Source organism: Callithrix jacchus, chromosome 9, assembly GCF_049354715.1.
Source record: "Callithrix jacchus isolate 240 chromosome 9, calJac240_pri, whole genome shotgun sequence".
NCBI lineage: Eukaryota > Metazoa > Chordata > Mammalia > Primates > Cebidae > Callithrix > Callithrix jacchus.
Genome location: NC_133510.1, coordinates 72,196,388 through 72,311,863, shown reverse-complemented (window position 1 = coordinate 72,311,863; position 115,476 = coordinate 72,196,388). Strand labels below are relative to the sequence as shown.

Below are 115,476 nucleotides of genomic sequence, written 5' to 3'. Positions count from 1 at the left end.
TGGGCTAAGTGCCCCTACCAGTGCTTCCATAACACCTTATTGCTTTGCAACACTTACCACATAGAGTTATCATTGTAGCTATATTTCTCCATTTTCCTAGACTGTGAGCTTCTTGAGAACAGGCACGAGGTCTGACATGCAGAAGGAGTGAATAAATGCAGAATGAATGAATGGCAGACATGTAGAGTGCAGTCTTGGTATGTGAATGTTTAGAGGACAAGTCCTATGATATATTCTACATAAGACCTAACACTTCATGATCTACAGGAAATAGCAGTAACCATATGCCCGAGTCCTGTTTGGTCCATTTACAAATCACCTGCCATCCATGAGGCTTTTTGGAATATACTGAAGGATGCTTCCTCTTGAATACTTAACCTGCTAGCACTGTTTGAGATGAGTGATATAGATTGTTACCTATAATAATACTTCAGTGTTCTTGCAGTACAGAGACCAAGATACATTACAGAATGTTAGACACTCAGAATCTCAGCCTACAAAATATATAAAGTACTGTGAGCATCTTAAGTTTCATAGCTTACCCAAATATAAAAAGGACAGCTATTTCACAAAATTTAAAAGTGTGAAAGATTATTTGGATTGGCATGGTGGCTGATGCCTGTAATCCCAACACTTTGGGAGGCCAAGGTGGGTGGCTCACTTGAGGTCAGGAGTTCGAGACCAGCCTGGCCAACATAGTTGGCCAGAATCCCCGTCTCTACCAAAAAAACCCCAAAATACAAAAATTAGCTGTGCATGATGGTGCACACTTGTAGTTCCAGCTACCTGGAAAGCCGAAGTAGGAGAATCACTTGAATCCAGGAGGCAGAGGTTGCAGTGAGCCGAGATCACAGCACTGCACAATAGCCTGGGTGACAGAGTGAGACTCTGTCTCAGAAGAACGAAACAAAACAAAAGGCCGGGTGCAGTGACTCATGCCTGTAATCACAGAGGTGGGCAGATCACTTGAGGTCAGAAGTTCAAGACTAGCCTGGGCAACATGGTAAAACCCCCTCTCTACTAAAAGTAGAACAATTAGCCAGGTGTGGTAGCTGGTGCCTATAATCCCAGCTGCTCCGGGAGGCTGGGGCAGGAGAATCACTTGAACCTGGGAGGTGGAGGTTGCAGTAAGCTGCTCACGCCATTGTACTCCAGCCTGGGCAATAAGAGCCAGACTCCATCTCAAAAAAAAAAGTGAAAGATTTTATAGTGTGCTCAAGGTTGCTTTTTCTCTTTATTTTTTCTTTTTATTTTCTAAAAATGTAAATTATACAATTAATGTCAAATATAACATATAAAATAATATTTTGTTAAATCTTAAGTCTTTCTCATTTATGCCTTGGGCCAGAAACAAAGGAGATGAGTGCAAAGATACAGAAATTTTAAATTTAACAACCCATTCTAAGGTTATTACCCTTAGTTATAACTTTTATTACTTATTTGCCTATGTTTTGTTTTTAAAGTTAAGAAAATGTGTGTTTTCATGGTATTTTCCAGTTGCAAACTGACTTCATGTTAATGATTACATGAGTCCTGTACAAAAAACAATTTGATGCAGGTGGAAAGGTAATTATTCTTCATGTTTGTGGATGGGAAGATTAGGCCACCAGAGTGAGAAACCTACCTCTGTTGTTTGGAATGCAGGTTAATATCTTAAAACCGAATGAAGTGGAAACTCTAAAAAGCATGTTGGACTTTTGTGTCTAGTGGTATGGCAGACTGGAGACTCTGGCTGATTCTTCCACCAAAAGCAACTTAAAGTGCTCATAAAATACGTAAAATGTCCTATCAAACATATCAAAGAGCTGGCAAGAATATAAGAAGCCATGAAGGGCAAAAACTAGGTATGAGTGAGAACTCAGACAGTAAATAATCACAATGCAAAAATGAAATGAAAACAAGAGACAATTATAGAGAAAATGTACCAAAAGTAATCTATCACTTCCTCATCTAGCAACATAGTTGCTGAGTGCCAATGCTTGTGTTCTTATAAAAACTGGCTTTTGAAACTTCTGGACAAAAAAGCAGAGCAATCTCAAAAGTGTTATCATGATATTAATCATGAACTACCCTGTATTTCAGGCACCTTTTCTGACGTTAGAATAAGCGACTGGGAAAAACAGAGAGAAAGGGTTTAACAGAGAGCTTAGACTCTAAAAAGTCCCTCTTTCAAAAGAATCACTTTAACAAGCTACATATATATAAGAAAATGTTTTGAGAATTGACTTTAGATCCAGTTTATCACACACACAAATTACCATCCAACAAACAAATATTTATTTGTTGCTTCTCTGTGCCAACTATGTAAATAATTTTTAGTAAGAAGGAAGAGAAGGCGAGATGAGACACAATGAGAGGGCTTCCTGGTCTCCCCTTAGTATTTTAATTCCAGCTACCAATCTATTACTGAGGCTTCCTTCATCCCTTCCCATAGGTTCTGTAAGAAAGCCTTCTGTCTTTAAAATAATTCCCCCTTTTTGCTTTATATAACTTTGAATGATTCTTGTTACTGCCACCAGAAAATTACCCTAAACAATATATTTTCATACAGGGATTGATTTCTGCAGCAGTTAAAAAAAACTCGAAGTAACAGTAGCCTAAAGAAAGTAAAATATGTTACTCTCACATCAGGAAAGATGACTCTAATCAGCAGAGCAAAAGGCTCCTTTCATCATGTGGCTTTACCATTCTAAATGCAGCTTCTACCTTGTGATCCATTGTGGCTGCTCAAGCTCTACCCATTACATCCTTTTTCCAGTGAGCAAAAAGGAGGCAGGGGCAGAAAGGAACACATGCCTTTATTCTAGACCACTTGCAAAAGTTGTATACATCACTACACTATTCTCTTTTGGTCAAGTGCAGTCTTTATTGGGTAACCATGTGCCCAGCTAAAAATCAATGGTTCTAACACTAATGAAGAAGGTGAGAACAGTTATTGAAGAGAATCTAGTTCATCATCTGAGATGAGACTTAGGATGAGAGAAATGGCAATGGAGTAGGACATACAAATAGAGCAAAGGCAGAGTTAGGAAAACATGCTGTGTGTTCAGGGATGGTAAGCAATACAGATTAGTTGGTCATGGAACAAGTGCAGTAGATAGATAAGCCTGGAAGGATACACAGAAGCCAGATGGTGGAAAGATCATAAATGCCAGGCTGAAGAATATAGAATTTGATAGAAGAGGGTTACTGAAATATTTTTTGAGCTGGATAGTAAAATGATAAAAACAATGCTTTAGGAAGACTTGTGTTGGCAATGCCTAGAATATATTTGAGAGAATGACTACAGACAAGGAAATTAGATAGGAAGCTACAATGAGATAGTTGCCTATACTTCAACAAAGCTGAGAAACTGAAACATTTCAAAGGATGTTGTCTAATGCAACAAGTGATTAGATGTCTCACATGCTCGCTCGCTCTCTCTCTCTCTCTCTCTCTCTTACACACACACACACACACACACACATACACACACACAGCGCTTACTAGGCGTCTATTATGTCTTTTTGAGATCAGCACATTGATGTTACTTGGAGAAGCATCTTTTCACCATATCAGTCCATATGATTCCAGTGGAACTGAATTCCCCCAACTCTAGGGATGAATATGTGACCCAGGCATGACCAATTAGAGAATATGCCTAGTCTCTGTGATGGATTCAGTGATAAGCAAATGACTCAAACAGAGCCAATAAGTCTCCGTTCTGGGACTTTTAATGTTGGGAAAAATGAATCTCTCTATGTAGATTGCTAAGAAGATCAAATGTAAGCTGCTGGCAACAATGTTGCCCCCATTGGAGAACATGCCTAAAAATGGAACTAACATGGAGAAGGCAGATCTGAGAATGAAGAAAACCAAGTGTGAGTCCAAAGGACATCATTTTACTTCCTGGATCAACCTGTGACTGAAGCCAGTATCCTGGACTATTTAATAACACGAACCAGTAATTTTCTCTTTGCTTATGACAGATTATGTTGGATTTTCTGCCACTAGCGACTGAATATACAGAAATAAAGGTGAGAAAAGAATCAATGAGAATTTCAAGTTTTAAAGTTAGTATCATCTACCTTTGCCGTAGGTAGTATTAACCAGACTTGGCTCTGATCAATTTTATCTGTTCCAAAAAATCAAATCTACATTCAAAGAGAGGGTGTTTGGGGCCGGGCATGGTGGTTCACACTGTAATCCCAGCACTTTGGGAGGCTGAGGTGGTCAGATCACCTGAAGTCAGGAGTTCAAGACCAGCCTGGCCAACATGGGGAAACCCTGTCTCCACTAAAAATATAAAAATTAGCTGAGCGTGGTTGTGGGTGCCTGTAATCCCAGCTACTCAGGAGGCTGAGGCAGGAGAATTGCTTGAACCCGGGAGGTGAAGTTTGCAGTGAGCCAAGATTGGGCCACTGCATTCCAGCCTGGGCAACAGAATGAGACTCTATCTCAAAAAAAATTAAAGAAACAAAGATGTTCAGTATAATTGGGAATATTCACAGTAATGCCATGAAAACTCTGAAAAAGAATTAGAGTCATAGATTATTGGAGTTGGAAGAGATCTTTAAGGCATCTCCCCTCACCGTCTATTTTCACAAATGAGAAAGCTGAGACCCCAGAAGAGGAAGTAATTTATCCAAGGTCACACAGCTAAAATATGCCAAAGCTGAGTCCTGAACCCAGGTCTTTGGAATACTAGTCTATATATTTCTATTGTCTCATCGTGACATTTCAAAACAAGACATCTACAAAAATGTTGTCAAGTACATTTGAAATACATATGACACAAATACAGACAACTTCCTATGAAGCAACTATTTTGAAAGGATAATATTTATTTTGAAAGCATGGGAGTGGCAGCAATGTTCACCACATTCTTGTGAGGATAGATGGTATTCTGTACAATGTTGCTGTGACTCATGCCATAATACCTTAAGTGAAACCAACCATGCTGTGTTAACCACTAATAACTGGACCTGGATAGATACCTGAGCCAAAATCAACCCTGTGTGGCTAGATTGAAGATGAGAAAGGTCAAACTTGTGAAGTGGCATGAAGCTCTCCCCAATAGGGATTCTCCATTCTGCTGATGGAAATCAACCCAGTCAGTCCCCCTCCCTTTGAAAATATAAATGCTAAGTATACACACAGAGGGTAGTCATTCAAGTTCAACTGGCAACCCAAATCAAGATAAACTATTCTTCATTAGGCCTACTATGTCCTCATTATAGGAATACTGGGGTCCACATATCTTGTAATACCTAATCTCTATATTTGTGCAATAATTATGCATGAATTTCTTTACTTATTGAGTGTCCTTTACATGTCAGATACTTCTCAGATACTTGGAAAATGACAGAGAATAAGATAACATCTCTGCTGCTTTTTAATGGCTCTTACATTCTAATGGAAGAGACAGTCAATACAGGCATAAATATATAACATCATGTCAAGTAATAATATGTGCTATGAAGAAAAATAAAGCAGGACTCATTACTTCATGAGAACTTTATCACACAGCCAAACACAGCTATAAGGGAAGCCAGAAAATGTGGTCTCTTCATCAGCAGTCATCTGCCCAGGAAGAAAGAATTAGCAGTCTGCCGCCAAAAAAAAAAAAAAGTAATAATAATAGTATGAGTAGAAACAGGGAAGACATTACACTTTGATGCATCTAACACATCTACAAATTAAGGAACAATTCATCTTTTGTTTAAATTAACCTTAAGGTAGTATTAGCCTGGTTATTCTGATAAATGCATATATAACTTGTATTTCTTGGGTTACTTTGGGGGAGTCTTGTCTCTCAGTGTTTGCCTAATTTTGATGCTGTCATTTATCAGTGATTTATTGTGTATCATTAGTGGGCTAATATTCAATTAAACAGATGACAGAATATTTCTGAGATAGAAAAAAGTTTCTCTATTCTCCAAAGAAAATATCCCTGCCCAGTACCCCATCTACTGCTGCATATTTTATCTCAGCCAGTGTTTTTGATTTTTTAAAGTGACAGATAAAATTGCATGTATTTACTGTGTACCCTCAGCAAGCCTTATTTATAAAAACAATATCTACTCTGTTTTCTCTACCAAGCATTTTCACATAAATACCCATGCTCTTGTAAGTCAGTCAGTTAATTATTGAGTGGCTACTATGTACAATGTGCAGCTGGTGAACCACTAGAATCAGAATCACCTGAAACACTTATTTAAACAGGCTTTATGAGTCAGAAGCTTTAACATGGGCCTCTCTGAAATTTTTCAACAAATATTGGAAGCAATTTTTATGACACTACACTTTAGAAATCAACAGTAAAGAATGCATGGTAAAAGTAAAGCAGAAAATTCTCCCAACTACAATCTAGTTGGATTAACTTAATACATACATAAAACAGTGATTTAAAAAATGTATCCAGAGAATAAAGATAGCATCCTCTACTCCTCCACCTCGCAGAAATTACTCAGTAGTAGCAAGGATAATGACAATACTACAAAATTTATTTTCATTGAAAACAGTATCTACCTGAAACCCTGAACTACAATATATGTGAAACAGAGTGAAAGGCAGAAATACTTTGATAAAAGATGTAAATGCCTACAGACTGCAAAAGACATCATCAACATCAACAAAGCACATTTAACAGAAGTGACTCACCTTAGAGACAAAACCAACAATTTTCATTTGAAATAAGTAAATCAAGTATGTGGATGGGCAGCACTGCCTTCCCTCAACCTGGTTTATTATAAAAAAGAAGCCAATAAGGCGCCATTGAAAGAAGAATCATTCAGACATACCATACATGCAGAAAGCATGTGTTGGTGAGGCCAAACGGAAAAAAAAAAGACTGCGATGTGAGCAGCCCTGTGATTGCCGATTTCTCTTAGTTAAAAGTAGAAGCTAAAGGAACTCATCTACACAACCTTTGTGTCATGAGCAGAATTCCTATTAGGCTGAAACATGGTCCAGGCCTCTCAGCACAAACCTTCTGCAATTAGCATGTCTTGGAAAACCTCTCCTCCAAACATGAGCAATCAATCAAAAAGTAATCAATTATCCAGGAACGGTGGTGCAAGCATGTAGTCCCAGCTACTTGGGAGGCTGAGGCAGGGGATCTCTTGAGCCCAAGAGTTCGAGGCTAGCTAGGGCAACATAGCAAGACTCTATCTCTAAAAACCTTTTTTTTTTTTATTTTTAAGGTGCATATATAAAAACCATGCACATTTTACAAAACAAATATGCAAACAAAAAGATACATATTTAATGAATTTCATGATTGCTTGTGGGGGGGATAGGAATAGGAATAAAAAGGAAACCATAAATAAATAAAACTAGGCTTGCATGAATCAATTCTGAAATGTGGCATGAACTAATAAGTATGACTAACTCAAATTTCTTAAGTCCCTTCACTTGAAAATTGTTTTTAAAGCAGCAGAACCACAAAAGGAACTTAAATATGAATTGAAATGGGAGAGGAAAAAAATAACTGTTTCAAAAATGAAGACAAAATTAACACAAACTTGGAATAAACACTTGTTAAGGGGGAAAAAAGCAAAATAAAAATGTTTAAAGAATCACAAGCAAGTTAAATCAAATGAAAATGAAAAAAATGTTTTAAAAAGGTTAGAGAGAAAATTATGTAAATAGAAAGAGATAAAAGAAATCCAATATGTGCATAATCTAACAAAAGAATCTAGAAGTTGGAACAGGAAAAAAAAAAAGCAGATAAATATTTTGAGACACTTTCTAGAAATAAAAGACCTAAATCTATAGACTGAAAGAGCATGCCATTTCCCAAAGAAAAAATGGCAATAATAATCAAACCAAGACCTAGTCTAGTATAGCTACTGGATTTCAAAGATAATGAAAGAATCCTTGGGGCATCCATAGCAAGGTAATCAAGACATCTATAAGGGGAAAAAATTAAAATATAATTCTAAAGATTTTATACCCAAGGATTTCATACCAGAGAAACTCGTCCAAATAAAAATGTAATGAACAAACTCTTTTGAACATGCCAGCAATATGATTTTCATATTATCCTTTTTTATAGGATATTTCAAGAGAATGAATTTCAGCTACCAAAGAAATAAATTCAGAAATATGGACAGTGGGAGGAGACTGGCAGTAATCATTAAATCCATTTATCTCTGGAAGTAAGTCTAAACCAATGTTGAGAATTATGGTCATAGAACAGAAAGTAACTGTTGTAAGTCTTGGCAATATAACACGAAATAAACAACAAAAGCTAAAAGAGAAAAGAAATAAGGTAAACATTACAAAAACAATATAATTAGGGGGTGAAGAGGTAAGGAACAGGAAATATACTGTTCAATGCTTTTAATAATTATAAAAAATAATTTCAAAGTTATTAAGATGACCACTGGAACAAAAAATGCAAACTTTCAAGTTCAAAAAATATGCATATACAAAGAATATACAGGCCATGTAGTGACAAACACATAAATGAGCACTACAAACAAAGCCTAACACCAACAGCAAAGACAGGTAAAGTAAAATAAAACATGACATGACTTTCTTTTCAGTAAGCACTGAAAATTTTCAATTAATTTTCTCAACTGGGACATCAGGGCAAATCTCAACCTTGTGCTATATACATAAGATACCGTGAAAACGAAATAATTTAGGAAGGTGGAAAATAAAAAGATAGGTGAAGGCATACCAAGCAAATTAAAGCCAAGATCAAGATTTTATCTCAAAGTTAAATTCAAGAAAAAAGGATTAAATGAGACAAAGATAGGCACTTTATAAAACACAAGATGCAAAATTAAGATTTCACACTTTTAAATACCAGTGTACCAAATAACATAGAATTGAAATTTATAAAGTAAAACTACATTAAATAAAAAGAAAAATCCACAGAAAACATGACTGGTTAACTTTTCTCATCCAGAACAGATCAAGTGGTCAAAAACTAAGTAAGGATATAGAAGACCTAAATAACATAATTAGCAAGGTAGACTGCATATGTACATTTATATAAGTTTATATAAATATATGAGCAAGAATAATACATTTTCTTTCCATGTACCATAAACTAGTTACAAACATTGACTAAGTATCTAGAGGTGCTTTAGCTAGTCCTAAAAATTTTGTCTCTAACGGACAAGGGAAATGCTCCTTTATTCTCAGACTCCTTTATTATTTTTTAAAAATAGAGCTCTTTTTTTTGAAAATTTAAATACGTGCAAATGACGAAAAAGAGTGAACAAGATCAGACACACTCATTTGCACTTTTAACAATTATTAGTTAAGTACCAAATCTGTTTCTATACCTCCAACAACTTCTTGCCATCCTGCATTATTTTATAGTTTTTTTATTAACTTTATTAAGGTATAATTTACATACCATAAAATTCACTCATTATAAGTATATGAATCAATAATTGTCAGTAAATATATAGAGTTGTGCAACCACACTACATTCCAGTTTAAGAACAATGCCGTTATCCTCGAAAGATTCTTCATGTTGCAATAAGATTCTCCATTTGCAATAATTTCACTCTTAGCCCCAGTTCTAGGCAACCACTGGTCTACTTTCTGTCTATATATTGCCTCATGAGCTTAAGTGATTTTCCTGCCTCCGCCACCCAAGCAGTTGGGACTACACACACCTGGCTAATTTTTGTATTTTTTGGGAGAGATTAGGTTTGCCATGTTACTGAGACTGGTAATTAAAAATTTCTTTTTGTATATGGAGATGGAGTCTCACTAAGTTGCCCAGGCTGGTCTCAAACTCCAGGCTTTAAGTGATCCTTCTGCCTTGGCCTCCCCAGGTGCTGGGATTATAGGCATGAGCCACTGTCCCTGGCCTTCATTTTACCGCAGACTAAGATGCAACATTATTATTATTATTTGAGATGGAGTCTTGCTCTGTCGCAGAGGCTGGAGCACAGTGGTGCAATCTCAGCTCACTGTAACCTCTGCCTCCTGGGTTCAAACAATTCTTATACCTCAGCCTCCCAAGTAGCTGGGACTACAGGCATGCACCACCACACGTGGCTAGCTTTATTTTGGTAGCGACGAGGTTTCACCATGTTGCCCAGAGTGGTCTTGAACTCCTGAGCTCAGGCAATCTGCATACCTTGGCCTCCCAAAGTGATAGGATTACAAGCATGAGCTGCTACTCCTGGTCTAAGATGCAATGCTTTTTATATTTTAATATCTCTGAATTAGGATGTGTCTTATAATTTTTTATGACTAAAAACATCATGTCTTTAACCAAAACTATTTTCTTTTTTTCTTGGTAGTACACTGGGTTTTATAATCAACAGTATCTTGGAATTGATGAAATACAATAACTTCTAAGAAAGTAGTTTCTGAACAGATTTAAATTTGTTACACTTGATACCTGCCCAAGAAAACATGTATTCTGTTTCATCAGGATATTTTGGACGTACTGAAGCAGAAAAAAATTTTAGGCCAGGTACTGTGGCTCATGCCTGTAATCTCAGCACTTTGAGAGGCCAAGGCAGAAGGTTTGCTGGAGGCTAGGAGTACAAGACCAGCCTGACAACATGACAAGACCATCTCTAAAAATAAAGTAAAAAGAAAAAAGAAAAAGGCAGCATGGGCCTGTGAGGCCTGTGGGTGCCTGCATTCCCCAGATCCCCCTGCATCCCCCAGCTCCCCCTGGAGTCAGCTCTGCAGTGGTCTACTCCGGTTGCCCACTGCAATTCAGGTTGCAGACAGAAGGCTGACTGTTCTCTGCCCTTTGTTGTGGCCCCCCCAGGCCCCAGTTACTGCAGCAACCACCAGAGCAGCCGCGGCTCTATGGAGGAGCCCCGGGCTACCCCTCAGCCACACTTGAGGCTGGTTCTGGAGGTGCGACACAGGGTTGTGGCAGCACTGCGTCAAAGTATGGGAGCAGATTCTAATTCTTATGGTTTTCCATGGGAATGGTGATACGAGCAGCCAAGGTGAGAGTCTTACGACTAAATTACTTTCATTGTATTTTATTCTAGATAGTATAGCTATTTTAATTTGCTTAATCCACTATTATATAAACAATAGTGGGAGTTTTATATATGTAATCTTGAAGGTGGAGGCTTTAAATTCTAAAGGCTGTGTCTTTATGCCATGAACTGTATTTACTGTGGTTGTTGACAAATGTGAAAGTAACTTTATGCTTAATTAAACACATTTTAGTTGATTTAAAGACTTGTTTGGCATTGATAATAATAAAATCAGCTAGTTTTTCTATTAAAAAACCTCATAGCATATGTAATGTGAACCCTACTGCAAACTATGAGTTTAGTTAATAAGAATGTTTCAGCATTGGCTCATCAATTGTAACAGATATGCCACACTAATGCCAGATGTTAATAATATGGGAAACTGTGTATGTGGGTGGGGCAGGAAAAGGGTATATGGGAACTCTATACTTTCTGTTCAATTTTTCTGCAAACCTCAAACTGCTCTAAAAATTCATTGAAAAAATGAGATGTAAAAAGGAAGAGTAAATGAAACAATAAAAATACCAAAGAAATAAAAATAGAAGAAAATATAAATTAATATCTAATTTAAGAATAAACTTGGTAGGAATATGTCAAAAAAACATGAATCAAGAAAGAAAAGACAATACACCACTAGAGAAATGAGCAATAGATATTAACAGACTTTTTTAAAAAAGAACCATAAATGTTCAATAAGACTATAAGAGAAATATTCAGTCACATTAATACTAAAACTTAAAATTATCAGATTTCATTTTTATCTATGAAATTGGCAAACATTTTTAAAAGAGATAATAGTAATCATGAGGGGCCAAACAGGCCCTTTCACATATGACCAGTGAGGACTGTAAATTGGGAGACCTTTGGTCAGAAAAAAAAATTTCCAAAACTTGGAAGGCAAAATATGATTGCATAATTTGTTTTCATGTGAGGGCACTGTCTAACTGGCCCATCTAAGGTGAATTGAATCCTGACTTGTTATTATTGATTTGCACATTCTACAAATTCAGATGTTAGCTTGTAGAAAATTAGTAAAATGTAGGGCCAGGCACATGCTTGTAATCCTAGCACTTTGGGAGGCCGAGGCAGGCAAATCACAGTCAAGAGGTCAAGACCATCCTGGCCAACATAGTGAAAGCCCGTCTCTACTAAAATACAGAATTAGTTGGGCATGGTGGTGTGCACCTGTAATCCCAGCTGCTTGGGAGGCTGAGGAAGGAGAATTGCTTGAACCCGGGAGGCAGAGGTTGCAGTGAGCCAAGATCGCGCCATTGCACTCCGGCCTGGTGCCTAGCGACAGAGCAACACTCTGTCCCCCAAAAATAAATAAATAAATAAATAAATTAAAAATTTTTTTAAAAAAGAAAATTAGTAAGATATCAATATTTTTGTCCAATAGAGGTATAACAGAGAAAAATTATTTCTGCTCTGCAAAGAAGACAGCACCGACAGCTATGGTTTATCACCCTGTGGGACAGTCATCAGATTTAGATCTAATTTAGCAATAATTTATAAGAATTTTAGTAGTCTTTTTCTTATATATGTATGTATATATGTATATATTATGTATATGTATCTTATAGAGTATATATACATAATATACATACTATATGTATATATCATACCCATTATTGGATGTATATATACATATATACATTATATATGCATACATATGCATATATTTTTATAGTTATATACATAACACATGCACATAATATATGTATATATAGATATATACACAGATATCTATGCATATACATATATAGGTACATGTACATAATATACATATATACTTATGGATATATATAATATATGAGCATACATATATAGATAGATATACATAATATATGTGTACATATAGATAGATATACAGAAAACCTAGGCAGCACCTAGGACACCATTCAGAACATAGACATAGGCAAGGACTTCATAACTAAAATACCAAAAGCAATGGCAACAAAAGCCAAAATGGACAAATGGGATCTAATTAAACTTAAGAGCTTCTGCACAGCAAAAGAAACTGTCACTAGAGTGAACCAGCAACCAAAAGAATCGATAAAAATTTTTGCAATCTACATATCTGACAAAGGGCTAATATCCATAACCTATGAAGAACTGAAACAAACAAACAACCCCATCAAAAAGTGGGTGAAAAATATGAATGGACACTTTTCAACAGAAGACATTTGTGCAGCCAACAAACATAAGAAAAAATCTCATGCTCTCTGGTCATTAGAGAAATGCAAATCAAAACCACATTGACATACTATGTAACGCCAGTTAGAGGGGTGATCATTAAAAAAATCAGGAGACAACAGATGCTGGAGAGAATGTGGAGAACTAGGAATGCTTTTACACTGTTGGTGGGACTGTAAATTAGTTCAACCGTTGTGGAAGACAGTGTGGCCATTCCTCAAGGATCTAGAACTAGAAATACCATTTGACCCAGCAATCCCATTACTGGGTATATACCCAAAGGATTACAAATCATTCTGTTATAAAGACACATATATACGTATGTTTATTGCAGCACTGTTTACAATAACAAAGACTTGGAACCAACCCAAATGCCCATCAATGATAGACTGGATAAAGAAAATGTGGCACATATACACCATGGAATACTATGCAGCCACAGAAAAGATTGAGTTCATGTCCCTTGCAGGGTCATAGATGAAGCTGGAAACCATCATTCTCAGCAAACTGACACAAGAACAGAGAACCAACACCACATGTTCTCACTCATAAGTGGGTGTTGAACAATGAGAACACATGGACACACATGGGGAGACGAACATCACACACTGGGTCCTGTCAGTGGGTGTGGGGGGGGGGGCTAGGGGAGAGACAGCAGGGGGTGGGGGCTAGGGAAGGAATAGCATCAGGAGAAATATCTATGTAGGTGATGTCGTGATTGATGCAGCACACCACCATGGCACGTGTATACCTATGTAATGAACCTGCACGTTCTGCACATGTACCCCAGAACATAAAGTATAATTTAAAAAAGAAAAATATTAATGGTAAGAAAGTGGTCAAAATATTATATACAAATATTATCTAAATATTAAGTAATATCTATGTAGGCCCAGATTCTAGTCAGGAAGACTTTCTCTGTCCTTTCCATTTCCTTTACTTACCTTGCCAGTTTTACATTTCTCTGACCTCATTTTCACCAAAAAATAGTAGAAGGAAAAGAAAAGAGGAAAGAAAACAAGACAAATCCCATGGCTAGACGTGTCTCAGGTAGAAAAAATTTAAATAGCAAAACAGGCGGCATTATGGATCCCTAGCAAAGTAGCCAGGATTGAGAATGCCAAGCATGGAGAAGCAGTTCTGGATAAGGCGGGTCAGGCCTGGCCAACAAAACCTCCAGGCGGGGCCAGACACATTCTTCTGGGCTCCTCAAGGCCGCTGGCTTCACCTGTTTTTTTCTGAGAAGCATACACAGCTCACACACAGGCACACTGGGGAACAATTCCCAGCAGCAACTGTTCCCAGCTAATTTCTTACACACATGGATTTGCCTTGAAAGTTAGACAGTGAACATGGAGGACAGCTCTGCCACTGGACATGATGGGCCCTTACTTAGCTACAAATTGTGGAAAGCAGAGACTATGCAGGAGCCCTAAGGTAGGGGTAGGGGCTGTATCTTGGACACAAGAGACAGGTTTGGATGCTGCCTGGACCTGCTGCCTGTCAGTTGTGGTCTATGCTTATTTATGTTCCCTGGAAAACTGACAGAAAACCGCCCAGGCACAAAAACACGAGCTTGTACAAGATTACCTGAAAGCTTGTGCTTCCAAAGTGACCGTTACAGAAGGCACCTTTGGAAGTGGCCTGCATGTAGAAATGTGAGCTGCAGCTTGCTGTTGGTGGGATCAGGTTAACCAGTCTAGAAGGGAATGTTTTCCCCTGAGGCTGGAAATCCAGTTCTAGTCTACCATCTCCTCTCCTGTCCTTCTACCCTAGGTCCCTTCTACCCCAGGTTTCTGTTTATATTAGTCCCTCTAATAGGAATATTTCTCTGCCAAGCGCAGTAGCTCACACCTGTAATCCCAGTACTTTGGGAGGCTGAGATGGGCAGATCATAAGGTCAGGAGATCAAGACCATCCTGTCTAAGACGGTGAAACCCCTTCTGTACTAAAAATACAAAAACTATCCGGGTGTGGTGGCGAGCACCTGTAATCCCAACTACTCGGGAGGCTGAGGCAGGAGAATCGCTTGAACACTGGAGGCGGAGTTTGCGGTGAGCTGAGGTTCACGCCATTGCACTCCAGCCTGGGCAACAGAGAGAGACTGTCTCAGAAAAAAAAAAAGAAGAAGAAGAAGAAGATGTCCCTTCTGTCCCTTACCTGGCCATCTTATTCCAAGGATGAGAAGTGGGGGCCTTCCTCCCGCTGTATCCTGTCTGAAGAGCTCTTTTGTTGAGCCTGCAAAATGGCTTTAAAACCATGGTGCTTCATGTACAAATCCAGCTTCTTTTTACAAACTGCAAGATCTGGCAGTATTGGCTCCCGACCGGTGCATGACAATAATTAGCTAGATCTAGTAGCAGCTGTCCCTGTTAGATGGCATGTCAGCATTACATTTCTCCAAGGTCTTCACTATTCCCTATTGTATTCTGGCTTTGTGCACCCTTGGGGTACACTGTGCCTTTTCTAAATCTGTTGTTATTCTAATTACACTGCTATCATGATTACTTAGTTGCATGTCTGTCTCCCCTATTCAACTCCAGGGTGAGCTGTCTGTCTTGTTCATCTTTCTTGGTACAGTTCCTGGCTCACAGTAGGCAGAAGCAGAATAAGCATCTGAATGTATGAAGGAGGCCCTGGGTAATAAGGAACATGTCTGAGATTCTCTCAAGCCATCAGTCACCTCCACTGCTCTTATGATATTAGCTGGTAAGGACACAATGAAGGTCTTATTGTGCCTAAAGGTGTTTTAACCACTGCTGGATCAAAATAAACCAGCTGGCACTTCTGGGTGAAGTCAGTAAGGAGAATGGAAGAAATGAAGAGAAACTCACCTTGGAGTGGATACCAAGAGCAGCCATTTGTAACACCATTAGGAAAGTTCATTTTGCTTTTACACTCGTCTCCTTTCTTCATGTTGGGATTTCTTGAAGCATAGGTATGAGCAAGATATTAAAAACATCATCATCAGGAGTTAAGCTTCCTGCCTCAGCCTCCCAAGTAGTTGGGACTACAGATGTTTACCACCACACCTGGCTAATTTTTGTATTTTTTGGTAGTGATGCTCCTTGCATCATTCATTGGGTATGTTTTTGATTTGAGCTTTGTAAGAAATCTTTTCCTGGTCTGAGAATAGAAGTTATCATGGTTGTACATTCTTCATACCTGTGCTCCTAACCATCACCAGTTTGGGCAAAGACAAAACAGTATATGCAGTCTGAGTTTATTTTAATGCAGTCAGAAGTGTAGGTTGTTAAAGAGATGTTTTGAGGTCAAGAACTTTGGGGAATTAAAGAGCTCACACAGGCCCAACTTATCCAACATTCAGGGGCCCAAGAGATTGTGCTTTCCTGTTGTTCTGATGAAACATCTGAATATACTGAACCTGAAACCACAGGGGAAAGGAAAGCCTTTTGTTTCAGAAAGTAAAAATCTCAGGCATAAACCAGGCATATGAGTGAGCTCAGGTCAACTGCCCTGAGCTTAATGGAATTACAGATTTTGAGGAGTTGCTGTACTATTTTTGTAGATATAAGTTCCAAATTTTAGAACACATATTCTGATGAACATGAATCATACTTTAAGTTTTGCAGCTGCTTTTGGTGTGCAAACCCCAAGATGTGTTTGAATTACCAAGTGTCTCCCCTATCTGTGCAGTTTGATTGCAAGAGGAATTTAATTTCACAGACCTGAAAGGGAAACATGCTTTCAAAAAAGACAAAATTTAATTAGAATTTGAGTAGTGGTATACGAATCACAAAGTTATCCTAAATTTTGTTCTTCCATGAAATTACTGAAATCCAGACTGATGGCACTCATACCATCAGGAACAAAAATTTGGAGTAGAAATTCAGTTATATACTGCTTGAATACAGTCTAGACAGTTCAAGAATTGTTTAGTCACATATATAACTGTATTATCATTGACAAAATCAAAATTAATTAACATGTTTCTGTTTCAGGTAAATATATTTCAGGACCAAAAATACTCTGAAATCATCCCTGTATGAAATCATTCTTGCCAGATAAGCAGACACTTTTGGCCACAAAAAAATGAGCATCTTTTACTGATTCAATGCTAGCAATGCCAAATTAGGGCCCAGATGATTCAGATAACCTAACTTTGAGGTAAAGAGTTGGAAACAGTGTTAGAAATATCTGAATATTGCTTAGCCTGATATTTTATAAAATGTAAATGAACAATATATACTCTTAATTGGTCTGTCTCTTGGGGTCCTGAAATTTCCAGCATATTGCAATTATGAGGCTTTTTTCTTTTGTTTGAGATGGAGTCTTACTCTGTCACCCAGGCTGGAGTGCAGTAGCACAATCTCAGCTCACTGCAACCTCTCCCTCCCAGGTTCAGTCTTGTGCCTCAGCCTCCTGAGTAGCTGGGATTACAGGCAGCCACCACCATGCCCAGCTAATTTTTTATATTTTTAGTAGAGACAAGGTTTCACCATGTTGGACTATGCTGGGCATGAACTGCTGACCTCAAGCGATCTGCCCGCCTCAGCCTCCCAAAGTGCTGGGAATACAGGCATGAGCCACCACTCCCAACCCAATTATTAGGCTTTGAGTAATACCTAGCCAAGAAATATGAGTCATACCTAGCTTTGATAGGCTACATGTGCATTTTTATTAAATTTTCAAACAATTTTGAAACACTCTTTTTATATTATTTTAAACAGCTATAATTTTGAATAGCATTAGGAGAGAGTTCAGGCCACATGCTTATAGATTTCTAATTATTCCTAAAATGTGGATGTTACTATTCTAATGAGCTAGAGAAGACTTCTGCTGTGAACATGAGTGGGTATATTTGTATTTTTTCTTTTCTATCTTTGAAAATCATTCCAGAAATAAAAGGATAAAAACAGAAACCCCACCATTCAAAATCTGTAAGCCCACTTTTTTTCTTTTGCAGAGTAGGACATAAATATACTGCCCAGGTTCTAAAACATGTATAAAAGTTGACAAAATCAGCTGACATTTAGCAGAAATTGCATAGGAAAAAGTAGAGTGAAAAAATGCAGAGCCCAATCTCAGCTACAATAAGGCTCATCTAGACTCTGCTAGCAAAAGTACAACTCCTAAAGGTAAGTGACACAGCCTGAGTTGCAGAAGCTTTATCCTTGTTTACAAAAGCGGGTATGGGAACAGAGGAAAACCATGCTGGCAACAAAACTTCCCTGTACCCAGACAGTGCAAGTGAGACTACACTAAGCATCACACAGAAGCCATATTCACAGGAAGCAGTCTGTTCATGTGTCAGCAGAGAAGTGAGTCTGTACTTAGTCAAAAAAAGCTTCTTCCTAACCTTGCTCCCATCCATACTAGAACCCTTGCAAATAGTTGGTCTGGGAGAACCCGGTTGACTCAATGATGATAGATAGGAAAGGAAGTAGCACACCACCAATACAATGAAATGATAACAAAATTTTAGAAAAAGGAGCAAAATCTAAGAGATGAAGAATGCTTTACAAGTGAAATGGTAGCTATGGCAGATGAAATTTTTAAAAATATCTTTCCCTGAATTAGAGAAAAGAATTATACCATAACCTCAATAAAAAGAAAATTATACAACATAAATATAGGAATCTGAGGAAGATTTAAAGATGGGATGTGGTAAAATGCAATGGAAGAACTCAGAAAAGAAGGGGTAGAAAAAACAAAACTATCACAGAAATAAACACAAAATTAGAAGGGAAATGAGAAAGAAAAGAAACATAAGGGAAGATGATAAGAAATATGGAGAAAAGAAATGGAAAAAAAAACAAGCAAAATGAAATGAATAAAAGTCAGAAAGTATTAGACACAAAATAATATATACAGAAAACAGAAAGGAGGTTTTCAAAAATACTTATAACTAGTACCCCCAAGGAAGGGATCCAAAATGATGGAACAAACAAATATTTAAAGATATGATTGAAGAAAACTTTTATCTATTAAAAAAAGTACACCTCTTTATTGAAAGGAGGTAGCATATGCCAGGGACATTTTACCTGAAGTAATTACTGACTACAATGAAAAAGAAATAATCCTTTGGGGAAGTGTTACAGATAATCAGTCAAATCCTTCATAGAGGTTACATATAATCAAATCACTTATAAAGGGAAGTGCCAGACTGTCCTCAAATGTCCACACAACAACATTCATTCCAAGAAGACATTGATTAACGTATACAAGATATTCAAGTAGAGAAAATAGACACAAAGTCTTTATGTCTAGCCAAACTGTCTTTCAAGTATAAAACTATAGACAAAGAATTTAAAATATGCAAAAACTCAGGTAGCATTGTTTCTATTAGTCCTTCTTAAGAAAACTACTAAAGATGAACTTTAGGTAACAAAAGATAATTTGCACAAGTATAGCAAAAGGACTGCTTGTGAACATTGTATCATTAACAAATGATGTCTTTCCTTCATGCCCTCTGGAATTCATCCATCACCAGCCAAATCTCCTATATCCTTAGCCTCTTCTCTGAACGTTTCATTCACCTTCTTGCTCTAGAAAACCTCAGGTCTCTCCTGAGGATACACTTCCCCTGAAGCCATCTTACGTGGTGGCTGCTTCTTTTCTTCCACTGTCCGTATATATCTGGGCCTACACCTGGGGAAGGCCACATCTTTGCTCCTCATTGCCACTTTCAGACTTATCTCACTTGTCTCCCTAAAATTCTACCAAGTTAAATTGCATGTTATCAAATTAACTCACCCAAAAATGTTCATTTTTGCTGTCATTTATTGATACCTGGGTCAGTCTCTTTCATTTCTCAATGCTATTAGCCCCAGTCTGATCATCTCTCTCTTTAGTCTTAATTCTTAATGATTTCAATAACTATTGTAGGGGATCCTTCCAACACCATAGCTTGTCAGTTTTCTGAACTTCTTTGCTCAAATAAGCTTGTTCCCCACCATATCTCAGTCACTCACCCTTATTGTTATGCTCTAGATTGTGCCATTATCAATAACTTAATAATCTTAGTTTCATCATTCTATCCCCTAACATCTCACTTTGTTCCTTTCCAGTTTACTCTGTTTGACACCCCATGATGATTAATACTGTCAACTTGATTGGTTTGAAGGACACAAAGTATTGATCCTGGGTGTGTCTGTGAGGGTGTTGCCTCAAGGAGACTAACATTTGAGTCAGTGGGCTGGGAAAGGCAGACCCACCCTTAATCTGGGTGGGTACCATCTAATCAGCTGCCAGTGAGGCCAGAATATAAGCAGGCAGAAAACTGAAAAGAGAGACTGGCCTAGCCTCCCAGCCTACATCTTCTCCCATGCTGGATGCTTCCTGCCCTTGAACATCCAACCCCAGGTTCTTCAGTTTTGGAACTTGGACTGGCTCTCCTTGCTTGTCAGCCTGCAGATGGCCTATCATGGGACCTTGTGATTGTGTGAGTTAATACTTATTACACTCCCCTTTATCTATATATACATATATATACACACATACATATACATATACATATATTCCATTAGTTCTATTTTTCTAGAGAACCCTGACTAATACACACCACAACAATCCTTTGAGCCCTAATCAAGGGGAAAAAGTGACATATATACAAAGTTATTTATTGCAGTATTATTCCTGATAGAATATTGTAAACAACCAAATGTACATCTTTAAAGTCTAGATTAAAAAATTTATTTAAGGGCTGGGTGTGGTGGCTCATGCCTGTAATCCCAGCAGTTTGGGAGGCCAAGGTGAGTGGATCACTTGAGGTCAGGAGTTCAAGACCAGCCTGGCCAATGTGGTGAAACCTTGTCGCTATTAAAAATACAAAAACCAGCCAGGCACAGTAGTGGGAGCCTTTAATCTGAGCTGCTTACGAGGCTGAGGCAGGAGAATTGCTTGAAGCCAGGAGAGGGAGGTTGCAGTGAGCCAAGATCACGTCATTGCACTCCAGCCTGGGCAACAAAGTGAGACTCCATCTCAAAAAAAAAAAATGTATATAAAGGAAGGGAGCAGTTACTTGAGCCAGGAAACAGAGAAGTATATGGAGAGGGCTGCCTGACAGGAGCTGTCAGAGGTGCAGCCAGCCTGTAGTGGTGACACAGCAAGGGAGGAACCTTGGAAATAAATACCCAACCTCCCTTTTATCACTCTCTCTTGTTTTCTGCCATTGACTCAGAAACTGAATAATGGTTATTAAATTACCTTTTTTAGGTCACTTTGAAAAGATGAGGCATCAAACAGCCACCACTATTAAACAGGGTAGAAGTATCACAATACTAGTGTCATCTGAGAATTCATATCAACCCTTAGCTAAGGAAGTAGCTCTCAACCTGGGGATCTCTGGGTCCTTGAGGGCTCTTAAAGTAGTTATGGAGCTCATGAAACTATTTTCAACATTTCAAAAAGATGTCACATAGCAATTGTACATCCATCCTGGATAAAACTGCACAAGCAAACTGAAATGTTATGTTTTCTAGCTCTGAGTTGATGTATTATTAACTCAATGCTGATCAGAAGTGTGATAGGTTTTATACAACTTTAATTAATAAAGGTGCATCATTTTAAAAAGAAATGACCCCAAGTGTAGATTCATTGAATAGGAAAGTTCTAGGTCTTTCTCAACTTTAGACAGTCACTGAATATAGGAGGTACTGTTTATAATTTATAAAATTATTTTACCACTAAAAATCACAAAACATATTCCATTATAAGGATATCATAACTAAAAGATATATATTACTATTTGTTTACCTGGAATTATTGACTATGTGATAAATAACAGTGTAACATGTTTACATTGAAAAAAATCAATAATATCATGTAAAATAGAAACATTGTTCTGATCCTAAATTCAGTGGTCAGATTATATATATATAAAGAGCCTGGAAGCACTCATCTGTTCATTCAGCATTACTAGTCAAGCACCTCTCAGGGCTGGATTACATATAATTTTGTCCGATCTATTTGGTCTGATCAATTTTTAAACAGTTTCATGCAGGGCTTGCCTTTTGTTTTATAGCAAAGTCTTATGTTATTAAGCTTTTTTGAGAAATAAATCAAAAGGGTACTAGAAGAAAGAATATTTTGTATTTTGTAATATAATTACTTCTCAAGAAGTTAGTTGACTTTTAAAATAAAGTAAGGGGGTTTATTAAAGTCGGGAAAATTTGCAGGTTTCAGAAATGCTAGAGTTAAATATTTTAGGGTAATTGAGGGAAGGGCAACAGAGTGATCTTCAGAGGCTTAGTGGTGAATTGGAGACAGAGAAGGAAGAGCTGCCTAGCAAACAGAAAAAGCAGATCGAATTTCTGTTTCTTCCCATAAGGGACCATTAAGTTCAAAACTGTCAAGATGTCAAAGCATTAAGAAGATTAAACACAAAAGATAAAAGGTTTTCCTCCAAAACAAGCCTGAAAACTGAGGTGCTTTTGATAGAAGACATGTAAAACTTCCCATGTGGTGGTGGTTGTCTTATCAATGAACACTTGAAACCCCTTGTCAGGGAATGCAGCGTGATCTGTCTCCCCTTTTAGCCATTGCTTGATTAATTTCATCTGCCCCCACCATAGGGCTCACAAAACCCTATGGATGAGACAGGCTGGGCAAAGTCTCATCCATAGAATTCTATTTCTCTATCCATTCAAGACACTTATTCCCTAACAAAATAACTCAAATGGAAAAGCTTTGGTAATACACAAAAATAAAAAAGAATCTCCTCTCAGGGTTCAGAGACTCCTGGGAGAGTAGCATACCTTATCAATGTCACAGACCTCCATTTGAAAAGCTAGGAGATCTCCGTCAGGGGCATAAGCTCAACTGCCAGAGCCAGGGCAAAGTGCAATGGGTCATCCTTAACGCAGTCACAAGTATCAGATCAGTAAAGCTCCAGACAGGTGTGGTGACTGATTTTAAATGAGATCTTTCTTTTCAAGTTATTCTTGTACTTTAAAGTTGTCTTCCCCAAAGACTCGTACAATAATGTAAATTTTGGGGGACAACCTGTATGTCCATCAATAGGGAAATGGCAAAATAAATTACAGCATATCAATTCTCTTGAGTCTTAGGCATTTGTTAAGAAAGATAAATTTGATCTCAAAATACTAACATGAAAAAAAGTGGAGCTTTTAACAGATAAGCAAATGGAACAGGAATATACAATTCAATTTTGCAAAACAAATGTATTGGATGCAATCTTTGTGTATCTCCTCAGATTTTCTCTGCCTTTTTCTTTCTGAAAGTAATCTCCACACCCCTATTGCACCCCTACCACAACCACTGCTTTTACTGAGTTCCTAGGGCTGGCTGGAGTTCAAATTGGAGCTGCATGGCCCTTAGTCCTGACATACTGAGCCCTATCAGCATTGAGTTTTCACTCTTTTTCTAAGTTTAGGTGAAATGCCACACTATGGAGCGGCGAGGGGGCAGGGGAAGGGGTGTGGGGATTGGCTTCCTGAGTATCTGCCAAGGGCTGGAAATATAGGAAATTATCTTTTTAGGGGATGAAATTTGGCCCATGGGATATGAGAGGCAGGAAGGTAGCAAGGAGAAAAAAAAATCCCTTCCCTTTATTTCTGCAGTGGGCTTCTCTGAAGTGTGTTTCTCGCAGCTTTCCCAGAGGGGTCCAGCATGCTGAGTGGGCATGCCTGCACAGTTTCTGCTATGTCTTTGCCAATCCCCTTGTAAAATGGCGGTCTTAAGACTTCTCAACAGAGAATAGCAGAGTCAACATGAGGATCCTTCTAACTTCTTAAAAGTGTTGTTGCCTCCGTACTTGCGGGGCTGTTTCTCTCCAGATAGAATTTTAATTATTTTTATCACATTTAATTATAATAACACCGTGGATTAAAACGCAGAGCTCCATAGTGGGCTGGTGGAAAAGAACACCTGGGGCAGGTGTGTCTTTGGTATCTTAAATCAATTAGATAGATTTTCTTTTCCACCTTCAGGTACAGCCAATGCTGTCAGAATCACTTTCAAGTAATAGATACTTAGTTTAATATGACTGATTAGACTAAGTAATACAGCTGTGAACCATTGTTTGCAGGCAACTAGGGCACTTTCTGGTATAGCTGCAGTTCTTTCTCTCTGCATGCTGGCTGTCAGGAGCCAGCTGTCCCCACCCTGCCCCTCTTCATCCGCACTCCGGAGTCAGCATCCAGATCATACAATTTGCTTCTCCCCTTACCCCCATATCTGATATTGCTAGGGTGACCATGTAACTATTGTTTGAGAGGAAAAGGAGAGAAAAAGGAGGCGCCATTAAATAATTATACCAGGACAACAGGTGTAAACCAGGACCCTACATATCACCACCGAATAAGGGGTGAAAACTTTAAAAATAAAATAAAATAACAATAATAGATTACAGGGCCAGGCGCAGTGGCTCACGACCCACTCTGGCCAACATGGTGAAACCCCGTCTCTACTAAAAATACAAAAAAATTAGCTGGGTGTGGTGGCGCACACCTGTAATACCAGCTACTCAGGAGGCTGAGGCAGGAGAATTGCTTGAACCCAGGAGGCGGAGGTTGCAGTGAGCTGAGATCTCACCATTGCACTCCAGCCTGGGTGACAAAGCAAGACTCCCATCTTGAGAAGAAAAAAAAATGATTACAAAAGAAGTCCTGAAAAGTTGCACATTACATAAATGAAATTTCAAATATATAAGAAGCCTAGCTAATTCAGAAAATTCTTTTTTGTTTGTTTTTTACCTTAAAAATTCTGCTCTCCCAGAATGCTTATGGAGATTGATTTGAGTAATATAATTAAGGAAATTCTTAACTGTGAATTCTTGGAAACGTAAGAAAAAAAGTTTCACTAAACACTTTACTATTTCATATAAGGCTATACTATTTAAATTTTCTCTAACAGTTTCTTAATACATAGCAATATATATTGGCTGCTGCTACACGTGGTAGAATATTTAATTCTCACAGAAAGCCTGTGGAACAGTGTGCCTTGTTAAGACATCATGCTAGAACAGATACTACTGTCCACCAACAAAATCTTTATTCAGATCATTTGCTTTGTTTTTTAATGTTATAAAACAATACGTGCTCATTACAAAAGAATTAGAAAAATGTAGAAAAGTAGAAAGTGAAATAAATCACCCTGAATCATCATCTCACCAATAACCATTATTAACATTCTGACATATTTTTCAAATGTTTGCATTTGTACAACTATTTTTGACTTAGTTGTGATCGTACTATATTTAAGTATATTCTGCTTTTCACTTAAATTATATCACATGCATTTTTCCGTGCCATTATGAATTATTTATAAGCCTAATTTAAAATAACTGCACAGTAATCTATTATGTGGGAAACATCCTGTTTACTTAACTATTCCCAGTTTTTAGGGTATTTGGGTTGTTTCCAACTTCTTATTATAAGTAATGCCACAATGAACACTTCACACTATAAGCTTACTTGGTAGTTTTGTTTCTTGAAGCTAGATTTCAGGAACTGAAATTATCTTAAAGTAAATGAACATATTTAAGATTTTTGTTTCATATTTAAAATTGCCTTCCAACAGGTTTTTCTTCAGTTTAAATACCCATCAAAAATAAATATGACTCTCACCAGCACTGAACATTTTCATATATGAATACACAGTTTTTGCTTTGCGTTTCTTTGATTTCTACAGAGGCCTAGCAGTTTCCCATATACTGACTAATCTAATTGTATTTTCTATCTTTTCATTCATATTATCTGTACACCAGTTGTTACTTAAAGTAAAAATTCTAAATATCTATAAAATGCCTTAAAGAATTCTTCACGTTTTGACTAGATACAAATGATAAGATCTGGCCAGACACAGTGGCTCACACCTGTAATCCCAGCACTTTGGGAGGCCGAGGCGGGTGGATCACCTGAGATCAGGACCAGCATGGCCAACATGGTGAAACTCCTTTTCTATTGAAAATACAAAAATTAACCAGGCGTGGTGGTGCATGCCTGTAATCCCAGCTCCTCTGGAAGCTGAGGCAGAAGAATCGCTTGAACCTGGGAGGCAGAGGTTGCAGTAAACCAAGATAATGCCACTGCACTCCAGACTGGGCAACAGAGTGAGACTCCATCTCAATTAAAAAAATTAATTTAATAAGATCTAATAAGAATGATTACATGGATTAAGGAATGAGAAAAATATACAATTTTCTATATGGCATTAATTTCCATCCTCATTAAGAACTGGCAGAACCCTGAACCTAGGAGGCATCTAAGGCAATGTTCTCAGTCCTGGTCAGTGAGGGTCATATTCTGTATTCATAGTCTAAGTTTCCTGATTACCTTCCTCTGTGTTTTCACGTTTAGCTATTTCATGCCTCCTCTTGTAGAAGCTGAAGCAGATATTATTACCATCTTAACAGATAAGAAAATAAGGTTTCAGAGAGGCATGTGACTCGCACGAGGTTGCACAGCTGGTAAACAGTGGACCCCTTTCTGATTAAAAAAACCTCATGTTCATTTCACTGATATTCCACCTGAAGTCAGGTGTTTAAGAACATTCAGGAAAAGGAGGAAGAAAGGGACCTGAAAAATTTATTAAAATAGCAGCCATTAAGCATTAGAGGTGCCTTAGCCAGACCGTACTGAGCATTAGCAAGATAAAAAGCACTCATTTCATATGCTCCAGTTTTACTTTTCAATTTCAAAAAAAATTCCTATTTATCCACAGCCTGGCTCTTTTAAGTGTTACCTTACCTGAGAGGCAATAAGCACAGTGTGCGAGTGTGGGCTCTGAAATCCATCTGCCTGAATTTTAATCCCAGCTTTACCATTTGCTACTTGTTGTAACCTACGTGACTCAAATACTCAGTGCCCCCAGTTTCCTACATAGTACAGAGAAAGGGATAGTAATAATAGTACTTACCATAGAGTTGTAGGGAAGAGTACATGAATTAATACACATAAAACACGAGAGTGTGCCTAGCCTGTGGAAATACGCGAGTAATGTTAGTTGTTGTTGCTGTCATTATATCACTATTCGTATGGATTCATTTACCCCCATGACAACCCTATGACCCTATGACAACCCTACTGTGATCCCCCTTTGACTAATGAGAAAACAGAACTTAAACTAATTGTAAAAACACAGCATAAGATGATATTCAAACCTAAAAGAGAATCTCTGTCTGTGTGAACTAGTTTTGAAAAACACAACACATCAATGAAATACCAAAATCTAAGGGAAATAAGTTACATTTTACATCAAAAACAAAATGAAGTAACATTAGAGCTAACATTAAACTTTTTTGTCAGCACTGAATGTGCAAGAAATATTGTAGAGATGTTTTAATGTTTTTATTTGTATCATAAAGAAGCATTAGAAAAAACTGTCTAACCTAGAAGCATAGCAGGATGCTGATGCGTTACAGCCATCCTCCTCTGTACTATTTAAATACCATGGAGTCTATTCTTGATAGACTCAAATGCTTGGTTTCAGATGCCTACGACTCATATTTGTAAATGACTAATACATATATTAAAAACATATCTTATGCATCAACATATACTTTCATTTTGACTGTAAAGTGCACATCCCAAATGTTTTCTTTAAAAAAAAATCTTTTTTGAGAATAACCATAAATCAAAATTCTAAGGGAAATCAACATAACTAAAATATTTGTATGAGCACTGTCCTTAAGAAATAAGAAACTGGGAGAAGTAGTTACACTCACCTTCTTCCTCTCATTCCCAGATACAGGAAAAGACCTTAACTGAGGGACGGTTTCCTGCTGTGTCCTCAGAACCCCAGGGCCTGGCTCAGAGAGACAAGTAAGCAGTGGCTGAAGGTTGTTACAAACGTCAAGACCTAGAATTTACCAATGAATGACAATTCAAACATGAGCAGCTTAGAGAAAGACAAGATGGTGGTGTGCAAGGGAAGAAGAAAAACAAAGACATGGGAAAAAATGAGAGGAATGGATATAGGTAGAGGATCAAATGGCATCAAACTCACAGCAGATAGGTTGGATTTACCTATTGAAAAAGGAAATTGTTTCTAGCATAAAGAAAAGATAAATATTTAAGGTGATGGCTATCTCAACTACACTAATTTGATCTTTGACTCAAATTATTTGAATGTATTAAATTATCACATATACCCTGAAACTATGCACATGTATTATGTATCAATAAGTAATTGTTTAAAAAAATAGAAATGCTAGAAATGAAAAACTCAATAAAGACATTAAAAAAGAAAATCAAGCTACTGAAGAGATCCCTGGGCTGTGACAAAAACAATTAAAATGGCTTATTTCTAAGGGCACTCAGCTAAGGAGTAAGTCTGAGTCAAAAGGTATAAAGTACAGTATGCCAAATAATAATGATAATAGCCACAAAAATAAGTTTCTTAGCCTATTGCTTTGTGGTTACAATAATTACACACTCCACTGGACAGCAAGCAATCTACTTATCTACGTATGTGAATTTGGCCTGAAGTTTCTCCTATTTTTCATCTACCAGAGTGACTCAATTACTAGGGCATCTATATTTGCAAATCTGCAAAGCGAATGTTGTCATCAATCAGCCTTGCTATATTGCCAGATGTGTCCTGAATACTTCTTATATTCTTTAGCTTCCTAGATTCACTTCAGCCCTCCTATAAATTATTGTTTCAAATCAGATTAAGTCTCCCTGAGAAGTAAAATAAATATTGCGGCCGAGTGCAGTGGCTCACGCCTGTAATTCCAGCACTTTGGGAGGCCAAGGTGGGCAGACCACATGAGGTCAGGAGTTTGAGATCAGCCTGACCAACGTGGAGAAACCCTGTTTCTACTAAAAATACAAAATTAGCCAGGCATGGTGGTGCATGCCTGTGATCCCAGCTACTCTGGAGGCTGAGGCAGGAGAATCACTTGAACCTGGAGGTGGTCAGCTGAGATCATGCCACTGCACTCCAGCCTGGGCAACAAGAGCAAAATTCTGTATCAAAAAATAAACAAAATGGATGAATGAATCAATCAAAATTGCATGGAGAGAAGGAGAGAAGATTCAGATGGCTGGGGTTGAAGAATGAGCCATGTGAAGTGAGCAGGTTTGCTAATAAATCTCACAGAGGATGACCTGAGCACACCAGGCAGTTTCAAACTTTTGTCTTAATGGTGCACGTTATAGCCAACTATAATCTCTCCCTGCCTGACAGTGATTTGTCTATGTCTGTTCCTCCACCTAGACCTCAAATTCCTTGAAAGCAAAACCTAGTCTTCATCTGTGTATCCCCAGCTCCTAGCATCAGGACTGGAACAAAGCTGTTACTCAGTATCTTTTAGTTAAATGAAGGAACCAAAGAGTCAAATATATTTTTTTATATTTTTCACCTTATGAAACTTTTGGCCTCATGAAAGTTTTTGACTTATGAAACTTTCTTAAGGGCTATGAAGTAAAGTTGAATGCATTGCTTTTTGTTCAAAATCCATTCAGCCCCTGTGGTGATCACTGGAAATGTATATAATGTGATTACTTATTATATCTCCAAACCTCCAGAGTTGGACACAGACTGGAGGGTAAACCCACCAATTAAAAGAGGCAGAGGGACACATGAGCGTTTATAAATTAACATAAATTAATTTAAAGGTTATTTAAAATTCACATCTTGGAATACACCCTAAAGTAGTAGTTCTTAATTTAGGGCTCATGGATCTTTAGCAAGTTCAAGGATGAATTTTAGGGGGCATATTTATGAATCACAAAGACAAACAAACTAACATCAAAGACAAAATGACTTATATGAAGACATGTGTTTTGGAAGGGAGGTGATCTACAGCTCTCATTAGATTATTGAAGAAACTTATGATCCAAAAATAATATAATTCATACCTTCAAACAGATATTTGCAGAGTATGAAAGGAAATATGCACAAGGATATTCATCATGGCATAAAGAGAGTGGAAAATTGGAAGTAATCCAAATGGATTTCAATAAAGGAATGATGACCCATAAATAAAACGTAAGTGATATGCTGCATATGGATTACACATTGTTGAGGGAAAGGGCAGGTTATTGCATAGCATGTGTAGAATGGTCTTATTTATGGAAATAATATGCATGTGTATCTAAGCAGAGAATGTGTCTAGGCACAGAAAGACAGTCACCAAATGTTAACAGTTACTGTTGATTGGTCGAATTTGGGATGTTTTTCTCCTTTTTTTTTATACTTTCTAATTTGTTTGAATTTTTAGTGAGCTTGTTGTCATTTTAACAAAATAATAGTATTTTCAAGAATGGAGGGATTATTATAGAGAAATGTAAGGAAGGCAGAGTCATAATTGGCAAGTAAAAGAAACTCGAGAAGGGCAGATCCAAGACAGCTAAATAGGAACAGCTCTGGAGGGCAGTTCCCAATGAGAACAACACAGAGGGTGAGTGAACATTGCATTTCCAAACGAGTTATTACTGCCCACAGACCAGGAGATTCCCAGGCTGAAAAGCGCCAAGAGTTTCCAGCATAGCTCTTTCAGCCGGTGCAGCAGGTCTCTGCACAAAAACTCACACAAATCTGGGTAACCATTTCAACTGACACCTGGAATGCCCAGGAGAAAGAGCTGCCCATTCAACTGAAAAAAAGGGGGCAGATGGGCTGGGCATGGTGGCTCATGTCTGTAATCCCAGCACTTTGGGAGGCCGAGGTGGGTGGATCACAAGTCAAGAGATCGAGACCATCCTGGTCAATGTGGTGAAACCCTATCTCTATTAAAAATACAAAAAATTAGCTGGGCATGGTGTCGTGTGCCTGTAATCCCAGCTACTCAGGAGGCTGAGGCCGGAGAATTGCCTGAACCCAGGAGGCAGAGGTTGCGGTGAGAGGAGATCTCACCATTGCACTCCAGTCTGGGTAACAAGAGCGAACTCCCTCTCAAAAGAAAGGGAGGCAGAAACAGGGAGCCAGGTGATTTGGCTCAGTGGGTTCCATCCCCCCACCAAGACCAGCAATCTGAAATACTCTGGATTGACAGTTTTGCAGCAAGCGCAGCTGGACCAGGGACAGTCCAGCTGTGTGAGGGGAAGGGCGTCCACCATTACCAAGGCAATCTGACACTACGGAAGCAGCCTGCCATTTCCAAGGCAGTCTGCCATTACTGAGGCAGTCTGCCGTTACTGAGGCAGTTCTAACTATACCTCTGTAAACAAAACCACAAGGAAGTTCACAGAACAGCTGGGCAGAGCCCTTGGCAGTTCAGCAATGCCTCTCCTGGCAGACTGTGACTAGGCTACCTCTTTGCCGGGCATGGCAGCCCTAAAAAAAATCAGCGGCATGTCAGGAACTTCTAAATAAAGCCCTGCCTTCCCAGGGCAGAGCACCTGAGGAAAAAAAGGTGGTTATGTGTTCCGCTGCAGCAGACTTAAATATACATGCCTGGCAGCTCTGAACAGAACAACAGAGCTTACAGGTAGGCACTTGAGCTCTCATAAGGGACAGACTGTCTACTCAAGCAGCTCCCTGACCCCCATATATCCAAAGAGTCACCTCATAAAGGAGAGCTCAGGCTAACATCTGGCGGGTATCCTTCCGGGACAAAGATAACAGAAGAAGAAACTGACAGCAACCCTTACTGTTCTGCAGCTGCAGCAGGTGATCTTAGGCAAGCAGGGTCTGGAGTGGACCTCCAGCAGTCCTACAGCAGAGGGGCCTGACTATTAGAAGGAAAAATAAAAAACAGAAAGAAATAACTTCATTAGCAATGAAAAGGATGTCCACTCAGAGACTCCATCCAAAAGTCACCAACTGCAAAGACCACAAGTAGATAGATCCACAAAGATGGGAAGAAACCAGCGCAAAAAGGATGAAAACACCAAAAACCATAATACCTCTTCTCCTCCAAGGGATCACAACTCGTCATCAGCAAAGGAATAAAGCTGGATGGAAAATGAGCCCGATGAATTGACAGAAGCAGGCTTCAGAAGGTGGGTAATAACAAACTTCTCTGAGCTAAAAGAACATGTTCTAACCCAAACAAAGAAACTAAGTACCTTGAAAAAAGGTTTGACGAAATGCTAACAAGAATAAACAGCTTAGAGAAGAATATAAATGACTTAACGGAGCTGAAAAACACAAGAACTTCATGAAGCACACACAAGTTTCAATAGCCAAATCAACCAAGCAGCAGAAAGGTATCAGAGATTGAAGATCAACTCAATGTAATAAAATGAGAAGTCAAGATTAGAGAAAAAAGAGTGAAGAGAATGAACAAAACCTCCAAAACATATGGGATTATGTAAAAAGACCTAACTGATGTTTGATAGATGTACCTGAATGTAATGGAGAGAATGAATCCAAGCTGGAAAACACTCTTCAGGGTTTTTTTAATTGCATTTTAGGTTTTGGGGTACATTTGAAGAACATGCAAGACTGTTGCATAGGTACATACATGGCAGTGTAATTTGCTGCCTTCCTCCCCATCACCTATATCTGGCATTTCTCCCCATGCTATCTCTCCCCAACTCCCCACCCCCCACTGTCTCTCCCCTATTTCCCCCCGACAGACCCCAGTGTGTGATGCTCCCCTCCCTGTGTTCATGTGTTCTCATTGTTGAATACCTGCCCATGAGTGAGAACATGTGGTGTTTGATTTTCTGTTCTTGTGTCAGTTTTCTGAGAATGATGGTTTCCTGGTTCATCCATGTCCCTACAAAGGACACGAACTCATCGTTTTTTATGGCTGCATAGTATCCCATGGTGTATATGTGCCACATTTTCCCTGTTCAGTGTATTATCAATGGGCATTTGGGTTGGTTACAAGTCTTTGCTATTGTAAACAGTGCTGCAATGAACATTCATGTGCATGTGTCCTTATAGTAGAACGATTTATAATCCTTTGGATATATACCCAGTAATGGGATTGCTGGGTCAAATGGAATTCCTATTTCTAGGTCCTTGAGGAATCACCACACTGTCTTCCACAGTCACTCTTCAGGATATTATCCAGGAGAACTTCCCCAACCTAGCAAGGCAGTCCAAAATTCAAACCAGGAAATACAGAGAACACCACAAAGATATTCCTCAAGAAGAGCAATCCCAAGGCATATAATCATCAGATTCACCAGAGTTGAAATGACCAAAAAATGCTAAGGGTGGCCAGAGAGAAAGGTCAGGTTACCCACAAAGGGAAGCCCATCAGACTCACAACAGATCTCTCGGCAGAAACCCTACAAGCCAGAAGAGAGTGGGGGCCAATTTTCAACATCGTTAAAGAAAAGGACTTTCAACCTAGAATTTCATATCCAGCCCAACTAAGTTTCATAAGCAGAGGAAAAATAAAATCCTTTACAAACAAGCAATTGCTTAGCGATTTTGTCACCACCAGATCTGCCTTACAAGAGCTCCTGAAAGAAGCACTGAAAATAGAAAGGAACAGTCAGTACCAGCCACTCCAAAAACATACCAAATCATAAAAAGCGTCTACATAATGATGAAACTATGTCAACTAATGGGCCAAACAGCCAGCTAGCATCAAAATGGCAGGATCAAATTCACACAAAACAATATTAACCTTAAAAGTAAATTGGTAAATGCACCAATCAAAAGACACAGAGTGGCAAATTGAATAAAAAGTCAAAACCCATCAGTGTGGTATATTCAGGAAACCCATCTCACATGCAAGGACAACATATAGGCTAAAAGTAAAGGGATGGAGGAAGATTTACCAAGTAAATGGACGGCAAAAAGAAGCAGGAGTTGCAATCCTACTCTCTGATAAAATAGATGTTAAACCAACAAAGATCAAAAGACAGAAAGAATGGCATTACTTAAAGGATCAATGCAACAAGAAGAGCTAAGGATCCTAAATATATACATACCAAATACAGGAGTACCCAGATACATAAAGCAAGTTCTTAATGACCTACAAAGAGACTTTACAATAATACTGGGAGACTTTAACACTCTACTCTCAATATTAGACAGATCAACAAGACAGAATATTAACAAGGATATCCAGGACTTGAACTCAGATCTGGACCAAGCAAACCTAATAGACATCTACAGAACTCTCCATCCCAAAGCCACAGAACATACATTCTTCTGAGCACCACATCATACCTACTCTAAAATCGACCACATAATTGGAAGTAAATCACTCCTCAGCAAATGCAAAAGAACTGAAATCATAACAAACAGTCTCTTAGACCACAGTGCAATCAAATTAGAAGTCAGGATAAAGAAACTAACTCAGGACTGCACAACTTCATGGAAACTGAACAACTGGCTCTTGAATATTAACTGGATAAACAACAAAATGAAGGCAGAAATAAAGAATTTCTTCTAAACCAACAAAAACTAAGACACACAGAATCTCTGGGACACATTTAAAGCAGTGGCTAGAGGGAAATTTATAGCAATAACTCCATGAGAAATGAGGAAATATCTAAAATGGACACTCTATCATCAAAATTGAAAGAGCTAAAGGAGCAAAATCAAAAAAACTCAAAAGCTAACAGAAGACAAGAAATAACTAAGATCAGAGCAGAACTGAAGGAGATAGAGACACAAAAAAACCCTTCAAAAAATCAATAAATCCAGGAGCTGGTTTTAAAAAGATCAACAAAATAGACTGCTAGTCAGATTAATAAAAAAGAAAAGAGAGAAGAATCAAATAGATGCAATAAAAAGCAATAAAGAGGATATCACCACCAATTCCACAGAAATACAAACTACCATCAGAGATTACTACAAACAACTCTATGCACACAAAGCAGTAAACCTGGAAGAAATGGAAAATTCCTGGACACTTGCACCCTTCCAAGCCTAAACCAGGAAGAATTTGAAACCCTAAATAGACCAATAACAAGGACAGTAGTTGAGGCAGCAATTAATAGCCTACCAACCAAAAATAGCCCAGGTCCAGATGGGTTCACAGCCAAATTCTACCAGACATACAAAAGTGAGCTGGTACCACTCCTTCTGAAACTATTCCAAACAATATAAAAAGAGGGAATCCTTCCCAAATCAGTTTGAGACCAACATCATCCTGATACCAAAACCCGGCAGAGACTCGACAAAAAAAAGAAAACTTCAGGCAAATATCCATGATGAACACAGATGCAAAAATCTTCAATAAAATACTGGCAAACTGATTGCAACAGCACATCAAAAAGCTTATCCATCATGATCAAGTAGCCTTCATACTGAGGATGCAAGACTGGTTCAACATATGCAAGCCTATAAACGTAATCCACCACATAAACAGAACCAAAGACAAAAACCACATGATTATCTCAATAGGTGCAGAGAAGGCCTTCCACAAAATTCAACAGCCCTTTATGCTAAAAACTCTCAATAAACTAACTATCAATGAATATATCTCAAAATAATAGAAGCTATTTATGACAAACCCACAGACAGTATCATACTGAATGGGCAAAAAATGGAAGCATTCCCTTTGAAATTTGGCACAAGACAAGGATGCCCTCTCTCACCATTCCTATTCAATATAGCATTGGAAGTTCTAGCCAGAGCAATCAGGCAAGAAAAGGAAATAAAGGGTATTCAATTAGGAAAGAAGGAAGTGAAATTGTCTCTATTTGCAGATGACATGATTGTATATTTGGAAGACTCCACCATCTCAACCCAAAATCTCCTGAAACTAATAAGCAACTTCAGCAAATCTCAGAATACAAAATCAATGTGCAGAAATCATAAGCATTCCTATACGCCAATAATAGATTTACAAAGAGCCAAATCAAGAATGAACTGCCATTCACAATTGCTACAAAGAGGATAAAATACCTAGGAATACAACTAACAAAGGACATGAAGGACCTCTTCAAGGAGAACTACAAACCACTGTTCAAGGAAATAAGACAGGACACAAACAGATGGAAAAACATTCCATGCTTATGGTTAGAAATAATCAATATTGTGAAAATGGCCATACTGCCCAAAGTAACTTATAGATTCAACGCTACCCTCATCAAGCTACTCATGACCCTCCTCACAGAACTGGAAAAAAACACCTTAAACTTCATATGGAACCAAAAGAGAGCCCACATAGCCAAGACAATTCTAAGCAAAAAGAACAAAGCTGGAGGCATCATGCTACCTGACTTCAAACTATACTACAAGGCTACAGTAATCAAAACAGCATGGTACTGGTACCAAAGCAGAGATACAGACCAATGGAACACAACAGGGGTCTCGGAGGCAACTACACACATCTACAACCATCTGATCTTTGACAAATCTGACAAAAACAAGCAATGGGAAAGGATTCCCTGTTTAATAAATGGTGTTGGGAAAACTGGCTTGCCATGTGCAGAAAGCAGAAACTGGATCCCTTTCTGACACCTTACACTAAAATTAACTCCAAATGGAATAAGGACTTAAACATAAGACCTAACACCGTAAAAACTCTAGAAGAAAACATACGCAAAACCATTCAGTACATAGGCATAGGCAAGGACTTCGTGACTAAAACACCAAAGCATTGGCAGCAAAAGCCAAAATAGATAAATGGGATGTAATTAAACTCCAGCGCTTCTGTACAGCAAAAGAAACCGTCATTAGAGTGAATCAGCAACCAATAGAATGGGAAAAAATTTTTGCAATCTACCCATCTGACAAAGGGCTAATATCCATAACCTACAAAGAACTAAAACAGATATACAAGAAAAAAACAAACAACCCATTCAAAAGTAGGCAAAGGATATGAACAGACACTTTTCAAAAGAGGACATATATAAGGCCAACAAACATGAAAAAATGCTCATCACTTGTCATTAGAGAAATGCAAATCAAAACCACATTGAGATACCATCTCACATCAGTTAGAATGGTGATCATTAAAAAATTTGGAGACAGCAGATGCTGGAGAGGGTGTGGAGAAATAGGAATGCTTTTACACTGTTGGTGGGAGTGTAAATTAGTTCAACCATTGTGGAAGACAGTGTGGTGATTCCTCAAGGACTTAGAAATAGAAATTCCATTTGACCCAGCAATCCCACTACTGGGTATATATCCAAAGGGTTATAAATCATTCTATTATAAATACACATGCAGATGTATGTTCATTGCAGCAGAGTTTACTATAGCAAAGACTCAGAACCAACCCAAATGCCCATCAATGATAGACTGGACAGGGAAAATGTGGCACATATACACCATGGAATACTATGCAGCCATAAAAAATGATGAGTTCGTGTCCTTTGTAGGGACATGGATGAATCTGTAAACCATCATTCTCAGCAAACTGACACAAGAACAGAAAAACAAACACTGCATGTTCTCACTCATAGGTGGGTGTTGAACAATGACAACACATGGACACAGGGAGGGGAGCCTCACACACTGGGGTCTTTTGAGAGGGAATAGGGGAGAGACAGTGGGGGCTATGGAGGTTGGGGAGGGATAACGTGGGGAGAAATACCAGATATAGGTGACGGGGGGATGGAGGCAACAACCCACATTGCCATGTATGTATCTACGCAACAATCCTGCATGTTTTGCACATGTACCCCAGAACCTAAAGTGCAATAAAATATACGTATTAAAAAAAAAGAAACTTGGAAATTCTTAACCTTAAGGTGAGCATCAAGACCACTGCTGCTCTTCAAATAGACAAGAGTGGGACACGTAATACATAAGCCTGACCCAGTGTGGCAGTTGCTGTGTCCTAGTTTAAACATATTCAAAGGGAAGTAACAACAGGTCTTGGAAACTCCTGGCTCCAACTAGTGCAATATGAACTGGTTTTTCTGTGAAGACAGAGCACTATACAATAATAAAATCATGTGTATGAGAGGTAGAGATAATTACATATTATCACTCCTGGTTGCGCCCGTCAGCCTGGCATGTGGCACAACCAGTTCCTGGAAACTGCTCATCAACTGAATCAGATTAGAATCTTCCTTCCTCCTAAATGCACAAAGACCTACTTCCAACCTTATGTTTGAAATGCGGAACATTCGTTTGTGAGATACAAACCCTTCTCAGAAAGACCATGTACCAATACACATTTGCCATGAGTGAATGCTGCCCCTTTCAGTATTTCTTCATTGAAGTTGTCTGGTGTACTGTAAGAGGAATCTGCCTCAAAAGCTATGCAGTTTCAAAATGCCCCTTTCTCTGGTGTCTCAAAATGTTCACACCTTGGGGTAATATACTTTGGTCATATGTGTGATAAATGGGAGGCATGCTTTTCTTGTGTCAAGTGGGAGAAGGACAATTATGAAGGGGGAAAGCAGATTAATTTTAGAAGACAGTATATGTAAGGAAGCTGTGGGTCTGGAAAATAATTCACTTAAAATTATCCATGCCCAATACCCTACCTACAAATTCCTAAGTAAACTCAGGTGTACGGATATCCCAGTTCGAAGACCACTGCTTTAGTCTGCCTCCATTCATTCATAGATACAGAAACTAAAGCCCAGGGCAGTGGCCATCCAAGACTAGAACCTGTTTTCCAACTTGCAGATTAACAGGTTTCAACTCTACCAAACTGCTTTTTATTGTGACCTTGAATATATCTTATTTGAGGCTTGATTTTTTTCATCTGCAAAATGAGAGAAGTAGACTAGATCATCTTCATGCTGGATACCTTACCTTCATTTCTCCAGATCTACTCTCCAGTCTTCTCCACTCTGCTCTGGGCACTAGAAGTAGACATGTTTAAACTGTATCAATGGGCTCCCTCGTCCTGTGGCTTCTGATTGGGTGCAGTTAATGGAGGCCCTGGCAAGAGCATGGAAGGCAAAAAAGAAATAAAACTGGATCTTTTTTTTTTTTGAGACAAAGTCTGTCGCCCAGGCTGGAGTGCAGTGGTGTGATCTCGGCTCAGTGCAATCTCTGCCTCCTGGGATCAAGTGATTCTCCCGCCTCGGCCTCCTGAATAGTTGGGATTACAGGCACGTGCCAGCATGCCCAGCTAATATTTGTATTTTTAGTAAAGACAGGGTTTCACCATGTTGGTCAGGCTGGTCTCAAACTCCAGACCTCGTGATCCACCTGCCTTGGCCTCCCAAAGTGCTGGGGTTATGGACCATTCATTTACCTGCTCCAGCTGCTTGGTTACTGTGAGTTGCTCATGTCCTGCCCCTGAAAGCCATGAATCCTGCCCAGTATTCTTTTCATTCAGCTAACCTCTCTGGGTTCCAGTAACTTCTCCCTCCTCTCTCTCATTCAGGCATAGAAGTGACATTTTCCTAGAAAATTCCATTCCACTGGATCCACCCTGAATCTTCCACCCACCTACTGCTCCACCATTTCCCTGTTTAGATTGAATCTTGTCTCCAGGAAAAGAGAGGGCCAGAGGCAACTCAACATTCTCAATATCCTTCCTTAATCCCATTAAAGGATTCTGAAAGGAAAAATAAATGATGCCACTCTAAATATATCTTTAAAATCTGGGTCCAGTTAAAAAATCAAAGCTCCTTTCCGCGCTACCTGCCGAGGGCTCCAAACAGCGTTGATCTGGATTCCCGTCGTAACTTAAAGGGAAACTTTCACAATGTCTGGAACCCTTGATGTCCTGCAAATAAAGGAGGAGGATGTCCTTAAGTTCCTGGCAGCAGGAACCCATTTAGGTGGCACCAACCTTGACTTCCAGATGGAACAGTATATCTATAAAAGGAAAAGTGATGGCATCTACATCATAAATCTGAAGAGGACCTGGGAGAAGCTTCTCCTGGCAGCTCGTGCCATTGTTGCCATTGAAAACCCTGCTGATGTCAGTGTTATATCCTTCAGGAATACTGGCCAGAGGGCCATGCTGAAGTTTGCTGCTGCCACTGGAGCCACTCCAATTGCTGGCAGCTTTACTCCTGGAACCTTCACCAACAGATCCAGGCAGCCTTCCGGGAGCCACGGCTGCTTGTGGTCACTGACCCAAGGGCTGACCACCAGCCTCTCATGGAGGCGTCTTATGTCAACCTACCTACCATTGCTTTGTGTAACACAGATTCTCCTCTGCGCTATGTGGACATTGCCATCCCATGCAACAACAAGGGAGCTCAGTCAGTGGGTTTGATGTGGTGGATGCTGGCTCGGGAAGTTTTGCTCATACGTGACACCATTTCCCGTGAACACCTGTGGGAGGTCATGCCTGATCTCTACTTCTACAGAGATCCTGAAGAGATTGAAAAAGAAGAGCAGGCTGCTGCTGAAAAGGCTGTGACCAAGGAGGAATTTCAGGGAGAATGGATTGCTCCAGCTCCTGAGTTCGCTGCTACTCAGCCTGAGGTTGCTGACTGGTCTGAAGGCGTGCAGTTGCCCTCTGTGCCTATCCAGCAGTTCCCTACTGAAGACTGGAGCACCCAGCCTGCCACGGAAGACTAGTCTGCAGCTCCCACTGCTCAGGCCACTGAATGGGTAGGAGCAACCACTGGATGGTCTTAAGCTGTTCTTGTGTGGCCTCTTAAACAACATACAAGATTCATGGAAAATAAACAACGAGTTTCTAAAAAAAAAAATCAAAGCAAGTAAAATAAAAAAATATTTAAGTGAGAGAAGACTTCTTTATGTTTTCAAATTTTTATTTTGGTGAAAAATTTTAGACATAGAGAAAAGTTGCAGAGCAATACAGAGATTTCACATACCTATTGTCCAGCTTCCTCTAATATTAACATCCTACTACCACTGTGCAATGAGCAAAACCAGGAAGTTAGTATTGGGATAATTCTCTTAACTAATCTGCAGACCTTGTCCAAATGTTACCGTTGTCCCACTGATGTCCTCACTGGTCTAAGGTCAAACTGGCACGTCTCCGTAGTCCTCTCCAATCTGTGATGGTTTCTCAGTCAGTCTTTTATTACCTTGACACTTTTGAAGAGTACTAGTCAATTATTTTGTAGAATGTCTCTCAATTTATGCTTGTCTGATGTTTTCTTATGGTTAGATTGAGGTTACGCATTTTGAGCAAGATTATCATGGAAGTGATGTTATGCCCTTCTCAGTGCATCATGTTAAGAATCCCTGATGTCAATACGGCATTACTGGTGAAGTTAATTTTGGTCACTTGATTCTGTGTTAGTTAACAGGTTTCATCTCTATACGGCTACTGCTTTTCCCTAAAAGCACCTTATGGGGAGATAATTTGAGATCAAGCAAATACCCTGTTTCTTAACAGGACTTCTCTCACTACTGTTAGTGTATATTGATACCTGTCTTTGCTAATAGTGACTTTCTATTTCCATCATTCCTTCTATATTTATTAAAGAGCAGCTGGCCCTTCACTTCATTTATTTATTTACTTATTCAATTACTTATCTTTATGTCAGTATGGACTCAGGAACATGCATTTTATTTTCTGGGTTTCCATTACTATGATTATCCATTTTTAGCACAGCTTGTCCCAAATTTTACTGGGACCTCCTTCAATATGACTCCTGTGTCATTTTGACATACTCCATCATGTTTTAGTACTTCCTTAGTTTCTGGCAACACAAAACATTCAGGCTCGTCTTATATATTTCCTGGAATTGATTATTTCTCCAAAGAACACTTTACTTATTTGCTCAATCCTAATATGTACATAAAGTAGTCTCAGAGTTACTAACCCATACCTCTGTCTGTGAAAACAAATTTACTAACTAGAGTATACGTTTTTGTAGTTCTTTATGTCTTTAACTTTATATTGTACAGTCAAAACACTGTTTTCCAAAGATAGCTGGTTCTTCCCCAGCTCTTTAATTATAGTCATGATGTTCATTTGTAATATAGTTAGATCCACTTGTTACTCTTTGTATTCTAATTGGGGTCCTCTCACATCCTGTAGATTATAATTATTTGGACAGAGTAGGAGTCACTATGTGATTGATTACCTGATTCTAAGGGTCAGAGCTATACATAAAGTATATCAAGTCGATGTCACCCCCCAACCACTACCCCATTCCACTTCTTCCTTCTTTCCATCTCATTCTCAGATCCTAAATAACCAAATTTCATACGACATCTTTCTTTTAAAAAGTTATTTTGCACAAATGAGCAGATACACGTGTATTTTGTCTCTTTTTATTCTTCCATGAAAAGCAGCACACTATCAATCTTCTCTCTCTTTTGAGGTTCTGTTTGCATAACATAAAATTAACCATTTTAAAGTGTACAATTCAGGCTGGGTGCAGTGGCTCATGCCTAAAATCCCAGCACTTTGGGAGGCCAAGGCAGGTGAGTCACTTGAGGCCAGGAGTTCGAGACTAGCCTGGTCAACATGGTAAAACCCTATCTCTACTAAAAATAAAAAAAAAATTAGTCATAGTGGCACACACCTATAGTACAGCTACTTGGGAGACTGAGGCACTAGAATTGCTTAAAACCGGGAGGCAGAGGTTGTAGTGAACTGAGATTGCACTTCTGCACTCCAGCCAGGTAACAGAGGGAGACCCTGTCTCAAAAAATACATAATAAAATAAGGAAGTATACAATTTGGTAGCATTTAGCACATTCTCAATATTCTCCAACCTCATGTCTCTCTAGTTCCACAACTAGAACTAGAGAGTTCTAGATGTTTTCATCATCTCAAAAGAATCCCCCATATTTATCAAGTAATTACTCTCCATTTCCTACTACCTATAACACGTGGCTGTCAGGTCAATGTCACTCCCCAACCACTTCCCCATTCCACTTCTTCCTTCTATCTCATTCTCAAACCTTAAATAACTAAATCTCACACTGCATCTATTCTTTTAAAAAGTTATTTTGCACAAATGAGCAGATACATGTATATTTTGTCTCCCTTTTTATTTTTCCATGAAAAGTAGCAGACTATGGATGTTCTCTCTCTTTTGAGGTTCTGTTTGCATAACATAAAATTAACCATTTTCAAGTGTACAATTCAGGCTTGGCATGGTGGCTCATGCCTGTATTTCCACCTAAGTTTGGAAAACAGTATTTTGACTGTTCAATATAAAGCTAAAGACATAAAGAACTACAAAAACATATACTCTAGTTAGTAAATTTGTTTTCACAGACAGAGGTATGGGTTAGCAACACTGAGACTACTTTATGTATATACTAGGATTGAGCAAATAAGTAAAGTGTTCTTTGGAGAAATAATCAATTCCAGGAAATGTATAAGATGAGCCTGAATGTTTTGTGTTGCCAAAGTACTAAAAAATGATGGAGTATGTCAAAATGACACAGGAGCCCTACTGAAGGAGGTCCCAGTGAAATCTGTCTGTACGATTTCACCTGAGTAATTTCATATAGATGCAATCGTAATAATATGTGACCTTTTTCTATTTGGTTTCTTCCATTTAACATAATGTTTCACAGTTCACTCACATTGGAGCATGCGTCAGTACTTCATTTCTTTTTATGACTGAATAATATTCCATTGTATGGATACACTACATTTTGTTTATCTTTCTATCAGTTGATGGACATTTGGGTTGTTTCCACCTTTGGCTATTGTGAATACTGCTGTTAGGAACATGCATATATGTGTCTTTGAATATCTGTCTTCAATATTTTGGGGTAGATACCTAGGAGTAGAATTGCTGGGGTCATATGATAGTTTTATTTAACTTTCTGAGGAGCCACTGAACCATTTTCTCAGTAGTTGTACCATTTTACATTTTTACCAGCAATTTTACATTTTTACCAGCAATGTACAGGATTCCAATTTCTCCACATTCTAAGACTTGTTATTTTCTGTTTTGTTTGTTTACTTATAGCCATCTTAGTGGGTGGATGTGGTATCACATTGTAATTTTGATTTGCATTTACCTAATGATTAATAATGTTGAGCATCTTTTCACATGTTTATTGACAGAGGTTTTATTTTGTACTTTTTTCACCCACCAGTATACCCTGGAAATCACTCCATATCAATGAATAAAGATCTTTCTTATTTCTTTTTGCCGCTGCATAGTACTCCATTTTGTGGATGTACTATAGTGTATTCAACCACCTCCTGTGTAGGGGCATTTAGATTTTTTTCTAACATTTTGCAATTACAAACAATGCTGCTATTAATAACTTGGTGTAAATGCATTTTTTCTTAATTGTTGAAAGTGTGCTTTATGTGGATTCCTGAAAACTAAATTGCTGGGTCAAAAGGTAAGTTCATAAGTGATTTTGTTAGATATTAATGAAGTTAGCAAGGAACAACCGTGGCTCTCTTACTCTAACGATAAATGTAAAAACAAACTCTTTCTACAAGGGCTTGCAGAAGGGAAGCCCAGGAGACACAACCACTTGGTGTTTTGCTTTGAGGGAATAGAAATATGTATACAACTTACCTTTTTCTTTGGTTTCTTATAATAAGATAATGCTATGCTAAGGAAAGTAGCCCTGTCAGCACTCAAACAGATCTTACGTTCCTAAAGGCAGGATTAAATGTTCTGATAGAATGTCATGAGCTCTAGCAGAAGATGAGTCCCATGATTTTTGTGTTTTTAATTTAATCTAATCATGTACCTGTCAGAAAAAAACAGGACGAGCAAGAACACAAGTCATCCCCAAATTACCAGGTATGAGAAGAGGAGGTATACTCAATTTTCAATTTACTTCCGTTTTTCTCTCACAGAAATATTAAAACATATCAGAATGTGCTCTGAGACACCACCTTAGCAGTGGATCTGAACATCCGTATCTCTTTTATACTATTACTATGCTGTTGGAATGTAGTCAGTCAAATTCCACTAAAGAACCTTTATAATTTAATCTTCACCAAAACTCTCCTATACTAGAAGGGCATTCAAGGTCAAGAACCCTGAGGCATCTTAGGAACCACAAGAATAATATTGCCACCACCTAGACCATCATCAAAGAACATTTACTGTGTTCATTCGTTCATTATTATTGCTTACTGCTGTCTTAAGGGGTGTTCAAAGCATTTATCACTTACCATGTGAGTGCCCAATCCAATGTCTATAACATAATGATATTATGGAGTAGTCAATAAGAGGTGGAAGGAATCAATGTATTTCTGCCTCTATCCATTCAAATATTATATTGCAATTTAATGTGCAGTAGTCTAGTTTAAGTCTCCTTGAGGTCAATAAAAAAAGGAAAAGGAAAGGAAAGAGATGGCAGGCCATGTTTCCGACAGATTGGCTAAAAGGGGCCACTTACATCCCCACTCTTAGTTCCTGATTTAATTTGCTCAGGATACAGAAACTCAGAAGAGAGGTAACCACACAGAATGCAGATAAAGCATTCCACAATGCAGACAGAATGCAAAGACGGTACTCAGAGGTCCCTGAATAATGCCTGTCTTTAGATTTCTGGAATGCTGTAAAACCCACACCTCGAGAGGAAAAATGCTGAGATTTTTAAAAAAGTATTCAATAAAAACCACTTAAATTGCCGGGTACGGTGGCTCACACCTGTAATCCCAGCACTTTAAATTGGGTGGATCATCTGAGGTCAGGAGTTCAACACCAGCCTGGCCAACATGGTGAAACCCTCATTTCTACTAAACATACAAAAATTAGCCAGATGTGGTTGTGGGTGCCTGTAATCTCTGCTACTTGGGAGGCTGAGGCAGGAGAATAGCTTGAACCTGGGAGGCGGAGGTTGCAGTGAGCAGAGATCGTGCAATTACACTCCAGCCTGGACAACAAGAGAGAAGCTCCATCTCAAAAAAAAAAAAAAAAAAACCCCACCATTTATATTAAAAAGATGGGATAAACATCTGAATAAAAAATATATTCTCACTTATTCATTTCACAAACATTTATTAAGTGCCTACTAATGGCAGAAAATTTGCTGGGCATTGGATAGAAAGTAATTAACAAAATAGTCATGGAACTTGTCCTCATGACATTGGCATTCTCATATGAGGAACAGTGGAAACCCCTCTAGGCTGTTTTTAAATTTTAATTCAATAAATATTTCTTGAAGTAGGCACTATTCAAGCCACTTTCATCAGTGAACAAAACAGCTCCCTACCCTTGTGAAACTCCCATTCTAGTAGCGAGCAAAAGACAATAAACACAACAAACATGTCAATTACATGGTATATACAAAAAAGAATGGTGTGGAGAAAGAGCACAAGTGAAGCCAGGTGAGGGCATCAGGAGTGCTGTGGGAAGGGAGATGTGCAGGGAAGTATGAAGTTTTAGGTAGAGTCATCAGCTCATTGAGAAGATAATCTGAGCAAAGGCTTGAAAGAGGTGAGGGAGACAGCGCCTCAGATACCTGGAGGAAGAATATTTCAGGCAGATAGATTCACCACTACTGAGGCTGGGGACATGCCTGTGTGTTCAAGGAAAGAAAGGAGACAAAGGCAACTAGAGAGGAGTCCACAGGTGAAAGTAATAGGAAATGAGACCAGGGAGAGGAAATGAGAGCAGGTCATGTAAGACCTTGGCTGCTATTGAAGGACCTAGGCTTTTCCTCTGAGAAGAGCAGGGAGTGAATGAGGAGTTTTGAGCAGGAATGACGTGGCTTACCTGAATTGTCTTTTAACAAAATTATTCTGCCTTTGTGCCAGAACAGACTGCAGGGAGCAAATGCAAACACTGGGAGACCTGTGGGATTCTGCTGGAGTGACCCAGGAGAACCACAATGGGGGTTCTGAAGAGTAGGGGCAGTGGAGATAGCTCCCTGTCTGCAATAGTGAGATGACAGATTCTGAGTATATTTTCAAAGTGAAGCTGATAAGATTTGCTGAAAGACTGGATTGCAGTATGAGAGAAAGAGAGGAGCTGAAGATGACTCCAAGGTTTTAGGCCTTCTGGAAGGAAGGAATGTTATCAATGGAGATGGGAAAGGTTACAGATGGAGCATGTTTGTGGGAAAAAACCAGGAGTTCCATTTGGGGCATGTTGGGTTTGACATGTGTATGGGAATATCAAGGCAAGTCTGGAGTTGGGTGGAAGATCTGAGCCAGAGGTGTGAATTTGGAAGTGGCATTAAATCTGATTTTTATTGCATGTGATTAAATATTAAAATACAGATGTTATTTTTAAAAATATAAATTATATGAAGTAAAACTTGAAGTTTTCTTCTTCCCAAACCTACTACTCTTCCCAGCAGTGACCACTATTAAGGAGCTGTTATATGTTAAGAGCCTGAAGTGATGTCTGAAGAATGCTCAATATACCACATTAGAAAACCAGAACCAGTATGGGCTTTTCATTTCCACATCCATTTTACTACATGAGAAAAGATGTTTTAAAATTACCCACATATTTGTGCACAGCATTTTTCTATTGACCTATATCTTTCCTTTACCCACACAGTAATATAATATCTACCTTCTACAGTCACAGTGTAAAGTAATAGAATTTCACAGCTGTTTGGAATAAATAATATTCTTGGATTTGTGTGCCTTTTCTTGTAATATTAAACTGATTTTTAATTGATTCTATGTTGAATTTTTTTTTCTTTAGCAATCGGGAATGTATTTGAGATGAACAATATCATTCATTAAAAAAATGTCATCGATTATAGAGTACAGGATACACATTCAGCACCATAATTCTCTAGACTCTATGCTTTCATCTCTAAAATAGAACAAAGTTTCCATACCTTCCATTAGACACAGATGACCTTCAAAATTTGAACTAATGCATTTCTGTTTTGTTGAGTTCGCAATTACTTTATGCTAGGAAAGTAATGATGACTCCTCAAATATCCAGTCTCTTAGGAGCTTAGAGCTTCAGCTGTAATAAAACTCAGTCTTTCTGGTCTGAGGAGTTCACTATCTCTCCTCTGAACTCAAAGATAATAAGTTAATTGAAGAGGTTTTCCACCCTCTTTGGTTTGATTTTTGGCAGAGTTCTATGTCCAATGACATGTACAGAAACCTCTGCACACCTGGAATGCCATATGATTTACCCCAAACAGTGCTTGTTATGCAGCTGTTCGATCCATTGTTGCAGCCAGTAAATAGAAAACAAAACATACACACACACACACAAAAAAAAAAAAAAAAAAAAAAAAAAAAAGAAAGAGTAGGATGAGCTCTCAAGAAGCTCACCATCCAACTTGGCCAGTAAAAATTTACCTGTAGGAAAAAACGATCACTATAATTGGTTCTGAAACTAAACAAACCAGTGCATTCTGCTGTGAAAAAAATTGAACTGTTTTCTATGTTTTACTCCGAATTTTCCTTGAACTTTTAGCACTGTTTACTATCTTTTTTCTAGAGAGATCCGGCACATAGCAATGTAAGTTCCAGAAAGGAGTAGTAACAGGAAAACTGACCACAGGCTCATCGTACTTAATTCAACAACTTTATTTCTTATGGGCACATGAGCTCCCACTTGCAACCTGACTTTGCATCGATTTTTGCTGGTAGAATGTTTCTATTTGCAGGATAAAAGAAAATATATCAAAAGTTTGTGGCACGTCATGAACAGCATACCTGAACAAATTTGAGAATCATGTTCCACAATGCTTCATGAGCAAACAGGCTCAAAGGACATAGGAAGAGTCATATGAGACTTCTCTTTCCTCCCCCTCCTCCTCCTCCTCCTCCTCCTCCTCCTCCTCCTCCTCCTCCTCCTCCTCCTCCTCCTCCTCCTCCTTCTCTCACCTCCCCCTATTCTTCTTCTCCTCCCTGCAGTAGTAGCTATCCCTTGGGCTCTCTTCCATCATCCTTCCTCTGCATTCCAGCCACCCACCATCCCAGTTTATTCCAGAACAACCAAAATAACCTTCAAATTGATTCCCCTTCTATAGTCCCTACCTACTCCAGTTCATCACACACCCTTCCCATAGACCCACCTTTCTACAGCATAGATTTTTTTCAAACCCTTTTTCCATCAAAAGCATTTATTGATTCATTATTCCCCACTTAATAATGTCGCAAAGTCTTAGGTTCAGAATCAAATCCTCCAAAATGCAATGTCTGGTTTTTGGTTAATATTTGAATACACGTGTTGTCTACACATGACTACGTTCAACTAATCACTCAGAAGAAATTTACAAGATGTTTCTCATGTCAATGGAGGAACAAATCCATTTAAAACAAATGCAGGGCTTTTTAAATAGCTGCTTCTCATGTAGGAGGTGGTATTGGCTACATAAACTTTTTGTTGTTTTTACTATATCCTGTTTCCTTAAGGAACAAAGAGATTTATTTTGACATCCATGGGTGAATTCTAAGCGGAAATAATCACTTGTTCTTCTCTATGAATTGCCCTGTCATTGGAGCTTTAGCAAAGACAAATATGTTTCTTTGGGCTGCTGAAAATCAGAGTTGTCAAAATCACATAACTTGATGTTTACTGTCATGGGAAAATATGGCTGGTATAGTTATTTCATAGAGCCCTGAAACTGCCTAAGGGTCTATCATATTATTTGCTGTTAATTATAGGGTTAAAATATTTTCCACAAAAGTCTAGCAAGATTAACTTTATCCCAAATGATACCACCCCTCTAGTGCGGCAGGTTAGAGTGACACTTTCTTCTTTATATGTGGTTTTTCTTTTTATTTTTAATAATATTTTATTTTTAGAACCTGGAAAAAATATTTCTATGAATAAACTTAAAAATTCTCTTTAAAAAGTGATATAAACTGTAAATTTTGCAATCTGGTGTTTGTTGGATATTTTGAAATAAGCTTTAGTGGCTTTTCTCCTCTAAGCAAGGCTATTACTACAAGGCCTTTTAGTACCTGTTAGAAATAACCACCAGATTCAGAGCTCGACAATGGGAGTTTGTTCATTCAATCTGATCATTATTGACTAATTTGCATTTAGAATGCTATCTCCAACTATTAATTAGTCGTTGCTCAAAACAACCCAATGGGAGAGAGGAACATAATTATCCCTGTTTAAAAATTAAGCCAACCTACAGTGCCCCACAGAGGCAGATCCCCTAGCTATGCAGTCATGGCTGCTGGGAATTATACCAGCTGTCAGGGCTATCACACATCCAACAGGAGATGCAAGAGTGAGGATTTTACAAAATACCTCCAATGTTTCTATTTCATCAGCATTTGGGTTTAGATTTGCTCCAATTTGGTAACATTGATTTGTCTTGCAAACATTTATAAATATAACATTGGATCTATCAGACCACTTTTCATGGCAACACAAAAGATATGCAACATTGTATGCTTTTTAAAGGTTCACAAATTCCCTTAAATAACAACAGAATTGTAATAGTGAAGGTAAGGGATAATCAACAGCAAATATATACTGAATATTCATTATTCACAGGTCTCCATATTGGAACTATGAGCAGGGGTGGGGCAAGAAATTAAGAAGATACCTACAACCCTAGCTTTGCTCTGAGGTACCTAGAATTTGATAAAGAATCAAGCCAAATGCATATAAAATGGAATACTTTAGAAAAAGGTTAATTTTATGTAACCTCAATTCTAGAATAAGCATTTTTTCCTATATCTTTCTCCACAAAAATACATTTTCTTTAAGTTAATGTTCAGGGGTGCACAAGTTACTTTAGAAAGTTTGAAAAGTCCCAAGAAATTATTTATTTTATTACTTAAAGAATGCTGGTGAATTCTCTCTTTTAAGAAAGAAAGTATGTAGGCATAATCAAACTAAGAGGAAACACTGAATAATTTTTTAAAATTTCCTAACTAACCATCAAAGATAACTAATGTGATGAATCTGGCTGGGTGCAGTGGCTCACGCCTGTAATCCCAGCAGTTTGGAAGGCCAAGGCAGGCGGATCACTTGAGGTCAGGAGTTCGAGACCAGCCTGGCAAACATGGTAAAACCCCATTTCTACCAAAAATATAAAAAATTAGCCAGTGTGTGATGTGCACTTGTAATCCCATCTACTTGGGAGGCTGAGGCAGGAAAATCGCTTCAACCCAGGAAGCGAGGTTGCAGTGAGCTGAGATTGTGCCACGGCACTCCAGCCTGGGTGACAGAGCAAGACTCCATCTAAAAAAAATATATGTGTATATATACATATAGATCTATACGTATAGATATGATGAATCCATGTGTTATTATTTCCCACTATTCTAAGCCATCAACATATCGTGATTCTCTATGTGCTCTTCTAACATACACACACTAACGCATAATTGGTGCTTTGAATTGAAGAACATTTTCAATACCTCTCAAGTGGGCAAAAATCCTGTTTATATTCTTGTCTGCCCCAGTTTATGGCTTCATAACTTTTTTTTTTTTAATGAGCCAGAGTCTCGCTCTGGTGCCCAGGCTAGAGTGCAGTAGGGTGATCTCAGCTCACTGCAGCCCCTGCCTCCTGGGTTCCAGTGATTCTCCAGCCTCAACCTCCTGAGTAGCTGGGATTACAGGAGCCCACCACCAGGCCCAGCTAATTTTTGTATTTTTAGTAGAGATGGTGTTTCACCACATTGGCCAGGCTGGTCTTGAACTCCTGACTTCAGATGATCCGCCTGCCTCAGCTTCCCAAAGTGCTGGCATTACAGGTGTGAGCCACCGCATCCCACCCCAGCTTTAAGAATTCAATCTTCATTTCAAGCACAGAAAGTCTGTTTTTTTGTTTGTGTGTGTGTGTGTGTGTGTGTGTTTTGGTTTCTTTTTTGGCTAATGGGGACTCTTTTTTGAACTCTTTAGGGTCAAATGAACCTTTCTTCCTTGATCCCAGGGTGGAGTCAAAATGAATATAACAGACAAACAGCCCAACATCCTTCGTGTCACTGCCAACTTCTCATTCAAAGAGGTACTGGGGGTGGCAGGTGGAGTTATAATTATAGCTTAGAAAAAAGCAGCATCAGCAGCTGTTGCTTCTGTTTGTTCCTGGCTATAACTGTCATCAGTGGGTAAATTGGCATAAACAGGGCTCCACAAGTGGAAAAACACTTAACCCCTGTACTTGTCACACTCTGGGTCCTCTTAGTGGCCAGAGAACAGAAAGAAAATCTGACTGTGCATGGGCAAAGGGTAACACCGGGAGTGCAGCACCGGCCTGAAGGCGCCTCTTCAGGGGGAGCCCGAAATTTGAAGATTATCTTTCCTGGTGGAGACTCCAAACCAAATAAATAGGTTAGTGCCCAGAGTAAACCTATGCATTTTAATTCTGACCTCTACTTGCTGTGATTTTCATTTTCCTGGCAGAGCTTAAAAACAAGAGTGAACTACTAAATGAAAGAAGAGAAAGTTATTCAAGGACTGTTATTTAAAACTACTGGGAGTCCATGAGAACAAACTATGAAATGGGCTTCATTTATTATGCTCCTCTCCCAATTTTGGCTGTATTCACACTAGACAAATAGACAAGGTAAAGATGGAAAAATAAAACCGGTTTTGTGGCATGAGTCCCATCCTTTCGTAATGCCACTTACTTATGCCAAAAGGCCCTGGCTTCTTTATTAAAATCAGTAATGTTGAAAGCTAAGTTTGTGATTTTAGAAAATGCTGTAGATGCAGCTCCAGAGTTCCATTTCCTTAGGGAAAATGGGCAAATCAGAGTTGAATTGTTTTTCCAGCAATGAGTAAAGACAGAAAATTTTCTTGTTTGTGATAAAATATGTGGTGTAGGTTACTTCCCAAAAGAAATCTGCTATAGAATTTATTTTTTGTATTTAGTGCAATTCTACCTAAAATCTTCATAATTTCAGTCTAAGTAACTCTATAAGACTCTCCATGTAGATCCTTTTGAGAAAAGTAAGATTTTAAATAAATCTCATTTTATTTGCATATGTTCTAACTTAGTCAGAAATTGAGCAGGATTTTCAAAGATTAGCTTTGTGCTGTCTGTTTCAAACCCTGGTGGAATTCCAAAGAACTCACTGAAAAAGGCTTTGAGGCCCAGTGCTCATCCTAACCACGTTCATGAAATGGACTCAAATAGAAAGAGTCATAAATAATGACCTTATTTTGTTCAGCTCCAAATAGAATATGAACTATCCCTAAGCATTTCTGTATAACTTTTCATGGGGAAAGTGCACTATTCTTATTTATGACTATGACCCAACTTTTTGGCTACCCTTTGAAATGCAATGAGTGCTAACAATCGGACCTCCAGTAGCGAGACACCTACATGCAACCAAACTCACCAAAAGTGCCCCATCAATTAAATTCCCATGAGGGCCTTGTTTGTCTCATTTGTTCATTCAAATATATATTGACCAATGGCTATATAATCTAAAAATAATATTTAACAGTTAAGGCAAGTTTAAGATGTCTAATATTACTCTTTCCAGAAACTCCTTTCTTCCTGCTTTCTGCTAAATGATCTAGCACTGAGATAACGGTTATCTGAAAGTTTCGAATTACAGAAACTAAGAAAGACAAAAAAAAATATGGCTGACTAGTTGCTGGCTTGAGTTTCCTTGATATACAGACATACAGATTTATGCCCTATTTTAAACATTGCTTTTTACTTGTGTTTTGTCTTCTTGCTCTTCTAGAAAAAAATATCCAAGATGACTGTCACTTACTCCAGTAAAGTAGCAAATGCAACTTTTTTTGGATTTCATAGGTTACTCTTCAAGTGGAGAGGCAGCATCTACAAACTACTGTACAGGGAATTTATTGTTTTTGCTGTGCTTTATACAGCAATAAGTTTGGTGTACAGGTACATTTCTTTGCATGTCTCCTTAAATGGCAATCAAATATTGTATAAAAATACAGTCTCAAAAATCTGAACCCTTTTATTGCCACTGACTCTGCATTATGTAACTCCTTTTTTGCATGAGCCTCTCTTTTCTCTTCTTCCCTTCAGGACAGATTTTAATCCACAGCTAACCATTGTTAGGATGTAAAATAGACTCTCACTGTAAGATTCAGGTAGCCTTCATGCCAGCCCCAGCTGTGCTTCAAGACTCTTGCAATAGGCATAAAATGGAAGGATTCTCCTTAAATCCTTACTATATAAAGATTTTTGAATGGGCAAAGTCCACAGGCAGATAATTATTGGTGCTTCTATCCACTTGTCATTCATAGTTTGTGATTCGACCACTTGTAGCCACTACTTATATAATGAACACGTACATGACTGGTGTATTTCAGGTGAAAGCTTTCCTTCCTTTTGCCTAGAATGAAAATATCTTACCCAGGATGATGCCTGCCACCCTTAACAATACCTCAACTAAAGAAAAGTCCTGTAGACTAATTTATTTTCTTTATATCTTCTGAGTTGAAGGCATGTTATGTTCATAAAAGGAGGTGCTTATTCTTTATAACATCACAACATATGCCTGTCAAATTGACAGGAAATGTGAGCAATATCAAGTTCAAGAAATTGTTTTATGATGAAAAATTACAGTGTTAATAAAATTCTATGGGTATGATAAAAGGAGAGCTTTATGAGCCTTTGAAGCTTTTTAAATTAAAATTTAATGCATAAATTTATTCTCTGGAGGAAGCTAAAACTTAAAACAGGAAAACTAAAGGTTTTTGAGACTGTATTTCCTTTTCCTACGTATGTAAGTTTGTTCTTTTTCTTCTGCGTATAGATAAAAATTTGTGTTGTATTGCTCTCACATTCCTCCTTGCAGCAATAGGATCTCCTTTGGTCAAAAAGGATATTAGTTGACTGATAATTATTAAAAGTAAAATAGGTAGAGCTATTTTTCTGTGCATCAAAACAACCCTTCTGAGCAAGTGTACACATTGGTATATATTTTGACAGAATATTTTTAGAGGGAAAGTCTTATTAAAAACCTCTCATAATTTTTCAGACATATCATATATTATTTTGGCAATTTAGGTATGTATCACCTAAGCCTTCAGAATATGAAATGATGGAACATACAATGGTGTTTCATGATAATTATCTCATTAGTTCATTTTTACTCATGCAAATGTATTACAGCTATTGCTGCTAAAAATAGAATAGAATAGCCCTTAGCACAGTTGCAGTGTAGCTAGAAATGCTCCTTTGGGCCTCAACTTTTGCTCCAATATCATACTTATACCCCCCAAAATTTTATGCACATATTTCTTCTAAAGCAAAGAGTGCTTACATTTATAAAAAATATTATCAGTTCAAATCATCCTTAATTTTTTAAAGTTCAATTGTAAATACCTTATTAAAAGAGATCTTTATATCTTAATCAAAGGTATACCAAGGGTATAGGATGAGTTTTTCAAGGAAGTCAAACATATCTGTAGAAAAATATAGATGTAGTTTTATTCTCTTAGTCTTTATTAGCTCTATTATAAGTAAATAATTATTCTTACAAAAACTATATGGAGGAACTAGATTCATTAATTTAATTACATTTCTATTTTTGGAGGAATTTGACAAAATAATTTTTGAAATACTTTCTAGCTATTAAAATTTCTATGTCTATTAGCCAAAGATGTTTTCTTTGCCCAACTATTAATACCAACCATTTCATTATTAACTAAGTATGAGGCAATTTAAGTGGTTTTATAAACACACACACACACACACACACACACACACACAAACACACACACACAAACACACATTATGTTATTTAATCTTTATAATATTCCATAGATTTTCTATTCCTACTTACAGATGAGATTTTTTTGCAGTTTTCTCATCTGAGACTCGGAGACATTTAAAAATATTCCCAAAATCCAAATTTGTGTCAGACCTGGGATGAAAATCTGGCTTTGTCTGATCTTGGAAAAGGTCCATGCTTTCCACATTTAAAGCCTCTTTGACCATTTCTATTTGAACATCAGAAACCACTCTGGCCGTAGTTTGTCATCAGCATTAACCTGATAGACCTCTACAATAATCTGGTACCTCTCCTGTCAACTTTCCCTGACTTCAATAATTCTAACACCTCTTCCAAAGCTGAGGCAGGAACTGCAAGCTCACCCTGTACCCCACATACCTTCTTTGTCAGGACCAGCTCCCAACAGCTCTCTTTCTGCAATCTAATTGGTTGATAACTGTTATCTCATTATCCCTTTGCTTCCTTTATGAAAGTTCTAAGGACCCAAATGAGCCTTTGGTGCTTGTTATAATGGATCTTTCCTTGGGTTCCTTCTTCCTTTGAAACAGTTACACTCATTGATTTATTTGAATTCATCTGTTTGGCTTTCCTTCCTATATTTTTGTCATTATTATTAGTTTGCCATTTCTTCAGACTCTGAATCTCTTCTCTATAATCAATAATGTTCTCATTAAATGCACTTATGTTTAATGATACCAGAAAATGGGCTTTAGGCAGGTTGGGTTAGATCTATAATACAAATTTTGAGAGAGTGACTAAATTTAATAATGAATGTTTTCGTTTTTCACCGTTAAATTTGTTTCAGACTTCAAACAATTCTGGGCTTTAAAATGAGGTATAATATCCCCTGAAGCATAACACATGATAATCAAGAATGTGCTAAGTAGCACATTCAGGAGGAAGATCAAGGTGTCAAATTGAGGGTTATTATTTAATAATTACTTAATAATGTTAATTCATAATAATATACTCTTTTTAAGGTATTCCTGATGAATAATTCAAAAATGAACTATTTTATAACTTACCTTGCTCTAAGTCCAATGAACCAATTATATAAAACTTTTAAAATATAAAGTTTTTAAAATAAAATAATGATTAATTAATCCCACTATTTAATGGCCAATCACATTTACAAGATGTTAGCACTTGAAACATTAAGCAATTAAAAAGCTTTTGGGACATGTCGGCTTAAGAAAAAAAAATTATTGCTCCTTCAAAAATAAAACAGATTATTTGTGCTTAATTGTTTGCACTTGATGTCACTTGCAAAGCAGGTGCAGAAGTATAATATCATAAAGGGCTGTGCATTTTATTTTTGCTCCAGATTGTTACTTACAGGAGCCCAAAAACGTTACTTTGAAAAATTATCAATTTACTGTGACAGATATGCTGAACAAATTCCAGTAACCTTTGTGCTTGGTAAGTATAGGTCACACGCAGATTGCAGCCACACAGCTGTCTCCATTAGGATGACACCGATGACTCTGCATGGGAGTGCTTCCAAGCTGAGAGGCATGCCTGAAAAGCCGCTGCTTGCAATAGAACCAGAATCATCCATAAGGTTTGCCTTCAGGGCTGCTTTTGCGAAATTAACACCAAACAAGTTTGAGGATATAATCTGCTATTGGACATTTAAGCTTTCTCTTCACTAACTCTCCATTTTGCAGTCAATATTTGAGATCTAATACACACTTAACAGGGTGCTTAGGCATTGCCAGGCACAAATGACATTTTTTTCCTAGAACGCAAAATCAGAAGATATGGATAATAACGTATTTTTGAACCCCAACATCTAAAAAGGCTAAAATTCAGCTAAAAGCATCAGTGTCACCAACGTGTCTGCTGTAAGAAACTGCTTTATAATTTTCTATTATTCTACAGGGTTTTATGTTACTCTGGTAGTGAACCGATGGTGGAACCAGTTTGTGAATCTGCCCTGGCCAGACAGGCTGATGTTCCTCATCTCCAGCAGTGTTCACGGAAGCGACGAGCACGGGCGCCTGCTAAGAAGGACACTGATGCGCTATGTCAATCTCACCTCCCTGCTCATCTTCCGCTCGGTGAGCACTGCTGTGTACAAAAGGTTTCCCACAATGGACCACGTGGTTGAAGCAGGTACTACGAATGGCTTTTGCTTCCACAGGTGCTTCTCAGCTGAGATAGAACCTCTAGAATTCCTTTGAAAATCCCTTATGTTTGTTTATTCACTCAAGAAACATTTATTGGTCGGACACGTACAGGTGGCTCACACCTGTAATCCCAGCACTCTGGAAGGTCGAGGCGGGTGGACCACCTGAGATCAGGAGTTTGACACCAACCTGGCCAACACGGCGAAACCCCATATCTACTAAAATTAGAAAAAATTAGCCAGGTGTGGTGGCATGTGCCTATAATCCCAGCTATCGGGGTGGCTGACGCCCGAGAATCGCTTGAACCCAGGAGGCGGAGGCGGAGGTTGCAGTGACCCAAGATTGTGCCACTGCACTCCAGCTAGGAGACAAAGATGAATAAGACATGATCCCTGCCCTCAAGTTTACTTCAGAAGTCAGGGAGGGAAAGTGGCAGGTAGTCGCATTGCCTTAAGGTACACATAATAATTAATATATTTATTTAAACAATCTGGCTGGGCACGGGGGCTCACGCCTGTAATCCCAGTATTTTGGGAGGCCTAAGAAGGTGGATCACCTGAGGTCTGGAGTTCGAGACCAGTCTGGCCAACATGGTGAAAACCCATCTCTACTAAAAATACAATAATTAGCTGGGCATGGAGGCATGCCTGTAATTCCAGCTACTCGCAAGGCTGAGGCAGGAGAATTGCTTGAACCTAGGAGGTGAAGGTTGCAGTGAGAAACCATTGCACTCCAGCCCAGACCACAAGGTCCTAATTAGTCCCCCCCAAAATAATAATAATAATAATAATACAAAATACAAAAAAAATCTGTCATATTAACTTACAGTTTTCCAGCACTTTACAGCTTCTCTCTTTTATAGCTATTTCGTTTGGACCTCAAGAAAACATGAAAAAGGTAGAAAATAGATTCAGAAAGGTTACAACCTGCCCTAAATTACACAGCTGATCAGTGGAAAAGCCAGAATTAAAATTTAGGCTCCAAACTCCTAAGTTAATACTTTCTCATCGATTCTGGTAGAAACCAGCAATGTCAGTTTTCATCTAGGCAGACACTGAGAGGTAACAGTCAAAAGCTGTTTCATTGTGGACCTCTTGTCTCCCGAGTCTCAAAGTAGATGCAGAAAGTTAAAGGATGATTCTCTTTCGCATGTAAATATTTAGCAAAGAAGCTACTAAATCAGCCTTCAATAGGGTGAGGATTAAATGAGATCATTCTTGCCACATATGGATAAGAACCATGAGGTGATTCTGCCTTTACATTCAGTCCAGTCTCATACTAGTCCAGTATGTAGTCTCCTTTTCTGAAATGTCCTGGAAAATAGACATTTTCAGATAATATTTTTTGTTTTGGAGTTTTTGTTGGCTTTTGTTTTTGTTTTTGTTTTGCTTTCTTAAATGGGTACTATAGATAGTGACTATTGAAGTCAAAATTAAAATGTAGAGATGAATGTCTATATTTCACATTTTATTTGAAAAGAAAGAATTCCAGTTTGAGGCATACACACAGGCCAGATGGTATTCACTATGTCCAAAATACAAAGAGAAGGTTGGAGGTTTTCTAAAAAGAGAGAAATGTTACATATTGCTATTTGAAGAAGTTCATTGGCACTAATGAGTTTCTGGGGTGCTGGTAAGTTTTGATTGGTGAGTGATAGAGGTGTGTACAATTAGTCTTCAAGTTGCAGCAGATCACTTCAGCAACTATAAAACTGGCTTCGGGTTGTAGCAGTTTCAGCAGCCAGGCCTGCAAAGAATTACATGGTGTCTCGACTGCTTTTTCCTGCTGGCTTCCTGACTCTGTTTTAGTTAGGTATGACAGGAATGACCCAATTCTATTACCAACTTTCACAATGATTAAGAACACAGAGTAAGGGTCTGAAACCTGATTGCACAACTTACTAGCTATATGACCTTGTCTGAGTTAGTTAACCATTCTGTTCCTCAGTTTCCTCATCCATAAAATAGACTTATAGTAACTTACAATAGCACCTACCTCAGTTACCCATAGGCTTGTTATAGGTATTAAACAAGTTAGTATTTACAAAGGGCTTGGAGCATTTCTGGCACACAGTAAGTGCTGCATGATTTCTTGCCATTGTAATGAAATTATATCTCAAACAACAGCATAACATAGCACTCTAGCCACTTTAGAAGATTTGTTATTAATATAATATCCCAGGTCTTTTTGATCTACTTTGATCAAGAGGTTGTGAATGTCAAGGTGGGAATAAGAAAGAAAGGGCATAGATGATACTGTTAGAGATACAGAGTGAGACGTAAGAAAGTAATGGGTGCCAGGAGTTGGCTAAAGATTCAGGGGGAGGGTCTGAAGGCCTGGCAAATGCACAGATATATGATAATGTAAAATCAGTAGAAACTTCAAAAAAATTAATTGCTACCCTACCTCCAAATATGAAAGTAGAATACTGTTTCAGAATGACCTAGTTAAAAAAATACTACTAGACAACTTAATTATCTTAATGTCTCCAGGATCAAATATATTAAGAATTACCACCTCTAAGAAAGACCTAAAAACAAACAAGAAATGTATGACCCATTCCAAGTCGATGAGCTAAAGTTTACTTGGATGAACGGAGGTGATATTTCTCTAGTTCTGACGCATCCTTGAAATGAAGAGAGTGCATTCTGACAGGAAGGAGATGCCAGGTCCAATCCTCAAAGCAAATCTCATCTTCTTAGAGTCACCTTCACATTAAAAGCACACCAGGAAGAAGCCAGGTTGACTGGCAATGGAGAGGCCTCTGGGGCTTCTGGTCAGGCATGAGCTCAGAGGACTGAGCTGCAAGTAGATAAAGGGAGGCCAATAAGAAAATGATGTGATTTCATTTCCTTTGGATGTATTTTTCAGAATACCCAGGCCCATTCCCTCTCAGATTTGTACAGATGTCTGCCACGTACTCGCATTTAGAGTTTTCCCTTTTGGGGGCATGTGGAATACTGGAATACTTCTATCTCCTCCACCACCAATATTTCTACCATTCCAAGGGAATCTCAAAATAAGTCCTTCACTCCTGGATACACATTTAAACTAAGGTCTCTAGGTATGACCCACAGAACCACAGGCCCTCTACATCTTGAATAACTTGTGTTTACTTATTTAAAATGTATATTCCTGTTTCCCACCTACTTCAGGCCCACTGAATTATTATAGAACCTAACAGAAACCTTTGGATGCAATGCCTAGGAATCTGCAATGAAACATGCTCTCGTGTTAGTTTTTTTAATATCCCAAAGTTTTAGAAGTACTGCGCCTTTTCTGGGATGCTTATTTTTTAAACCCTTTTTCTCACTCCTGGGACAAAACGCTTTGGCAACCGCCAACTCATTATGGATAGCAAAGCAGAAGCAATTAGGAAAGGGTAGATTTGAGGTTTCAGCTTGAGGTTCCCAAATTACAAAGAAAAGTTTGAGGAAGCAGTCTGGTGGGAGGCTGCTATATAAGGGATTTGAATTCAACCTGCTTGGACATAACAAGCTTTGTTCTTAAACTTTTTGGTTGGTTGGATGGAAGTGGGTGAAGGAAGAAAACTGACGGCGGAGCTGTGATGAGGTGAAAGCCTTTCCAAGAGTCCGATGACACAATCACTGATTAGCTCAGTGAAAAGGTCCCAGTTGCTCTCATTAATTCCTAAGTGTTTTCTCAAAAGGCAGAAAAGGAGTCGAGGTAGAGCTTGTCCCCACAGGAATATAGGGTTTGTGTGTTAGGCAGCAGAGCAAAGCTTCCAAGCCACTATCCTCTAAGCCAGGAGAGATGCTTCAGAGGCCTGTCTTCCTGGCTGCCCCAGGCTGGCACCCTCTGTCGCTGGCAGCGCTGACTCACTGAACTTCCTGCTCTTTTCCCCAGCAGAGAGGGCTGACTCAGAGTCTGCACATGGGGTCCGCTTCCAAGTTATTCCAACTGGGCATATGCCTCTGCCATTCCCTGACTGTCCTTTGCCTGTGCCAAGGTTTCTGGGAAGAACAGGAAGTTCAGGGACAGAGGAAAATGTTTGGCAGATCCCCTGAGTCCAAAGCCAGGGCACCTGCTCCTGCCTGAGGGCAGAGAGGACTGGTAAGTAAAGCACTGGGGGCCCCAACAGGGTGGGGACAATGTTAAGGGCACGAAGGACCTTCATATCAGTTGAATCCTCTATATAAAATCACCTGTAAGGAAAAGTACATGTCCTCAAACTTCAGGGTGCATTAGATATCATTAAAATCAATATTGCTAAAAATTTGGCTCCCACGATACCACCCCTAGAGATTCTGACTCAGTAGGTCTGGAATGGGCTCCAGGAATCAGCGTGTGAACAGACTCTGAGGCTAGGGGTCGCTGGCTTGCATTCTGAGAAGCAACTCCCTGGCTTTGAGGCAACAGTTTCCCTCCAACTTCTCTTTCTTCTGTGAGGGTTTTTGCCTGCATAGATTCAGTGCTGGCCAGAAGGCAATGAGCGAGAGGGCCAAGAGGGAGGACCAGCACCTCCTTCTGAAGCATCTGGCAATTCCTTGGCTGGAGCTGGAGGAGCTGTGTTTATTATATAATAGATGCAATAATGCCTATTATGCTGAAAAGTTCCTGAACTGGTCTGTGATCAGCTATTTATCAGAGAAACTGCAACAGTCTCTGTTACTTTTGCCTATTGGCTACCAATCTGTTCTGGAAAATTCCAGTCATTCCAATCACCTGCCTGGGAGATGTCACTGATTCCAAGTCAAGTCAGATGCACAATTCCAGATCTTGGCTGATTCAAGTGATGACCTTAGTTGCGTGCTTGTAGTATGGTCTCAGACTGAATCAAAACATCTAGTGTTTCACAGGCATCAGGAGAGAAAAGTAGTTATCTTCAAAATTACTTACCAGAAGCACAATGATAGGTAATAGGAAATTATATAGGTGCCTCTTAAAGAAACATGACCAAGCTGATGCTAAATCTATTATATTTTTGCTCATGCAAAAATATATGACAGGCACTGCGCCAGGCACCGGGAATTACCCTTATAAGCAAGAATAAATATGGTCCCCATCCTCAAGGATCAGTGAAATTTACTACAAATCTTACCTTACATTAATCATTGTCATAAACAAGCACAAATATGTTTACAGTTAAACTTAACATCTCTGCATTGCAATTCTCTAACATAAATAGTTTCTCTCTGTATTTAGTAGTTCACAAGAGTAGTTGTAAGACAACTACTGAGGAAAAAAATATCCTTTAATTTTCTTAAAGCCTTGGAGTCTTTTGTTTTTTTAATTTTTTAGAGACAGGTTCTCACTCAGCTGCCCAAGCTGGACTGCAGTAGCATGGTCGTAGCTTACTGTAACCTCAAACTTCTGGTCTCAAGCCATCACCCTACCTCAGCCTTTTGAGGACTAACTAGGACTACAGATGTGCACCACTGTGCCTGCCAATTTATTTATTTAGTTATTTCTATTCTTTTATTATTTATTTATTTTTAGGTACAGAGTCTCATTATGTTGCTCAGGCTGGTCTTGAACTCCTGGCCTGAAGCAACCCTCCCACCATGGCCTCCCAAAGGGCTGGGATTTCTGATATGAGCCACCACACCTGGCCTGCCCTGGAATCTTAATGTAATGTTTCTTAACTGTCTTCCATGACTAGAGGGAGCCTGATAAGACTCCACTGGAGTTTTTAGTGATACTTCTGGTTAACAGATATTAATATAGCCAAGCAAACTACCAGTTATCAATGAATGTTGAGAAAAAAGTTCTAACTAGAGACACTCTGGCTATGTGGCTAACCTTGTAAATGGAACTCAGGTCTGGGCCACTTAGGGCTTAGAAGACAAACAACTCAAGAAGTTTGGTACAAGGAAAATTAGCTTTATTCGAGAAGTCAACAACCCGGGAAAGGCAGTGAACTAGGGTTCAAAGGCCACCTTTCAGCATTGTGCCTCTAGGTCAGGGGTTTTGAAGGGAAATTAAGAGAAATGAGGATCAAAACAGTCTTGCAAAATGCGAGCAGTTTCATTCGGGTGCGCAGTTAATCATTGCTTTCTTGGTGAACGTTTTATGACCTTCTGCAGGCTTCATCAGCCTACTCTTACAGGATGGTCCGCCCACCTATTCTTACAGGATGGTCAGCCCATTCTCAGGGCTGTTGGTCAGCATATTTTCTTTTCTTCTTTTTTTTTTTTAAGATAGAATCTTGCTCTGTTGCCCAGGCTGAGGTGCAGTGTTACAGTCTTGACTCTCTGCAACCTCCACCTCCCCAGTTCAAATGACTCTCCTGCCTCAGCCTCACATGTATCTGGGATTACAGGCGCACACCACCATATCTGGCTAATTTTTGTATTTTCAGTTTAGACAGAGTTTCACCATGTTAGCCAGGCTGGTCTCAAACTCCTGGCCTCAAGTGACCCCCCGCCTTGGCCTCCCAAAGTGCTAGGATTACAGTTGTGAGCCACCGCACCCAGCCAGTATATTTTCTTTTATCTCTGTTGAAGGTCCTGCTTTATTTTTGAGGCTGTTTCTTGGGACTAATCTACAAACTCAAGTAAAACAATAATATTATTAAAACAAGCAAGCTTTTCTCTAACCTGGAATTAATACTGTTAAAACCACATTTGCGTTTCTGGCACAGATAGATCATTTAATCTGTGATCTTCTCTTCTCGCACTAGGTAAACTAAAATGACTTTTGCATAACATTTTATGAAACATTCACAAAATTAATTGAATTTGGTATAACATTTCTGGCCTGGGTGGGCTGTGGTTTTTCTTGATGCATTCCGCGGCTCTGGGGCTCCTTGGTCTCTGAATCTCCACTGCCTTGTGTTACAAGAGTGAGAGCCAAGGGGACAGTGGTATTCACAGCTGTGCCAGTTTTTCCTCTGTTGGCTGAACTTTTAGAGGCTGAGTCAGTCACCCCTGTAGTCTCACATGATGAGCCCAGAACAGACAGAATGTCATCCTGTGAGTGAAACTTGACTCACCTATGCGTACTTGCTCTGCACAGCAGAGAAAGCACATGCAGAACTAGCCCTCCTTGAATTAATAACATGGATAGGCAGTCTTGGTTGGCCAGTGTTTGAAGGTTCCCCCACATTTCTGTTTTAGGAGTTAAATAAAGGCTACCCACTTAATGTTTCTCAGAGTACGGTTGCAGACCACATTCACTGAATTAGCAAGGGCGCTTATTTACACTGCAGGGTCCTAGGCAACCTAGGGAATCAGAATCTCTAGGGCTTAGGACCTAGACGTCGACATTTTTAAACAGGCTCCCTAGAAGCACTGCAGGAGGTTTGACCCAGACTGAGAATGCTGAAATGATCAGCACTAGGGCAGTTATTCAACCTAAACTTTGCTACAGGTTGGAATCTCTGGTGATCTTTTAAAAATTCTGATGTCTCACTCCCATTCTCAGACATTAGGATTCATTAGGTATGTGGAGCAACCTGGGCATCAGGATTTTTCAAAACTCCCCAGACCATTCTGATGTACAGCAAAGTTTAGGAACAGCTGCACTAGCACACATCAATTAATTCCTCCTATTTCATCCACAAATCGCCTCAGATCTATTTCACCCAGGGCAAATAAAACTCTGGGCCACTGAGCAGATGAGGATTTTAAAGCACTGATTTCTTTGTATGTTATTTCTTGTGTTTGATTATGGAGAAGGCAGTGCGTTACCAAATGGGATACCAATTTAGGGACAAGGATATGGGTAACTAGAGACTTGCTCATATCAATATAATAGAGAAGTGTCTGTCTCTGTTCCTTATTGCTACTCCCAGAAACTGATTTTACTCCACCGTACCCTATTTCAGGCTCTTCCAGCTGTGGTTTGTAACTCATTATGGGATTCTTAAATCAGGTTAATGGCTTGTAACCAGCATTTTTGATGACATGGAATGGAGAACACTAGAATCAAATCGAATAGAATCGAATAAAATAGCAGGAAGCACATCATGCGGTGGGGCCAATAACTGTTTTATGAACAACATATATCTTACTACATTCATGGTGGACAAAAAAGGTGGCTGGCATACTGCCCTGCATGATGCTGTCACAATGTGATTTCAGCCCTTTCTCAATCTCATTTTGCTCCCCACTTGATTTTCCCAATTAACAGGGATTTCTAAACCTCCTCCATTGAATGGAAAGGACAGCTATAGCTGAAGCTGGTGGCTTCATTCCATTAATTTGAAAACACAGAGAAAAAACTAGCCAGGCACATTGCACTCCTCCTGAAAAAGTGTCATCCCTTGAAGAAGGGCTCAGATGCTGAATGCACAGCTTTCTTTTTCAGAAAAAACTGGCATCAAACCCACTCTGCCTTCAGGTTTTGAGATGCAGAGCTTTTAGTTCCTCTGCTAATAGAGCCTTGTTTGAATACTCTGCTTGAAAGGCAAAAGACATCTGCCTCAACTTCAATCAAGGAAAAATAGACCAACTGTACAGCAGGCAGAATCCATGATGACTGGAATTTTGTCTATCAATGGATGTAATTAATCCTTTGGCTTGAGGGCAATAGAATTTTGTCCTAAAGTAGCAGATCCTGCTCCATCAAACCACAACTCAACTGGGAGTAAATGCAAACATGTATCTATATTGAGAGATAGATTTTACTCTGATTAGAAAGATGAAGGAGGGTTTTGGGGATAAGCAATATGAAAATTGCTGAGCAGAGCTGAGCCAGCCAGAAGGAAAAGTGATAGCAAGAGAAACTTAAGCAGATGCAATGGCAGAATAAAATAGCTATACCAGGGGTGTGATGGGGCCTGAGGGGAGCATGACATGGAGACAGACAGGTGCAGGGGACCAAGTGGTGGGAGGACCAGCCCACTGAGAATGTTGCCAAACTGTAGCAAATTAGTAACTGTAATAACATAGCCTCAGCAATGACAATAATGATCATATTCTGAAAAACACTATTGGTCTCTGGGTAAAATGGCTTGAAGTCCCAATAAGGATGACATTCCATTTCATAACAAATACTTTTGGAATGGACTTGACCAACAATCTAGAGATTTTCTTTCAGTTGACCAACAACTTTGATTTCCAAAGGTGGAGTTACTTTTGTGAACCCCAAAAATCTAAAACAGGTCTCAGTTAATTTAGAAAGTTTATTTTGCTAAGGTTGAGGACGTGCACCCATGACACAACCTCAGGTGGTCCTGATGACATGTGCCCAAAGTGGTCAGAACAGTTTGATTTTATACATTTTAGGAAGACCTGAGACATCAATCAACATATGTAAGATAAACATTGGTTCAGTCTGGAAAAGCGGGACAACTCAAAGTGGGGAAGGAACTTCCAGGTCAGAGCTAGCTAAAAGACAAATGGTTGCATTCTTTTCAATTTCTAATTAGCCTCTCCAAAGGAGGCAATCAGATATGCTTTTATCTCAGTGAGCAGAATAATTACTTGAATACAGCAAGAGGCAGGTTTGCTGTAAGGAGTTCCCAGCTTGACTTTCTCCTTTAGCTTAGTGATTTTGGGGACCCAAAATATTTTCCTTTCATACTCTGGATAAATAAGTGTGACCCTGCAAGGAATAACAAAAATTATTCTTCTTATATATTCTTAGAGGATACATTAATGTCTGTGATCATCATTCATCTTTCCCAACACCTAGCAAAATACTCAATAAATTTGGGCTGAAAACAAAATCACCAGCTCTTCTTGCTCTACTCTTTCAATCTCTTGCATTAGTGTTTATGACAAATAAACCCTCACTCTGCATATTTGCTTTCTTCTTAGAAGCTAAGGAAGGACGTGCTAGCACAATTTGATCCGTACTTCTGAATAAAAAATAGCCAGAGATAAAGTTATTCTTTGGTCAAATGACAGAGACTGCAGCTAATGTATAAATGAGATCATTTTTAAAAGTTATATTATAGGTCCCAAGAATATGACTGTTAGACAATTGATATGGGATATGTGAGAATAAGCTACAGGAAGTCTTTCAGCATAAAGCCAAGACAGAGCAAGTTTATCTGTTAACTTCATCCAATAAGATTTAACTGACCAGGCACAGTGGCACATTGCTGTAATCCCAGCATGTTGGGAGACCAAGACGGGCAGATCACTTGAGCCCAGGAAGTTCAAGACCAGCCTGGGCAACATGGTGAAACCCAATCTCTACAAAAAATATAAAAATTAGCCAGGCATAGTGGCGTGTGCCTGTAGACCCAGCTACTCAGGAGGCAGAGGTGGAAGGATTGCTTGAGCCTGGGAGGTTGAGGCTGCAGTGAGCCAAAGATCACACCACTGGACTCCAGTCTGGATGACAGAGAGATATTCTGTCCCATTAAAAAATTTTTTAAATTTAATCATGCTCTGCAATTCTTTAAGAAACAAAAACAGATTTTTTTTAGATCATGCAACAACTCTCAGATGCACTGAGAAACAAGAAGAGAATTGCCAAGCTCATTTTTATTTTTTACTTCCAGGGAGAGTATCATTCTGCAGACATGGAGAGAACCCTTCTAAGCTGATATAAACAACCCAAGTGTTATCTAAAACTAGCCTCCTGTTGGTAAATATTGGCTTTGTAGTTTTTACTTTGTTTATTTCAAATCCTGAATAAACAACCTTCAGTTAGTGGGACAGTGATTTTCAAACACCACTGTATGTCAGAATTTCCTGCACATCTTGGTAAACATGCAATTGCCTAGACCCAATTCTATTAAATCACCCAGGAAGATTAAAAAGAATGCTGATGCCTGACCTCATCCTAGATCAATTGAATCAGAGTGTCTAAGGATAAGACCCAGGCATTGGTATTTTCTAAAAGTACCCACATGAGATTCTGAGGTGCAAACCTGGGTTGAGAACTCCTGCCCTACTGAGTCTGATTTAGTAGTCAGGGTTGGGGTCCAGGTCTCTCCATATTTAATAGATGTCACAAGTGATGCAGACCTATGGCCTTTGGATCTTATTCTTAAAAACAATGGCCCAGGTCTCGTCAAAAATCTAGATAATGCCAAAGCTCTATGAATTGATGACTCTCAGAATGAGCATGCTTCACTTCTCCTTTGACTTTTTTTTATTGTAACACTACCACTTAAATAAAATTTGGCCTGCATCATAAGGAGGGAGGATTACTTTATTTATTTATTAGAGATGAAGTCATGTGATGTTGCCCAGGCTGGTCACAAACTCCTGGCCTAAGTAAGTACTCCTCCTGCCTAGGCCTCCCAAAGTGCTGGCATTATAAGCATGAGCCACTGCACTCAGCAAAAGGATTACCTTAAATAGGACAACCAGATTTGTTAACTGATTACAAATGGTTAAAGATAGAAAATGTGTGATATTAGGGCAAAAGTTGATTTTCATCTGCATGTAGTATCAGTATCAGAATTCCATAAGCAAATAATTGCTTTTTTGAGAAAAAAAAAAAAAACTCAAAAATTAGTATCTAATAAAAATCAGTTTTAGAAATAAGCTTTAATTCAGAAAACACTATATTAAATTATAATTAACATTTAAAAGCTACTTAAAATAAATAGCCAAGAGAGTAGATCCCAGGAGAGTCATTGTAGCATTATTTTTAAGCAGCAAAATAATCAAAAACTTAAATGTCTTAAAATGTCTATTCAAAAGGAAACTTGCTAAATAAATTATATACATTTAACTATAAATTAATGTTAATCTATAGAGAGCAGACATTAAAAAGAATGCTGCTGCTCTCTCTAATTTTTTTAATCTTCAAGATATATCTGAAAAATAGAAGCCAATGGCAGATACGTAAGTAGTATAAAGCCATTTGTGTTTTTAAAAATAGGTCTGTATGAAAATCTATGAGATTTCTCTGGAAAGATACACAATAAATGGATCATCATGATTTCCTCCAGGAAGGGAAACTGTGGCTGGGAAAAGGAGACTTTCTCCACTAATAGTCCTTTGACCCTTTGGGATTTTTGTACCATTTGAATTATTCAATCAAAATTTTTAAAAATAAAAGATCAACTGTAAACTCTAAGTTTTAAAGTGCATCTTTATGCAAGCAAAGCCTGGTATATAGTAGGCATTCAATAAATGTTTGTTGATTAAATAAACCTGTTACCTTATTCCTCTTCTATAATTCAGTCACTCAATCTCGTCTTCCCTTGGTGTTCGCGGAGGGAGGAGCAGTCAGAGGATAACTAAAGTTTCACATAATCTACCTTAGTGCACGTGCTAAGTGTGTGCTAAGCAGTATGCTAAATAATGTACTGACATATGTACATCATCTCAGGTAATTCTACAACATCCCTGTGAAGCAAGTATTAACTCTCTTTTACAGATTGAGAAAACTGAGGCTCAGAGAGCTCACTGCAAGCTCAAGCAAATTGCACTTTATACACACACATTCGTGTATGCATACACACATGCACACACACACACACAAAGAAACCCTTTTTTTTTGGAGAAAGTCTCACTCTATCTCCCAGGCTGGAGCGCAGTGGCACAATGTCAGCTCACTGCAACCTCTGCCTCCTGGGTTCAAGCAATTTTCCTGCCTGAGTATCCCCAGTAGCTGGGATTACAGGCGTGCGCCACCATGCCCAGCTAATTTTTGTATTTTTAGTAGAGAAAAAGTTTCACCATGTTGGCCAGGCTAGTCTTGAGCTCCTGATCTCAAGTGATCCACCCATTTCGGCCTCCCAAAGTGCCGGGATTACAGGCATGAGCCACCATGCCTGGCCACAAAGAAATACTTCTAAAATATGTGCAAAATGGTATGCAGACTATGAAGATTAATATATACTCTTTGCCCTTCAAGAGGGTCATAGTGAGGGAAACATTTATGTGTGATATTACTGTGATGCAAGCCAAGGGTGATACCACTTGAGAACTGTAAAGGAACTATAAAAAAATCCCCCAGGAAAGAGCAGGAAGGACTCAAGGAAGCCTTCACAGAGGAGGACATGATTAAGTAGGACTTGGAAAGGAGAGATCAGGAGAAGTGATGTAAATCATGTGTTCAGCACTATGCCTAGTGCTTTGTATACACTATCATATTTTATTATTAATCATAACAATTCTAAGTATTATGGTTCCCGATTTTAGATGACTAAACTAAAACCTAAATATCTAGTTCACATTTAATGTCTCCTTACTCCCTACTGGCCTCTACTATCAGGGATTTTATATAACTTGTGGCTTTGCATGCATACGTATGTGTGTGTGCGTGTGCACTCACACATACAGATTCCTTAACTCTAATGCAAGTATAAACTGCTTGAGACAGGAACCTTTAGTCCATACTTCTTTAATATCCCTTATTATATGCTTACATAGTAGATGCTGAAATATGGCAACATATTAGTGCCAAACTAAGTTTGTATAACTACCCATGTTTTTTTTTTGTAAAGGTTTTATGACAGCAGATGAAAGGAAATTATTCAACCACCTCAAATCTCCTCATCTGAAATATTGGGTTCCATTCATCTGGTTTGGAAATCTTGCAACTAAAGCCCGGAATGAAGGTAGAATCAGAGACAGTGTTGATCTGCAATCATTGATGACTGTAAGTATATCATAAACCATAAGAAAAAGATGCTAATTAGAGACCAAGAGGGACCTGGAGGTAACACGTTAGACCAGGAAGAGTCAGCTTAATTCAGTCCTGGTTCCAAAGGAACCGGAAAGATTGGACCGGTGTCAGAACCCTCAGCATGCAGGACAGAGGTGAAACACAGGTTAAACTCGAGCTGCTTGGAAATGGTTGCTTGGATGCTATATTTTAAACAAAATCATGCTTTCTAATAGGCTCTGTAAGAAAGTATTCCTTGATTGATTAGCTAAGGTTCGCCAAGGGCTCAGAAGGCTATGGTGTCCATGTGGCATATTTGCCATCCCTGGATCCAGGGTCGTAGAATAAATTCTAGAGGAGAAATAAACCTCCCCAGCCACATCCCCCAAACTGGAATATTGTGAGATTTAGCCACCTTTTTAGATACTCTAGTAAGTAAAATAGTATTTTCATTAAACAAAGTAACCTTGAATTCATCTGAAAAAAAAACAAAACAAATTTATGTAAGGGCTGGATATATTTGTGCCACAACAGTCCCCTGCCTGGATTAGGCTAACAGGAATGAATTGTTTAAAAATAGTGCCCAGATTAATGTGAACTCTTTCCCCTAGTCTTACATAATAACTTGTATGAAATAGATTTTTAAAAATCAAAGAATCCTGCCCTTCCTGCTTCAGAGATAGATTTTCTATCAATATGAGTGTTATAAAGTCTCCATTCATGGGAGGAAACAGGTATAATTATATCTCTTTTCTAAGATCTATAATAAGCATGTTTTAAAATGAGAGAAACAAAAAAATTGCTTTCCAGATTATCTACCAAAATTGACAAAAAGTTACTTATTTAAAATACCATTTCCTTATCATCATGACTTTGGGTCAATATATATGTTGAAAATTATAGGAACAATAGAATGGTGGCGAGGGATACCTTTATGAAGTCCTTTTTTGTTTTGGAAATAGAGTGTCATTCTGCCCAAGCTACATGCAGCACAGTGGCACGATCATGGCTCACTGCAGCCTTGACCTCTTGTGCTCAAGTGACCCTTCCATCTCAGCCTCTGGAGTAACTGGGACTACAGGTGCATGCCACCAAGCCCAGATAATTTATTTATTTTTTGTAGAAACAATGTCTATGTTGCCCAGGCTTATCTCAAACTCCTGGGCTCAAGTGATCCTCCTGCCGCAGCCTCCCAAAGTGCTGAGATTATAGGCATGAGCCACTGCACGTGGCCATGACTTATTTTAATATTTCTTTAATGTCCAAATATACTCATCAATGAACACATGGTTCCAATGATATTCATTGATTGATTGTCATTTTTAGAACTTTTCTTTTGGAGTATCCTTGGGAACCAATTTACTAGACTTACGGTCAGTCCTGTTGTTTTACAGACATATTCATAAAAGACATGCTCACATTCTGAATCCCGGTAAACACTTGTTACCACACCTGTCATCTTAGTAAATCATGTTAGATCTGTTTCTGGCTTAGGAAATGAATCGATTCCGCTCTTGGTGCAGCCTCTTATTCGGTTATGACTGGGTTGGGATTCCGCTGGTTTACACCCAGGTAAGAAATACTTTGCATGGAATTCTTTCTCTCTACTCGCCCACCTTGGCACTGTAGCTTCACTGTGGGAGGCCAGCACTGTCCCCTCACTCCAGTCTCTCTCTGTTCCAGGTTGTCACTCTTGCTGTCTATACCTTCTTCTTTACGTGCCTGATTGGACGCCAGTTTTTGGATCCCACCAAAGGCTACGCAGGGCATGACTTGGATCTTTACATTCCAATCTTCACCCTCCTACAATTCTTCTTCTATGCAGGATGGCTCAAGGTAGCCAATGGTTTCAGGGGCCCACTTTGTTATCTGTTATGTTCCAGACTCTCCACACTGATCCTTTACTGAGTCTTTAGCCAATCACTCATGAGTGAGTCAAATGTAGATTTAACATGTAATAGCTCCTTATCACTTTTCTGCCAGGGATTCAAGTGACAGGGATATAGTCAGTACTGTCTGAAGCAGCTCATTTGTGCAAAGAGATTAGAAGAACACTCTTTTATGGCTATTGATTCTCTTTTAAGTCTCTGTGTATTCCCATTAGGATTACATGACTGTAATTACTAAAGTAATAAGTGTACCTGCATTGATAGTATATACCACAATAAGCAACTAAGCAGAGTAAAAGAGTAAACAAGAGGCCGGGAGCGGTGGCTCAAGCCTGTAATCCCAGCACTTTGGGAGGCCGAGGCGGGTGGATCACGAGGTCAACAGATCGAGACCATCTTGGTCAACATGGTGAAATCCCGTCTCTACTAAAATTACAAAAAATTAGCTGGGCACGGTGGTGTGTGTCTGTAATCCCAGCTGCTCGGGAGGCTGAGGCAGGAGAATTGCCTGAACCTAGGAGGCGGAGATTGCGGTGAACCGAGATCACGCCATTGCACTCCAGTCTGGGTAACAAGAGCGAAACTTCGTCTCAAAAAAAAAAAAAAAAAGAGTAAACAAGATGCCTTGTAAATCAGACTTAACCATTAATATTGTAGTAGAATCTTGGTTCTGCTCAACTCTGTAGATAGTTACCGCAATTCCCTGAAATTCTGCTAGCTGTACCACATTAAATGTGCCCCATTGTTAAAACCAAAACTGAGACTCAGAAAAGAATTCACCAGAATCAAAACCAGAAACACCAGTAATAATGACAACATGATTTGCCAGGAAATTAAACAGTTTCAGGCTGTGAGAATGGTTTGTCTAATTTTCTGTGTAGAATTTTTCTTGCTCCCCCTCCCTTCACCACCACCTCCTCAAATGTAAGTGTGTAAATATCAGAGACCTGATTCTTCCATCACCTCTATAAACTTCCAAATGGAAAGTATGCAATAGAAAAAAATCAATGACAATGGCTTCATTAAGTTCATTGAAATGTAATTATGGTAAGAAGATGATGTTCATAAAATAGAATTTTTGGCCGGGCACAGTAGCTCATGCCTATAATCCCAGCACTTTGGGAGGCCGAAGTGGGCAGATCATGAGGTCAGGAGTTCGAGACCAGCCTGACCAACATGGTGAAACCCCAGCTTTACTAAAAATACAAAAATTAGCCAGGTGTGGTGGTGCGTGCCTGTAATCCAGCCACTCAGGAGGCTGAGGCAAGAGAATTGCTTGAACCAGGGAGGCAGAGATTGCAGTGAGTTGAGACTGTGCCACTGCACTCCAGCCTGAGTGACAGAGTGAGACTCTGTCTCTAAATAAATACATAAATAAATAAAGTAGAATTTTCAAATGTTTGGCCTTCCAAAAAGCCATACGTTGTCAAGCCCTGATGTCTTCAGGTTGCAGTGAAATTTTCCCTGCAGAAGTCTTTTCTTTCATTGATTTGAATCTTAACAAAGAAAAATAATATGTTGACATTTCAAATTATACTCCAAAGAGTAAAGGCATGTCCCTTACAAATGGAAGCATTTTTAATCATATTTACCATGATTCTTAATGATTTCTACCTGCTTAAGAGCGAAAAATCACAAGAGACTAATGACTTTCATTTCCCATTAGAGGAAAAAGTAGACATTAGCTTTATAAATATAAAATCACCACAGTGGCCCAAAGACTCAATCATTCTCGAAAAGTACTTTTCATCCTTTCCTGAGTTGCACTAAGCTTTTTATTCTTTGTTTTGTGTCAATGTAAGGTGCTTGACCAACCTGTAAAGAGCAGATAACGGTTCCTTCCTTCTGACATGCTTTCTAAAATATTAACAACCTTTTCCTTTATAAAATGTTTTAAGTCAGGCATGGCGGCTCATGCCTGTAACCCCAGCACTTTGGGAGGCTGAGGTGGGAGGATTGCTCAGATGTTCAAGACGAGCCTGGGCAACATGGCGAAATTCCATCTCTACAAAAAAAAAAATGCAAAACTTTGGCTAGGTGTGGTGATGCACACCTGCAGTCCCAGCTACCTGGGAGGATGAGGTGGAAGGGTTGTTTGAGTCCAGGAGGCCAAAGCTGCAGTGAGCCATATTCATACCACTGCACTCCAGCTGGGTAACAGAATGAAACCCTGTCTAAAATAAAATAAATCTTAAAAGACAAAATACTTAAAGGCACAATTTTAGCTCCATTAAAAGATAGGCAAACTTGCTGGGCACAGTAGGTCATGCCTGTAATTCCAGCACTTGGGAGGCAAGGCGGGTGAATCACCTGAGGTCAGGAGTTCGAGACCAGCCTGGCCAACATAGTGAAACCCCATCTCTACTAAAAATACAAAAAATTAGCAGGGCATGGGGGTGGTCGCCTATAATCCCAGCAACTCAGGAGGCTGAGGCAGGAGAATCACTTGAACCCAGGAGGTGGAGGTTTCAGTGAGCTGAGATTGTGCCATTGCCCTCCAGCCTGGGCAACAAGAGCAGAACTCCATCTCAAAAAAAAAAAAAAGAAATGGGCAAACCTAAACACCAATGGATTGTGCCTCCATTTCTAAACAGCTTTTCTATCTCAACAATTAGGATATTTATAAATCTTTTCAATGTGTAGAAAAGGCTTCTTAACCTTGTGAATATATATTACTCAGTTACTTGCTGAAAATGCAGCCCCCAGTGAAGAAAAAGATATATTTTGAGATTGTCAATTCAGAAACATGCATGCAATTTTGTCAATTTAATGCAGACTATGATAATACATGCAGGATTGATTGTATAAAAATGAAAATCTAGACAGAATTCAAAAAGATTTCAAGACTCAATCAGTACCCTTAATTAATCTATGCAAATCTCCAGGCAAGAAAGGACAGATAATATTGATCAAATATTAAAAGATATGTAATAATAGCTCCCTAACCTTTTCCCGGCAGGAAAACTAACTTACTGGATAAGGTTAAACCCTTTAGGGTAAAACTAAGTAAGCCTCAACTTCCAGTTTTAGGACTTACTAGCTCTCTGACTCATTTACTTAGCAATTATGTTCAGTAATTTGAAAGCTCGGCCAGGCACAGTGGCTCACACATATAATCCCAACACTTTGGGAGGCCGAGGAGGGCAGAACATCTGAGCTCAGATGTTCAAGACCAGCCTGGTCAACATGGTGAAACCCAATCTCTATTGAAAAAAATTTTTTTTAAATTAGCTGGATGTGATGGTATTTGCCTGTAGTCCCAGCTACTCAAGAATCTGAGGCAGGAGATCTCTTGAACCTGGGAGGCACAGGTTACAGTGAGCCAGGATTGTGCCACTGCACTGCAGCCTGGGTAACAGAGCAAGACACAGTCTCAAAATAAATAAATTAATTAATTGTAAAAGCCCCTTATATTATTTTCTTTAGTTGTGATTTAAGTCTTCCTTCACTGTTTAACCTTCTCCCTGTGTACATTTTGTCTTATCATCTGGTCCCTGTAAATTCCCTGGAAGCATAGCCTGTGTATCCTTCAGAGTGCCTTGCAAATTGTTGGTGCTCCTTCACTATTCAGTCATTTGATTTGGCTCCTAAATAGGACATGGCTTCCCCTGATAGGGCCTGCATTGCTGCTAGTTGAATGTGCAGATTCCTTTGGAGAGCATACCTATGAAGGTGCATCACTGGTGATTTGCAAATCATGTCTTGCTTGCTAATAAGTATCTGGGTAGGACAATCTACTCCCCTCTACTCTTCATATTTTGAAAGTCACAAAAGGAAGCAGAAAGGAAAACTGGAATCATCTTCAGTCTCTATTCTTAGTCTTCAGAGGTATCATGATGGGTTTATTTTATCTTTTCAACTACAGGTAGCTGAGCAGCTTATCAACCCTTTTGGAGAAGATGATGATGATTTTGAAACTAATTGGTGCATTGACAGAAATTTGCAGGTTAGAGAAATTTTTCTTTCTTTTTCAAATATTAATAACAAATCTCTTGTGATATTTCAACTCTAAGCAGATTTTAGATACACACCCCTTGGCTTCAGAGCTTTAGCCACAAATGAAAGAGGCTTGGCTGTACACTATGCTGTCTCAGGTCTTTTTGGAAGCTTACACATCTGGGATTTCAGCTCCACTGAAATTTAGTTCCTTTTAAGTAGAATTTCAAGCCAATTTTCTTTGTAAGTCTCTCTACTGGCTTTTTCCAGTCTCTTACATCTCAGCATAGAGCAGTATTTTTAATTGTTCTTTAGTTGGTTTTCTATTGCAAACCAGAGAGGTTGAAAGTGACTTAAAATGGCATCTAGACACAATCTGGTAGGAGTTCCCAAAGTCACATCAATCCCAGCAGTCAGATAGCCAACAGCTGGACACTGGGAACCTGGGCTACACCAGCCTGTGTCTCAAATCTGCATGAAATACACTATTCCAGAGAGCTTTTCATGAAGAATCAGCATGAAGGAATTTTCCTTTTAGGCAAAACCCTCCTCAGACCATTCTCTTCCCTATGAACCGCAGACAAGTGAAGGCCTTCACCTTGTTCATTTGTTTCAAGCCCTTACTCAGCTGTTAAATAAGTTCAAACATGTCACAGTAGATCTCAATGTCAGTCTCTTAGGGAGAATACATAATGCCTAGGTCACTCACTTTGTCAAAATGGGATTCCAGAGGATTAATAATTTATTCATGCATCACTTTGTCAAAGCCAAGAGGAGAGATCACCATAGCGCTAAGCAGTATAGACTTTGTTTTTCCAAACAAAGAAATGAATCAGAAACCAGGGCATATAAGAAGTTATGTCAAGTAAAAATGTGTTTATGGGGTTAACAGAATGAAAGTTGGAATCTTCACCTACCTGTAATATTTGGGGTTAAGCGGACGCTGTCAGGTAAAACAACACTGTAATTGTGAGCAAAGAATAAAAAGATGTCTCCTCTCCCTCCAGAGAAGAGGCAGCTCCATTCTGGAGCATGTGGCTTAATCCTAGAGTGTGGGAGGCTTTAAGCCTCATTTACCCTCTCTGCCAAGTGCTCTTGAGCAGTAAATAACAGATACAACCCTCTGCGGCAGCTGTGGTCATGGCAAATGTGAACTATAGACATTAGTATATTCACTCACTTAGACTGTGTCCTGGCTCACTCTAATGCTTATCTGTTCACAGGAACTTCTCCTTGTTATTTAATTTACATCTGAGTTATTCTAACAATATAACAATGATTTTAGGTCTCTCTTTTAGCTGTGGATGAAATGCACATGAGCTTACCCAAGATGAAGAAGGACATTTACTGGGATGATTCTGCGGCTCGCCCACCGTACACATTGGCAGCTGCTGACTACTGCATTCCCTCATTTCTGGGGTCAACAGTCCAGATGGGGTAAGTGCAGTTTTAAAAAATCTCCAATATTTTCCAGCCTGAGCAACATAGTGAGACCTTGTCTCTACAAAAAAAAAAAAAAAAAAAAATTTAAAGTAGCCAGCTGTGATGGCACCCATAGTCTTAGCTACTTGGGGAGGCTATAGTCGGAGGATTGCTTAAGTCCAGGGATTCAAGGCTGCAGTGAGCTATGATTGTGCCACTCCACTCCAGCCTGGGCAACAAAGTGAAACCCTGTCTCAAGAAAAATAATTAATTAATTAAAATTAAAATTAAGGGTAGACATGGTGGCTCACACCTATAATCTCAGCACTTTGGGAGGCTGAGGCAGGCAGACCATAAAGTCAGGAGATTGAGACCATCTTGGCCAAAATGGTGAAACCCCGCTTCTACTAAAAATACAAAAATTGCCAGGTGTGGTGGTAGGCACCTGTAATCCCAACTACTCAGGAGGCTGAGGCAGAGAAGAATTGCTTGAACCTGGGAGGCAGAGGTTGCAGTGAGCTGAGACCGCACCACTGAACTCCAGCCTAGGCAACAGAGGGAGACTCTATCTCAAAAAAATATTAATTAATTAAAATAATTATCTCCAATATTTAGGAAATGAGCAGATAGATCACTGTTCTAATCTTTGTACCTTTTTTTGACATTTTTTCTACCCGGGCTTAGTATGTAAGTCGGTCTCTGTTTAGTGGTTTTAACATAGCAATCACCCCTATGTATCATGAGCCTTAAGTAAATGAGTTGAGGCCTGAAGTAAATCAGGCACAGTTCTAGAATAATTGTATTAAGTCTGATCATATATTTAATATTGGAGAAGTGTGTGAATGTGGGAGAAGTTTAAGTATATTTTCTGAAGGCAAATACCACAGTTTCCAAGTAAATTAAAGATAAAAACACAAATTTAGAAAGTAAGAAACTCTCCACTCAAAAAAAAAAATGTAGCAAAAGAGGAAACTTTTATGGAATTTTCTTATAATTCTTGACAAGACTGTGTGTGACTCATTGTTCCCTGAGGCCTGCTCTAAGCAGATTCGTGCAGTGGGTTCACGTCCCATGGTTGCCGCCTGTGACCCTTCTTTCCCTCCTCCCTGAAGTGGCCTGCCCTCCTCCTTCCACGTTCAGGAGATCTTACTCCAACCCTATTCCCGCTAAATGTCTCCTAATCCCCATCAATGATGGTTTGTGGCACTTTTCTTCCAAAGGGGCCTCTGAGGCTGAAAAACTTTCAAGACCCAACTAAAAGGAAGACTGAAAGTGAATTTCAGTAGTTGTGGCAAATAATGAGAAAGATTTAGGAGCCAGGAGATTTGCCTTGCTGCCTGCAAAAGACATCTTAGAGAAGGTTGCCTACTCCAGGCTAGACTTGCTTCTGCTTTTATGTATCCTTCTAAATCCAGACCCACCTACCCAGGACTCCTTCCAGGCCAGGGAACTCATTCCTGCCCCCAATATATTCTCAGTGTCCATGGCTAGTAATCACTTGTTGTATGCATGTCCCAGCCTTTGGATACCTTCTGCAGGGGTAGAGCTTCATAGACATCCAGCACTCTTCTCAATTTTCAGAATTAGTAAGAGCTGTTTTCTGTGAGTTTGATTTTAGATAATTAAATATGCTTTATCCCTCTCCTCACTGCCACCATTGATTAATGCAAAAAACTTGAAGATTTAACTTGAAAAGAGACCAACAATATTGGTAGAATCAGGGCATCATTGTGATGGCTCTATTTAGGCATCAGATGCTCCACATGCTCTATTTCTAACATTCACTGAGTTGTTCTTGCCCCATGGTTAAGACGATTTTTCGAAGGTCTCAAGATTTTTATCCTGATCTACTTACTCATCCTAATCATCAAAATTCTGCAGATTACTACATAAATGTCCACGTTCCTTAGAAAATATTAAAACACATTTTTCTCCTGTTTCTAAATACAGAAACAGAATTAGGGATTGACAAGATCTCAGAGAAAATTTCTTCCCCAAAAGATTATTGGGAAGATTAGATGAGATTGTAAACATTAAAATGTTCCGGATAAAACAAGAGAGTGTGACGATTATTATCACCTAGTCAAGTCTTATTTGTGGTTGTCAAACTGAAGAAGAGAAAGATTAAATAACTTTAAGCTATTTTTCATATTAAACTTACCCTGGAAATTTAGGACAGAAAATAAAACAACTGAGAAAAAACCAGGAGGTACAATATTTAAAAGTGCAGCAAAAATTAGTGACAGGGAGAAGTCCTCCAACTAAAATGGTCTATTCACCAGCAGAGTGAAGAGAGGAAGAGACAAAGGCCAGAATCTATAGTGAGAGCATTTTGTGAGAGCTTTACCTGGATCTGCTAGAACCAATTGACCAAAGAAACAATTAGGCAAAAGCTCACTTGATCTTGATTTTCTGTATGAATGAGGACCATTTCAGTGGACCACCATCCAGGAAAATCTACTGCAGGAACATAGGAGATTGGAAGCCCTGAGTTGATAGAAATGTCCCCCTTTGGATTTATTAATGTCTATTTTTCCTATGATTGTGGTATTAGACAAAATGTTTCTGGTTGCCTATGACAGATAACCAAATTCAAACTTTCTTAAGCAAAAAGAAGTTTATAGTGTCACATCCAGAGACCAGCCTAGCTTTGGGTGTCACTGGATCCAGAGGCTCAGAGGATGTCACCAGGACTCACTGTTGCTGGTCTCTCTCAGGTCTGCTTTTCTCTCCACTGGCTCAGTTTTCAGGCAGCCTCTCACGTCCTGAGGGCAAAATGGCAAGCTTCAGGCTTACAACGTACTTTCTCAGCTAACCTGTGGAAAAAGAACATCTCTTTTCCAACTCTTGAAACTGAAGTGCCGGATTTGCTATGACTGACTGGGCTTGGTTCACATATCCGTTCCCAAACTAATTACTATCAACAGGGAGACAATATTTTGACTATTTGTGGCTGGTTTATATGTCCATCTTTGAAGGAAGGGTTATAGTCAGCCCCAACCAACCATATGGAGTATGTGATGTCCCAAGAAAAATCAGGGTGCTATTGTCAGGAAGAGGGTGAATAGTTTCGCTGGGCTAACAAAAACAATAGATGCCATCTAAAATCATAGAAGATAATTCCCTAAGCAATGAATGCTTCCCTCACCAAATACAAGGTCAATGTCAAATGAGCCACCTGACTGAGGCTCAGGGTAAGGGGAAGGCAAAAGTTAAGAAATGCTATGGCACAGCTGGCTTTCTTGGTGCTGACTGAGCTGATGAGCTCTTTGCATGAGGGTGAACATCCCATGTCAAGAGGCTGTAGACACAAGCATTCCACTTTATAAAAGTACCTGCTGATTGATGATCATATAAAATCCTTTTCTGGATGAGATTTTTTTCTTTTCTTTTCTTTTCCTTTTTTCGAGACAGAGTCTCAGTCTGTCACCCAGGCTGGAGTGCAGTGGCGTGATCTCAGCTCACTGCAACCTCCACCTCCTGGGTTCAAATGATTCTCCTGCCTCAGCCTCTTGAGTAGCTGGGACTACAGGTGCATGCCACCATGACCAGCTAATTTTTCATATTTTAGTAGAGGTGGGGTTTCACCGTATTAGCTAGGATGGTCTCGATCTCCTGACCTCATGATCAGCCTGCGTCAGCCTCCCAAAGGGCTGGGATTACAGGCGTGAGCCACCAGTCCCTGCCTTTTTTCTTTTTTTCTTATTCCCTTTAAGGTGTATGTTCCCTGCATATTTAATTCAGAAATCAAATTTTCCTTACCTTTTCACATCAATATTTTGGGTTTGTAGCCACAATTCCCATAATCCAGATATTCTAAAATCAAGCAATGCCCTTCAAGAACAGAGCAAAAGTATTAGTCTCCACAGGCAACCCAGAAGATCACCTACCTCACAGCCAGCACATTCGGCAGCGCTGTTCGCATTCAGCACACTGTTCATTTCCGCTTCAGAAGGACACGCCTTGGAGACGATGTCTTTATTCTCTATATTAAGGAACATGTTCAAAACACAGCCCTATTTTCTGCATATTTACTAAACATATATACTCAAATAAATTAATTCTCTCTCTTTCTAGCTTAAGAACAAATTTAAAATATATCTTCCCTTGGACTCTCACATACAGAATGCACTCATTTATTTATTCAGGTAAATTTTTTTCAGGGCCTACTATGAGGTAGGTTCTATGCCAGATGCTAGAGGTAGTCAAAAAAAGAAAAGAAAAAAACACCTCCCAAGCTCACAGCCATAAGCAGAAACAAGTGACGATACAATGTGGTAAATGCCACAGTGCAGAAATGCTCAGCCTTGTGGGAACACACGCAGTGATACACTTCATCCAGACTGATGAAGCAGAGAAAGCCTCTTGGAGTTGGGGACCCTAATATGCATCTTTAAGAATGAGTTAGGAGGCGGGGTGTGGTGGCTCACACCTGTAATCCCAGCACTTTGGGAGGCCAAGGTGGGTGGATCACTAGAGGTCAGGAGTTTAAGACCAGCCTGGCTAACACGATGAAACACTGTCTCTACTACAAATGCAAAATTAGCTGAGCATGGTGGCGCAGCCTGTAGTCCCAGCTACTCAGGAAGCTGAGGCAGGAGAATTGCTTGAACCCAGGAGGCAGAGGAAGTTGCCATGAGCCAAGATCGTGCCATTACACTCCAGCCTGGGCGACAAGAGCAAAACTCCATTTCAAAAAGAAAAAGAAAAAAGAATGAATTAGGAGCCAGCGCACAGATAAAATTGAGGGGATTCAACAGAGGACACATTTCAGGCCAATATGGGCAAAGATAGAAAGGAATGATAAATAGTGTACTCAGGGTAACAATTTGATAGGCAAAGCAGAAGAGCCAAGAAATGAATCTGGAGAGGAGGCAAGGACAGAAGATGGAGGGTTTTAGGATTTTAGCCATTACTCAAAGCTATTAAATAACAGGGTCACATTGTTGCTTTAGAGAGATTAGCCTGGAGGCTGGCAGAAAGACGGAGAGCTGAGGATAAGACCAGAGCCAGAGTTAGCAGGCTGTTGTCCTTTAAACAGAAGAGTTAGATAAGGGCCTGAGGTAGGTGTATCACAAGAGATGTAGACAGTAGAGATGACAGAAGGGACAGATTCAAGAAAGGAGAAGGAGTGAAGAACGATAATAAACAAAAGATGACAGAGAGGTAAGGGTGGGAGCTCCTGTAAGGAAAAGATTATGAGCTCTCTGTTTTGCATGTGTTTAATTTGAGACCTCTGTGGGCAGTTCACCTGGAGATGGCCAGCAGGCGGTGAGTCCAGAGACAGAGGATGCATTTTACTGATATCAGCACGTAGAATCAGAGTGGGTGGGAGCACCCAGAACAGTGTCAAGGAAGCAGAACAGAATAGGAAGGGTAGAATACTATCACTGAAAGTTCAGAGGAAAAGGGTAGTCAGAGCAGGAATGGTCAATATAGATTCAGGGTAACCCAGAAAATGCCCTGCCCAAGGCCAAAGGTACAAAGTTTCCTAATAAAGCCTGAAAAGCATGCCACAGTTTTCGCATGTTACGGTCATCAGAGACTTAAGTGAGCATACAGGGCAGAAATTAAACTACAGTAGGTTAGATGCGATTGACAGGTAAGAAGGTCAAGATTGCCAGTGTAAGCTGTTTTTAAAAAATAATTTTATTATAGTAAAGTTCAAACAGGGCCAGGCACGATGGCCCACGCCTGTAATCCCAGCACTTTGGAGCCCGAGGCAGGCAGATCACTTGAGGCCAGGAGTTTAAGACCAGCCTGGCCAACATGGTAAAACCCCCATCTCCACCAAAAATACAAAAATTAGCCAGGCATAGTGACACATGCCTGTAGTTCCAGCTCTCTGGGAGGCTGAGGCAGGAGAATTGCTTGAACCCAGGAGGGGGAGGTTGCAGTGAGCTGAGACTGCGACGCTGCACTACAGGTTTGGGCAACAGAGCAAGGCAACAACCTGTCTCAAAAAAAAGAAAGTTTAAGCAGATCCAAAGGTAGAGAACAAGCTGTGATAAAGCTCCATGTACCCATCACTCACTTCAATGATGAAGTCATGGCCAGTCTTACTTTGTTTCCCCACCCGCCTTTATCTTCCCTGCCGTTTGATCATGGTAAAGCAAATAGGCCATAATACCATTTTCATACTTTAAAAACAAAAAGAAAACAAAACCAAAACACATGTAATTCCTCAATTCATTAAGTATCCATGGACTATTTTTTTGAGAAGTCTGAATTGACAAGGTAAACAGACAAGACAGTATCCACTAAGACAGAGACTCTGATCTGTTCCCCGCCTCAATTCAGAATTCCAGGGATGGCTTTTATGTTTTGTCTTGGGTGACGCTAATGCCATATTTTTTTACTTGCTTTGTTTTTATGTTTTTTGTTTTTTGGGTTTTTCTGGAGACAAAGTCTCTCTCTGTTGCCCCAAATGGAGTGCAGTGGTGCACTCTTGGCTCACTGCAACTTCCTCCTCCTGGGTTCAAGCAACTCAGCCTACCAAGTAGATGGGATGACAGGCATGCATTACCACACCTGGCTAATTTTTGTATTTTTAGTAAAGACAGGGTTTCACCTTGTTGGACAGGTTGGTTTTAAATTCCTGACCTCATGTGATCTTGGCTTCCTTAGAATTACCTTCACCACCTGTACTGAGTTTCACTTTGCGGTTGTACCCCGGCCTTGTTGGGACAGAGCCATTAAGACTTCCTCTGGTGTTTACTGTAGTGCTGTCCACTGTGTGACTTAGCCTCCCTTTTAGCAGAGGACCCACAAGAAGAAGTCTATTTCAGACATCGGTGGGCAAATCTTACACTATTTATCTTACAAACTTTATAATTTTACAATTAATGATGGTTTCCTTTTCATTTTGGCTGCTGAGAAACTGACAAATTTGCAGCCCACCTTTAGTAGATCTGTGAAATGGGATTTTTTGGGCATGAATTTCTAGATTCTGTGTTTTTTATGATTGTTCCTTATTCTACCTTTACTATGTTAGCCTGATTTTACATATTATAGAAACATATACAATATATAAGTGTAATATATATATTTATATAATAAACATATAAAATATAACTTATATAGTATATAAATGTATAAAATAGTATATGTAATACATATTATTGCATTGTATGTATTTACATAAGCCACCTCAAATCCTTTGTAAGACAAAGCAAGATGTGATAAAGAAACAAATTAATAACTCTCCTTGTTTTGAAAAAGGAAAGAAAAAGGACAGGCTGAGCAAAAGGAGCCCACTGGAAGAGAGGAAAGACACAGGAGCAAGGTGGGATGCAAGAGAGGAAAGACACAGGGGCAAGGAAAGACAGAGCAAGGGCCTAAAGACACAGGGCCAGCCCCCGGTGGATGGGAGGAGGCCCCAGTGCCTGAGCTAGAGGGAAGCAGTTGAAGTTGGACGCAGTAAGGGGAGAGGGGGAGATGGTGCCTGTGCCCTAGGGAAGCAGAACCAATGTTCTTGCCTCATCTAGTCATTGTGTCTTAACCTAAAGGAAGCATTAACAGAGCTCATCTTTCTCTGTCCAATCTAGGACAAAAGAGCTACTGTTTTAAAACTGCATTTTATAAGCTTTAATACCAAACCAGTGCTAACGTTCCATCTCCTAATCTTTGCATTGAGCATATTAAAAATCAACTTCAAAATCAATACTCGGAAGGAAAAAAGGCCAGTTAAAAATCTGAATGCAGTACCCAAAATAGAAATGCTTTTATAAATATGCCAGTCTTGAATATTTAATAAATAGTGATTATTACATGGCCAGTAATCTACACTGAGCCATTTTATGAGTTAATAAGCAATGAAAAAATATTTCTTGGGTGAATTCTTTTTCCATTATCTCATGGGAGATCACTTCAGTTGAATCTGTTTTGTTTGTTCTTTTGTGATAATATGGAATCCTTTCTAATCTGCTGGAGTTTTGTTTTTGGTTCTTGTTTGTTTTTGTCTTTTGTATTTTTGAGACAGGGACTCCATCTGTCACCCAGGATGGAGTATACAGTGGTGCGATCACAGTTCACTGCAGCCTTGAACTCCTGGGTTAAAGCAATCTTCCTGCCTCAGCCTTCAGGTGCACACCACCATGCCTGTCTTTTTTTTTTAAGAGGCGAAGGTCTGCCTATGTTGCCCAGTCTGGTCTTGAACTCCTGGTCTCAAGCAATCCTCCCACCTAGACCTCCCAAGTGTTGGGATTCCCGGTGGGAGCCACTGTGTGCAGCCTTGATGTGCTGTTTTAATTAAGGCATCTTTTCATTAGCTTAACTATGGAGACACTATTAACCAAGATCGAGAAAACACCCACAAGTAGCCAAAAGAACACTGTCTGTAAGATGCACAATGAGGAAATATACCCAAACCCTAATGTAATAATGAGTTATCCTTGAACAATAATAAATACATGCATGATAAAAATAACTTTACCCAAACAAACTTTAAATGTTTAAACTCAAGCCAGCATTGCTGAAAATAATTTTTTAAAAACAAATGAATAAAACTCAAGGTCTAGGCCTATCCTACCACAGCTGGCTTGAGGTAGAGGTAGAATGCTTATCTTCCCATTAGATCATGAGTCACTTCAAAATTCTTACTGTCTTTTAATTACTTGGGATTACCCATTAACACAAATGTTCAAGACTCTAAGGAATGGAACACATAGAAATTAAAGAACTGAAGTCGCATAACGCCCTTTAGTCCTATCTGGAAAATCAAAACAGCTAACAGTAAAGAATATAATCCCTTAAGGGCAATGGAAAAACCCTAACAAACTATCCATCCACAACAGCTAAAGGATTTGAAATTCTGGAGAAGACAGGCTATAACTGCTTATGAAATGGATCACTCAAGTGTGTCCAGAGTGCTTGCTCTGTCTTGCTAATCTAAAGGCATGCTCCAAGCCTGTAAACTTTAAACTACTAACTGTAATCCCATTTAAAGAGCTTTGTTTTCTTGGGCTCTTCTGCCATAATTCAAATAATTATGTCAAAATGTTCTCACATGTATAATGATATTAAAAAGGAGTCTATGAAGTCAATTAAGGATCCCCTTAGTAAAGAGGAAAAATATTCAAAATTGTAAAGAGTTCTTTGTGGCTAGGAGTTTCAAAATTTATTTAAGATGTATTTGATACTATGAAACTTTGTCAGAAATAATTTCTATTTATCTATCTTTATTCTAAAAGTTCTAGGAATATATAACAATAACACGATTTTTTGGTAATTATACATACAGGCAAATGTACTTAATGGGCACAAGATATTTAGGATTACATTGTAGGTCAGAAGTATTTTTAGTAATATTAATTCAAATATATCAAAATATATATTTTAGTGGTAAAGACTTTGTCAAAGTGTGGTTAAATATACTTCTATGTTGATGTTACTTAGTAATACTTTTTAGCCAACTATATTCAAATATTTTAGTTTTACAAGAAAATACATAGTCTGATACATACCATTGCATGCTTATATTACAAACTACCAAAAATATCTCAAATTCTGAATTACTAACTTCAACAAAAGTATATTCTGGGAACATTGATTTTTCACTTAATGTACCAGAAAGGAAGGAGAAATGGAAACTTCCAAGGATGTGAATGTGCATTAAGTTTATAATTTTAGAACTTACTTAGGGATTCTTTCATATCCTGCTGTGGGGTCACCATTGGCATTCAGTTTTCATATTTAAATGGTGTCAGATCTGTACACAGCTTGATTTCCTTTTTTAACAAAATTCCTATAGAATGTACCAATATTGAAAAGGGGACTTTAAGTGAACTCCTACTTTGGGCCATAATTTCTTTTTATGTCAGCCAGCAGGAGCCAAGAGAACATAACCAGGGTGGTGAGACATAGCTAGATAACTCTTTAAAGGCAGAGGAGGTAAATTCTTCAACCACATTTGCCAAAACTCTTGGTTCAATGATCAGATAGGTCATCACTGTGGTAGTATGGGGGTCAACAGCCCTAAGTGCAGCTTTCTGGGCTATGGGTACCTGCTAGGATGCTCTAGAGCTTGAAACTGTTCACCTGAAAGAGAGTAGAGGGAGGCTGGGTGAATACAATGTTCACTGCACTGGATTTTCCTCATAACGCTCAGCCCCACACTTCCCAGCTCGGAGGGAGGGCTGCGTTGCCCATTTTACAAATCCTTGGCTACAGCTTTGACGATGATTCTGCAAGGCAGATGGTTAAAAACAGCCACATGCACCTCAGATGGGTTTAAAGAGTACATTTTGCTTTGTCCATGAACAAAATGCCCCTCCACACACGTCTCTGTCCTGATAGATTCTCAGAGTAATTATCGGCTCCCTGACTGAGTATACTAGCAATTTGAAAACAATAAATCTGCAGTGAGAAGTAGAACTCATCATATTAAATATCATTTTCCTAAATTCCTCATTTCAGTTCTGTTAAAAAGGCCTCTTATGATTCAAAGTTAAATTGTCAAAATAACACTTCAAAAGTAAAGCAGAGAAAGAAAGACAAGCATCATCCAGTTTTATCTTTCTGTCTTTTAGAAGTTCTATATTTACCGAATCACTCTTGTGAGAAGGGGGTTGCTTTGCAAAAAGCTTGCTTTGGAGAAATGCATTAAAGCTTTCAAGCTATCAGGGCTATTTTTGTCTTTCTATATTAGACATACCCCAAGAAGTATGGCAGTCTGCTGACATCTTCATCAGCCTGTCTCTTGCCTCTTTGTTATAGCAGCAGAGGGTGAAGCATGTTCTTCTGCACCCCTGACCAGCCCAAGCATCTTTTAAAGTTTCTAATTAAATCATGCTGCTTATGCCCTCAGATATTTGTCATTTGCAAGGGAAACCATGGGGCTGATATTTACCTAGGTACTTCATATATGTTTTGAAATTTGTTAATTAATTTTTAATTAACACTTGAGATTAAAATAATTTTAATGCAGACATCTATCTAACCTGTTAAGTAATGCATGCTCTCCCACCTTCTGGACTCAACTATAGCTAACTAGCCTGACTGGCTTAGCATAACCTTTTCTCTCTCTTCTTTTACTCTTCTCTCTTTCAAAAATAGCCCAATATGTGACACAATTGTTCTTATTCTCATGTTTCCTATATTTTTGTAGTGATAGTTTCTATTGCACAATAAATACATATTTCAGGATTTGATGATATTTGGCAAATGGCACACACACAAAAAAACAATATTAAGAGGCAAGTCTGTCTCCACAATATTAAGAGGGCAGTCTGTCTCCACAGTTTTCACCATTTGACCAGCCCTCTCTTCTTCCCTCAAATAACCCAGCTTCTTCCAGTTCTTATATTTCCTCTCCACCCACCCAGTGCCCTAGTCTTATCATTAAATGACTAAGTCATCCCTTTTGAGGGTGTTAATTGTTAAGTGATATCTCCTAGATGTAGTAACATTTTTTAAAAGGACAGTCTTGAGGAAGAAAAAAGAGCGACCTTCAAACACACATTATCATCTCCTCCAAACCTGTACGAGAAGTCAGTGATGACTTGGAAACCGCCTCTGAAAGTTTGCCAGTCATGGACAGAGTCCTTTTTACATCCTCTACTTTGAAAGCTTTCCTACAAATGTCTTTGAACTTCCAAAAAACCTAAAAGGCAGGTAAAGGATTATTATCACCAGCTTATCAAGGATGATGCTAAGTTCTAAGAGGTTAAATGAGTCCCCAAAGGCGACACAGCTGGCTGGTGTCAGCCTAGACGGCAGCAATCCTGGCTCTGCAAGCTCTCAAAATAAATTATTTTTCCCACCACAGAGACGGTTCTCAAATGTCATCCCTGGAAACTGATGGCTGCATGACACTTTCCATGAATGTCCTCCTATCTCTAATTACCTGCCTTGTTCAGTCCAAATGAGTTCTAGAATATAAAACCTAGCTTTTTCAGGTGACTGTCTCTAATATACAGGAATATAATAAGGGTACTTTTGTTCTATCATATAATATTTCTGCTATCAGTTGGTTAAATGATACTATATTAAGCTCAGGATTGTACTAACCCTAGAGTAAGAGGATACTTTAAAAATCGAAAAAGGAACAGGAAAAAAAAAGCACAAAGAACCTAAAATTTACACCTAAAAGCTCCCATTTGGGAAATACCCTTTCAAACTATTCTAAGGCTGAGTGTGGTGGCTCTCACCTGTAATCCCAACACTTTGGGAAGCTAAGACGAGAGCACCACTTGAGGCCAGGAGTTCAAGACCAGCCTGAACAACATAGGGAGACCCCCATCTCTACCAAAAATAAAAAATTGGCCAGGGATGGTGTGCACACCCACAGTCCTAGCTACTTGGGAGGCTAAGATGGGACGATCGCTTAAGTCCAAGAGGTCAAGGCTACCGTGAGCCATGATCGCACCACTGCACTGCAGCCTGGGTCACACAGTGAGACCCTGTCTCTAAATAAATAAATAAGCATTGTATTTTAAACAATTTTGTTCTTAAACCACAGCTTCCGCTGTCACATTGGGAATGGTGGCTATCAGAGAAAGGAGATGAACATTGTGTGTTGGCAATGAGATCTTCCAAGGAAGCATTTAGAAGAAATGTCATTAGGTTTGTCATGGTGGGAAGTTTTCCAACTGCTCTGTTACAGCATTAAGACCTGGAGGGCATCATTCATCACTCAGCATGAGATACGTAAAACTACCGCCAGAGCACAGATCACCAAGTGTTCTTCCAAAGACCCTGTTTCAAACTAAAGGAGTGAAAAGTTTTCAAGTCATGTTTCTTATCCAAAGCAGTCATCAACGTTGCTTTTTGTGTAGCCTTCCAGCGTACACACCCCTGCCAACACCACACAACCCTAGCAATGCCCTCCATTCTCAACCACAATCCACAGCTGCTCTCTGTCTCCAGGATAAAGTCCACATCCCGCAACCTAGTATACAACTCTTCATGGCACAGTCCAAGGACATCTTTCCAGACCATGCCTGACACTTTTCTGTGAGTTTCACACAGATTCAAGTAGCTCCTATTTCTCAAAAACACCCTAAACTTCCCTGTTACTTTATTTGTTTTTTATTTATTTGTATTTATCTGTCCCTTTTCTGTCTATCCAATTCCCACTCAGTGTCAAAGCCCAGCTCAAAAACTTGCTTTTGCAGTTTTTTTGCTAATGCAGCAAATTGTTCATGGTAAGTGCCCAATAAATTTAGTCAGGTGAATAAACAGAGAAATCTCATGCATCCACTCCACAGTCTTACGAGGCAGGAAGGCACAATAGAGTCTTCCTGGCAGGCCTACCCAGTGTCAGTCACGAATCAGTAGGATGTTAGCAAGAACGCTAGACATTTTGCAGTTTGCTTCTTGCAACTTGTCCATTTTCCCCCATCTATGACCCAGGGGCTTACACCTCTTGCTGTAGTTGAAGGTATAATGCATATGCCCTACACTAGGACATAAAGTTTTTGTCTTTTGAGTCACAAAGTTTTGAGGTATTAATAATACAAATTTTTTTCCTAGAAGATTGTCCTTCTTACAAGAGTGCATGCTTTAGAGGTAGTTAAAAAAAAAATCCCAAATAAATAGTTGAGATCCCAAATGGAAGACAGATGCCTGTCCTATACAGAGAGATGGCCAGATTGTCTTTGATTCCCAGAGCATATACGGAGTAGCAGTGTTAGCGAACAAGTGCGCTTGTGGTTCCTCTGGTGTCCTCCTCCCTAACTAAGTAGAGTGTGACTGGAGAGCTGACCAAATGCAATCCACCCAGCAGGGTCACCAAGGCCACTGAAGCATGAGTCTGCATTTCTCAAGTCAATGTAATAGAATCTGAGCCTCGCACAGTGGAGGGTGGGTCAGAAAGCTATCTGGTAGCCAAGGGCGCTGCTGGGGCTTTAGAAAAACAGCACAGCGCTGTAATTGAACACTGTCCTGGGACATTCCGCCAGTTAATCATCTCAGTCACCCATATTTTATTCATAAACATGAGAAATGACATTTTCTTTGGCTGTTTGCTTTGCCCTTTTAAGTTACACCAACGTTATACTGTCCCAATGTTTTCCTTTATGTCACATAAAATGCACCAGGATAGGTAAAGCATCTTTTCACCAGAGATGTCAACACCAACACTGGACTGGGAGTAGCTGGTTACTGTTGCTCGCAGAGCTAGCATGATGAGCATTCGTAGTTCAAGCACAAGGATTTCAGTCGTTCTTCAAACCTCAGTTAGGTTGTAAGCCCACAGAGATGTGTGACAAAGAACTATGTAATCTGAGGCCAGAGTAGACCAAACTACCAAACAGGCTTATTGTCATCTTAATTATTCATTTTATGTCAGTCCTAAAGGAGATTTAAAATGGTAGGATTGGCCGAGTGTGGTGGCTCACGCCTATAAACCCAGCACTTTAGGAGGCTGAGATGGGTGTATCATTTGAGGACAGGAGTTTGAGACCAGCCTGGCCAACATGGTGAAACTCAGTCTCTACTAAAAATACAAAAATTAGCTGCCATGGTGGCACACACCTGTAATCCTAGCTACTGGGGAGGCTGAGGCATGAGAGTTGCTTGAACCTGGGAGGCAGAGGTTACAGTGAGCCTAGATCACACCACTACACTCCAGCCTGGGCAAAAGAGTAAGACTCTGTCTTCAATTAATTAATTAAATGGTAGAATTATTTGTTTTATTTTTTAAATGGTAAAAATTCAGCAGGAAATTCTTGGAAGCCAATCCATCAAACTTAATCAAAAGGGGAGCCCAATCGCGATGCAAGTTCACCCAAACAGGATGAATATATTCTTTCCACAAGATCCCTATTTCTCTTTTTTTAACCCTAATTGTACAGGCATAAATGCAAAGATTTATCAGGAATGTTTATGAATTACCTCTGGACAAGGACTGTGCTTTACTCACTATTCTGCCCTGGGCTCTAGCTCATCCCTTGCCCCACGTGTAGTAGGCTTTCCACCAAAGTGACTAAGAACCAGGGCTTGGACCCAGCCTTCTGAATTTGCTCTCACTAGCTACTTATGTTTAGTGAATCTCTCCAGCCCTCAGTCTCCTCATTTGTAAAGTGTAAATAATAATACCAATACCAACTCATCTAATTATTGTGATAACTGAATGAGTCAATGCATAGGAAGTGCTTAGCTGGACCTTAGCATATAGTCAGTAAATGTGAGCTGGTCATTGCACTCTCATGAATTTACCTATGATCCATTGTTAAGGAGGGTTTGATGGGTCCTAGGGAAACATGACCTTAATTCATCTGTACTAAGGGAAAAAGAATATATACTAGATGATAGATAGATAGATAGACAGATAGATAGATAGATAAAGATAATTTTTTAATGTCCAACTCTCTAGATCAGTGATTCTCAAGGTATGATCTGGGGACATCTGGGGATTCCTAAGCCCCTCCAGAGAGTCCTGAAGGTCAAAAATGTTTTCATAATAACATAACATGTTATTTGCCTTTTTCATTCTCATTCTATCAAGCATGTTCAGTGGAATTTTCCAGAGCTACAAGATATGTGATGATGTCATCACTTAGCAGTCAATGGAATGTGTGCTTGTACATGCTTGTGTTTCAGACATTCCCCAGTTATGCTTTTAAATACAGTAGAGAGTAACAGATAAAATCCATATAAGCCAATCTCTTTGGGATATGCAGTAATTTTTAAGAGTTTAAATGGGGCGTGAAATCAAAAAGTGTGAAAATCTCTGCTAGACTATCTCAAGTCCCTAAGCCCCCTTTTGAAAAGCTATAAGATAAAAATACCAAACTCATCTCTTAACTTTGAGACTCTGCCCCCAGAGCTACTGGCCCCTGAAGCTACTCTACCTGGATCTTATCGTTGTGTGTTTCAGGCTGTCTGGGTCCAATTTTCCTGATGAGGAGTGGCTGTGGGATTATGAGAAGCATGGCCATCGGTATTCCATGATAAGAAGAGTCAAGCGGTTCCTGAGTGCCCACGAACACCCCTCCAGCCCCAGAAGAAGAAGCTATGGGAGGCAGACGAGTGACAGCTCCATGTTCTTACCCCGAGATGACCTCAGCCCAGCCAGGGATCTACTGGATGTGCCCTCAAGAAATCCCCACAGGGCCTCACCCACCTGGAAGAAATCTTCCTTCCCAGAAGGAAGCCCCACGCTGCACTCCAGCATCGGAGAGCTGTCCACCATCAGGGAGACCAGCCAGACAAGCACTTTACAGAGCCTGACCCCACAGTCCAGTGTGAGAACCTCTCCCATCAAAATGCCACCGGTGCCTGAGGTATTGGTCACAGCAGCTGAAGCACTAGGGTCCACATCAGACGGCTACCACCATGACTCCGCTACCTCCATCTTGAGCTCTGAGTTTACAGGGGTTGAACCAAGCAAGACTGAGCAGCAGCAGGGCCCAGTGAAATCCATCCTGTCCTCTTTAGAGAAGGGGACACCTCCTAGAGGCCCCAGTCCCCAGACTGTTTCAGCCAGCACTGAGGGAAACATATTCAAGTGTGAAGAAAACTCTGGTGATACCTTTCTAAAAAGGTGGAGCCTTCCGGAATTCCTGGAGTCCAGCCACACCTCCCTGGGAAATCTAAGTCCAGACCCCATGAGCTCTCAGCCAGCTCTCATAGTTGACCCAGAAACATCCTCAGAGATCAGTGGGATCAACATTGTGGCGGGCTCTCGAGTCTCTCCTGATATGCTGTATTTAATGGAAAACCTGGACACCAAAGAAACAGATATCATAGAGCTAAATAACAAGGAAACTGAGGAACCACCCAAATGAGTGCCACAAAATTCTAGGACCTGGTTCTAGCCTAGATTCTTATCTCCACAAAAGCAGCATTAATCCCAGGACATCCCTGAAGGCTGGTCAACGTTTTAAAAACATGATCATACTGTATAAGCTACTGAGAACTTTGAAGGGCATTATGATCCTGACTTTTCAAGAACTGCGAAAAATCAAACACATTCGCGTCATCCATCACAACATGGCTTTCATCAGAAGTTACACAAACCACAATGACTTAATCAAATAAGTCTTAACCAAATAAGGAATCTGGAAAATATACATGACTTATAAATTCATAGATTATTAGCTGTGAAAGAGTCTCATAGACCATAGTCCAATCCCCTAGACCTAAAGGTCCAGACACACAGGATTCTTTCTCTTCTTTTTTCTCTTTCTTTTTTAGCCATAAAGAAAGGAGATGGATGGATGAAAGAAAGAAAGAAAGAAAGAAAAGAAAAGAAAAAAGACAGAAAGGAGATGCATCACACAAATCACATAATGGCTGAAACACCCCGTCCTTCCTAACTTTTTTGTTTGAGGCTTTCTAACCTTCTCATTCCTACTTTCTATAATTATTATTATTATTATCATTATCATTTCCTAATTTTTAAGCTTTATCAGCACCAGAACATTTCATTCTCTGTAATTTCCTTTTCTACTTTTCTTTCTTTCCCCTTTATTCTGTCATCCTTTTTTTCTTTTCCCTTCTATCTGGTTGTGCTTCTTTTCTAGTGACTCTAATCTGTCCCATTTTTCAGGTTAGAATATTTCTTCTTGCCAAATCTGTTCTTACATCTTGCCATGAATTTCAAAATATAAGACATTGGCAAAGCCTCCTACAGAATCATCAATGTGTCAACAAATCCAACCTGATACCCTTCCAGCCTCACTTCCCATGGAAGGCATATAGGAGTGATAGTTCCCCCCATGCCCTTCCAGCCACTGCCATTTCTTTCTGATTCCAGTCTTTGGTCTTGGGCACTGGAGATAAAGGAAGCCAAGAGAATATGAAACTTACATAGCCAAATGCTATGGAACCAATGAAGAAGATGGCTTGCACCTGTTTAACTCGAACTCCTATGCAAAAATCCCAATCGTGTTGCAACATGGGACCAGTTAATGTGTCTATTGGGTCATTTGGGAATGAGAGAGGATACTGGAGCTGGGTGGCTGATGGGGTACAGGGCTGCATAATGGGGATCAGATGTTGGCTAACTCCTCCCAGCTCTCGGGACAGCTGTTTGTCGTGGGCTCCCAAGTGCCTGGAGGGCCATACCTTAAGACTGCTGCCCTTAACCATTTGTCATATGATGACACTTGACTACTTATGGCTTTAGAAATAAAATAACCCTCATAACCACCATTTATTGAGTGCTCACAATGTTCTAGGCAGCAGCGTGTAAAGTTCACAGATGATCTCACTAATCCTCATAGGAATCTTATGAGATTGATATACTGTTATTTACAGTTTAAAGACAAGAGGAACAGGCTTTAAAGAAGTAAGGTATTTGCCTAAAATCACACAGCCAAGAAGTGCTCACATTCAAACCCAGGTTTATCTGACTCAAGAACCCACACTCTTAACCACTATGCTTTCTCACTGCCCTGTGCTTTATGTGTAAGGCCCTGAATCTGCCAGCAATTTGCCCAGCATTCTGGAGGATGCCACAAGGGAGCCACGCCCAAATCACAAGTTCAGGCTAAATCTCTCCAGCCTGAAAGGCCTCCTGGGTCCTCCCCGCCCAAGTCTACATGTGTCTTTTATCATTCATAAAGAAGGGCATTGCTCCAGCTTGGAGTACCAGCCATAGTCCTCTTCATTTTTCATGACAGAAGAAAGTTGGCAGGACGCTCCTCCCCTTCCCCAACTCCTCCTGATACACAGTGTTAAAATTAGCACATTTTCAGGCTAGGTACAGTGGCTCACACCTGTAATCCCAGCACTTTGGGAGGCCGAGGAGAGAGAATTGCCTGAGGCCAGGAGTTTGAGACCAGCCTGGGCAACATAGTGAGACCTTGTCTTTAAAAAAAATAATAATAAAAATTCAATCAATTTATCCGGAGAAGAAGGAAGTTCAAGGGAAAACACTAAAAAGAAGAGGCATATTTTTAAGATTTAAGCAAATCTTCAACGGCGAATTTTACATTATACATATGAGCCACCACACCCTGCCTGCCTCCATTTTTAATCATTTTTTGAGATCTTATTGTCATAAAATCTACTCTGAGAATCTACTGAGCCCAGGTGGCCATGTGTTATTATGAAATAAGGAAAACCAGCATTTCCCTTTATAAATTGAAACAAGTCCCCATTCTTCTGAATTTCTTATTCTCACCTGTAAAATGGGCTCTTATCTGACTCATTTCCCTGGGCCATTGTGAGGTGTCGTGAGAAAAGGCTGGGAACACAGCAACACCACATGAATGGCAAGCATGGTGGGGATTAATGCTCCCATGGATTCACCATGAACCTCAGAAAAAGACCTTCTCGTCCTCATGCAGTCACTTTGTCAGGATCCCCTTGTTCTCCAGGGGAGAACTTCTTTCGTTCAGGAAGCTTTTCTTCTTCGTTCTTTTAGAGACTGTCCTGCTATGTTCCCCGGGTTGGTCTTGAACTCCTTAGATCAAGAGATCTGCCTGTCTCAGCCTCGAGAAGCTGGGGCTGCCGACACGTACCTGGCTCACAGAGCTCTTCTTCTGAGATGCACACCATTAAGCTTCCTACTTATTAATCTTGTCATTTCTCTTTCCGCTTTTTTTTTTCTTTCATATGCTTTGGAGCTCCTCCCACATCCTCCTTCTCCACAGCATTTTCTGTCATAGTTCTTCATGCTCCACCATATCCCATGGCAGTGAGTTCCCCTTCTAACCCACTATGTGTCTCCATTCCCTCAATCAAAACATAAAACTAGAGAAAAGCAGTTCCTTCTGTCTTCTCCACTATAAATCTAGAGGATTTACAACCTCTGGTTCAAAGTTAGAAGACCCTCCTGAGGGATCTAATCGCCCTAAACCTGGTCCTAGATCAGTTAATTAGAAAGAGTAACTATAACTGTAAAACCTCCTAAGAACACTGAAACATAATTCCCCCTGCCCTCCGTCACCACAATCATTTACATGATCAACAACAAACCTTTTCTGATGTGCTGGGCTATTAACAGTAACAACCAAGGACTTCCTCATTCCGTCTTGTTGAGCTGTGTCAGGGCCTCAACACTTTTGCATGCTTTTTGTTTTTTTTAGTTCTATGGGTCTTAATTTTTAGGACAGGCTTTTCCATTCATATGGCTACTGAGTCAAAAGAACCAATTCAAGAATACAAGGATCGTTCTGTTTTTGAAAATCTTACAAAACCCAGAAAAAAGATTCTTATTCACTGGCAAAGCTTGAGAGACAGAATCCTAACAAACATTCACCTCTCGAAACTCTCTCTTCATCACCTCCACCTGTGCAGCCAGCACGTACCTGGCCATAGCAGATGGAAAAGGAATCAATTTCCCTGTAAAATAGAGACCCCAAAAACCACTTGTGCCCAAATAATTAATTCAGTTTGGAGACTACATTTTTGTGTTTTTTGTTTGTTTGTTTGTTTGTTTCTGCATTAATTCAGAAAGTGGGCTTAAACCTTCCTTTTGTCACAGGCAGATTTGGCCAGGTGGTTACCTAGAATCATCTTCTCTGACCTTCTAATTTAAGACATTTGCCAGAAGCAGCAAAGGGAATATTACAGCTTGTATCCTGAAAGCAAATAAGAATGTTTCTAAAATGGGTTTCACACAGAAGTGCTAGTGTGTTCCAGGTTCTTTGTCTTGGCCAGAGGCTCTCAGCCAGACATGGCTTTGCACCCAGAAGATATTTGACAATGTCTGGAGATAATTTTAGTTGTTACGCTGGGGAATATTTCTGGCACCTAGTGGGTAAAGGCCAGAAATGCTGCTAAACATCCTATGATGCACAGGACAGACATCCACAACTATTTGGCCCAATATACCCAGTTTGAGAAACCTGATTTAGGCCAATAAGAAGGTAAAACTGAGACAACCCCCAAGGAGATTAGTGATGAGAGATGAGCTAGAGAAAGAAATAGAATTAGAAGAGAACAGATTAGCCCAGCAACAGGCTAAATTCCTATTCTGTGTACAAGCTGTGAAATAATTACCATTTCTCCCTTGATGCTAGAGAATCTGATATCTCAAATTCAGAAAAATCAAATTTGAACCCTGAGGTTCATGCTTAGATTCTTTGAATGGCTCCTACCAGTAAGAGTAGCTAAATCCCATCGCTGGCATGACTGTAATTTCCTGAGATTATAGTTTATATAAAGAGTGACAGTAGATCTGGCACAGTGGCTCATGCCTGTAATCCCAGCACTTTGGGAGGCCAAGGCGGGCAGGTCACTTGAGGTCAGGAGTTTGAGACCAGCCTGGCTAACATGGCAAAATCCCATCTCTACTAAAAAATACAAAGCGAGGGTGGGAGGGACAGAACTTCCCAAACAATAAGCTTTAACAGAATGCCTGACACTCAATAGTTGTTCAGTGTTTCATGAATGACCATGAATAAAAGTCCATCTGGTGCATCATCCAGGATTTCAACAATTCACTGATGTTATTCTCCTGGAAGACTGAGGCAGAGGAATCTGAGTTTGCTTGGCTCATGGGGTGGTGGTAAACTGACCCCATGCATTGTAACTATTTTCTACTAAAAAGTCCTTTCTAAAATAAAGTGCCAAATTACATGTCTAGAAGATATAGTTTGTTCAGTCCAAAGAAAGACATATATAAAAGCTGAAGCTAGATCAGTTGTCTATCCACAGTTTAGCAGTTTATTGGCATAAGTTCTTAAATAATATTAGGAAGAATATATTATTATTATTGTTACTATTTGAGACAGACTTGCTCTACTGTCCAGGCTGGAGTGCAGTGGCATGATCTCAGTTCACTGCAACCTCCGCCTCTCAGGTTCAAGTGATTCTCATGCCTCAGCCTCCCAAGTAGCTGGGATTACAAGTGTGCGCCACTATGCCTGGCTAATTTTCATATTTTTTAAGGACTCTTTCTGAAAATTGCCTTTTCAACTTTTTTGCTTTTTTATCTAACAGAGTTTCTATACTTTTCTTGGCTTGTTTTCAGGAGTTCCTTCTTTGTCTAGACTAATAATAGATCCTTGTTGGTTTCAGACATTGCAATGGTCTTTTCTGATCTTCTGTGCGTCTGTTAAAAGTATCCATGGTAGGCTGGGTGTGGTGGCTCATGCCTGTAATCCCAGCACTTTGGGAGGCTGAGGTGGGTGGATCGCAAGGTCAAGAGATCAATACCATCCTGGCCAACATGGTGAAACCCCATCTCTACTAAAAATACAAAAAAATTAGCTGGGCGTGGTGGCACGTGCCTGTAGTCCCAGCTACTTGGGAGGCTGAGGCAGGAGAATTGCTTGAACCCAGGAGGTGGAGGTTGCAGTGAGCTGAGGTTGCACCACTGCACTCCAGCCTGGTGCCTGGTGATGGAGTGAGAGACTCTGTCTCCAAAAAAAAAAAGTGTCCATGGTATTTGGTGAATAAAAGTCCTTAATTTAATATAATCAAATTCATCAATTTTTTAGTTTTGTGCTTTTGAAGTTTTGAGTAAGAAATCCTTCCCCATCCTTTTCTTATGATATTCTCCAACATTTCTGTCCTATTTCCTTTACAGTGTTAAGTAGGGATAAGTTTCATCGTTGTTTTTTCTCCACAGAGTGAGCCAATTATCCGCCCATCTACTAAATGAACTGTTCGCAAGTTCTACAGATTTTTTGCAACTTAGATACACTGGTATGAAACAAACAGCATCTGAGAGAGGGAAGAGATAGGGTGACATGAGTGGAAGAAAAGAAATAAAATAAAATAAAACTCCAGCTCCTCCCCACTAAATACAAACTTCCTTCCAAATGCATGCCCTCCCATTACCTGATGACTGGTGACGATTCCCCTTTCAGTGTTTGGGGCATAGCCCTCATTTGCACAAAAGCCCACTAAAAATAGGCCAATTCTTTTATCAGACTAAACTGCAAGAGTAAAACCTGCTACGTAAGGAGCTGTTGCTTAAGAAGAAACAGAGATGATAGTGCTGGATCCTTCAACACTCAGAAGAAGGCAGGATCAACTCCAGAAAGGTGGAGTCCACAATCAAACTCTGTTTAGGGCCCTAGGATCAGCAAAGGTGGCAGCTTACACCAAATGGCCAGCATCACTTGTTCTTACTGGCTGAGGTCTGCTCTGGGCCTACAGTCTCAAAGTCAGTAAAGATGGGTGAATATTAAGTGTTTACTGCCCTCCTTGGCCCTTTCCTTAGAAATCAACTGCCATGCTTGGATGGTTGCAGATAGGTTCAGAAGTCAATGAATCTCATCTTGTTTTTATTCCCCAAGGAACAAAACTTTCTGGAGGTGGCAGCATCTTCAATTCTAATTTTCAATTCTAAGCTTATTATTAATCTGCATGGTTACTGGACCCTACGGACTCCAAAGGAAAAGCACAAGATTAGAAAACACTTCAATCAGTCATTTTTTCCAAATAAAAATGGAATTCGATTACTTTCATAACTGAAGAATGTAGGAAGACTGGCAAATTTCTGTCACATTCATTCACCTCTCTTCAACATGGCTTTGCTCCCCCTGGCCCTGAGGCAGAGGTTATGTGCCCCTGATCCTCTGCAGGGAAAAAGGTTTAGCTGGTGAGGGGCCGGGTGGGACAACGCCCTTCTCGTGGATAGAGTGGAAATGAGACATGTGCCCACCTGTCTTAAGAGGCAGCCAGGCCCTTTCCACTGGGATGTAACCTCCATTCACTGTCTTTTTCCACCAGTGCATCCCCAGTGATTAGAATAGTACCTGGCCCATATTAAAAAAAAATAGGTACATAATTGCTTGAAGGAAAGAAAAAAATGAATAAATAAAACCAAATCAGATAAGATCCAAAGTTAGGATACCAGGAAATCTCAATCAAGTGGAACCACAAACTTAGCTGTGTGATCTCAATCAAGTTACTTGAACAATCTGGACTTCACTTTGCTCATCTATCTCTAAATGAATGTTTAGACTAAGTGATTTAAAATCCCTCTCAAATGCTGGTTCCAGTAACATCTCTGGAGATTCTGTACCTGGAGGAGGAAGAAAGAGACAGCTGTAATGAACATTAGAAAGCTGACCTAACTTTTACACTGTTGGTGGGAGTGTAAATTAGTTCAAGCATTGTGGAAGACAGTGTGGCGATTCCTCAAGGCCTTAGAAATAGAAATTCCATTTGACCCAGCAATCCCATTACTGGGTATATATCCAAAAGACTATAAATCGTTCTACTATAAGGACACATGTACACGAATGTTCATTGCAGCACTGTTTACAATAGCAAAGCCCTGGAATCAACCCAAATGCCCATTGATAATAGACTGGATTGGAAAAATGTGGCACATATACACCATGGAATATTATGCAGCAATCAGAAATGATGAGTTTGTGTCGTTTGTAGGGACATGGATGAATCTGGAGAACGTCATCCTCAGCAAACTGACACAAGAACAGAAAATGAAACACCGCATATTCTCACTCATAGGTGGGTGATGAAAAATGAGAACACATGGACACAGAAAGGGGAGTACTAAACACTGGGGTCTATTGGGGGGAAAAGGGGAGGGCCAGTGGGAGGGGGAGGTGGGGAGGGATAGCCTGGGGAGAAATGCCAAATGTGGGTGAAGGGGAGAAGAAAAGCAAAGCACACTGCCATGTGTGTACCTACGCAACTGTCTTGCATGTTCTGCTCATGTACCCCAAAACCTAAAATCCAATAAAAAATTTAAAAAAAAAAAAAAAAAAAAAAGAAAGCTGACCTAAATGGTGAAAGAAAACAGAAGTGAGGTCAGAAAAGGAAGAATTAACACCTATTTGGTACTTAGGATGTGCCTGGTGTTTTACATATGTCACTTCAACTGGTCCACATGACAGCTACAAAGTCCTATTACCCATTAAGTAGGAAGAATAGAAAAGTTAAATAACTTGCTACAGGTTACGTAACAGTTAAAATTTCAATCTGGGATTTGAACACAGGTCCCCTAGGCTCATTGCTGATTCTACTGTTACACACTGCATCCATAACAATTAACTAGATTAGGATAGAAAGTTATGTTTGCAGCACACAACAGATTAGCAGTCAATCATCCATCACTGTAACCACTCAACCACTTCTGCCAACTTACCCTTAGAAGTCCATGAAGGAACCTTGGGAGACCAACATTTATTGAACCTATTAGGTAGCAGTAAGTGTTCATACCTTATCACATTTAATTCTCTTAACAAGCTGTGAAGTATCTCTGTGCACATTTTATAGGTAAGGAAACTGGAGTTTGGGGAAATAAAGTAGCGTACCCATGTCAGAGAGATAATTAGCAGAGTGGGGTTTCAGAATCAGGCCTGCACCTAACATAAACCATGAGGCAAATATGTGACTTCCCTGAAGGATGGCCCAACCCTAGAGCTTATTTCTTTATTCAATACATTCCCCACAGTTGTACCTGCTCCCCTCCTGATCCCTTGCTTCACTGGTAACAACTTAAACTCTTGGGTATAATATGGGATTGTACTTTGTCATTAGTCAAAGCTGGTTTGGGTGCCTGAAACACATCTGAGAATCCAGTGCAAGACCAGCAATTCCTTCTTCTTTGTACAGAAGTGAGATTTTTAGGTTCTGGGACCATGCTTCAGAACACTGAAATTACATTAAATTCAACTATGTGAATTCAACTCTGTGAGCCTGGCAAAGACAAGAGAAGCACCTGTATGCGTGTAGAAAGACAAGACCGTTCTCACAGGTGCCTCCAAATGAGTGGAAGATGGGAGATAAAAATCCTACTCCCTCAGCCTCAGTGCCAGTGTGCTAAGAGTGATTCTGGTGGTTAAAGGTACAACACTCAAATCTTTCAAATAACTGGGCTCCTAAACAGAAGTCAACAATCTCATCTGCTGCTCAACTGAAAAACATTCTTCACTTTTTAGCATCCAGGCATGTGGAGTTCCTGAGAAAAGCACTTTATTAGCCACCAACATGTTACCTTCCTAGGAGATTTTAATGGTGATTTTCACTCTACCAGTGTTCTCCTGTGTGCTGACTTTAGGGCCCAACCCTCACATATGGTCAGTATTACTCACTCAAGGGTTTAAACGGGGGCATTCCAGAAGCACCAGTTTCTGTGATGAAAAGTAGAACTGTAGAAGCACTTAAAGCAATTTTACTGAATCTAGTTTCTGTCTTTTGAGACTGGGTCTCACTCTGTCGCCAGGCTGCAGAGCAGTGGTGTGATCTTGGCTCACTGCAACCTCTGCCTCCCACGTTTAAGCAATTCTCCTGTCTCAGCCTCCCGAGTAGCTGGACTACAGGTGCCTGCCACCATGCCCAGCTAATTTTTGTATGTTTAGTAGAGACAGGGTTTCACCATGTTGGCCAGGATGGTCTTGATCTCTTGACCTCGTGATCTGTCCACCTCGGCCTCCCAAAGTGCTGGGATTACAGGTATGAGCCACCGCACCCAGCCTTGTCTTTTTTTTTTTTTTTAACATTAAGCAAAATAATGTTCATTAATAAGTTTCTTAACTTAGCAGTCTGAAACACAATTAGATGATATACAATTTTGGTCTGCAGTGGGAAACTAGTAGCTGGTAGTCTGAATCTGATTTCCAGATAGCTGTTTTTGGCCAGCAGGCTCCAATTTACTGCAGTCTCCACCGCTCCCTATTGCCCTATACCAGGCCTGCTTCACTCATTTGTTGCCTGCCTGGCTCTTATAGGTATCTTGAGTTTGTACTTCTTTTACTAAAGCATCACTTGCTCCATGGAGACCTCAACCACTGTGAGTTCTGTAAATGTACTGATGGAAAGAATAAGCAAATGCAGAAGTTAAAGTTCTCAGATCATCTTTCTGCTCACTTCTGTAAACTTCCAGCAGCCCCATGCTATGACTCAGATATGTTAAACTTGCATGCTTTTCTCTTGTTGACCTGCCTCTCTGGATGAAATACACAGTCATAATATTCACCCTGGCTGAACAACAGTGTAAATCATCTCAGATGCAGGGACTCTCAGCACCAACCACCCCTGTTTGACCAGGCTCCATTGGCAGCAGGCCTTGCAGAGATGTCAGATCCCAGACAACTCAGGAACAGCATATCATTGCCATGTCATTCCCACTCGAGAAACTTGAGCCTCTTCATTCAGGTTTGTATAGCCACAGCTGCTGTTCATGGTACCTGGCAGGCTGGTTGGCTCTTGCCATAGGTGGGGCAGCCAGGAGCCCTCCTACTATTACCATTCTACAATCTTATGAGCCATCAATCACTCCCATGTCAGCTCCACAGCAATGGACATTGAGTGCTGAGCAACAGAGGGCATTCCACAGAGAGAGGAGATGAAAGGATATGAAATGGGTTTTTTTTCTGGTGGGGGACAGGGATTTGAGATGAAGTCTCATCTGTCACCCAGGCTGGTATTCAGTAGCATGATCTCATCTCACTGTAACCTCTGCGTCCTGGGCTCAAGGTGATTCTTGTGCCTCAGCCTTCCGAGTATCTGGGATTACAAGCATGCCCTACCACGCCCAGCCAATTTTTGTATTTTTAGTAGAGATGGAGTTTTACCATGTTGGCCAGGCCACTCTTGGCCTCAAGTGATCCGCCTACCTTGTGGGATTACAGGCGTGCGCCACTGTGCCCAGCCTAGGATATGGAATGTCTTAAAGCTAGTTTTACTCTCCTAGGAAAAAAGGCAAGCCAGTAAGTGGAGGCAGAAGAAGCAGCTAAGCCAGCGTTGGTAAATCCTGCTGGTGGGAGAGACACCACTTGATTTTGCTAAGGACAAGATCAAGCCCCCTCACTGCAGACAAAATAAACTTCTAAACATTGGAAGTGACCAGGAGTTGATAAAAGACTGAATGTCAGGCAAAACATCAAAGATGAGAGGCAAGAATGTGCCCATGTTCTTGGGTTCTCTCCCTGATGGGGCTGGCTTTGTGTTTAGCCAACACAAAGTTTAGAGCCACTCTCCTCCGAATATTTCAAGGGATGCTCAGAGAGGAGCCCTGAGGCGTTTGAGACCAAAGAGCAGAAAACCAGCATCAGAGTAGAAATGACCCTGCCCTTCAACTGCCCCATCAAGGTCAATGGGGTCTGGTCCCCCAGCCACAAGTGCAGTTCTCTGCAGCTGCCTCACCTCCAGGACCCAAGGCTAAGGGAGTTGGTGTCTCTCCCACACGCAGTTTTTGCAAATCCCACTCTGTGGTTACCCCACTGAAACACCCCACACATTATTACCCCACTGAAATAGTGTAGGGTGGGGCACAGTGGCTCACACCTGTAATCCCAACATTAAGAAGCCAAGGCAAGAAGAGTGCTGGAGGCCAGGAGTTTGAGACCCACCTGGGCAACATAGTAAGACCCCATCTTTACAAAAAAAAAACTTAAAACTTAGCTAAACATGGTGGCATGTGCCTATAGTCACAGCTACTCAGAAGGCTAAGGCAGGAGGATGGCTTGAGCCTAGGAGGTTAAGGCAGCAGTGAGCTATGATCATGCCACTGTGCTCCAGCCTAGGTGACAAAGTGAGACTGTTTCTGAAAAACAAAACAAAAACAAAAACATACAGTAAAAATCAGATATAAGTATGTCTCCTAGGATCCAGAGCTGTCCAGAGTTGGTGGTGACATCTGAAACTGATATACTCAATCCCCTCCCTCAGGGCCTTCTGAACATATTAGAGCAGATACAGGGTGGCATGGGCATCACTGCCACCTGCATTCACAACACCTGCCAGCTGAGTACCAGCCACGCACCTTTCCTATGTACTGTTTAGCAGACAATGTGTACTTCCCATCATCTGTGGTCCATGATATACCAGGGGCATAAGTTCTTCTTGTTTTTTCTTTGTTTGTTTTTCCTAAAGAGGGATCTTGCTATGTTTCCCAGGCTGGCCTTGAACTCCTGGACTCAAGCAATCCTCCCACCTCAGCCTCTTGAGTAACTGGGACTAACTGGCACATGCCACTATGCCTGGTTTATGAGCTCTGAACTCTGATTTTACTTTACATCCCACATATAAAACCAAATTTCAAACATGGCCTGATCGACGTTTGTGAAGAAGAGAGGTCTTTGAACATAAAGGTAAGATATGAGCTTTGGGCCAGGTGTGGTGGCTCACGCTTGTAATCCCAACACTTTGTGAGGCCAAGGTGGGCAGATCACCTGAGGTGAGGAGTTCAAGAGCTGCCTGGCTGACATGGCAAAACCCCATCTCTATTAAAAATACCAAAAAAAAAAAAAAATTAGCTGGGTGTGGTGGCAGGCACGTGTAATTCCAGCTGCTTGGGAAGTTGAGGCAGAAGAATCACTTGAACCCAGGAGGCAGAGGTTGTGGTGAGCCAAGATCATGCCACTGCACTCCAGCCTGGGTGACAGAGTAAGACTCTGTCTCCAAAAAAAGAGATGAGTTTTGGACTCAGATTTCATGGGTTCAAATCTTGGATAGATCACTTTTGGTGACAAATCACTTAACCTTTCTGTGATTCGGTTTCCTCACAGATAAAATGGAGATAACAGTAATACTTATTTTTGTGGGTATTAATAAACTCATACTGCTTGCCATATAGCATACACAATACATGCTTGCTGTCGTGTGTATATCATCGGATTATTAAGTAGTATGGTGGTTAAGAGCTGAGGCACTGCTTTAGTTGGGCTCAAACACTCACTAGCTGTAAGACCTTGGCCAAGTTACCCTACATCCCTTCGCCTCAATTTCATCAACTACAAAATGGTGTTAATGCCAGAACCTTCCTCCTCAGGTTGTTTGAAAAATTAAATGAAATTGTGAAGATAAAGCAATTAATACAGGGTCTGAGGCAAAGTTATGGCTCAATAATTATTAAGTATTTTTAATATTAGTTAATAAAATGGGCCACACTTTGGAGCAAAAGATTTTGGAATTTTTTTCCTCCCTTTCCCACTCCTCAGATTTTCTTTTTTTTTTTTTTTTTTTTTTTTTAGGAAGGGAGGAAAGGAGAAAGGGAAGGAGAAAGGGAGGGAGGAAGGGAGGGAGGGAGGGAAAGAAGGGAAGGAAGGAAATCAAGCAATGAGAGAGACATTGCTGAACTGGATCTAGAGGTCTAGAAGTTGATTTCTTTTTTTTCTTTTTTTGAGAGAAGGAAAGAAAGAAAAGGAGTGAAGGAGAGGAAGAAAGAGGAAGAAAAAGAGGGAGAGAAAACAGAAATGTTGCTTTATTCTAAAAAAAATGGGTATTAATAATGGCCAATCAATGTTTCATTTAAACCTATGAGTAGGTGTGATGTGGTATTGACAAGAATGTATATTTTGTGTATTTGAAGTGGGGAGCTCTATAAATATTTATTGAGTTTACTTGCTCCGGATCTGAGTTCGAGTCCTTGATATCCTTATTAATTTTCTGTCTCATTGAGTCTAAGTCTCTATGTATCTGGGTGTTAGGATCGTTAGCTCTTGTTGTTGCATTGATCCTTTTACCACTATATCTTTGTTGCTTTAAAATCTATTTTATCAGATACGAGAATGGCAACTCCTGCTTTTTACGTATTTATTAACTTTTGCTCTCCATTTGGTTGGTAAATCTTCCTCTATCCCTTTGTTTTGAGTCTTTGTGTATCCTTGCATGTGAAATGGGTCTGGATGTAACATGCCATTGGGTTTTGGCTGTATCTTTTGATTGAGGGATTTAGTCAATTTAAATTTAGGATTACTGCCATTTGATGTTAACTGGCTGTTTTATCCATTCGTTGATGTAAATTCTTCTTTATGTTGATGCTCTTTACTTTTTGGTATATTTTTAGAAAAGTTAATACTGGTTGTTTCTTTCTATGTGTAATGCTTCTTCAGAAGCTCTTGTAAAACAGGCCTGGTGGTAATAAAATCTCTTGAGTACTTGCTTGTTCATAAAAGATTTTATTTTTCCTTCAGTTGTGAAGCTTAGTTTGGCTGGATATGAAATTCTAAGCTGAAAGTTCTGTTCTTTAAGGATGTTGAATATTGGCCCCCACTCTCTTCTGGCTTGTAAAGTTTCTGCTGAGAGATCTGCTGTAAGTCTGATAGGCTTCCCTTTGTAATTAACCTGACCTTTCTCTCTGGCTGCCCTTAGTATTTTCTCCTTCATTTTAACCCTGGTGAATCTAACAATTATGTGCCTTGGGGTTGCTCTTCTTGAGGAATATCTTTGTGGTGTTCTCTGTATTACCTGGGGTTGAATATTGTCCTGCTTTGCTAGTTTAGGAAAATATTCCTGAATAATATCCTGAAGGGTATTTTCCAGCTTGGATTCATTCTCTCCCTCGCATTCAGGTACACCTATCAAACGTAAATTTGGTCTTTTCACATAGTCCCACATTTCTTGGAGACTTTGCTCATTCCTTTTTATCCTTTTTTCTCTAATCTTGTCTTCTCGTTTTATTTCATTAAGTTGGACTTTGACCTCTGATAGCCCTTCTTCTGCTTGAACAATTCGAGTGTTAAAACCTGTGCATACTTCTTGGAGTTCCTGCATTGTATTCTTCAGTTCCATTAATTCACCTATATTCCTCTCTAAGTTGTCTATTCTCATTAGGATTTTGTCAAACCTTTTTTCCAAGTTCTTAGTTTCTTTACATTGGGCTACAACATGTTCTTTTAACTCACAGAAGTTTCTTATTATCCATCTTCTGAAGCCTGATTCTGTTAATGGGATGCGCTTGTTCTCCATCAAGCCTTGTTCCCTTGTTGATGAGGAACTGTGATCCTCTTTGGAGGGAGAGGCATTCTGATTTTGAGTATTCTCAGCCTTTTTACGCTGGTTTCTTCCCATCATTGTAAATTTATCCACCTGTCGTCTTTGTAATTACCAACTTTCAAATTAGGTCTCTGAGTGGATGTCTAAGTTGTTAATTCCCAGGGCCGAAATATGAGCAACCCACTGCGCCGGCCAAAACAGCAGCGTTAAGACTGATGGTGCTTTTCTGCCCGGGGAATCTCCAGTCTGGCATCCTTCTTGAATCCTTAATAGGCGACTGTGCCTTCCTGGACCTCCAAACCTCAGTCAGAAGGGGAACCAGTCCCTTTTACTCTGCACCGAGAGCTGCCACGCCAAGGTGTGGGCGAAACCACTGCACCGGCCACAAGAGTCGCACTGGCGACCCGTGGAGCTCCTCCACTGGGAATCTTCTGCTCCGTGAGCGACCAAAATTTGTCTGAAAGTGTGGCGTCCTCTTGTTCTCTGAGGTTTCACTGGGAGCCGCAATCCCGAGATGTTAGCAATCGGCCATCTTGGATCATTCCCCCCACTCCTCAGATTTGAGAATTTTAAGGTTTCTTCCCTGAAAGTATATAAATGACTATTTTGCAAAGTCAAATATCTATGGACATTATTTCTTAAATCTCCTGCCTTGGACCGATTTGATAAAAAAAAAAACAGCATGTAACAAACTCCACGTGGCGGAAGCAAAGGCCAAGGAACACCTGCGAGGGTTTCTCCACGCTGCCTCCAGGTGGCAGCACTTAGCACAGAGAGCGTCAGAAAGCCCATAAGTCAGCCTCCACTTCAATCCATCTGAAACCAAGGGTGGAAGCTATGTTCATCCCTGAAAGCCACTGGAGGTTCTCAGATGCACTTGACATTGCCTCTAGGGAAGGAGGCTTTGGACACAGATGGACAGGGTTGGGGAGATCAGGGCTGCCCCTAACGTATGCAGAGCCCCTGTGTATGTAAATAATTTGAGTCATTCCAAATCAACATGTTCACACACACACACTGCACCAGACCCAGGAGTGACCCATGCATCAGTGAGGTTCTTCCTGGAACCAGGACCTGCAGGATAACACTATACACCTTGTCCAGGTGGCATTGCCAGCCCTGCCAGTCCCCAGGCAACCAGGGAGAGACTTGAACATGAGAAACTTTAGAGAAAGATGCTTCAAAGCACAGACAGGCTTCTGGGTGGGAACAGCCTTTCTTAGGGACAGGGGTCCTGTATCCCTGGGTCTAAGATAATACAGGATTGGGACTATGGACAGCCCAAGCACACGCACTTGAATTATTTCTTTAAGCTCTTGTTAATGTTTAAAATCCCCTCTAAATGAATCACCTACCAAAGAGAGAATCCAAGAAATTGGTAGCTGAGGATCTTATCAGGAGGGGAAAATGAAGCAGCAAAGATGAGTATGTCCTCTGAGATCAGGAAAGTGACACAACAGTCCCCTCCAAGGTGTGCATGACACCTGGAGTACTCAGGTTGAAGAGGTGAATCAGCAGGAAGGGGACAGAGAAGACAAAGCAACATTCACAGAAGTCTAACACAATGAGACCTGGGCAGAGATGGGGAGCTTCAGCCTTCACGCACACCTTACGGACCCTCAGGTCCAGCTGATTCTCTCTTCAAATCAGTGGGGAATGTGGAATGGAGAGTTTCTTCATTCACAGGACATCAAGGAATAGACCTCGGAAGCTGCTGATACCCAGGCTCCAGGCTGTTTGGAGTTAATGCATTCACAGTAGGTTTCCATTGTCACTGACCTGCCAGTCTTAGAACCTTGAGATGAGAAGGAAATTTTTGTGTCACCTGGTTCAGTGCCTTGTTGTGTGATAGAATTCTCTCTACAGTCATTCTGCCAAGATTCATCCAGCTGGAATTCCTTTAGTGAAAGACAATTCACCCTTTCTGAGACAACATACTGCATGCTGGGACATCACAGTCTTTAGAGGCCTTCTTCATGTTGAGTGAAAAGCTGTCCCCCAACAGCCAGATCCAACTGGTTCTCATTCTGCCTCTGGGCCCATGCCTAAGTTCATCCTCCTGCACACTCAGGACCTGCCCCACACATCTGAAGAGTCTGATGCTTCTAACATGCCCCCAGCACACACACACGCACACACACACACACAGGCGCACTTTGTTTCTCAAGACCAAACCTTGCCAAACCAAGAATCAAATTGTTCTTTACATCTGATGATCTTAGTCCTACCACTGTACTGATCTGTCTTTACTGGTGGTATCATAAATGGTCCTACTCAAATGTGTACCCAGAAGCAAGCACAATACTCCCTATATTTGGTGGGGGGGAGGTTGAGACGGAGTCTCTGCCACCCAGCCTCGAGTGCAATGGTACAATCTCAGCTCATTGCAATTTGCACCCTCCGGGTTCAAGCAATTCTCCTGCCTCAGCCTCCCCAGTAGTTGGGATTACAGACACGCACCACTATACTTGGCTAATTTTTGTATCTTTAGTAGAGATGGGGTTTAACATTGTTGGCCAGGCTGGTCTCGAACTTCTGACCTCAGGTGATCCACCCACCTCGGCCTCCCAAAGTGCTGGGATTACAGGCACGAGCCATGGAGCCCCATGGAATTATATTTTTTAACCAATGCACAGTAGATCAGCAAAGTCAGCCTCCGTGTTAGGAACACGCAGCTTCTATTCATGCGGCCCATGATGCCAGGGGTCATGCCTGTTCCATAGGCTGCTGTACCTCCCAGAGGCTAGACCATTGTCTGGCACCGCATGGACACTCAAGAAGTATTTGTTGAATATACATGAATGATATCTTGAAAGTGTAAGTTCATTTTTTGTTTTACCTTTTTGTAGTAGCAGTTACTGATTCTTGTTGCCAAGTCAGGAGGAACTTTGGGATTTCATATCTGACAGACTCTGCAGGCTGGGCTACTGGCTACCTATAGAAAAGTCTACTAATTATCTCCTGGTATCCATTCTAGGGATCACAAGGGACTATATTTGAGCAATAGAATGTGAGCAAAATGTAGCAGATGCAATTTGCAGATCATCTCCTGGAAGGAGAAGCTGCGAAGCTCCCTTTCCACACTCCTGCTGTCTGGGAGACAGGCAAGGAGAGATCTTGGAAGCCATGTGTTGAGGATGACAGAGCCATCCCCCTATCCCCCCTACCCTGGACCTGTTTCATGACTTGTGTGACACTGAATTTGGGGGATCTCTTTGTTATGGCACTTCAGCTGGTACCCTAACTAATACAACAACGTGTCCTGGAATTTCATCTCAAGAACTCTTCATAGCATCAGCCCTCCCTCCCACATTACCCTTTAGTAATGTTCCAGAACCCATTATGGCCAAGACCATGATCACAAGGTCTCTGAGCAACAATGACAATTCCAAGGACTAACCTTAGACTTACTGTTGTCAATCAACATGTGACACTCTTAGCCAGGTGCAGTGGCTCACACCTGGAATCCCAGCACATTGAGAGGCCAATGTGAGCAGATCATTTGAGGTCAAGAGTTCAAGACCAGCCTGGCCAACACAGTGAAACCCCATCTCTACTGAAAATACAAAAATTAGCTGGGTGTGGTGGTGCAAGCCTGTAATCCCAGCTACTCAGGAGGCCGAGGTATAAGAATTGCTTGAACCTGGGAGGTGGTTGCAGTGAGCCAAGATCACACCACTGCACTCCAGCCTGGGTTACAGAGTGAGACACTGTCTCCAAAAAAAAAAAAAAAAAAAAAATCTACAATCTAAAAACTCCAAGGCAAAAATATCTGGACAATAGTTGAAATATACAAAAATGGAATTTAATTAAAATACTGAAAGTGTTATTATAAGATGAAATTATCAAATAAAGACAGAGATGCCAACTTATTTTCTCATCAAGGTCACTACCAGAGACAGCTTTGCCTTTGATCCTGTTTTTCTTTGATCTATTTATGGAGCACCTACTAGTCTCACAGCAACTGTGCAGTGTCGGTCATTATTATTCACAGGTGAAGAGTCTGAGGGTCAGGAAGACTCACATCATTTCCTCAAAGCCACACAGCTATCAGGCAGCAGAACCAGCATTCAAGCCTGCCCGTCTCCAGGCGGCAAGTTTCTGTTACCATCCCAACAAGTAAGACTCTGCTAGTAACAAATAGAACAGGGAGAGAACAGGCCCATCCGTGCTTTTTCCTCCTGGAGCTGAGTCTCCTCACCGAGGCTCTGGACTTGCCTCTTCAGTGGGTGTTGGCAGGCACCAAGACAGAAGCTGCTAGATTGGGAGAGAGGTCAGCAGTGAGGGATGTGTCTGAATCTGCAGTGGTCTGGCAACGATTAATACAAAATTCAATTTGCCCTTGAATTTTCACACTCAGGCAAAATCCGCATGCACACATCCACACACATCAAAAGAATGTTTGCCAAAGATTCGGGTTAGTAGACCAGACGTAAGCTGTGATCAAAATCACAGAGAGGGCAGTGACAGCCTCCACCCTGAAGGCCAGGAGCATGCGACAGTCATGGATGATGGAGACAACAGAGAAGGTACCTAGAGTGCCACAGAGACCCCGAGAGGGGCCCAAAGCCGCTGACAGCAACGGATGCAGCCCCACCTGCGCCCACATCCCCTTACCATGCTTTTGCATCCTCGAATACGCTGTATTCAAAGCGCTCTCCGGCCAATGGGGCAAACTATATCAAAGGATGTATCACAGCAAATTGCAGAGAGAGTGAACTTTCAAAGCCTCAGGCCTCATTGTTTCATTCTGCATTTTAAAAAAATCTTTCAAAAAGACTAAACGCAAAGCCCAAATTCCTCAAAATGGCTCACAAAGCCCCCCCAGCTCTGGCCCCTAATCCCCTTCTATCCCATATTTCTCACCACTCCCCTCCTCCTGCTCCCAACCATTCCCCAGCCTCACATTGTACTGGCCTTTTCCAGCCTATCTGCCCTTATTTCAGTTCTACCAGTGGCCTCATATCTCTTCCAACCAAAACATTTGTTTTTCTCCTGAGTGAAACCACCAGGCCCAAAAATGCCCTCCATCTGGTTGACTCCTACACATCCTTAAGGGGGTGGCTCTGATATCACTTCATCTAGAAAGCTTTCCCGTGCCTTCCAGGCCAGGGCAAGCTACAGAATTCCGTATCTTCTGTCTCCCGTATCACAGCACATATTCCCTATTGGACTGAAGTTCTGTGATGGCACCAAATAAGACGGGACATTTCAATCAGTGCTCGACACACAGTAGGACCTTAATAAACACTTGTTGAATTTGCCTTTCTGAGACCATTCATGAGTTCTGTGAGGCTACAGGCCCAGGACCTGGTGTGATGCCTTTCATATACTAACCATCATGACTGTTTTTAGATGAATGTTTTTCCCTTGTCCCTCCTGCTACCCTGAATCTTGGGCAAACTTTATTTTGATGTATGTGTATGTGCATGTGTGTGTTTCCCCAGAGTATGAAAATGCAAGGGCAAACTGAACTCTGTCCTGATGGTTGCCAAGGCCAGTCATCACGTTTCAATGTTATTGACTCCCACTGAACCAAAGGCAGGGTTTAGTTGAAACTAACTCTACTGTCATTTGGCTTCCCAGGGAAAAAACTGCTCCAGGCTGGGCACAGTGGCACACACCTATAATCCTAGCACTTTGGGAGGCTGAGGCAAGAGGATCACTTGAGGTCAAGAATTCAAGACCAGCCTGACCGTCATGGTGAAACCCCATCTCTACTA

The 115,476-nt window shown here is 39.9% G+C and overlaps 1 protein-coding gene and 1 pseudogene across 18 annotated transcripts; both read left to right on the top strand.

The window, feature by feature from the left end:
• Positions 1-39,486: 39,486 nt before the first annotated feature.
• LOC144577634 (small ribosomal subunit protein uS2 pseudogene) lies at positions 39,487-42,590 on the top strand (annotated as a pseudogene). Its single transcript, XR_013521923.1, has one exon. The product of XR_013521923.1 is annotated as a small ribosomal subunit protein uS2 pseudogene (transcript).
• A 9,247-nt stretch (positions 42,591-51,837) lies between these two features.
• Positions 51,838-96,313, top strand: BEST3 (bestrophin 3). 17 transcript variants are annotated; one of them, XM_035256999.3, is made up of 10 exons: positions 51,838-51,958; positions 53,397-53,492; positions 56,678-56,772; positions 57,235-57,468; positions 70,807-70,961; positions 72,462-72,539; positions 72,651-72,803; positions 76,722-76,802; positions 78,078-78,229; positions 94,035-96,313. In XM_035256999.3, the coding sequence occupies exons 4-10, from the start codon at positions 57,306-57,308 to the stop codon at positions 94,942-94,944; spliced, it is 1,692 nt and encodes a 563-aa protein (XP_035112890.2). In that variant the 5' UTR covers positions 51,838-51,958; positions 53,397-53,492; positions 56,678-56,772; positions 57,235-57,305; the 3' UTR covers positions 94,945-96,313. The 17 variants fall into 17 exon arrangements, with proteins under 17 accessions (XP_035112890.2, XP_078192973.1, XP_002752800.2 ...); XM_078336847.1 differs by having other exon boundaries at positions 53,326-53,492; positions 57,235-57,413; XM_002752754.6 differs by having other exon boundaries at positions 53,326-53,492.
• Positions 96,314-115,476: the final 19,163 nt, after the last annotated feature.

What these genes read in the sequence shown, in the direction of transcription:
- BEST3 (XM_002752754.6), top strand. Translation starts at nt 53,341, where the DNA reads ATGACTGTCACTTACTCCAGTAAAGTAGCAAATGCAACTTTTTTTGGA. An exon ending in GCAATAAGTTTGGTGTACAG is followed by an intron (nt 53,493 to 56,677) that starts GTACATTTCTTT and finishes TTTTTGCTCCAG; the next exon opens with ATTGTTACTTACAGGAGCCC. An exon ending in TTCCGCTGGTTTACACCCAG is followed by an intron (nt 72,540 to 72,650) that starts GTAAGAAATACT and finishes TCTCTGTTCCAG; the next exon opens with GTTGTCACTCTTGCTGTCTA.